A 144,179-nucleotide genomic window follows, 5' to 3' on the forward strand; every position below is an offset into this window, starting at 1 on the left:
CACACTGTGAAAATAAATAATCGTGACCACCCCAGCCGGTCTGCTGGAGACTCCAGTGATGAGGTGAAGGTGGTGCCAGATCTGGGGCGGGGAACCAACAGAAAAATGCACATGGTCTTTCTTCTGCTGCTTCTGCCCTCAGGCAGAAGAGCCTAGCTGAGCACGTTACATGTCTTTGCATCTCTTAAACGCTCTTCTACCCCATGGCAGAGCTAATTATCATTAGCCTGAACAGTGGCGGGGCTCATCCCAGTTTTGTGACTGAGCAGAGGCTGGGGGAATGAGTCAGTGCCATTGATGAAAACGCCTGACATTCAGGGTTTGATGTTGGATTTCTGTTTCTCCTGTAGTGCCACTAGCTCTGCTTTTGATTAGGATGAAAGAAACTCAGTGTCTCGCATTTCACTTGAAGATGAAACGACTCAGAAAACCTTTTGGTTCCCCTGACATAACAGCCCATTTTATGCCAGTTTTCAGTTTCAATTACTGGCTGTAGCTATTTAAAGTATAAACATCTCTTGAAACGGCCACTGTAGTTGTATTGTTTTTTCAAATCACTGTTTCTGCAAGCCACAGCTATTGGACTTACAGAAAGCATGTTCCTTGTGTAAATGCTTTGTGTAAATGTGCACGTGTGGTGTCAATAGAGAAAACGCTGCCACAGAGGAAACATGAGCTCTCCCAAATGTTTTCACATGCACTGAAGATTGTATTCTGTGCTCCAGACATTTCCAAGAAATGTACTAGTGTGAGGACCTGCTTCTGACACACCTACATGTGCAGTGCAATAATTCCACTATAGTTATTTTGGCTTGAGGGTATGGAGATGGTGTGGAGACAGCCTCTTCATGTCCCTGTCTCCTGCGTTGTCTGAGGGTAGGGAGTCTTCCCACAGCAGCCCTCTTATACCAAATGAATTAAACACACTAATGATTCTGCTGACATTGACGTATTTACCCTCATGTGTAAGGCTGAATATGTGCTTAAGGGTTTGTATTTTTACTGCTCATGTTTTCCTGCTTTTTCTTATGGGCTTCATGTTTCTTCTCCTCAGTCACTTATGACTGCAAATGGCCAGAGGTTTTAAAAAAAATAACGGGGGAAAAGGTGGTGGGAATGGGCAGAGACATACAAACAGTGCTAGCACATGTGTCCTGTTTGCTTTCCATCAGGTGAAAAATGGGATGTATGTGTGTGCAAGTGACAGCCTGTACCATTTTAACATTTGCAGTTCCAGTGACAGGATTGGTATAGAAGAAAAATGAAGTTTTCTCCTTGTGCCCTTTGAGCTGAGAGACGAAGTTTTTAGTGAAGGCTTTTGGAAAGACTCAAAGGGAGAGAGTGCTGGCATCAGTCCAAGGGAGATGGATTAAGGAGGGGAGGTTGGTGAAGCACTGAAAGGAGGAATAAATGAATCGTTTGCACCATGTGTGATAGCCCACTCTTCCCACACCATGACTGCTGGCAGTGATGCTGCTTATTGGGCCTGCTCACTTGCTTTGGGTCACACCCCCCCCCCCCCCCCATCTTTAAATAGTGCACTTATTTAATTTGAAGGAAGTGCCTGCAATCAATAAAAAGACATCCTTTTATCTTCCTCATCAATCTCTTGTTAATGAGCATGCACTTTTTTTCTTTTTAGCTTCTTGGTTACAATGCTTTTAATTTCTCAATGTATGGAGAAAAAGGGGGTGTAATCGAACACATGATGGAGCAGCTGATGCCACATATTGCTGCTTGCTTCTTTCTGAAGAACTGGCATGTTCTCAAAGGAAAGCAGTGGTCTTGGGAGAGATCACTTGCCCTGCACTGATGCATGGTCCTCTGAGCATCCTTTCTTAAGCTGTGATCCAGCACAGCCATGAATAACACTTAGTTTACTTTCCTGATGTCCCAGTAGTTGCAAGAAAGCAGGTAATTCTTAGAGAATCTTTTTGTGGACTACTGAGACTTTTTTTAAAGCAGATGGATATCTGAAATCCAATGGCTTCCATGAGAATGACTCACCAAGCCTAATTTCCAAAACCTGCAGCAAGTTTGGGTCTGCTTATGGCTTGACTGAAGGGTCAGCTGAGTTAAATGGTACTTGCTGCTCTAATTTGCAGGATGTTGTCAGTTATAATCATGTATCTATTTAAACTTCATTCACATCTTTGTGGCTAGCCAGAGAGAATGGTCTTCTGCAGTTTGGTAATATGAAATCAACCTCCTTTTAGGACCCGTAAAACTGGAGGAACAGATAGAGCTTGTTCATCCTCATGACAGGCTGGAGGCTAATGCTGACTTTGACTTTGTGTCTTTCCTTGAGTCTTTTGGGAGTGGAACTTGGCAAAAAACCACTTGATTATTTGCACAAACACTCCACAAAATAAAATTACAGTTTTGTAAGCCTCTGAGTTTCAACCTGTCACTTACATATGGCAAGAGTCCAAATCTCAGTCACAGATTAGCTTCATTAGTGTAGAATCACACTACTTTTTCCTCTAAGCCAAAGACACCCAAGCCACATAATAATCAGAAATAAATCTTTGCACAAGGACCTAACCTAATTACAAAAAGGCAAGTCATTTCCTTTCTTATCCTTCTATATTGCCCGCCAATGGTCTACCCTAGTAAAACTTTGTTACCTCCAAGGTCACACTCCCTCTTGTTTTCTTCCAGGGTCTCCCTTTCTATTAACCAATTGCTGGCTCTTTTCCAAGGCATTCATCTCCTCCAGCCTGGGCCAGAACCCATGTTTAAGTACAGCATGCCAGTGCTAGCATGTCACTACAGAAATGTAAAAGGCTCAGAACTGCAGCTGCAGGGAAATATTTCTGCATTGCTTTGGCGGTGGAAGGGGGGAAGGGGAGCAGAAAGGACCCCCAAAACCAGGGAACTGTACCTTCAGTTTACAGTCATATCTTCAGACCCAAAGTGAGACACCTTGACCGCAGCCACGAGAGCTGGCACAAAAGGCAGAGTGCTCCCTTACCAACCCAGATGTGGTAAAGAGCGTGGGGTTGCATTTTTGTCCAAAAGGTGCCGAAAGGAGCCAGCCCCGTGTAGTATTGGGTTGCAGCATCCCGGGCAGGCTGTGTCCTGGCCCTGGCTTTGGCCACATGTGGAGCAGGGCCAGGGAAGCTGCCTGGCCGATGATTCAGCATTGCCTTTCTCTGGGGAGCCGCCGGGCACCTCCAAAGGCAGGGTGCCGCCTCGCTCTTCTCGCCGCAAGCCCCAGCACCCCGCAGCTCAAGTGGGGCTGGGAGGGTGAAGCGGCTCTGCAGGCTTCCCTGGGGAGGGGGACGTGAGGAGGAGGGGGACGTGAGGAGGAGGAGGAGGTCTGAGCAGAGCTGGCTGCGTGATGCTGAAGCAGGCAGCCTGCGCGCCAGGTCTGGAGGTGCCGCGGGGGAAGGGACCTGCAGCAGAGGAGGGTACTGCAGCCTGGAAGGGAGCCAGGCCCCACGGAGATGCTGCAGCCGCGGAGGCGGCGGGAGGGGCTGGAGGTGGCTGCGTGCCGGGAGGAGATGGTGCAGGCAGGCTGGGCCCTGGCCGGTGGAGGAGAGCAGAAAAAAGCTAGGGAGGGAGCAGAAGCTATCCTGGCTCCGTTGAGCCAGGAGGGCTGGGGTGGGGAGTAGGCGACGCCCCTTTGGCAGAGCCTTTCCCCGGTCCCTGAGAGCTCACAGCCTCTCCAGCAGCAGGGTGAGAAGGGGGGACAATGCACCCACCTGCAGGGGAGCCCCTGCAAGTGTCCCCACCAGGCTCCTTGGGACAAGAGGCTCTGAGGTTTCATGGGGCACTGTGCATGCAGAGGTGGCAGCCCAGGGTCTGAACAGATAATAATCTGTCTCTCTGTCCAGCTATGTAGCATAGTGCACCACTACTTTAACTTCATGGCAACCCTTGTAAGGAAGGTGCAAGATCTCCACATGCATTTCTGTTCACCTCAGCACCAGAAAGATGTGAGCAAAGCAGAAACACCATCTAAAGGAAAGCAGTTAAATGTGGATAGGCTGGAGAGTAGTAAGGATTACAGGGGAAGATTGAACACACATAGTTTGCCTGGAAGGCCAGCGCAGGGAAGATGTGGACAGGGCAGTGGATTAAACACAAGCTCAGAGCAGCATCAGCAGAGAAAATTGTCTTACCGGAAATAGGAAGTTTGAAAAATTAGACATGGATAAAAAAGGCAAGACATTTTTAAAAATTTGTGCCAAGCACTCAGATGCTGTAGTATCTCATCTGTGCAATGAAGAGAATATTCCCAGCTGGTTCTCAGCTTGCACTCTGCTTTGAAGAGTGATGCTTCAGCTTCGTACCTGAGGACCAACTTGTATGTGCGAAAGTACATCTGGTTTTCCCAGCTTTACCAGTTAATCTAATAAAATACACATCCTTTCCCTAGAAGCCTTGCTTACTTGCACCCACAGACCACCACAGCTGTCACAGGAATGCTGCTGTGATGTTACCCTTTCTACAGTGGCTGCGTTGTTACTGCTGTTTGAAATACGTTTTGAGATACTTGAAAGAGGCTGCACTCATGCAGAATATTACCAGTAAAGGAGCACATGTGCTTTGTAATAAGAGGAGCCATGTACGTAAATATGCAATGCAAGCTGTTCGTTCTGTCTGAGGTTACTGATCACATCATTAACCTGAGGACCAGACACTTCAGTAGTAATGTAGACTAGATTGTATAATGATTTATCTTTTTACGTTCTTCCAGAGAGTGTTATCACTGGTTGTGCTTTAAGGTAAATTCTCCAGGCACTTGAATGTAGTAGCATCGTGATTACTTCATTTGGCTACTACAGCCTCACAGGAAGCTTTGTGATCAGACATCCATCAATTAGTCCTTGACATGAGAGTCTGTGAAAACACTACAGGATTCATTGAGATTTTGATAAACCTTTTTTATGTGAATGTTACTAATGTTCCCATGGAAGTTTGGGGCGGGGAGAGAGTTGGAGGCAGAGAGAAGAGATGGGTAGAGACAGACGTCTTTTTTGTCACTACTGAAAACATATAACTACAAAGGAAATTATCTTTTGGATGCCTGACTAAGGTACCAGTAAAAATGAGTTCAGGGCAATTTGTAGCACTTGATTCTTTGTTTGCTTATGCATCCTGCAGCCATTTATACTAAGGAGGAAGGGGGAGTCATGCTGCTAAACCTTCAATGCAAATGTTTTCACAAAGTCCAAGGAACTGGAAATATGTTAAAAGCCCCTCTCCTCTTATACATGTCTGTATTGTTACACAGGTGTACTTTTCTGTGGGAGACAAAAGAGACTGGGAATAGAGCTGATTCTAATCTTACTTTCATTATGTTAACTGGACTGTTGGTTTACCCCTGCATTACACTGCACTGGTAGAAATGAGAGTTAGTGCTAGGAATTGGTAGCTGTGAGGAATGACAGGCAAATTTAAGAACAAAGTGTAAGCCTTGTTAATAATAAAATTCTTTGATTTTTTCTCTTTTCTCTCTCTCTCTCTTTTTTTTTTTTTTTTTGAGTCTAAGGGTGAGTGAGGATATATGTTAGCAGCATGTCAGCTCTTGAAAAGTATATTCAGGAGCTGGCTTTAGTGTGAAGTCTTTGCTTTTTTGGTTTTGGAGGGTTTTGGAAAGGAGGTTGGAAACTGGTATATATATATAAAAAATATGCAAACCTCTTTGTAGTAACTTAAATGCAAATTTGTCAGACGAAGGAATGTTTCTGTTTTGTTTTGGGTTTTGTTTTTTTTTTTTTTCCTGCTGCTTGACCTAAGATGTATCCCAGCACTATTCCTAGTGAACGAAACTTATTCTGGGGCTTGGAAAGAAAAGCTGTCTCTAGGTGTCAGGCAGGGAGAAACTGCTGCTGGAAAGCGGTCTTCCCCCTGGGAGAGATCGGATGTCAGACTGTGCGAGCCCAGTCCAGCCCAAAGAGCTCCCACCGAGACCGGGTCCTCGCCGGAGAACGGTGTCCGTCCATCCATGGCCGCCGCCTCCGGCCGCGCTCCGGCTGGGCAGCGGGAGCGGGTGGGCGCGCAACTCCTGCCCGCTCCCTCCCTTTGATTTGATGGCCTTTATTCCTCCTAATTGGATAAAATAGGAAGTCACTGACAGTCCTGCGTTGCTGGGTGTACTGATTTCCCTCAGACCAGCCCTGCAGAGGGCGGGGGGTGGGGTAGGGGAGGAAGGAGCGAGTCTGTACATCAGGGAAACAGGCTGCGAGGGGGCTGGGGAGCGGGGCGGGGGGGTGGGGGGGGAAGGAGGAAAGTGAATGAGCGCTCAAGAAAGACAAAGAGGGAGGGGAGAGAAAGGGAGTTACCACCGTCTTGGCATCGCTCTTCCTTTCAAACCTCTGTGTAATGATATTGTTTGCAGTGATGCTCAGACAGCGAGCACCTGCTGCTCTGTAATGATTCAGCCTCTTTCAGCCGCCGCTGTAACACGACAGGATGCTGCTGCTACTGTCACTTCTGCCGCTGCCGCTGTTGTTACAGATTTTGCTTTTGCTCCTTCTACTGCATGACAGTTGTTTTCCTCGTCTAAGCAGATACCAGCCTCAGATGCTCAAGGTGAGAGTCTTGCCTTTCGCTCTGGGCTATTGGTTCACTTAATCTGGTCAATTTGTTCGGCGTTCGTGGTTTTCTTTCTCTCATCACCCTCCTTCCCCCTGTTTTGTTTTGTTGTGCTTGCTTTTGAGGGGATGTTTCTTCCCTCCCGCAGAAGAGCTGGAATTGCTTGAGAGGCGTTTAAGGAATTATAAAAGTGGCCAGCAAACAGGAGCTCAGTAATTGTGAGGCTACTCTTGCTTCAGAGAGGCAGAGAGCGCGACAGAGGGCTTGGGATCGGGGGGAGCAAGGGGGGTCTCATTTTTCCTGTGCGTTACTCCTCTCCCAGTTTGGATGATGTTGCTGAGCTTGGACCTTTTGTTGACTCCCACTCTGTGATTTTTGCAGAGCACTGTGACTATTACTACCATCTCTTTTTGTCTGTGTCTCACAGTAATGGACTGTGATAGAGTTAAGGCCTTTTGGAGGTGAGCTGTTTGAGAGCTGATGCTTAAACATGTCTGAAGTAGCTGCTGACACTTTCCCCAGCCCCTCAGCTCAGCTGAGCCCTGATGTGTCCCTCGACGGGCTCCCGGCTGAAGAGAACATGCCGGGGACCCAAAGAGAGGACAGGAGGGTCCAGGGGATAGCAGGCCTTGCCGCGACCTGCTGTGTGTGCCTGGAGGCAGAGCGACTGAAGGGCTGCCTCAACTCTGAAAAGATCTGCATCGCCCCTATCCTGGCTTGCCTGCTCAGCCTTTGCCTCTGCATTGCTGGTCTCAAGTGGGTCTTTGTGGACAAGATTTTTGAGTATGACTCTCCTACCCACCTTGACCCTGGGAGGATAGGACAAGACCCAAAGAGCGCTGTGGATCCTACAGCTCTGTCTGCCTGGGTGCCTTCGGAGGTGTATGCCTCACCCTTCCCTGTACCTAGCCCCAAGAGCAAGGCTGAAGTGACAGTGCAAAGTGACAGCTCGCTCGTGCCCTCCAAACCGTTCCTCCAGCCTTCTCTGTATAACCGCATCCTAGATGTTGGGTTGTTGTCCTCTGCCGCACCTTCGCTGTCACCACCCGCCCTGGAGCCTACCACAGCGTCTCAGGCGCAAGCAACAGAAACCAATCTCCAAACTGCTCCAAAACTTTGTAAGTAGACACTATGTGTTTTTTTGTTTTTCCTTCCACCAAAAAAAAAAAAAGGCACTTAAATGTTCTGCAGCAGTCCTTCAGGAGGACATGTGATTGGCATGCAACGTTTAAATGTGCTAAGGCAGGTATAGCATGGGTTACCTTCTGAGGAGAGCACCTAGGGGCCTTTGAACCTAGTTCTGAGGTGTGCATGGCAATGAAGAGGGCTTTATTTGGGATCTTTGTAAAGCACCAGTACCACCCTTTTCTCTGCATCCACTTATAGGGAAGTATGTGATTTACTTCAAAGGTTTATCTGGTAGCTATTCCACGTGGTCTATCAGCATATTTTTCTTATAAATTTGATTTGCGTCCTGTGCTGGATCTTCCATGTGTGTTCATTTTCTTTGCCTTGCCTGCAGAGCACTTCTCCTACCTCCTTCCTGAAGTCTGTTGCTGGCAAACATCCCTGTCATCCTCCTGAAACACTCAGGGAGAAGAGTGGGAAAGAGTGACAGCGTATTTGAAGCAGTTAGAGACTGGGAATTATTAATTTAGCAGTTAGCTTATGATCTTTCCCTTTCTCTTAAAAGCATAGCACATATTTCTCTGCATCTTTCCTCTCCTCTAGGAGCTGATTCTTTTTGAACCTGTTTCTCAGACATTGCCTCATTGACTTTTGTGGGGCATTTCAGGAAAGCATTCTTGCCGATGCAGGTGGGGTCAGTTTCCAAATTAGTCTTTGCTCATCCTTAAAGCAAAAAATATCCAGGGTATATGGATTATTTTCTCAGTAGCAATCACACAGCATCAAAATACCGCATTGCTGAAGTGTAATTTCTTTGACGTTCATCATTTTAACCCATCAAATCCAGAGCAGATCAAGCCAGCAACTCCTGAGCTGTGTAAAATTGTGCAACTCTAGTAAAAGAGAAGGCAGCACACCATTGTGCTGAGAGCACAGGGCTGAGGTTTCCTTTGGAAAGCTGCAGTGATCAGAACGAGCAACAGTGTTCCTTGCAAATTGCTTTGCAGGACCCCTTCTCATTTATTCTCCCTTGTGCCTTCCCTGTAATGCTGCAGGATGACCACCTTGTAGGTGGTACATAACTGGACCTCACCCTGGAGCTCTGAAGTCACCAGAAGTTCACTACTGAGTTTAGCCAGAGCAGGACTGGACTCAGTATAGGTATGCGGCAATTGGATTATATATAAATTTTGGGCCAACCACCTTGTTCATAAGAATGAGCATAACTACAGTGATTTCAGTAGAGGTCCTTTCAGCTGAGAGTCAGTCTTGAACAGCAATTTCAGAATCACTGACAGAAAATTTCAAGTATTCTTGTAGAAGCCCTGCTGCCTTTTGCTTAGATAATGGGTGACAACCAGCCTTTGGATTAAAGGAATTTGTCTGACGGAAACAGTCTAATAGGGAAATATTGCTATGCAGTTAAATGACAGGGGGCTTTGTCTGTGGTAGGTAAGATATTACTTCAATTATTGGGATACTTAACCACCTTTGCAGTTATATAGAACTATAGTAAGTGATTTCTTTTTTTATTGCTAATGCAGAAAATCTTTTTTTGTAGTGCAAATATCATAAGTGACATTAAAGATGTGACAGCACTTTTTACTTCATAAAGTGACCAGGGATCACCGTCCAGTCAAAACAGCCTCTTTTGTGCAAGAGTGAGAAGCAACCAAAAGCTAGTTATGCCAAGACAACCCTCATCCTCTTGAATTTCCACATGTGAGGCAAGCCTTTATCAATAACATCCTAACTTCACCTCTGAAGTAAATGAAGGGGGGGTAAAAAAGAGATTCTTTGGAGCAGTTACTGACAAAAAGCCATTATCTGCATTCATATCTGCTCACATCTGGGAAATAAATGGTTGTCCAGAAATTAGGTGACTGGGTTGAGTTGTTTTGTTTGGGGTTTTTTTTTTTTTACTGTTGCCTTAATTTTCTTGAGATAAATGTGTTTTAAGGCATCATAGACTTCCAGACAGATACAGACTGAAAGGAGAGTGAGAAATGGCAGCACGTCAAGTTTGGGTTGCTCTGAGGGAGAAGGTTGTATAGACAGTATTTATTCTGACCATGGCATGTAATTCTGATTATGGCAAAAGGCTGCAATTCCCTGCAAAGAAATAAGAAAATATAGATGGAAAAGTACACTGCAGAAGATCTGCCTAAGAATTCAAAGAGGCATGAAAAGAACTTTTTGGACAGCTCTAAAAGCACTGTCTTGGGGTTTTTGAAACAGCTGCATTTCAAACACATCATTGTGTTTTATGTAGAGCAAGATTTGTTGGAGAGGTTGACAGATTGCATCAGTGATAACTTTTTTTTTATGAATGCCTTTCACAGCAATAAAATTCCCAGAGAGATGGCTTGGAAAGTAGCATCTGCAAATTGGATTGTCCCTTCTTTTGCCTCTCAGTGTCCTTTTTTCCATTTCAGGCAGAGTGAGGTAACTTGTTCCCAGGAAGCCCCTTTTGTGCTGATAATTTTTTTTTCCCAGTGCAGAAATAAAAAAGAACTGACACATCTTGCATTCTGTGGCTGATGTATTGTTTCTGAACCAAGCCCTTCCATGAGTTTCCAAATCCTTTTCTCTTCTTCTTCTCTCTTTTCTGCCTTACTCAGCATATTCCCCTTAAAGCTGTATCCTTCAAGGTCATAGTCTGCAGGAGAGCTAATTGATTCTTCTTTATCCTGGAGCCTGGGAGAGAAAGCAGAAGAGATCCAATCCTAGTAACTGTGTCTGGTGCATTAGATTCAAAACTGGTCTCATTCCTATTACTATACTTTTCCCTTTATCAATACAGAAATAATCTCTTCCTTTCTGTTTGGTTTACTTTTTCTATTGTAATATCATTTCTCCTTTGCTGAAACAGAAAGGAAAGGTGAATGTTTTAAAGCATTCCCATATTTAGGGAGCGTGTCAATCTTAGCATAATTACACCAGAGATTATATTACAAGAGGGATATAATATTACGCACTAACCTACAATCTCCCTCCCCCTGAGAAGACATGCAGACTGTAAAAGTGTTAACACAGTTTGGGAGCTCAATTTTACTTCTTCCTACACCATCACCTTTAAATACAATTCCACCCTGTACCCAGGCTGGTAATAGATGTGGCTCTGTAGTACTGTCAAAACTGTGGTTCTGTAATAACAGCATGTATACATCTGCAAACCAATCACTCCCCTCTTTACTGGTATTTCCACTGCTTTCTCTTTCCATTTAAGCAGATTTCCCCCAAAACCACCTGCCAAGGTCTGTGTGAGGTTGCATTTCTGGGGTGACAGCTCTACGAAAGGATGCAGCGCTCCTGTGTTTTGTCTCTGCCCTGAAGTGGAGATGCCCATGCCCTTGGCTTTGGGATCACAACTCCCCTGACTTGGTGAGGTGCCACAGGACACACAAGGGGCAGTGCAGGAGACAGACACAGAACGAGGACTTTGCTGGAGTGGGTTTCCCTGCGAGCACAGCAAAAGGCCCGGCAGAGAGCAGGGTCCAGAGGATGCACCTCCCCAGCAGCACAGCCATGCTGCCCCTGCATCCTTTCTGCTTTTGGCTTCCCTGGTCACCTCAGGTGCTGTGCGCAGTCAGGCCAGCTGCATGCCTCACACCACACTGGTGGCCAGAAGGTGACCAACAGGCACGTCTGCATCTCCCTACCTCTGTGCCCACCGAGTTGTGCTGGCTGTAACACACAGAGGTGGGTGGGTGGGTGCAGCGCTCAACCTGTGCACACCCATCGGGGGCAGGCAGGGCTCCCCCCTACCTCACCAGTGCTGGCTCTTGCCTGGAAAACACAGCAAAGAGGAGAAAGGGCTGTGCACTGCTGTCAGCCACACCTGACTGGGACTGCTCCCTTCTCGTGTGTCTGATTTCTGCTGCCACTTCAGGTGTGCTGGGCCAGCATCAGCAAAGGCTGCTGCTTTCTCATCCTCTGCAGAAAAAGTGTTAAAAGAATGCCTCTGAAGACTAGTAGTGCATGTTTACCTAGGAAATGGTCTCAGCTCCCCTCCAAAGTTATCCAGGCACAATGGCTGAATATCTTGTGTCTTTTTAGAGCCAGGGATTGGGAAAAATTGAAAGAAAACTAGCCTGTCCCTTGTTTTGGTATCATACTGTAAATATTCCGTGCAATTTCTCTCTGCCTCTTTCACCTCTGCTTGTTCTTTCTCAGCTCTGCATTTAACGTCCTTTCTCCTACACACAGCGATTAGTGAAAGTCTGTATTTTACCTCTGCGGCAGGCTGGAGGGAGCCTTTCCCTCCAGTTATAGATGCTGCAGCCCAGCTCAAGACTTTGATTTATGGACAGCAAGGGTCTATTCATAGCAGCTTCACATGGTGTTTGTTCTTTTTCTTGAAATAGTCTAATTCTGACCCATGCTTTTCAGTTCAAATCCCTATCACAACATTGTAGGCCTGGCAGCCTCTGGAAGTGTCAAGGTCAGGGATGCCTCAGAGAGTCACAGGGGACTGTACTCACAGGAGGGGAGAGCAGATGACGCAGCACAGGCTAGATACCAGCCTTTTCTCTGCTCACTGTTATTATGCAGGGCAGTGCCACAAGGGAGTTTGCTTTTTCCCCAAAGCTTGAAGATGCAGGAGGAGAGCACCTTAAAGTTGATGTTGCTCCATTTCTGATACAGTATTGATGTTGATTAGCTTCAGACACCTGACTTAAGTGCCTACATTAGGAAGCTAGGCGGCCTTCAGCTTCCTATCCAGCATAAAGGGAGAGATGTCCCCCAGGTGATTCCCAGCATGAATCTCTTTCTCCAATGAGTGTATAGGGAGACTAACCTTGCAATTCAGTTTCTAAGTTAAATGTCTGCTACACAATGTGAAGACTCATTTTGAAAGCCATGACTTTTCTTTGACACATCCTGTGAATTAACAATGTCTTGTCACAGGGAAGTTATAATTAATCACAGTTAAGATACCAGACAAGTTCTGAGCCTAACTCAAGAGCATAATAGAGATGCTGATCTCAGAAAGCCCTGGAGACACAGCTGGGCCTCCATTAACAAGCAGCAATAAAGCAAGTGCCACTGTACTGAGCCAGCTAGTCTGTATTTCCCTGAAACCCTTCTTTCTCTGCCTTCCCAGAGGTCATGGTGGCTTACAGATGTATATACTTGTGGCAGGAACACTCAGAGTAAAGTGGGATTGGGACTGATGGGGTGAGATGCACAAGACACGGCAATTGTTAGGGAGTTCAGGTCCATTAAGCCTTCTAAAGTGATAACTGAGACTTCCTCTCCCCAGCCTGGTTAGTCACACTGTCTTTAAAATGCCCTCAACAAGCACAAAGTTTGTTCAGAAAAATTTATTGGTTTGTTTCTTTCATGTCTCTACCATCCCCCTTTTTAACAGTCGTTGCTTGCACAGCAACAGTTCTGTTTAGCATGTGGAGGACTGAACTGATTGGTCCTGCATTTCTTTCTCTTGGACAAGCACCTCAAATTCATGGCTTTCAAAACTACCTCATGGGAGTGGTTTTTCTTTCATGCACCATGCATCATGTACAGAACATGATGGAGAAAAGCAGTATCTCCCGAAGTATTTTCTCTTAATAACAGTCTGAATTTCTCAGTGCAAAGTAATATTCTGCACTTGTCTTTCTTTTTAAAAGCTTCCTTTTACTTTGTAAACTTCATTGAGAATAAGTTATGTATTCAGGCTACATGGAAATTCTGCATGGTCTTCCTCCTCATGTATACATATGCATATGCGAGTATAGAAAACACAATAGGTATATGGAGTATACGGCCATTGTTTCTTTATTAAAAATGACACCTGGGACTGTACTGCATTGTAGGTTTCTAAGCAAAACTGATTAAAAATTGATGTCATAACAAAAGCCAGGGTTTGGATTTCCACTGCAGGGGACTGAAATTATCATCCTTCAGTATCTATTGCACTTCTAAGTGCAATGTTTTATTTCCTATTTGTGCACTGCAAATAAATGCATACAGCAGCCCACCTCAGATTTGCAGTACCTAACTTTTGGGTGCAGAGAAACCTTGGGGAACTTTCTCAGCATCAGATGACAAGGCAGAATTTGGCTTGCTAGAGGCTAAGTAGCAGGTTAATTGTGATGCAGAGCTGGAATGATATAAATGAGCGTTTTCATCATTTGCAGTCTTGCTAATGGAAATGCAATAGATTTGCTGCAGAAATCCAACTCGGAATCAATAGCAATGCAATGAGGCAGCTGGTTCAGGGAGAGCACATGTGATGCCAATCTACTGCAGACAATACCTGGGCAGAGACTGCTCTGGCTCTGTCAAGAAAGGGCAGACAGCCCTAGAAGATGCTACAGCAGGTGATGAAGGACTTCTGAAAGGAAAGAACCTGGTTCACCTAGGATGGAGCAGTGTTAGGCTTTCTCTGACTGAGGGAACAGAATTGTTTTCTTTGAGAAATTCAGATCTGTTTGAACCCAAGGATGTCTTTTTTGCTACAAGGGACTAAGTTAAGCAAAGACAGGAGTCTTTGTGCTTCAGGTCATGTTCAGGCCACATGAAATCAAGGATGGACTGTGTAACTTCAGAGATGGGTGGGCGGTTTTAGAGTATCTCCTGCTAAGGCCTTCTGCCTTCTTGTTCCCCAGGCAGACCATGGGGAGAAGCAGGCACTGTCTTTTTGTGGATTGCTTTATAGTAGGCACACTGGCTACCTTTACTATTTATACTGCAGGGAGCCCAGTTTCCTGGAGAGTGAGCACTGTGAATCACATCTTGATCTTTCATGTTAAAATGTTATATGAAGTACGAGTAGGAGGTACACATTAAACTCAAGAGCCGGAGCATGACTGTTGTTTGGCAATTAGAGAGCTCTTGAAAGCAGCAAGGGAGAAATACCTATGTATTATTTTTTGGCAATGTAATGTCTGCTTATTTACAGCCTGTCCTGTATCATGCTGTCTCTCATCCCTGCCCTCCCCCCCCATCACCAGTATAGTCTTAGTCACTGAGACAAAAGGAAAGTTTTTAGCTGGGAAAAAATGTGCAGGCATAAATCCAGTGGGACATGGCTGGCCACCACTCAGAGCTGCTCTAAGCTAAACCAGAGGCAAGGTCCATCCAGCTCTGGACAAGATCAGTGCTATTGTGGTATCCATCTATTACCTTTGCTCCTGTATTGTTTTATTATGAAAACCTTATTTTAATATGTATCTTCTCACAAACTATATTCAGCTTTTTCACATATGCTTTCACCCCCTCCCCCACTTTTTCTTTTTTATATCTATGCTTCATCCTGGAACTTGCTGGCAGTGCATTCTCATAACTCAGACAGCTTTTTATTTTGGCAATGAATATTGCTTCAGTTTTTGAGATGAAAGGAAATCAATACTGGGTTGGTAGTCACATGACACTGAGGGGAGTATATGAAGCTGTGATCTTAAGCGTGATTCGTGACATAGTTCAGTATTTCTACGGAATTCCTGAAAGAGATTTGAATTTTACAATTTTTAACAGTCAATTAATTCATGTGATTAGACAGATCAAAGGGAAGAAAAGAGTATCAAGCTTATTCAAAAGCCTTCCTCAAAAAAGAAAAGACTCCAAGCTCATAAAAGATGACTTGAATCTTCTAAGGTGTAACTGGAAGCCAGTGTAAAGCTGCTGGAACTGGGTCTCAAGAAGAGAAAGTTATGCTTTTCAGTATACTAAATTAATCTGGATAATTAATTCAATGTTTCAGCTTGAACAAAATGGCCTGAATTTTCACTGGCATAAAGGTTCTCAGGTCCATAGCCCTATAAGACCTAGCAGAGCATTGGGATGCTGTGGTCCATGACCTACAGGACAGAGTATCTTCCTGACTAAGGTTTCTTCCAGAACCCTCCCAGTTGTGGTGTGAAGACTTAGAGTGAGAGGCAGTGTCTGCCTTTTCCCTTATTCTAGCTCCTTTTTTAGACAGAACCACCTATTTTGACTTTAAAAATATGTTTGTATTCTGGCCATTTGTTCATTTACACCTTTCTCTCCTACGTTAAAAAGCTCTTCTATGCCATGTATTTTCCCCTCACAAAGGTGCATATACACTGTAATCAGCTCAGCTTTGGATAAGCCTTTTTGACAGGACAGGCAGGCTGAGCTCTATAATTCTCCCCATGGAGGGAATTGTTTTTGCTCCTTGAATTATTTCGTCCCCCTTCACGCTTTCTTAGTTTTCAGATAAATGGAGCTATAATTCTGATATGATACTTATACATGGGCTAGTCCAAAATCCCAACGAAGGACAACAAAATCTGTTCAGTGTCTTGGTCACTGTTCAGAAGCACCCAAGAAGCATGAAGTAGCACCAGTGTCTGTTTAATATTTTAAGCAGTAGATCAGTAATAATGTCCAGTCAGAGCAGAAGACCCATGTCTCAGACATGCAAGGGCCCTCACTGTCCTGCTTCTTGACCCCCAAGGTCGCATGCTGCTTCTTACTAGGGTGGAACAATAAACCTAAGAGCCAGTCAAGGGAAGAGAAGACAAATATTGCCCATCCTTGGCAATGCTCTGTGCATTTTGGAAGGAGTTTCAGCTCACTCATTCTACACCTGGTTATGTCCTGCTGTGAAGGGTGCCCTCAGCAAGACTTCTTGGGTGAACAAGAGGTCGGCTCAATGGTTTTAACTGTGCAGGCTCCCCTGTTCACTTGACTTTTATTCACACTTTCAAAGACCTCTCCCTCTGTGTCCTGCTGACACTTGTCCCATTGTTTGCCCAAGGACCACTGCATCAGTCTGCCCTTCTGTTATTGTCTAAGGTCCTCCAACATTTGGTTCTTCCTTCCAAAAGTGGAAACAGCCCCAGAGCATGGATTTGTGGGAGGGAAGGATTTTGGTGTTTGTGCATTGCTCCTGTCTACCCAGCTTAAGGACACTTTGCTTATGTGATGGATTCTCTTGCATTTCTGTCCTACAGCGGGTCTGCTGCCTGTACTCAGACTGATGGGGTCACATGACACCCAAGCATCTTTTATCACCACAGGGCATGGGAATTAAGGAGCATGATCATATCAAGAAAGTCACAATGGCTAAAAATTTCAAAATAGCTGGGATTTTCAAGATATTTTTATGTTTTCAAGACAGCTTTTCTTGGGTTGTTCGTATGCTCAGCAGGCAGGTTAGCAGTGTGAAGGTAATACTGCCTTAGCAAGGGAAATGAAGTGTATCAGGGCGAGACACACAACTGTAGGGGAATGGAAGAATGATCATTTCTGTATGTAGTCTGAGCTGATCAGGGAAAAAACTAGTGAGTGTGTTGTTAGGGTTTTAAGAATTAAAGAGCACAGGATAAAAGGGATGACAAAAGGCTTCCTGCTGTGTTGATACAAGGGCTTGGAGAGGCTTGAGCTCATACTTGCAAGAGAAGAACATCATTAAGTAGCCAGGAAAGTTCCAGGAAACTGGGCAGAAGTGGTTATATCTGCCAAGCAGAGGAGAGCAAGGGAGGTCTGATCCTTTCTTGACAGGAAGAAAGCAGGAAGAATCTGTTGCCCAATGCCACAGGTACTTCCAGTCTGCCTGGGACTTGCAAGAGATCCCGAAGCAGCTCTTCCCCCTGCTGAGGGGCTGCACTATCAATACAATCATCCATTCTTTGGCTATGCTGCATTTCTAAGGGAACTTTGCAGGGCAGATCCTCTTGCCATCCAGCTATGCTGAGTATGGGCTTCTCCTCACTGACGCCGAGATCCAAGGAAGTGTCCTTTGCACCCTGCTTTCCCAGCCTCCCTGAGTGCTGGAGTCACTCTGCTCTGCCTGTGCAGCAAACACTGCAAAGTGTCTCTCTCTCATTGAATTACCTCACATCTGTTTGTTCAAAAGCCCTCAGTGCACTCTAGCCATTGCCTCATAGAGGTCAGTTAGCCCACCCTACTTTTTAGAGACTTTGATTTAGTGATAGCATTAATAGATTTTTGAAGGTTATCAGTACCAGTTGTTGCAAACTCCTCCAGCTATGTAATTTTTCGTGATGTGCAGCTGTGTATGTATTCTGTTTGTGCGCAATGAAAGGCTGTGCTTCAGGATCAAAAAAACAATAAATGCATTAGCACACAGTCTCTTTTCTATAAAGTCAGTTCTTCCCTCTCAAAATTGTCCTTTTGCTTTATAAAATGGTATCTGGCCAGTATAGCCAACAAATACACTGGTTTTGAACATGTGAAGGTTCATAGAATGTGGCTTGCAACCTCTCTGTTGCTTGCTAGCTCCAAGCATTTGAATTCACCATGCTAGAAAGATTAATGGAGATCTCTCAGATAAGTAGCTTTTCAAGCAACCCTGTAATTTTCCTAATTGTTGCTAATTGACTGTTTAGTGTGTGCAGTTTTTCCTTCTCCAAATTTGGAGGAAGGATTAGAAAGACATGTTCTGTAAGCGTATTGAGATAACTGCTACCAGCCCAGGAAGCAGATTTACTAACTGTGAATCAGTGGGTGTATCAGTTCCCTCAAGCCACATAGCTGGGCAGAAGCTGGCAGGGGAGGGAGCTGAAGACAAAGAAAACAGAAAAATATTCTGATGCTTCCCAGACAGGACTGAGATCCAGCAAGCATGGCATGTCAGTACGCCAGTATTCAAGGAAGAATTCGGTATCCAAATTGACTTGCCCCTAACAGATATCTAGCAGGTTCTCAAAGTTGCAGAGTAATATGTGGTTATACTCTGCTTTTGCTTTTGCAGATTATCTGTAATGTTTTCTCAGGGCTGTTACTGATACTTTCAGGATGCTAATACACGTTGATTTTAACAAATGGGTATAGCAGCACTACTGTCTGATGTTAACTTATGTTTCATTCATATATTAATTTTCATATGTTACTCTATTTTACAAATGGAGATGGCATAATGACAAAATATTCCTGATAATTAATCCAAAAGAATGACTTAGCAGAAACACTAACAAAGTTTTTAAAAACCACAGCTTGCAAATGTTTTTCAAGTCACATAAATACTGCCCCTGCAGAGGAAGACTTAAAAATGTCAGTCAACAGAGAAAGATCAGACAAATGACTTGACCATGACTTTTGAGTTATGACAGGTCACACAAGAGAAAGTTTGGGATGTCATCCCAAGGTGACTGATTCATATCCCAATCTCATCAAGAAAGAAGCTTTAGCAAATTCAAATCCCACTCTCTGCTGACTTTGGGTGAATGCAGATTTCTTCATGTTTATAATAATTACTTGAAATGTCTCTTTACCTACACGCTGACTCTGTTTTTCACTGAAAACTAATGGGCAGTTCAGCTACACTGGCATTTGGTTTACCTTGTGGTGAGTTCAGGATTGAAAATGCTCTCTACTTTTCCAGTTGCAGCTCGACCTCTCTGGGCTTGCATGTAAAAATAGAAGAAACCTTGGAATGACCATCTGAAATCTAACACTAATTCTGCTTTAAATTCTGCTAACTTGAAGAGCATTATGTTCCATTCTTGTGGGGAGCCTGTATGGTGAATATTCATAAAGCATAAGAAGACTATGTAGCAGAAGGACCACAAATCTAGAGATATCTGTAAAACTGAGAGCTTCTGGGGATGTTCACTTGCTAACAGAGCTTTTAAAGTTGTCAGTTTGTGACTTCCCATGTGTGATCTCAACCTCAGTCTTTCCTGTGCTTCATTTTCTCGCACCGTTAGTGATCTGCCCTTTTCATTGCTTGAGAAGCCTTCAAGCTCTTGCTGCTTGGCATTCTCGGCAGACTTGGACCCAGGGATCTGCTCCCGAAGGCAGTTCACGTTTTGAATTATGCATAAGTCCATCATGGAGGGGCTGCACTTCATGGCTCCTTTTTGGGGGTGGTGATGTAAGGGAGTCAAAGTAATATAGTGACACTTTTCATTTTTCATGTCCTAGCTCAGTTAAGAGCAACCCTTGAATTGTGTCATTTTTCTCCCATGTGACTGTTTAATCACCTGAGAGAGCACCAGCCACAGTTTTGTGGTAAGATTGATTATACTCGCAACAAAGTGCTTCCTTCAGCTGAGCACCGGGAAGTAGCCTAGTTTAGCAGCTAATGGGCTTCAGTCTGAAGGGGAAATGGTGACTGTGATTGAAATGTCACTGCGGTGCATGCCAGCCCATTGGGCTGTGTGCTGAATAGTACTGAGATCCTGGGGAGGTTGTTCAGGTTTCAAGACGGGGGGAGATATTCCTGAGCTGGACCACACAAAGCTGTGCTGTGGAGGGCATTTCACATTATCCTTTGAAAGCGTCAGGAGGGCGGACGTGGGAATATCCAGACCTGCAAGTAGAGAAGGATGTTGCTGCAGATGTAATGCCGATTTTGTTTGCACTGTTAGCCTGCATTGCCGTAGGGCTGGTGCTGTAAGGTTTGCAATATCACTGCTGGCATTGGCAAAGCATGCTGCAAGACCAGCTAGGACCCTAGTTTGCATGGCATGAGACAAACAGAACTGTAACAGAGTGATCTGCCCCTAACACCCCTCAACACACATTTTGACAGCAGCCTGCACTCATATCCATTACAAGCCTCAGAGAGAACTAAGGAAATATACTCGCCAGCGCCCGTTTCACAGAGCGTGAGTCAATAATAACATCGTAGGTGACAGTTTACAAATGTTTTGCCTTGCTTGGGTGGATTAACAGTCTCTGAGTGCCAACAGCTCCTCTTACAAAGGCCTCTGTGGTTTACCCGGTATCACAGAGGAAACCTGTGACAGCACCAAGAATGAAGTCCCACGGCCTGAGAGGCAGCTATCCTCTCTTTAAAAGGTTGCACATACTCATGAAAATCCAGGAAGAAAGTGAAGAAAAGTTACAAATAAACAGTAGTAAGTATGGTTGTATAAAGTTGCAACAGAGCAAAAATCATTCCAGAATCCTTCAATTCCAGAGGTGGGTTTTTTTAGTGTGTGATAAGAAATATGGTTTAAAATACATAGGAAGACAATACGTCTTCACTGTTAAAAGACATTCCTTTCTGGCATTTATTGCTAAAAATGGATTAAATAAATGTAAACAAAATCAGATCCTGACATTTCAAGTTAGATTGTTTTTCTGTCATTGCTTCATTGAATGTAATAGACTGTTAGCTAACGGCTTCCTTCAGAAAAAAAAAATAGCAACATTGCACTTCATTGACATTTGACAACTGACAATTTAGCCAAGGTCTAGGGATCACATTTCCCAAAGTTAAGAACTTTGAATGTCGAAGACTTGTTGTTCACCCTTTGGCTGAACCTCAACCAGCTGCAGGGCCTGTTTGTTTGTTTGGGTTTGTTTCTGTTTTCTGTTTTTGTGGGGGTTTTTGGTTTTGTTTTTAATAGAGATTGATTGCATCTTTCCACATCTTTGCTAGTTTCAGTTTTTGTGCATAAATATGCAAAATCAGCTGGTCATTTTGAACATGCTGCTCCCATGGCTTTTTTTTCACTGTCCTGTGTATAACAGGGATCCAGACCTCAGTTCCTCAGCCACTCATGGACCCCCATAAAACTTAGCAGCCTTGGCTTGCACAAAGCAAGGTTGCAGGAATGACCTTCACACCATCACCTCCTATGTCTCTGGCCAGAGGATTTCTCCCCAGGCAGCAGTTACCACATGGCTCTCCTGCTTGGACCAGGGGAAGGACCCCGCGCTCTGCCAGATGGAGGAGCACGGGTGGTGGGGAAGAAGAGGAGCTGTGAAGGGTCTGCTGTGCCATGGCTGTGATGGTGGCAGGGTGCCAGCCCTGTGGCCAGGAGGGAGGGTGGTCCCCACAGTGCTGCTCGGGGAAGGTGCAGGCATCTGATGAGTACACAGTGCAGGGATGGCTCCAGCTCACCAGGGAAAAAGGCAGACCCTTGAGGTAGGAGAAGAAGGGATGTAAGCACTCTCTGAACACCCATGGGGGACTCATGGGTCTGAGTGCATTCTCTTTGGCAGAAACCCTCCTCCTTGCTGGTCAGCCCTGTCCAGAAAGATTTTTTAGCTTTGCCCTTCACTGTTGTCATTACTGTAATAAATTGAGGATAATTGCTTGGCTTGAAACAGCTCTTCCTTCTGCTGTGTAGGTGGGGAAATGATGCCAGGAACAATCCTTTCTTCTTCTGCCAGTTTGCTTGTCTCTGCAGCAGGGATACTATACATACCAGTTCTGTATAGCTGCTGCTGTTAGCAAAAAGCAACCTAAGCACTGCCTCAGCTAGAAATGCAAGATTGATTACATTAGATGTGCTTTATTCCCAGTGTCCTACATGAAAACAACTCTTGAATAGGTTCATGCCACTGCTTCAGAGTGGAAAATGCCAATGTTAATACAGGGTTTGTTATGGATAGACGGCTTGGTACAGAGCACAGATGCATGGGATTGGGTCACTGCTAGACATCTACCTGAGGAGGGAGGTCAAATGAAGGTTTGTATGTGATGATATCTCCTATGCCAAACTCAGCATGTGACCAGTTGCTGGGACACCCCAGGGACCTATATCCTCTTTACGTCTGAGTTAGTTCTGCTGTGATGCCATTTACAGAAGACTCAAACATGTTTTCAGCCATGGCCCAAATTATTCTGCTGCTTCACGGTGAGGGCAGGACACCATGACAACACTTTAAATCCCACTTTAACATGAAACAGGTCCTCTGGAAAGTGTCTAGTTTGAAATGGCAGGGAAATTACTGGAAGTAGAGTAGAGCACATAACGCCTACTACAGGGGCAAGAGCCTCTGTATGGTCCTTATGCACTGCAAGAGGGAGGGATCCTACCTCTTTTCTGGGACAATGCACAATATCCAAAAGGCAGCAGCCCTCTGCTGCCTGGCAGTCCAGGTCCTCTGCTCCACTGGCTCAGCATCAGTGATGGTGGAGAGGTTAAGGGATTTTGGCATGGCTCTAGAGCTGGGAGATCAAGTTCTGCTTTGCCCTTGCTCTGTGATGCTCTTCTTCAGTGGTCCACTGGGCAGAGAGGAAACTGGCCTTACTAGCTATATGAAGCTAGCATATCACCCAGGTGAGACTGTGGTTCTTGGGTCTCGGGGGATGGATGTGCAAATGAATGGGCAAGTGTCTTTTCCATCTGTCTTATCTCCAAAAGTCCAGCCTTAGAGTTCAGTTTCTGAGTGTTCCAGTATGATCAGTGTAGCCTCCTGCTTATAAGCACCATGGCTGGCATGGGGCTACTCACAGTGAGAATGGAGATTTGCACAGAGCTGGAGTAAAATATATGGTTCGGAGGCATGCCCCAAGAGGGAGAGTGCCGCTGGTCTGTGACACGTCCCTAAGGAGTGCTGCACAGAGCCTTGCATCATGCTGTCCCAAGACCCCACGTGCTGCACAACATCTCATTCATGGCACCCCTTTGATGTTAACCCATCTTCCAGGGTGCACATTGCTGGGCGGAGGGGGAGAATGGTGGATTCACACAGCAACCTGGTGATGCTTGAACAGCAAATGACATGCTGCCCCTTAGGTGAAGACTGGTGTTAGTGTACCAGTACAGGGCTGTACACTTCTTTGGCTGTTGTTCAGGACTACAGGCTGTGAGGAGGTCCTAATCCTTCTTCAGAGTCTGACCATGCCAACATAGTTAAATTCTCTGGGTCAGGATGTGCTAGTTCTGTACACTTTTCACATGTTTTCTTGGCCTTTGCACCTTCTCACGTCACAACCTACATCCATTCTGCACCCCACATACTTTTAGGTAAATGCAAGAGGAGTAGTCAACCATAAGGCAGGGAAACAGCAGCTCTGAGGCATCTCAATATCTTCTGTTACTGGGCAAGGTTGCATGTTTTGTGGAGTGCTGTGGTCCACAAAGCATAAGGCAAAATGCTGCACACCTCTTAGACACCAAACAATGAAGAACCATTTGGCTTCCAGAGTACCAGCAGCCAAAGTGATGCTCTGCCACACAACACACCTGTTTTGCATTCAGATGAGGCAGAAAGGAAACACACTGTAGGCTCTTTTCAACATTTCAGATAAATTGGTGGCTATGGCAGTGGGCTGATCTGTCATAAATTAGTCAAAATTAGGAAGAAGGAATCATACCTATTTTTTCATAGCTACTTCTACAGTAGAGTGCATGTGTGAGTTAGTGCTTGTTTAAGGAAGCTGTAGTTTTAGGCCTGACTGCTAAGCCTTTATCAAATACTCTGGAACATCCAAGCACCTGTTTTCATTTACTTTGTTGAGACGATCTCTGGGGCTGGTGCGGACTTTTACAGGTATTAAATCTTAATATCTGGAAGGTAATTGAGAAACATGGATTCAGGATGTTGTGGGTGGTGGCCTTATATGGTATGGCCCTGTCCTTTCACCCTTCCTTAGAGATTTGACAACCCCAAACCAAAAACATCTGTAGTAAACAAGGTTTATTGTCCTATTGCTGTCACTGATATTTGTGATTAACTGTCTGTCTCTCAGCTACCCTCATTTTCTTTGTATTTCCAAAGCACCTTTTTTTTTTAAGAGGTCCCTTGCAACCTGAAACATTTCAGTGGTATATTGTTTCTTAATCACAATGCCTTATATCATGTCCTGGTTATCTGACACTTCTAGAGAATGACAGGGAAGCTAAAGGCTCTTTATCTATTGCCTTGGGACATGGCTAAGACCTCCTTTCACTTACAGATTCAAGGCCTTTATGGGGGAAAATGGGAAGTTGCCATTGCTTCTCACTAGGCTAAAATTACTATATCATTATGGAGATTAAATGGAATAATCTTGAATGCTCTTAGTGTATTAGCATTGCCTGATTCCAACTAAGAGCTGGTGGAACAATATTTCCAGGGGACCATCTATTATTCATCTCTCTTTCTTCCGCTAAATGAAAGACCATAGACAGGGACCGTAACTAGTTTTACTTTTGCTTCAAAAGAAATGCCATGCTGTTTCATCTTCTGTGGTGCAATTCAGTCATGTCCTTTTGGAGAACTACATGACAATCTGTTCTTGCCATGGTGGGGGAGGCCATCATTTATTCTAGCTGAAAAGGGTTTTGCAGGAGTATAAGACATTAACAGAGAACAAGCTACAAGGTTTCATAAATCTCCAGAGATAGATAGCTCTCTAGTAAATGAGGATTCTCGTACAACCTCCCACTCCCCTTCCCAGTGTGTTGCCAATTTTAGGGAAAATTAAGCAATTTGGCAGGGGCCGAAGCCATACCGTCTCTCTCAAAATGACAGTTACAGCAGACCTTTGCTAGTAACGTTTTACTCAGTTCCTCTCACACAGATCTGCTCACCTCTGTAATTGCTTCTCATAAAATGCATTTGTCTGCATAACTCCTGCTTTGTCATTCCTGCAGTGCAGGGTCTCACTGGCACTAACAAATGGAGCTCTTGCAAGCTCAGGAGCATGCAGCAACAGGGAACAGTGCTGAAATCCCATCAGGGCCTGTATTGTCACAAAAAGATATTACATTGTGCAATAGTTGCCCGGGGAAGGACTCTTCCAAGCCATATATTGACTGAGCTACTTAGGTACCACAAATGGCATATGTGCTCTCACAGGGGCTGAACTTGACCTGAATGGGGGGCAGAACTAATGAGCCCACTTCACAAGCACAACAGTACTGTTTTGAGGGAGGCACTGCCCTGTGCAATATGGAGAACAGGGTCTGTTTTCTCAGGGTTGGCATGGCAGCATCTCTTCATGTTCACCCTCTTGGCATCATGGATGTGGCCAACTAATTGCAGCATGTTTCCCAGGCTTTTCCAATGTGTGCCAAGTCATACTGCTCTGCCTGGCCAGCTGGGAGATAATGCTCAGATCCCATCACTGCCTGCTGGATGAGCTAGAATAGATGTAGCAGCCTCTGCTGTAGCTCACAACCAGCAGGGATCAGCAGGAAACAAGGGGGTTAAATTGCACCTACATTCTGTTGTAGGGTAATCTCCTTCCCAGTCCTGTGAATGGTGAATGCAGGCTCTCCCAAAGTGTCCCAAAGGACACTGCTGAAGGTGAGATGCAGCCCTGGGGAACTTGGACATTACACCCTCCAGGGTGAGGCAGCTCTTCCCTCTACTCTGAGCCTAGCTGCACACTTTCTGAACACTGCAAAAAGACAGACCTCAGCAGGACCAGAACTGGAAATGTTGCACATAGATGTGGCTCCTTTGGGCTTCTGTTGTAGGTCAGCGTAACATTTCAGATCCTGTTAATAGCTTGCTAATGTGTGTTTATTATTACTAGTATTATAAGGTGTGTCTTGAGGTCTGCTATGACAACAAATTGAGATATGAGGCAGAGCCCTTCCTTTAAGGTGTTGTACCACACAGAGCCAAGGTAGACGAAGGGCTAAAGGGGAAAGCAGTGTGACTGAGCTCATGCTGCAAGTCAAAAGCAGGACAAGGGGCTGAATCTAAGGCTCCTGGGTCAGGTCTTCTCTGCTGACACTGCCTTATCCCAGCTCCTGCTGCTGGAGTGGCAGCAATTTACCAAAGTTATTGCTTACACAGCCAAAGCTGGTCAATTCCCATACACGACTGAACAGCTCCCTGCCTTTGAGTAGCACATTGGGAGGCTGTGATTTGACAGACAGCCAGCTTTGGGAGGACCTAGTGCTGGGACAAACATACCTCCAGATGCTGCCAAGTACCATGATCTGAGATCAACTCTGCTGATACAAATTTGTTCTAAAAGTGATTGTACAGGCAGCCTTTTGTGCCATCCAGGTACTGCCTGCCCCTCTGTGGCTGGCAGAAGACCACTAAACAACAAGTAATGAGTAAAACAGATATTTGCACATCTTGTTGTGGTGCTGGAAATTAAGAAATTCAGTGCAAACTCTTAAGTGAAAGTGTAAGGACCAGTACTTGTCAAGTAGCAGCTCTGAAAGGGCTCAGCTTTGCTTTGAACCAAAGGCCAGTAGAGCAATTCAGAGGTGCAGGGCAGAAATTCACAGGTCTGAGCTTCAGCAGAAGCAGCGTGCGCTGACCTCAATGCCTGGCCAACAGCAAACCACTTCCCAAGCAGGCTGGACATCCCTTACGCAGCCAAGCTAAGGGCTGAGTTTGTGACTACTCCTTACAGACATGTGCGAAGAGAGAGCACAAGGCTGTCCCACGGCCGCAACAGCCCAGCTCAGTCTGCAGCGCCTGCTGGTTCAGGCTTTAATTGTACGCAAAACCCCTACAAAAACAAAGGCGCAGCTGCTGGTCCATTTTGTGTGGCAGCCCTTAGTTCATGCTGTGTAATGTGAGAACTGCTCTGCGCCAAGACCACTGTGTCCCTCCTTCCTCCTGCCTCCCTCCCCACCACCAGATGCATCTCCAAGCTCAAAACCTGCTTTCCCCACCCCAGATAAGGAACACATCAGAGCAGATTTTGCATGAGTGGAGAGGAGCAAAATCCCTCATGGCACAGGCTTTCATCTGCTTTGTATTACCCACCTGGGAGTGGTCAGAATGATGGCTACCTCCTTCTTTGATTTTGCAAGTTCACATATTGCACATACCCCATACCCGCAGCTACACCTGCAGAGGAGTATAGCAAATTAACCTTTCTATAGTCAGGTGTGAAATCCCCTCCACTAGGACAAATTCACACCCAACCCTCCTACGCACACACACATACACACACAGAGCAGTGAAAGGCATTAAGGGAATGGCACTGAAGCTGATATTAAAAGCCATGGAAGACATGCTCACCTATTGCTGAGGGATGTTCCTTCTGTGGCAAATTGCTGGGACCCACTGGTAGCAGATGAAACTGTGGAACAGACCTTATGCAGAAGGACTCATGTGCCACGTGTGGCCAACAGATGACAAACATGTTCTCTCTCCTCTCTCATTTTCCCCCTAAAAGCTGTACAAGATAAAGGCAGGGAAGGAAGAACAGATTAATTTTACTCCAGGGGGGAGTTAGACACTTTCAGCAAATCTCCTTGGGTGTCAACCACCTTAATTAGGTATTTAAATTCCTCTGAAAATCTGCCCATGCATTAGAGGAAGGTTGCACTGCCCCTGAAAAACAAATTCTGCAGGTGCAGCCGTGGTCCACTGGTTCCCATTAAACCTCTCCCTGTTCCAGGAGAATAGCAAGCAAGTCAAAAATTAAACCCAGCATTGCTTTCCACTGCCTTCCTGCCTGCAAAAAGGAGGTGATAAGGGCCATGGCTCTTGCTGCAGTAGCACATTTTCCCCATAGCATCTGTTCAGCCATTATTTACCTAGGTTGGCAATAAAAGCTCCTCCTTTTTTGAATTCAACCAGTGTAGATGGTGTGAGCTGTCAGCTGGATCATGGCCCTGATTTGGTCAGTTGTCAAAAAATACTAATGGCTATTGACTAAAGATCTGCAAACATTAATTAAGATAGCTGTTCTTTGGAGATACCTGCTGTAATAAAAAGCACCTCAGAAAGACCAATTGTCTTAGAAGTCGTTTGTAGCCCACTGATATATTCCACCAACACAGCACTTAAAAGATAAGCAATGGAGAGTGGCTTGTAAAATCCATCCATATACAGACACCATCTGTTCTATAAGGGCCAACACTTAGGCTATTACAACAAGGCTCTTAGTACTCAAAGCTTTCTTGACAAAGTATCAGCCAATTCAGTCCTGACATTACTTGCAAATTGGTACTTCTTTCCTCTGCAATTTTAATTTTTCATTAATTTCTGATCGTGATAATTGCAAAAATAAGCTTGAAAATCTAGGCAGCTAAAGTTCAAAAAATTCAGAGGCCAAAAAATAATGTGTCATTTTAAGAGATATTTTCATTTTCATGCCAATTTCATGATTTTTGAACATTTAGGATTGGCAAGACAGACTGTATAACCTTTTATTGAGAACACAGGCTTCAAATCTTGGCATATTCAGGAATCTGGATTTTAATGGAACTTTTTTTTTTTTTTTTAGTTACAATAAGACATATTTTAATTCATTTTATTTTATGGCAAGCTCTTCAGGCCAGATTTCTGGATGACTTTTTCTTTAAATAATTGTCCTTGTTCTACAAAGTTTCCATTTTGGCTGAATAAAATGTAAACAGGCCCATACATGTTATTGATGGAAGATCTGGATGATGTTACAAATGCCTAAAAACCTCTAGAACGTTTCAGAAACACATAGGGTAATTTTTGAAACTTTCTGGAATTACTCCACTAATAGTCTTTTCCCACAGGAAATGACTATTCTATCCCCAGCAATAAACATCCGGCATCCTCCAAATGACACTAAGCTGATGAATTGTGAATATTGCTTTCCCCTCATCCCCATACAAAATTTCACGTGCTTATATGCACATGTACATGCACACATACACCCCCCATGATCCAAACACAGAACATTTTGCCAAACACAGCGTCAGGATCTTTTTCTCTCCTCACTAATTCTTGTACCATCTCAAGAGCTGTGTGTCCTGTGTTGCACAGAAGGTCATATTGACAAAATATAACAACCTTCCCTCTGCTGACTCTGTAAGGTATATCTGAGCCAACCAAATCGTTTTATCAGCTGCCCCAAGCAGACTGGTAATTTTTGCTAAAAAATGAGCCACACTTTCATTATAAGCACACCCTAAAAACTAAACTCCTTTTGATCTATTGTCTAGTGTTAGTGCTCTTAACATAAGAGTTTAAAGGTTAAAAAGGTCAATTGACTCAAGGGTCATTTCATTAGTATCTTTCTACCAGAAGAAGCATAGAGTAGGTTGTCTGTCTGAACAACCTTCCTTGAAAATGAAAAGGGATGGCCTGCTGGAGGGCTAGCCTCTCCTGTGTACTGAGCTGCATTTGAATTTGAACTGTGAAAGGGTAAATCCAAAAGGCATGTATCTGACATGGGTAGGGAAACTCCATATCCCAGCAAAATCGGAGTTAGGCACACAATGATCTGTTGCAGCAGTAACATTACATTGTTACACTGCTAAAGCCAGAGTAATGATCTAAAGTTTAAATGCATATAATTTCTTTTGCCCTGTTTAAGGATTTCTGGTCTTGAAGTTATTCACTCCTTTATAATAGCTCATGTTTAGGGTGATTGTTGCTGCCCTCTGGATTCTCCCTGCTTTGTCCACATCTTCCTTCTTTAAAGAGAAGTCTCGAGTCTTGCAGGGGAGGCTTACCAATGCAGCACAGCATAGGATGTGCCTTTTCTGTGGCTTTGTTGTTTCCCACCATTTGTGGTCCATAGCAACTCAGATATCCTTTCCTAGAGTCATTCATCCCCACCTGTGTATGCAGTTAATTCATTCTGCTTATTTGTTCCCACTGAGCAGCATCTTTTTCCTGTCTTTCAAAATCCCTTTTCATGAAGAGACTGCCTGCTATGCATTCATACTCTCAACACCATAACTGAACTTCTCAACCTTTACAGTTTTGCCAGTGTATGACACAGGCCATAGCAATGTGTGACAAATGACAGAAATGTGGAACACTTGTGCCCCATTCCGTAGCGTGCTGTAATTGACAGATTATAATAGTTTTTCACCATAAAAACTGTTTACAGAGTGTTTTTTTGGAGAGCGTGCATCACAAAAACCAGTTTGTGTCACTCACTTGTTTATAAGTGACTTGAAAAAAGGGTTCTGTGTCCAAGTTATCTAATGGCTGTGGCCAAATTATCTGATGGCTGAGGCAGAGGATCTCAGCTGGGAATCTCCACTGGTACCTGCAAGAGTGAGATGGTGGCCAAAAGAGGAGACACGATCCCACTGACTTAGCTCCTATGTGTGTCCTCTTCTGTAGCTCTGCAGGTGTTCCTGCCCCTCCTCACAGAAACTGGACCACATGTAACCATTTGTAAATGTGCTACCATCTTCTAAAGCCTCCTTCTCATGCACTCAGGGCTCGAGCATTGGGACTTCTCTCTTCCCCATTTTGTCCCTGACGGTAGCACATCAGAAGGCAGAGTGTTTTGGAAAGATCAGGCCACAGCTGTCAGAAAAATGAGTGAAACAAGATTAGTGGCCATGTCTGAGAACATCCTTGCTTGCTTACACTGCACTGCAAGCATGTGGCAGAGCTAGGGATAAAGCTCGAGTCCCCTTCCGGCACAGCACAAAACCTTAATTGTATAACCACTTCCTCTGTCCATATGGCTTCTTCGGCAGTGGTTACAGAGTTAGCTGGTAGAAAGCAGAACAGTGCCAGAAAACAAGGCATGCATCCTGTGGCAGGGATAGAGTGAGCAAGGCAGCTCTGACCCAGAGGGACGAGAGAACACTGGCATTGCTGGCCTGGGAGCTGTGCAATTATAAATGCTGGTGGTGGAGTGTGGGACCCCCACAAAAAGGAGTCTTCCACCCTCCCCCGCCACACCAACACAAATCCAGTGAATGCGTGAGAAGGATAATAGTACCAGTTTTGTAGCAGCTCACATTTAAATGTGCAATCTCACACCCATTCTAAAAACTTGGCACATTTAAGATTTGCAATTAAAATGAGGGAGCCTTGGTGAACATTGCTCTTCATGGGATGCTGCAGAAAAGCAATGGGGGGGTTTTGTGTAGTTTTTAGAAAGCTGTTACCACCGTGCCCTCATTCCATAAATGTATTGATTATGAAAATAAACTAGCAGTGAGAACTAACTCAAAGTCACCAGAAAGGGAAGTGTAAAAAGCTTCTGAAAAAGTGCAAAGATGTCTGGCTTACCTGTAAATCCCTTGCCATATTTGCTCTTGTAATTCTCACTTGCAATAACTTCAAGAATCAAACTCTGTAATAGGATCAGGCCCTGGATGGGGGAGAATAGATATCTTAGACTGACTCAGCAAAATTTGACATCTGCCTTCCTTCCCAAGTTTATCATGGGAGTTGTTATTTAACATGGTTAGACATGCAGGGGTTGTCCAGGAGAGGTTCCGACCTAGGCTTCACCAGGAGCAGTCTGGACACAGAAACACATAGCTGAAAGTCCTTTTCTGCTCCACCTCCCCACCCCCCAAAAAAGGAGGAAAAGTATATTTTAGTCCTTTAGAAACCAAATAATTTTGCACAAAGACACCTCAAGTATGGACAGCTGCAGCTGCTCCTACATAATCTCTGCAGCAAAAAGTGAAAAACTCTAATAAAAATCAGGTTCTGAAAAAGCTGCTCCCTTCTGCAGTTACCACTAGATCTGCACAGCAACAGCCACTGTAGACTGCTTTGCATTCATTAGTTACTATAGTTATTTTAATGAAGTGCTTAAAGATGTAGGAAAGCATAAAGTGCCATGACCACGCTGCTCAAGATTTTTTTATAAGCATTGGCAATTAATGATGAGCACTAAATTAGACAGCTTTTTCAGTTTGTTGGCAAAGTTATCTGCAAACATATTGCGTAATAACTGTTCTGAGGACAATGTTCTGTCATGAAAATTCTGTCATTTGGGCAAATATTTGATAACTTTTCAGGGTGTGATAATTTTCAGGACATAGCTACTTATTTCACAGTGAGGGGACAAGAAATAAAAGAAGACAATCTCGGTAGTGTTCAGTGTTGCAATATCATTAAGACAATTTATTTTTTCAGGGGAAAATCTTTCCTAATTCAGCTGCACTCGTTGATTTTTTTGTCTTGCCTTCACTGTATTTGTTTGTTATATGCTCACATGAAAGCAGAAGTAATTGAGTCCTAGAAGATTAGCTGATGAGTTTGAATGCTTTGTAGCACAACTATGCCTAGAAATGAATTGGTCTCACCTGAGAGCTAGATACTACATTTGGGGGAAAAAAGAAAAAAGGGGAAAAAAGCACAAAACATTGCAGCTCTTGTAATTAACTGCCCTTTTTTGGAAGGCAGCATGTCTTCCCTCCTCTGTACACTGAGGGGACTGACTCTTGTAGTCAGAGTCTCTACAGTGCTGGACCCACACTGACTGCAGTGGGGTGGAGGAGCTGGAGGGGCCCTTTCCATCAGCTCACATCACATGTGTGTATGTGGTTGGTGAAGCAGCTCTCCCAGTGTGGTCTCACCAGGAGGATCTCCATTCACAGCTCTGTCATTTTGCAGGTAATAACAACTGCAGATACCCAGGGCCTGGAAATTCCCAAATTCATAGCCAAACCTTCACAAGAGATTGCTTCCAAGTCCTCTTGCCAGCATGGTTTTAGCAAGGCCTGAGCTCTTGTGGGACATGGTGACTACTGCTGCAAAGAAAGAGTCTGTCTGAGGTGCATTTCTGGACATGCAAGTCGGGGTCACACCAGCTTCTCAGGAACAGGACCCACACTTACATTAGTTACTGTGGGTAACAGCATCCACAGCAAGGGAGCTTAACCTGAGCCTGGCAAACTGATGGTGGAAAGTGTGCTGTATCCTTTTTGCTGCCAGATGGGTTGTCAATGTTTCAGGTTTTGCCTTCCAGACTCAGTCATGCAGCAAGGACATTCCCTTCCCCTACACATACTGATGTTGCTCTGCCAGCTTAATGATATCTAATTGGGTGAAGGCAGTGGATGTAGATGGTGAAATACTTGTACTGATGAAACAGCTTTCTGCTTGCTGGAAAGAAGTGAGGAGAGTGTCCAGCTTTGGAGGCACTTAGGCCCTTCAAAGAAAACTATTACTTTATTCTTTTCAACACAAGCCAGGTATACTGCACGCTGCTAAGCATCTTTTGGTCCTTGAGGACATCTCTGATCACCTACTATTAAAGTCCAGCTGAAGGCAAGATGTGAGGCAGTTCCACTCACAACTGTGAGTCATCTGCCTGGGGCTTGAGGAAGTTAGTCTGCAGTGTCAAAAGCAATTAAAGTACTTTTGCAGAGCAGCTCCACACAGTTACCTTTAGTTTGTCCTCTGAGAAGTCCTGTGCTACATCTGCAAAGACTCCCCTGCAGTTGTTGGGGAACAGTTTTGCTGGTTTTACATGTGAGAAGAATAAACCAGGATTGCTCTTGTCCTTGGTGCGGCATCACTCAGCAGGCTGGCCTGCGCTGGGTTCAAGAGTGTAGCTCCTGGAGTCATGTGGTGTTGAATGAAACTTTGACAAGGATTGAGGAAGGAGGATGTTAGCAGCCAGGTCCCCTAGTCCTGGGTTAGAAATGGGCTTGCTGTGTTCCTGCAGCACCCACAGACTCATCCTCTGGGAATGCAGTCACACCTCCACTCTCTGAGGGTACAGGCAGTCCCTGTGAGTATAAGCCATAAGAAGATGCAGATGTGCTGTTGGGTTGCTTAGGAATCTGTATGAGGTGTTGGGCACCAGAAGGAAACCCTGTCTTTTCCAGTCCTTCCCCGCCCTGAGCACCAACACCTCAACAGTGAACATAGTCCCTTGCAGTACATGGGACACAAATTCATTCCCATTTCAGGGGACAGGGGCTTGATAGCAGTTCTTTGACACCCTGGCTAAGCACACCAGCCTTCCCTTGTTCCAAAGCCTGCTACCCCAAGCCGTATTCCTGCTGAAAGCTTTGTAGGAATGCAGACATTTCTGTAGAAATGCTCTGGTTGCAATAAGTCAGTGCTTCCTGAAAGACTTTTCACTGCAAAGAATACCCCACCTCAGCTCTCACTCATGCTAATCCACACTCTCTGGGATTTTCCAGCTAAGCAGATGACACTGACAGCCGGCTGGATGTGCAGAGTTGCATCTTACTCTCCCTGAGGCCTGTGACTTGTTGGTGTCTTACTCTTCCTGATGTTGAGGCTGATCCTCTTTCCCCACCCAGGGCCTTCAAGACAAAACTGAAGCTCATGTGGAGCAAGCTCTACATACAGTCAGAGGAAGTGAGCAAGGGGTGAACAAAGCGGAGTGATAAATGCATGGGAAATGCAGGGACCGACTGCCCAAGCCAGGGCAGAAAGCACCCAGAAGAGAGTGCAAGAAACAAAGGTGCTTCAGAGATTTACAGGGAGAAATAAGGGTAGTTGCAGATATAGGGAAAGTAATATGTGAAGCAGTAGCAGGATTGGAGAGGAAGGCATAACAAGTACAGTAGTTCTTAACAGCTGTCATTCTGAAAAAGGGAAGTGTAGCAGAAAGGAGGGAGTAGTTTGCTTTGTAGCTGTGGCAGCAGCAGAGATCTCACACCCTCTCCTCCTGCTCAGGTCTCCCTAGCACCTCTACCTGACCCCACACCGGAATGGATGGGATCCCAGTTTCCTTGTTCTCCATGGTCTGAGTTTTGTTTCTTTAGTTTTTAAGCTTCATTCCTGGTCATCTCATTCAAGCAAAGCAATATAGATATATATTTTTCATCTTCTTTTACGCCTCATCTAAAGGCTTGTGGTTTTATGCAGACAACTCTGTGTAATGTTTCTTGGCAGTGGATAGAAACAGGACCCACAAGCAAGGATGTGTGTGTGTGGTCTCAGGAGGTGATGTGAATACTTGGGAAATGTCCTGGACCAAAACCATGCAGTAAAGGAGATCATTTTAGAAATAAGCAGCCTGCTCTGCCTCTAGCATGCAGTCTGGCAGGATCTGCTCTTGGACTGTTCTGCAGTGCATTTCTTCCCATTACAAGGCTAGGACAATGGTGTGAGTGAGCTAATCAAGCCGCAGTCAGTCAGAAAGAATCAGGTCCTGTTTCATTGCTTCAGCACAGTGCTGAGCTGGTAGTTTCCTCCTCTCTCAGTTTTTCAGGCTGCTATCCCTGGGCATCAGTGCTAGTACTGAGTATCACCATTAGTAAGAGCATCACTTATCTCTGTGCTGGGCACCTCTGCCTTGAAACTGGTCTGGGTGCCAGCATATGAACCCTTGTAGAGCGGTTTGTTCCTCACCATATCTCTCCATCCCTCCTTTTTCCTTCCACACATATCTGTAAGGGTGCAAGCTGCAGGGGCCATTTGTGGGCAGTGGAGCAGAAGTATAGGAGGTGCCATGGTGGGTGGCTGCACATACCTAAAGAAACGTAGCAGTGACAGGGCTAAGCACCAAACCAGAGGCACAATGTCATCCCACTGTGCCTCTGTCAGCTTAGGGGTGCAGAGTGGACCCTGAGCAGTGTGTTTCAAGGCTTTAGGCTGCTCTGCCAGGGGCTGTTGCTGATCTCTGCTGCCCAGCAGATCTGTCATGGAGAGCTTCAGAACCTTTGCTGCAAAGTGCCTGTTTTAGGACAGGGTTAGCATTCTTCACCACAGCTGGCATAGGCTTCTTCCCTAGAAATCAAGGACGAAAGGCAAGCAGCAAAGCTCTCATTAAATAAGCAAACAAACAAACTGTAATGCCACACAGACAAACCCAGATCTTCTTGCAATTCCCTCCCTTGGGCAGAGTCTGTGGCATTGTGCTTTGAAAAATGTGAAGGAAGAAACGTTTCATGAATGTTAAAAGACCCAGCAAGTCAAAAACAGCTTAGTCATGAGTGAAATAGCCTTGAGAGTGAAAAATCCTATCAGCTGTCTGATGTCCTCTTCCTGGTGTACAAACCTGCTGCTTCTACAGCACTTTTGGGGTTATCTTTGGTTTTAGGGTGTTGGGTTTTTGGATGAAAACTGATTCATGCAGAAATACGTACCCCAGACATGAGGAATGCCACGTGGAAATTTCCAATGACAGCTGTCTGAAGCGGGGGGGAGGGTGGCAGGTGGTGCCCTCTGGGTGCACACAACTCCTATTGTGAGATCTGCAAAATAAGATGAGAGAAAAATCTCCATTTCTGCACAGCCTACAACAGCAAGCAAATAGGCAGGCGTGCTTTTAGTCAGTAGCATCTCCATGCTGTAATTTGTAAGACATCTCTCAGCACATCCGTTTCTGCTAGCTCACCATGCAGCAGAAGTGGAGAAGCTGCCTTCTCGGGAGGTGGTGGAGTGCAGCAATCTTGTTTGAAATACTTTGAGCATTGTTGGTGTAACCTTCCTCTGCCCATAGGCTACAGAGACTATTTTAACACCCTCATTTTCCATTCCCCTCCAGCCATTAGGTACCTCTGATCACTTACTGAGTGCAGGATGCTGCTGCATGTACTCCCTGAAAGATTGCTCCATCACTGGAGCTCTTGCATGTTTCTTGCAAGGCAAGAATAGGACTATTATTGGCAGTTTTTTAGGTGACACAACATGTGAATTAGCCTTGGAAAACTGCTACCCTGTCCACAAGTTTTCAGAGTGTTAGAACAGAGACAAAAAGAGATTGTAAATTAGCTTGAGAAGAGCATGATTTAGTGATCAAATATTTATTGAAATTCAGAGGTAAATGATGGGGAGACTCCCAACTGTTGCATATTTTCAGTTCTCCATCAGTATTACAAGAACAAATTTGGCCGGTTGGGGTCTGCCTATTCCTAAGTCACAGAGAGGGTGCAGTCTTGTATATTTTGAGGACAGAGCTGGAGCAGGTGAGGAAGTTACTGTTCTTTACTGCCAGTCTTCTGCAGTTACAGTTGCGCTACACTTTTGAGGGTACAGTGCTAATTTGGAGTGACTCTATATAGATCAGTGACAAAATACCTTTGTTCCGATTGAGTCGTGTTAGAAGTAGTCCTGCTGACTCCATCCTGATATGAGGGGAAATAAGAGAATTCTCTCAGATACTAGTTTTGGAGAGTTTGGAATGAAAAAATAGTTCTGATTTAGAGGCTAGGTATAGGTATATCTGTTAAAATAATAGCTCTGCATAGCTGAACATTTCTGGGCCGTAGCCATGTAGAGTCCTGTTTTCTGCAGTTGTTTGGAATGCTTGAGTTTCCCTGATTTTGTTTGGAAGTGCAACACTATTCATTTTTGCATTGGTTTGCCGATCTTTCCATTGCTTTCTGGTGCCTCAGACCGTTTGAGGTATGTTTTTGGATGTGATATGCCATAAACCAAAGCAGAATAAAAATTTATTGTGCCTGTGCCTGTATGTCAACACTTAGAGCACTGGGTGCTGCTAAGGCCTTTAGCAGACCCCCTTCACTTAGCATATTGTGTGCTTCTTCTGCCATCCCTGGCTCTAGCAATGCAGGTAAGGGCTACATCAGTCTTGTTAACCCCTCTTGCTCCATGATCTCATTTTGACTTAGGGTACCATGAGGCACATGCACTTGTAAAGTCATTGTGATAATAAAATAATGTCAATGTTTCAGGTTTCCATATTGCTAGCACAGAAGGATGTTCTCTTCAGGTTATGCTTCAGATCCTGCTCATCTCAATATACGGGGCAGCAGTGCAAACAAACTTCTTCTCTGGCTTAATAAGAAAAAGAAAAGAAAGGAAAGAAAGAAAATCAGGTCTCACTTTTAGCAGCACTCCCAGGATGATAAGACATTGGTGTTGCTGTTATGTGATCATAGAATCATCAGCTGATTTGCTTGTTGTGAAAAGTCACGGAGGAAGGAGGGAAAAACTCCTTGGATGATTCATTGTCTGTGTGTGGAGATGAGATCTCATTACCAACTTCATGAAATGTCTCCAATTTTCATAGGAAGGGGAAAGTTTGGGGGAGGGATGGTGAAGACATGAAGGGAGGGGGAAAGAAAATGACAGGCACGGGATGAGGTTTGAACACTGCGCCAACAGATACCCTATCGTTGCCTAGTGGCTAAAAATAGGCTCCTGCTAGTGTATACATAATGGATATTCAGTCTGTCTCCAAACTAGGTGTGTGCAAGTTTTACAAATGCCTGTTTTCTTCCCAGGAGCCTGCAGCCCTACCGCCTCCCCTACACACACACAAACTCCTGACTCTCATTTACACTCATTTAGACTTTTGTTTAGACTAGGGATGAAGCAAACCCTGCATACTCAGTCTAAATAAAGGGTCCTGACTCCCACTTCCACCAAACTCCTTTATGCTTCAGGAGGAGTGGAAATGGGCTTGGGAACCAGGAAGAATGAGACCCTTGTGTGGGGCCAGCTTGAGGCGGAGCTGCTTGGGCAGCTCATCCCCAGGGATTTACAGGGGCAGATTTCCAGCTGGTGTTGCTCTGAGGAGCTCTTGTAGCCAGCGGAGCTGCAGGGATTTACAGTTGATGAAGCTGAGACTCCCAAGTCTGCAAGCATCTGGTGCTGACTCACTGCTGGGTGCAGCAGCCGGGTGCAGATACGGTGTGAGAAGGCACTGACATCTCATGCTTTCTGCAGCAAATGCAGTGGTAAAAATGGGAGTACAGCAGGACTTACTCCTCACCCTAAAGGAAAGGCTCACCCTGCCAGCAGCCTGGTGCAGAAGCCATGGGGGAGCTGTACAGAAGCTGTGAGGCTGTGGACATGTTTTAAATTTTGTTTTCTGTTCTTTGCTTAAAAAGAGATTTCTTCATCCAAATGCCCTTCTTCTCACTGCCCACCCCAGCCCCCAAGAAAATGCACAAGTCACAGAGTATTGCTTCTGTCACATTACTAGTAATAGTGTGTAGCCCTGTACAAACTGCTGCCTGCCTGCACTGCCAAACCCCTGCCTACATGAGCCCTCCTCACTGTCAGATGTCTCAGCTTCCACATGTGCTCAGTGAGAAGCAAGATTTATTGCAGTGGTAAGTGGTCTCTGAAGTGCAGTCCTGCTGCTCAGTAATTGAAGCCAAGAGCCAGGCAGTTCCCAGACCTTGTGTGACTCTCAGCACAGGCAGCACTGCCTATTCCCTGCAGTGTCCCTGGCTGTACTTCTTCCCCATGCCCATTGGCAATGCCTCCCTGAGAGCTCTGCCCTCTTCCGTCTCCAGTCCTGTGGCTTAGCTCCACACAGGCAAGGGTAAGCAGTTTGCTTTAGAGGTGTATGCATGCTTTCCTCTTCCCTCCAACATAAGTGATAGTTAAGGAAAGGGAAAACCATTGTCTCAATTCTCTTGTTGTCAGCAGACATCAGTCATGAGCATCTTCCTCAGAGGTGAAACAGTACAAATACAGTGTGCCTATTATGGGCAGCTGCTTTTGACAGAGTGGCCAGCCAAAGGCAGACCTTTTGCTTGGGGCTTTCAGAACAGCTGCCCAGAAAAAAATCACATTAGGAAGGAAGTGCAGTCACTGCTGGACGGGTAAGAGGCAGCCCAGGCTGGAGGGAAGGTCCTCATGCTGTGGTTGGTTTTTTCTTATTTGCTCCTTTGTTTGTCATTCAAGGACTTTCTCTGACACCTCCTTTATGAGCATTGCCTCGCTGCTCAGGGCCCAGCAGGCAGATACATGGAGCCTTCTGCAGGCATCCCAGAGGGGCTGAGAGAGCTGTTTCTGCATGGAAGTGTTTAGGGAAGCATCAGGAAATGAGAAGAGGTCAGGCTGTGAGAACTGGAGAATATGGCTTGAGTTACTTCACAGCTGAAACATGCTGACTAAGGGCAATTAGGTATTTTCCTAAGTGCTGTGCCTGTCTGTATTTCTAACCCAACACAAGCTGCGTAAAACATGGAGGGATGGTGTAGCAGGCACTGCACAGGAAAGTAAAGAACCATACCAGAGAAGCCAGGGTAAACCAGCAGATCCTCACTGTCCAGGTCAGGCAGGGAGAAATGCCAGTGATGTATAATCACATTGCTGAGCCTGGATGGGATCCAGCCCCAGTGGCCTCAACTAGATTTTAAGGCTTGTTACGTTGGACTCACTGGGAAAGCCTTTCACATGGATGAGGCTCCTTACCCTTCTGACTGCCCCAGGCTGGATTTCTAGGCTGTGAGACATGCACAAAAGTCACCCACAGCAGTGCCTGAAGACACCATAGTAGCAGTACCTCCCATTCCAGCACACAGAAAGAAGCCAGAAAGTGAAACCAGGGCATGGTTTCCCAGGGTGTCCTGTTTCTACCAACTGCTGTGACCCTTGGCAGTAGTGGAGGGAAAGAAGAGAGACTGCATGCGAAGATCTCAAAGAATGAATCAGAGCTGTTAACATTACTGAACTGAAATCTTTCATACCTACATGCATCTTGGAAGCTATTAATTAGCATCCATGTTGCACAGAGTAGGCCAATCCTGACTCTGAATAAATGCCTCTGAATAAAGAAGATGATCAAGTTGTCTGTGCGCTGGAGGGAAACAAGGTGCATATAAGGCAGGCCAGTAATTCACAGTGGTCCCAGCTTGTTGAGCATTGGCAGCAGAATTGCTTGTCTTATGAGCAATGATATACGGGATGTAACAGTAAGGCCTTCAAAAATATTCTTGGTTCAGTTGCAGCACAGATAAATTAGGGCAGGTGGCAAGTGGTCTGGACAATGTTGGAGGCAAGAGCAAATTCCACAAGTTTAGCAAGCTAAGAGACTTACATGATATTGTGTTCAAGCAGAATACCTGTAACTACTAACCCAGCAGCCATGGCATTGGAGTTGGGACCACAGCTAAGACGACACTGTGTTAGTCAGCTCAGTCAATCTCACTAAGAGATGTTCACTAATATATTCATCAGGTTTCATGTCCATCAACAGGTTAAAAAAAAATTCCTCCTCTGTTTTAAGATGCTAAGGAAAGCATCAAAGCTTTCCTCTGAATGGAAGACATGGTTGCAAACAGTCCGTTGAGTACTATTCCAGAGCTCTCCAAAGCACAGAGTAGCAAATAGCCCTGAAAGACAAGCGCATATCTTCAGATGAGGAAGAAACTGTGCCCAAGATCTTCTTCATGCAGATCTAAGCAATGGCCACAATACAATGGAAAAAACCAGACCAGAGAGTATATCTGCTGTTTTGTCATTAGTGACCCAATCTGAAAGCCCCTGTGGAACAATGTCTACAGCACACTGTTTTCATGAGACAGAGAAGCTCAATAACAGGGCAAACCATAAAGAACAGAGAAAGAACATACTGAGAAAGAACATACAGAGCCAGGAAAGGTGAGGAACCAGGTACACAGTTTAGTTACTAATGCTTTTTGTAGGAAACTGGATACCTCATGTTCAGGCAAAGGCAAATTTCATCAAAATTAGGCTGATGTAGAAAAAAAGCAGATTCAACATTTTGTCCTTTGCTGAGCACCCTGGTGAAATGGCATAGGTGTCCATCTCCATGAGAAGGCACAGAGAGGATAATCCACACTGCTGAGTGTGATGGTAGTGTGTATTCATGATGAAAACATCAGAGCAGAAAATCTTGTGAGACAAAAACCAGAGGTGGAGGAGATCCTTTCCAGCAGTCACTGATTGTTTACAGGCAGCCAGGGAGGAAAAAGAGTCCAAAATACCACAAAGCCTATTGAAAGAGGGACCCTGTCTACACCTGGTCCATATTTAGCAAAGACCAAATGACTAACAGTCACTAAAAATGGGAGGAAAGGAGAAGAACACTAACTCTTCCCTAGTCAAGGAAGTGGCTAGTGGAGATCTGCCAGATGTCTGGGTTTGTCTGCCAGGGAAGAGCAGCCAGCCAGGAAGCACCTCCCCTTCTTCAGGTGTGGGATAGCCCCAGGGCCCTCTCCCACCCAGGGAAGAAGGACAGTCTCAGCAACCCCACAGGGGTCATGCCAAGGCACCCATGTGCAGTGCAACATGGACGAATAAAAGCTGTTTTGCTTGGTTGTCACCACATGCATCGTGAATGTTTTGCCAAAGCTGCAGTCACAAGCTAAGTCTGCACTACCTGGGGACTGGAGATACGCAGATGAATATACCCGTGAAGTACCAGACAGCCTCAGCTCCTGTTTAGGAGGTGGGATGAGAAGGCAAAGCCAATTCAGAAGACACCGACAAACTGGAAAGGACAAAAAGGGCCAACCGGAGGGGCCTGCTGTAGCTGCTATGATGACTGCTAGACTTTGGACCATCTCCTAAGACAGGAAAAGGGACAAGCACCAGTGAGAGGGAAGAAGAGAGCATGAACTTCGGCTGGAAAGTAGAAGACAATCCCTATGGGTCGGAGCAGCTGTGCTCTGGAGCAGGTATCCAGAGAGTGTGGCAGAGAGGAGCAGGAAGGCAAAAGATGCTGCAGCTCTAATGCTGCGATAGGTTACCTTTCCATGGATTTGCCACTCTGATCAGTCCCTCCTTGTCCTAATTCTCCTGAGGGTAGCCCACAGCAGTAGTGAGTAGCCTCTGCATACTGTAGCCATGGAGGCTATGGGCCAGGGTCCAGCTGTGTGCTGGGCAATCTGCCACTGAGGCACCCTCATCTTCCACCAACCCAAATAGCCACATCTCAGGGCTTTAGAGAAACACCAGGAAGTGAAAACAGGTTAGAGGGCAGGCTGTGAGGAAATTGCCAGATGTGACGAGTTATAGGCAACTGGGGCATTACCCGGGATATTCTGTAACAAGACGCTGTGCTGAGTGATGTGTTTGATGCAGTTTTCTTGAATTTTGGTCCCCTAAAAATAACTGTTATCCCCCTGTGCTCCAAAGGTTCTTCTCTTCATTGCAACCTAACCTGAGGTACATATAATCATTACAGGCTGTTTGTTTATCAGCTGAGCATCTCCAAAGGAAAACTCCGTTACTTTTTATTTCACTTAAAGTTTATTGCCTTCAAGTTGCAGTCAGCATCCCCGAGTTATAACACCCCAGTCTGAAACACATGTGTTTTTTGTCCCTGATGTCTTCCAAGAAAGCGGTTTGCAGCCAAAAAAGAAAAAAAAAAAAAAGAGATAGCATCTTGTATACACTTAGAGACCTGATAGTACAAAAAACATCTGCACAGACAGCCTTACAATAGACAGAAAAATTGAACATACTATTTCTAAAGTGATGGCGTTGTGTTTTCTACCAAACCACCATGTTTTAAAAATATTTCTCTATGTGACAAGGTCTTCTTAATTCCCCAAATTGTTTAAAAGTCTCCCTTTCTCAAGCAGGTACTGTGTCAGTTCTTGAACTGAAATATTTTTATAGGAATAAAAAAGGATGAGCATGTTCATCCTTTGCCTTAATCACCTCAGCTCAAGGAGATATACATTGCATTTATCTGTACCTAAAGTGAGGAGTAGTTACGATACCCATGGCCTTGTGGGACTGGAAGTAAAATGAATGGTTTTTTTGTTGTCTGTGATACAAAGAAGCATGGGTTTTGTAATTAAGTAGCACTGTTCTGCCCTATGCTGACCACATTTCATAATCCTGAAGACAATATATTGTATTTGCTAAGAACTGGACAAATGTGGTAGCCCCACTAAAGTGAGGCTGCAGCAGCTCCATGCCCTGGGTCCAGGCAGCAGCTCCATGCCCTGGGTCCAGCAGTGAGGCTGGGCACGCATTCCCAGCAGGCATGCACACAGACACATGTACATACACACATGATCTGTGCACGTGTGCACACCCCTCACCCAGGAAAAGAGTTAGAAATGGAGTTTAATGAGAAGACAACTGGGAAGACTGCACTGATCAGGTGCAAGGCACAGCCACACAAGCAGACTGATCAGCAGCCTGTTTACACATGACAGGCCCCCTTTTGTCCCCTTTTCCCCCTGTTTTCCCACGCTTGTTCCCCCCCCAAACCACCTAGATCCCTGCCTTTCCCTGCCTCTGGTTCCTCCCCTAAACATCTCACCATGAGCACTGTATGATACCAAAATGCACTTGCCCTGCATCCCATAAGGAGTCCCAGATGTCCATAGGCAGCAATACCCCTCTGTTTGAAAGCTGCTCCAGAAAGCCTTTCCAGCTGAATCACAGTGGTGGGTTTCATCCCTCTATGTCTGGCTGATGGCTCCTGTGATGGGCATGGGAGGGGCCAGGCAGGGTATGATTTGGGTCCCACCCTATCTGCCGTTGTCTCTGTGCACTCCCTCACGGGTGGGCAGATGAGCTTTCATCACATAACCTAACGGTGTTAGAATATCAAATAAAGCTGAACTGTGATCACAGTGAGATGCGTTCTTCTTTCAACTCAGTCATTCTTCAAATTTAAGATTAATTACATTATGGGTCTTTGTTAGCTACGTCACTTACCAGGAAAAAAAAACAACCCTAAACAAGAAATCACGGTTTCCTGCTGCTTTGTATTTGCCTTTAGCTGTGCTACAGGCACACAAATTACTTCTGCACGTTCTCCAGATTGCCCCAGGGATGTCTTTTACATAAGCATTTTTTTACATAAGCTTAATGCTGTCACTGTCTCATGTGTGAAGCAACACAGCCACAGCCACATGCCTTTGAGGCGGTGTTTTAGTTTCAGATCTCAGGCACCTTGTGGCCAGTCACGCAGACAATCCCAGCTTGTCCTTTTGCTTTGGTAAGCCTTGTACTATAGCTGTGACCTTCAGCTCTGTCACCAGCTTTTCCTGTTACAAACTAGGGTTTCTGGCCTAAATTTTCTAAAGGAGTGAGTGTTTCGGGGCACCACCAGTGGAGTTGAGGGTCAGAGGAAGGGGCTGATCAGGAGGACCCAAGTATGCAGCAGTTTGAGGTCCCTTAAGAAACTTCTAAATGGACATTGTGCAAAAATTGAGGAGCCACTACTGCAGAGATGTTCACCTCTTTTAACATGCCCTGGGAAAGGCACAGGTGCTGGGGAAGAGGTCAGGGTTTCACAGAGAAGTTTGGTTGATATGTCAGGTTATGGTGCTGACAGCACCCTGGTGCTTTCAGTCCCTCTGCTCTGCCTTGACTTTTCATCTATCCAGAGACTGGGTGCCTGGGGAAAGTTTACCAACCTCTTGTTGGACCCTGACTAGCATTCAAGCAAAACAAATTTTATTTAAACACTTGTTTAGAGATTAAGTGCAAAACTATTTTTTCCTGCCAAGATCTAAGCTCAGAGCTTTTTGTTTCCTCTGCAGCAGTGAATGACATCATTGTCACTCTCTTACACTGTGTTAAGCATAAAGGAAGCCATCCAGTGCTGAGCAGAAACAGAAAACAACTGCCTAGAAATCTTGCATAACAAATAAATTACTTTCTTTTAAACATTTAATATTTAAATTGTAGTAGCCAATGCCTTGCAGCTAAGGTTGTATGACATTTTCCATGATAAGCCCATGTTGTCAGTTGTTTACAACTTTGACAAACTATAGAAATGGAAATTTTTCCCTGCCTCATGCTGTAGGTAAAACATTGTTTGGAAAGTTTCAGTGAAAAAGTATTTTCTGTTCTTCTGAGAGCAAGATTAAGAACGTTTTTGCAGAACAGATTTGCCTGTGCTAAAGAATAACTTGTGAGTACCTAAATGGATGTGCTCATGCAGTCACCCATGCAGGTGACTCTTCAGATATGGAGTCATGTGGCTGCAGGGACACCACTATAAAGAACACATATTCAGCATAATGTTTCGTTTACGTTGTCAGTGCGCTTATCAAAAAGGTAACAGCCTTGTTAATGTTTAGGGGAGACAGAGTATTTGGCGGCTACCAGTCATACACAATGTCCGGCATTTTGTATAGCCATGTATAGCCATGTTCTCAGACTTCAGTGTGAGAATTAACTCATGCCTGCCCCTGCTTTCTACTTTCCTGCCTATCACTTTTGAAACCTTGTCTGAATTGGGTAGGTTCTACACATGGTGCAAAAGTGCCAGCCCAGTCTACATTACAGGCTTGGTCTCTGGCAGCGGTCCTGAAGGTCTGCCCTGTGCAGCTATTTACTATCTCACCGGACTCCTGCCAGTTCCCTAATGGCTCATCAGCCTGTCTGCTTAATTCAGCCTCTTCACACAGCCATTGTTTTTTTCCAGTGGCACCCAGTTTGCATCCATCTGGGATGCTAACCTGCTGCTGTTGTGACCAAGGTGTCTAAAATAACTGCCTTTGTGGTTCACAAATGCCATAAAGGGGAGACAATGGGGAATTAACGGGAGGACAGAGATGTCAGCAGCAGATTGATCTGATTTAGTGAGTTCCTGCTAGGAAAATACAGATATTATGCTCACCATGGTAACCTTGTTCTCCCAAAAAGGGATGGGGGGAGAGAGGAGAAGGGGACATTTCAAAGAGAAAGTGTATATTGGCTAGTTGCAGAATTCCTGAGAAGAGAGAAGCTCTTACTTCACTTTTGGCACAGCTGCCAGGCTCACCATTAAGGGAAAACAAAGGTGATCTGCCTCCTGGAGTGAGTCAGCATTGTATGCTATGTTGAGAGGAGTTTGCGGGGTACTACTTATCTTCTGGAAGAATAACTATCTGGGATTGTGACTGAAGACCACATTGCCCTGAAGCATGATTTTTTTATTATTGTTCATCTCCTTACTTTTTTTTTCTTTCATTTTATGAATGATCTGGTTTACGTTTAGATGAAAGATACAGACCAGTCGATTCACTTGCTGCAGTCTTAAACTGCAAATGGAGAGCTAATTAAAAATTAACAATAGCAAAAAAAAACCACAGTCAAGGATAAGAGCTGGCATGATCAGTGATCCTTCCAATTGCATTGAGAGGATGTAGCGCAGGCCACATTTCTGTTTTCCCCTTTGATTTGCTATGAGAGGCTGTGAGTAATGTTAAATAGCTTATGCTGCTATGCTTCTCCCATTCATTTCCATAATTTCTTGGTCATCTAAGATAATGCCCCAACAGACAGAAAGAACGAATATTGGCTTAGAAACAGTGGCTACTTGTCAAACTAATTCTGGCTGCTCTAGGAGAAAAGTCTCTCCTATATGTCTAAATCCCTTTCAGTCTCTTCATCTCCACTTCCCTCCTCTATTCATCAGCAGTTTTTGTTCTGAAAGCCTCATCTCAAACTCAGCCATCATTTAAAATCCTGGGATAGTAATCATAAAGCAGTCCGGCCAGTATTTTAACGAGCATACAATATTTCCGGCATTGGATGAGATTATGTTGTTTAGCCTTTTGTGTCCAAAAGTGAGTGTGTGTGCATGCATCTGTGTCTGCGTGCACGGGCATGCGTGTGTGGTTTTGGTTATTGGCTGGCTAATTTTCTTTGTTACTCTTTTTACCTGCCGTATGAGGATGACTCCTGTTGGGTTGTGATTAACTGCTTGAATTTGCATTTCATCTGAACTGTGATGTGTTTGATTCATTAGTTGTACTGTGGCTGTTGTGTAAGTTGCGTTCAAAATGACAAAAACAGTGTGGCATGTAAGGGTGCACGAAAAGGAGAATACACCGTTTGCTAGTCTCTCTGCAGCTGCTCTTAGGAGCTCCCAGGGCCTTTTTCAGGGCTTTCTCAGCTCATGGTGTCCATCACAGGCTGCCTATGTATCCTGCATCCTCCTACCATGTCAATCCCCAGAAGCCTGGAGCCTCAGCACTAGATCTGTGAGCTCCCTGTGTAGATCCATCAGTGGGAGAGGGCTTTTACTGTTTCTCACAACCTTTGCGGAGCTGAGAGACAGTAACCCTTCCACTGCACCTGGAAAACTCAAGTCCTTTGGTCAAACAGTGCCTCTAAACCTGCAAATGTACAGGCATCTTAGCAGATCAGCTCTGCAAACCCCACACTGGCTGCCAGCGCAGCAGCCCTATGCAGTGTCAGGAATTGGCTGTGGTGCCGTGGTGCATCACCATTAGCCTGAAAGCAGCAGAGGAGGGAGTGTTAGGGTGTTGTGCACTGGGAAGTTCCAGAGGCTGCCCAAGCTGCCGACCACCAGAGGCAAGGTGCAAGCAGGAGTTAGCAGCAGGCTTGTACAAGGGGTGACAGGCCCTGGCAGAAAGAATGGCTTTCAGAACAAAGAGCTGGTCTGGGAGACAAAAGCTGTTGAGATCTGGGAATCACAGATTTCAAAAGATGTTCTAGTCTGGAACTTTGTGTATGCACACCAACTGAGAACGGATTTTCCACAGGCAGGAATGGGAAATGAAGTGTTGCTTTGGCAGTCAATGGGTGAGAGCAGCATCCTTGTCCACCAAGGTGCTGAGGTGTCCCAACATCTCCTGGTATGAAACAGAGTCTCCCATGACCCTGGACCTTGGCCCTGGTTTACCCTTTGGAAATCCTATGCAGATTAGCTAAATTTGTGGATGTTCTTGATATTTCTGTGGTTTTGCACTTCCTGTACATAAGAAAGAGAGAGCTCAGAAAGATGCTCTAAGATGGTGGTTAGGTTTTGGTAACACTGCAGCATTTCGGGAAGAAGATTGTATGTGATGGTCTCAGATTCCTACATCACATTTTTACTTTAAGTGCATTTTCTTCTATAGTGAAAAACTGTTAACTTTAAGTACAATTTAGAACTCTACAGAGCTGAGAAGGTGATTTCTTTGTGCCCTGTCCCGTCAGAGACACCTCATCAAGATACAGTGCAATAATTTATTGTAATGCTTTTACATTTTGCCTTCCAATAAAAAAACTGTAGGGGTTTTCTCCCAAAAAGCCCTCATTTTCTGTGTTTTTCCTCTCCACTTCCACACACTACTCAGGTTGTTTTTCAGTGTTACACACCGTGACAACAAAGCCCTTCTATGTACCTGCCATGGTACAGAAGAAGTGTCCAAGCACTTAAGAAGTAACATTTCAGAAATGTCAGCAGTGCCAAAAACCCATTTTAACACCAGACTCATGCAAATGATTCTTTTCCCCACCACCATGGTTTCAAAATCTGTGAGCTGCAGATACTGCCACTATAAAAAGCAGGCTTTACTGTTTCAAAACAAAGAAGAGCTGGTGGTCTCTCTGTAGCTAAGGCTGTGATTAGCTTTCCTTGTTAAGCCTGGAATTAATCTTCTCTCCTACTGCGGTCAAATGAAATTGGTCCATCTGTGATGTTCATGTAGTTCTTTCTAGGGACTAATAGCTTCAGAAAGTTAAGGATGACTGAATGGGAGAGAGGAGGAAGGTTGTCAAACATAAAAACTCAATATTAACATTTTTGCATGTCTCTGGTGGCTACTGGATGGGATAGAGAGGGAGGATGATATACAGAAACAACTCCAGCAAGAAACCTAGATTTATGTTTTTCTGTTGTCTTAATTGAAAGCCAATGCACTGGTCTGTGTAAAGAGTGAAGCATAGGTAGCCCTAGAGAAATGGATAGACCAAATAAACTCCTCCAAATTTCTGGCTTGGGTTTTGTAGTTACATGAAAATAGATCTTCTCTAAGTCAGGAGAATGAAAAATTGCAGCAATCTTGCTACATATTAATAGAGGTTGATTTACAGTTTTATAATTGTCTTAACATTCCTTCTTTTTTTGGCATCCTGTGTTGTGTCACTAGCAAGATGTGGCTGCTTCCAGCTTCAGATTTCTTAATTTTTTAGTAGTCCAGCCAGTGTTGGAATGGGGGTGATTCATCCTTTTTTACCTTTGTAAGCATGTAAGCACAAGCCAGCATCAATCCATATCAAAGCACCGCCTCTTTTAATTATACAGCAGCATTTAATCTGTTAATCCAAAAGGCCAGACATCCTCTTTCCTTCTGTGCTCAATATGCAAAAAAATGTTGGACAGCATGAGGACCTGGCAGGGTATCTGGGGCACTTTGCATGGGCCTGTCGTAACTGCTAGGGACATTTGCTAAGACAATTGCTAAGTCTTCCCAGTTTGGAGTGAGGCCTCAGTTCATTTTCAGTCCAAGCGGTTTGGCTGCACCTACAGCGCTGCTGCATTTTGTTACTTCTTCCTGCTCAAATCAGCTGCCACTAGTTTTTCTCTCCAGATCGTTCCTGTGGTTCATCATCACATACTAAGTATGATACAGGCAAGATAACTCCATACCCCATTGTGTCCCCAGGGTGCCCATGACACTGTGCCTTAGGAAATTGCAAGTTCTTCCAAGCTTTTCCAAATGTAGGTCTTTCTGATGGCAACAAGTTGAATCCCAAGAGCAGTCTTCCTTGGTGCATATTTCCCATGGAATTTTCAGGATGTCTTGGATGTTCCGATGCAGCAGTAGATAGAAACCCATCCTGTTTACTATATGTGTTTGACAGCTAAAACCTTGAGCATTCAGAGCTGAAATGAGTTAAGTTTGGCTGTGAATATGAGGGGTTCAGGAACTGCTTGTCCTGTATTTTGCCATACTCAGCTCCAGCCCTTCATTGTCCTTTGGAAGTCAGTAGCTGAGGTAACGTTACTCAGACAAGACTAAAGCAATGTTCAGAAGAGGCATTCCAGTGGAACAGACAGTGGGGTGAAGTTTCCCCCCGCTGCTAAGCTGGCTTGGCTGGCAGCATGACTCATCAGGGAACTGCAGCCCGCAGATAGGATTTTGTTCATCTGTATCTGGTTGCAATCATGTAACCTTTAATGTCCTCTGCAGATTTTGCTGCCATCATTCATATTGTTCCCCAGGGCTCTGTTTTGGGGCCAGTCTTGTTTAATATCTTTATCAATGATCTGGATGAGGGGATTGAGTGCACCCTCAGTAAGTTTGCAGACGACACCAAACTGGGTGGGAGTGTCGATCTGCTCGAGGGTAGGATGGCCCTGCAGAGGGACCTGGACAGGCTGGACCGATGGGCTCAGGCCAACTGTATGAGGTTTAACAAAGCCAAGCGCCGGGTCCTGCACTTCGGGCACAACAACCCCATGCAACGCTACAGGCTTGGGGAAGAGTGGCTGGAAAGCTGCCTGGCCGAAAAGGACCTGGGGGTGCTGGTTGACAGCCAGCTGAACATGAGCCAGCAGTGTGCCCAGGTGGCCAAGAAGGCCAACAGCATCCTGGCTTGTATGAGGAATAGTGTGGCCAGCAGGAGCAGGGAGGTGATTGTCCCCCTGTACTTGGTGCTGGTGAGGCCGCACCTGGAATACTGTGTCCAGATTTGGGCCCCTCAATACAAGAAAGACATTGAGGTGCTGGAGCATGATCAGAAAAGGGCAATGAAGCTGGTGAAGGGTCTGGAGCACAGGCCTTATGAGGAGTGGCTGAGGGAACTGGGGTTGTTTAGCCTAGAGAAGAGGAGGCTGAGGGGAGACCTTATGGCTCTCTACAACTACCTGAAAGGAGGTTGTAGTGAGGTGGGTGTTGGTCTCTTCTCCCAAGTAGTTAGTGATAGGATGAGAGGAAATGGGCTTAAGCTGCGCCAGGGGAGGTTTAGGTTGGAAATTAGGAAAAATTTCTTTACGGAAAGGGTGGTCAGGAATTGGACCAGGCTGCCCAGAGAGGTGGTGGAGTCACCGTCCCTGGAAGTGTTCAAAAAATGGGTAGATGTGGCACTTTGGGACATGGTTTAGTCTAGTCTACCCTTGATTGGCTTAGAGTAGACTTGGTAGTGTAGGTTAATGGTTGGACTGGATGATCTTCAAGGTCTTTTCCAACCTAAACAATTCTATGATTCTATGATTCTATATTGTTGTCACTTGGAGACTGACTGTTGCATGGTGCCTTCTCTCACTGCCACCTGCCATCTGCTCCATGCCCATACACCATCCCAGAGGCACTTCTGTGAATGGAAAAGCAGGCAAGGCAGAAAGTATTTAAAGAGTTTGGAGCTGTTGTTTTGTGCAGTTTAACAGCTGGTAACACAGAGAGGGAGGCAGCATCACACAAGTAGGTAAGTCCCTAGCTGTGGCTAGGTGCCATACTTTGGGGCCACATGGGTATGTGTAGCTTCCTCACAGGTATTGCAAATGTCTAGGTCATATGGGTTCTATGGGATGTTCTTTGCAGTCCTTGCCCAGCTCATGAGAACCACCATGATCTGTCTCTGAGGCTAAAAATAAGTCCCTGGATAGTTCTTGAACAGGGTTGGAAACCAGAGGAAGTGCCCTACCTGTCCCACCTACAAAATCACCCATGTATCACTAATGGCATGCCAGGCATCCTGGGATAGGTAAGGTCTGTCTGTGCCTGTGCAGAAAGCAGGCTCCACCTTTGATCACAAATTAGCTCTACATCACTTTCTTCTCCCCTTTAAACACCCTAGAAGAAAGGAAAGGGAGGCAGAGCAGCAACATGCACACTGGAAAAAGCCAGGGGACTGCTCAGAGGAGTAAAGGGCTTGCAGGATTTTCCAGTTTGCTAAATGCAGTTCCCTCTGCACTCTGTCCTTGCTCCATGACTTACAATAGACAGTATATCCAAGACTCAGAATGTTTCCTTGTCTGCAGGACGGTCTGTTCAGAATGGAAATAGCAAAGCAACAGCCATCAGAAATGAGACAGCCCATCAGGAATGGTCTTTCTACTCTCTACATTACAATGGCATTTTATGTAGCGTTCAAGGAATTAGTGGAACACAGCAGAGGTTAGGAAAAGTGATGCAGTGGATCCTTGTGTTCCTAACTTCTCTAAAGCACTCAGCCTAGAAAAATGGCATTGCAGGGAATAGATATGCATGCTGTGCCTATCTTTGGTTGGGATCTGCAGTAAGCAGCACAAGATGCACTGACTAGGATCTATGTCTCTTAGTACAGAAGCATTTAGAGTGATTATCTGTCAGTGCACTATTTGAATGTCAGTGGAAATTAGGAGATCCTTAGCTACCTTCCTGTCTCCTGGGGGGATTATTACAAATATATTTAGATTCTTAACCCCTGTTTAAGCACGATGACTCCCAATGAAATATGTGAGGACTTGGATTCTCATGTGATCCTGACCTCTGGCTTTTGAGCTCTCAAGGTGCATGTGCACAGACTACTGAAACAGCATACAGCCCAAAGGGTAGGGAGATGCCTCTCATGGCTCAGGTGGCAAAAGACAAACCTCTGCTTCTGTAAGCAGCTCTGTATATACAGAGTTCATCGTATGTGTAGGATCTGTTCTTGCACACAAACATGTGCAAAACCAGGGTCAGAGTGAGGTGGCATTTCTTGAACAAGTAAAGTTAGATGTATGTCAAGCAAGGGGCCATTACTGAGGACCAATGTCCTTTTCTGTACCACTACTAAAGTAAAAATAAGGTTGCAATAAAGCATTGTGGTTGTACGAGATCCCAACTGCTGAGAGTTCTACAGGCTTTATAAGGAGACCTCTGTTTATTTCTCACGCACACCATTTGGGAAAGGTGAGCTGTGCAGAAGGCATTCTTCCTCTACTACAATTTGTGGCTGCCCTTAACCATGAGTAAAGACCTGTGCAAGACCTGTGTTCTTCACTGCCTTTCCCTTTACTTGTGTTTGTGTTGTTTTTCATCTTTACTGCTTAGTAACACCCACTACTGGATAAATATCTGGGGCTCTTTTGCCAAGTTTCGCAGTGAGGTCATACACCTGTTTATGCTCTCACAGCCTGTTGTCATGGCACCATGACTGCAGATGTCTCAAGCAATGACTTTATTGCAAGACCAATTAAAAAAAAGGGCTGTGAGGCAACAGTTCTTTGACACAAGGCAATGCCTAACTATGCAGAGCATCTGCAAAGACGTGCAGTGTAGCAAGCTCACAGTTATCATGTGTTTGCTATTTACATGCAGGCTTTCATTGAGTTGTTTTTGTAGTCATTTGCTGAGCATCTTGTCCTTTGAGGTACTGTAGTAATCTTGAGGTCATCACTACACCTTGCCTGTACCTTGGCTTGGGTGATCTACCGGACCTCCTGAGATCATATTCATGAGCTAGAATGCCTTGGCCAGCAATCACCCTCACTTTCTGTTCAGCTGACTTCCTCGAATCCCCTGACTAGTGGCTATCCATGAATGAAACTGCCATGCCACTTCTACTCTGTCTTTAAGTAAGTAGTTACTGAAAATGAAGCAGTTTCTTCCAGTTCAGTAGGTGACAATGGTGGGGGGGGCCTGGTATGCCCACAATGGCACTGAAATCGATTCATTAAATTGCATCACTTGTAAGACCCAGATTTTGATTAGTTATACAGCTTGCTTGGTTAGTGATTAATGTGGCTGCAGGAATGAAATCTGTTTTTTTCTAGAAGATAGAAAAGATAACCCCAGTGAAGTACCGGCTGTGGCACACATCTAATTATCAGAACAGTGACGAGAGCAGATTTTAACTGTAATGCAATACTGGGGGTTTTAAGTCAGAAGAAGCAGTTAATGCTACAAAAGTCATGAGGAGCAATCTTGTATAGCTGCAGTCAGCTATGAAAGACTTATTCTTGGAGCAAATGCAAACTCATGTCTCTGGGTCACAGATCTTTACAGCTCGACAGAGGCCAGTTGAGCCCATTCAGCCTGAGACCATGTGAGTGGCTGCCACTGGTAACCTGGCATTTTTGCTCCTCCAGCAGAGAGCCTTCATGGTGAAAGGCAATGTTGGAAAGTAATTTTCACCTACCATATACTAAGACATGTGAAGAACCTTGCAAGAACAAGTCCTAAGTTACTTATGCAGACTTTTCTACTTGGTTTCCCAGAAAGCTCAGGTTTAATTTAAGGAAGTTTTCCTCACTGGAAAATCTCCAAGGAAGGATGTCACTGGCACTGCCATCTGTCTCCTTTCTGGGGAAGTATCTCTAGTGAATAAGAAGGAATGCTGGCTGGCAACTAATAGCAAATTTTACCCTTGCATTTGCCAATTCTGACCCTAAAGGCCACTGGTCTGTAACAAAGCAGTGAATGTATGATACAAATAAATAAATAAAATGGCTGAACTAAAATATCTAAAATTAGAAATCATTACAATAAATTTTTTTTAAAAAAAATCAAATTTTTTTTCTGGACACATCCATGACTCTAAAAGCTATTTACAGAAGCTCTGCTTTTTGGGGGCTGGCACATCATAGTGCAGACTGCTTGAGGTTGGCTATGTGATGCCTTCCAACCCATCACCTGTCTTTGAATCATTGGAACAACTTGTATCAATAGTACATATCTCTCCCTTCAGCTCCAGCTCTGGGCTGGATAGCTATTTGTGAGGAAAACAGGAAAAGGGGAGGGATGGATAAAATAACAAAATAATTTTTATTAAGACAAAAAGTGAAAACTAATAGAAGGAAATACTTTTCCACACAATACACAATTAGCTTATGGAACTCACTGCCAAAGGATATAACTGAAGCCAAAGACTGCAGGCCTGTTCAAAACAGGATTAGGCATAATATGAAGAGCAACGTTAGCCACAGTCATAACAGTTAATACTTAAAAATAAACAACAAATTTTGGAAGAAATATAAATCCTTGGGCATCAGGACAGAAGCCAAGCTCTAGCTAACAGGGCTTAGGAAGAAATTTTCCCTGGGGCTTGCATATTCCATAACTGAGCAATAGCAGAGTACCTTGCACCTCCTTCTGAAGCAGCTGGTGCTGGCCACTGTCAGAGAGGGGACACTGGGTGACTGGGCCCTAAGCCAGATACAGTCTGGCAAAACCAATTTTTTAGTTAAATTCAGATTCAGAATTAAAACAGAAACAAAATAAAAGTTTTGGGAAAGCAAAACAAGTTTTCTCTTTCCAGATTCTGTTAGCAAAAAAACAGAAGATAACCTATCCCCAGTCAAAAGCAGAAAACCTAATACCTAGCCTCATATGTTGATGCAATCTGTTGAGTTCAGCAAGATCTAACCACATACATCTTTAAGTCTGAACATCAATATGAATCTGAGAGGCAACATCATCTTCTTCCACTGTAATACTGGGGCCAGTCAAAAACCTCTTCTATTTTTAATACTACTTTTTAATTTTTAAAATAATCTCAAGGACCTTCTGTGCAGGACAGGAGGTGTGGCAGTTCTGCTAATGTAACAGGGGTTTTGCCAAGACTAGATTTCTCCCAGGACCTTCCAGAAAAATCTCACAGAGCTGCAGCCCCTGTGAAATAATGGCACGTTTGTACCAAGGCACTTATCAGCATTTGATGCCAGTGGGGAGGAAGGGAAGGGTTCCCATGTTTTGGATGTACAGGCAGGGTAAGACTGCAGCGATGGGATGGGGAGGACAGAGAGAGGGGAAAAGAAGAATTGGGAGAAAATATGGAGATAGGTAAAGAGGCTGGCCCAAAAAAAGAATGATAGAATCATAGAATCGTTTAGGCTGGAAAAGACCTTTAAGATCATCCAGTCCAACCATTAATCTAACACTACCAAGTCCAACACTAAACCAATTAAGGGTAGAGTAGCAATTTCATGTTCCCTGGCTTGGTGGCTCGATTATTTATAATGAAAGTAAAAATTAGGAATCATTAAGATTGGAAAGGACCTCCAAGATCATCATTCCAATCATCAGCCCAACAGCACCATGCCCACTAAACCATGTCCCAAAGTGCCACGTCTACCCATTTTTTGAACACTTCCAGGGATGGTCTTAGACTAGACATTAGAAAGAAGTTTTTTACAATGAGGGTGGTCAAGCACTGGAACACGTTGCCCAGAGAGGTGGTAGAGGCCCCATCCCTGGCAACATTCAAAGTCAGGTTGGATGGGGCTCTGAGCAACCTGATCTAGTTAAAGCTGTCCCTGCTCACTGCAGGGGGGTTGGGCTAGATGACCTCTAAAGGTCCCTTCCAACCCAAAGCATTCTATGATTCTATGATTCTATGGTGACTCCACCACCTCTCTGGGCAGCCTGGTCCAATTCCTGACCACCCTTTCCGTAAAGAAATTTTTCCTAATATCCAACCTAAACCTCCCCTGATAGAGCGTGAGCCCATTTCCTCTTGTCCTGTCGCTAACTACTTGGGAGAAGAGACCAACACCCACCTCACTACAACCTCCTTTCAGGTAGTTGTAGAGAGCCATAAGGTCTCCCCTCAGCCTCCTCTTCTCTAGGCTAAACAACCCCAGTTCCCTCAGCCACTCCTCATAAGGCCTGTGCTCCAGACCCTTCACCAGCTTCATTGCCCTTTTCTGATCATGCTCCAGCACCTCAATGTCTTTCTTGTATTGAGGGGCCCAAATCTGGACACAGTATTCCAGGTGCGGCCTCACCAGCACCAAGTACAGGGGAACAATCACCTCCCTGCTCCTGCTGGCCACACTAATCCTCATACAAGCCAGGATGCTGTTGGCCTTCTTGGCCACCTGGGCACACTGCTGGCTCATGTTCAGCTGGCTGTCAACCAGCACCCCCAGGTCCTTTTCGGCCAGGCAGCTTTCCAGCCACTCTTCCCCAAGCCTGTAGCGTTGCATGGGGTTGTTGTGCCCGAAGTGCAGGACCCGGCGCTTGGCTTTGTTAAACCTCATACAGTTGGCCTGAGCCCATCGGTCCAGCCTGTCCAGGTCCCTCTGCAGGGCCATCCTACCCTCGAGCAGATCGACACTCCCACCCAGTTTGGTGTCGTCTGCAAACTTACTGAGGGTGCACTCAATCCCCTCATCCAGATCATTGATAAAGATATTAAACAAGACTGGCCCCAAAACAGAGCCCTGGGGAACACTACTCATGACTGGCTGCCAACCGGACTTAACTCCATTCACCACTACTCTCTGGGCTCGGCCACCCAACCAGTTTTTTACCCAGCAAAGAGTACACCCGTCCAAGCCATGAGCTGCCACCTTCCCAAGGAGAATGCTATGGGAGACTGTGTCAAAGGCTTTGCTGAAGTCCAGGTAGATGACATCCACAGCCTTTCCTCACCCACTAGACAGGTCACCAGGCCATAGAAGGAGATCAGGTTGGTCAAGCAGGACCTGCCTTTCATGAACCCATGCTGGCTGGGCCCGATCCCCTGGTTGACCTGCACATGCCTGTTGAGCGCCCTCAATATGAACAACTCTATAATCTTTCCCGGCACTGAGGTCAGTCTGACAGGCCTGTTGTTCTTCGGGTCCTCCTTCTGGCCCTTCTTGTAGATGGCATCACATTGGTAAGAAGGTATAGTTCAACCAATCATTCATATGCATCTTTTTCTATTGAGTAGGCATGTACAAAAAAAGCATGTCTGCTTAACAGAACAACTCCCAGTCACCCAAGATTTGCGTTAAATTCTGTATTTCTGGGGCAGAAAAAAGCCCTCAGAGAGCCGCATAACTCCCTTCTGTCTGTCCATCCATCCTGCTTGCCCACCTTCCCCTCTTTCCTACTGATATTGTTCTTGTCCAACCCAAACCAGCATGTTTCTTTCCTGTGGAACAGCCTTTCCCCCAGCGTTACAAGCAACAATGTGGCAACAGACCTAGGCAACCTCAAACTTTCCCTCCTTGAGCTTGCTCAAAGGAGCCAGCAAAAGAGGAACCAATCAGTTTTGAACACTTCACTGTGGGCAGCATTCAGTGTCATCTCTGACAGACAACAGTCTGAAAATTCATGGTGGGAGATGGACTGCATCAGAAAATCAGGTCCTGGTAGTGGAAATAGACTGCTTTTAAGTCTTCAGAAAAGTCTGCCCGCATTTTATCAGGCTATTCTTCATTACTGCAAGACTTAGTTTCTGCTGAATGTCACTGTTGAGCTAATTTTCTTCTGGTTTGTTCAACTTCTCTGCTTCCAAAATGCAAAGCAGTCTCTTGTTAGACCTAGAGGATGAGAAAGAGGATGATACCAATACTGGAAATTTTTCTATTCTGAAATGAGCCATACAGCTGGAAATTGATTAGAAAATCAATGTTGAAAATGTGGGAGGGAGGAAATAGAGGGTCCCTTCTTCACTTAGCATCATATGGGCTCAACAACATGAGTCTGGTTACTGGAAAAGTGTCACTTCAGTAAGAAAGCTCACTAAAGCATCTGCAACAGTTTCCTGTCCAGTGACCATTCTTGGACCAGATGTGCCAATAACAAAATGACAAATAGACAAGAAATAAAAAATAAGAGGTATACCTATTTATAACTTAGACCAGCTGTAAGGCTCAAAGGACCCTTGAGACAGCTGGAATGAGGAACGAGAATTAAGAGCTCCCCATTTCCTCCTTCCCCTCTACCCTGAAAAATATACTGTGGAGTATATTATGTCTTTCAGGGATAACTGGCTGACTTTTATCTTTGGTTTTCTCCTGTTTTCTTCCTTGAAACCTTTGGATCAAAGGCATTGCTTATTTCCTTGTTGAAAGTTAAACTTTGGCTACAAGTAGGTCAGTCAAAGTTTTGTTGTCTCTTGGGTGACCATATCTGTGCAGATCTGTTAGAGCAGAGCTTGTGGAACAGAGTTATTTCTCATGATTCATATTAAACAGAACTGGCAAATAATACATGATACAGGGGGAAAAAAGGGAGAGCCTCTTAGGGGACAGTGGGAAAGGTAGGCCCCTGATGCAGGAAAACAGACTATAGGAGACAGACCTGTTCCTAACAGTCCTTTGTGACTTCCATTTGGTTAGATTGTTTGAGCTGACACAGGACATAGGTATAATTAGCCCAACTGTCCGTTTACCAAAGGGAAAGCCAGAACCAAGCTGCTCACCCACAGTCCTGGCCTTTGCTCAGAACAACCAAGCATTTTCCCTGCCTCTGCTACAGACCCTCTGTCTATCCTGAGGCATATGACCTCTTATCTTTTATCTGTCTGTTCACTTTGCGTTGTAAGCACCTTAGGGCTGGGTCTTCACTTGTGTTACAGATATTTCTGAAATAGAAAAGCTTATTCCAACACTGCCTCAGCACAGCTGTAGTTCAGCAATTTTCTGGGTTTTAAATCCAAATGAAGAGATCTTCTGCATACACCACTATGCTCAAAGACCCAAGTAGATATTAGGAAACATACAAATCGGAATGGGAAAACTATAGGGAAAATGTTGTGATGCCTTCATATGCATTGGTGATGTACTTTTGTCTAGGGTGCTGCCTGCTGCTTCATTTCACAGATGGAATAGCAGAGTAGAAAGGGATCCCGCAGAGTTAAAGGAACAGCAGAGAGCTTGGGTAGATTCTCAGGGTTTTTCCTATGTGAGGAGATTGGAGCTGAAATATTTGGGGGACATAATGGGGAGGCTGGGTGATTTTTAAAATGTCCTTGAGAGAGTAGACAGGAGATTCTGCTCTCTTTGTCCACTGGTACAAAAGCAAGGATGTGCTCAGTCCCAATGCTTGACGGACCAAAAAGCTGATCAAAAGCAATCTTGCTTTATACTACACGTAGTTAAACTGTGGAGCTTGTTGCCACAGGAAATCATTAGGCTGAAACCAGAACAATGTTTTGGTGGATTAGATTTTTTGTGCATGGGATTGTCAGGAAAGCACTGGAACTGCTCAGTGGAAACAGTCAGAGACCCTGATTTTTCTTCTTGGAACTATTTGCGTGGTAATGGTACAAGTGGCACTATCTGGCCAACTTCAAATCCTACACCAAAACAGGAATAGGAATAGGAATGGGTAGGTGAAGAAGGAGATTGCCCTGGCTCAGTCCAGGAAACAATGCAGATGAGGGTGGTCAGCAGAAGGAAACGCTTTAGCTAAGGAGCGGAAGAAGTCTCTGGCTAATCTATCTGGTTATCAGAAACCGAGCTTGCTGGGGTCCTTCAGGCCACTCGACAGCATCACGAGGCAAAAATGGCAGCTTTCCAATGGCAGCTGGCCAGCTGCTTCCAGACAGAGAGGAATGCATCACAATAGCGCAGACCTCTTTCACCTTCAGTCCCATAACACACAGGCGGAAGGACCTTCTAGCTCTGCTTGGTACTGGGTTTGTCAGCCCCCCACAGAGCAGAGTGTCTTCTGAAACTTGTAGGGCAACCCAGTAAACAAGAGAGAGATGTTGCAGAAGTGAGTAACAACAACAGATGTAGCACCAGTCCTCCGTACAGGCCTTTCTCCTGGGTCCGTCTTTCATTGCCAAGTGATGCTTGAGCCTGACAAACTTGCCTTCCTCCATTTCCAGACCCCCGCCTTGTGACTGCATAACCGAAGTAAGGGTGCAGGAACAAGGCAGCTACAGGTGAGCAGCAGGACTCTGTCTAACGCACGGGTTGAGCTGATAACTCACTCCAGGCTGTGGGAGCTGTATCACTGCTGATGAACATCCCTTGGCTTCCAGAGAGCAGACCGGAGTTTGCTTTTGATTACTCCGCTCTCCTCTACCATGCAGATCTTCCCTGCAGGAAACACAATTCTCTCCAGAAGATTACGTCCTGGCCCCATATAAAACCCATGATAAAAATGAATGGGTTTGCTCCCATCAATAGGTTCTGTGTGGATCCAGGCTAGAAACAGATGCAGCTAGACTTTTGCTCAAAAAAAAAGAAGAAACAGGCAGCATGGTAAAGATTGAAACCTGACCCTTTACAGGTGGATTTGAATTAAAAATGCTCACGGTTTCTCTAGATACTAATAAGTGTTGATGACAGAAAAATGAGGCATTCTTGCCCAGTTGTTTCAGTCTAACTTCAGGCATCTGGGTTTGAATAGACTAGTATTAGTTTTTTACATTATCCCCTTTTTACTCTGCTGGACTGAGACTATCTGTAGCCCATATCAAACAGCCCATTTTGGATGCTGTAACAAGAGATTTCTTTTAATATCATGCTCTTCTTGCTTGTGGTTTTTAAATGATCTGTCAGATCAGAGGAGAAAACTTCCCATATGCTTTTTTAACACAGAGAATGTATGATTGCAAAAAGTAAAGCAGAGAGACTATGGAGGACAAATTAAACATGACACAGAAAGTCTTCTAACTAATCAGGTCCAGTTTTCTGAAGGAAACAGGCTAAGGACAATGAAATACAGTGAGACAGAAGCATGGGCAATGTGTGATACAGGAGCTGACACATCTTTTCACTTACAAACCATAGCTGCAAAGCAAAATCAATTGCATTTTTCACTTTTCCCAATGCTAATAAAAAATAGAGTAAATCTCATAATGAAATCAATAACATTTTAGTTCTTGTTAGAATAAGACAAGAGCAATCCCAATGTACATTTTGTGATTAAGGGTCTACCTTCCCCATAGCCTCATTGGCCCTTTCAGGGATTTTTTTTCCTTTCATAATATACCTGTACTTTTGTAAAAAAAGCCAGGGATTGCACAGACACTTCCATATGCTGAAGGAGATTGTTTCTGCCTCCAGCAGCCAGAGGAGCTAGGAAGACATTCAAACCACCCCAGTGCCAGTGTCTGACATACCATATCAGCAGCAGAGTTCACACCCAAAGGCAAGAAAGCCTCTGCTTTCTTTATCCACCCTGACCCTTACCCCAGGTTTTCAACTTCCCCAGGTTTTTGCTGTTCAGGGGCTTGTAAAAGCAAAACAATCAGTGAATAAGACCTCCCACAGACACTACTTTGCTTCAGTGTTTCAGGGTTGATACCAGAGACCAGTTGTTTGCCCCATACACACTCTGGCTGTAATTGGGTTCCCTGTTAGTCGATGTGATGCTCCCCATGCTGAGGTCTTCCTCTTGCTTGGCAGCATGAGAGTGATGTCCAGCTGTCCATGAGCTGGTGGTTACCTGCAGCTGAACTGGGTTTGTTGGGATTTCAGGAACAAAAGGCATCTGAGCCACCAAGGTTTTGGATTGAGGTCATTTTTTGCCTGTATTTCTGCATGGTAGGGCTGGGGTGCTCAGAGAAGCCTGGAGCGCTGGGCACTGGGCTCCTGATCAGCTGGTGTTAACCAGCTTGCTTTCTTTCAGAGGATCTTCACTTACCTTTTGGGTCAGACTGAAGTCCCTGAAATAAGATAGTTTGTTCTCTTAGAAGCCCGTTATAGGAGGCCTGAAAAGTTACTTTCATGGTTTGGAGGTGAAAGGGCAGAAGAGTGTGTGTTTATTCAACCTGAACTCCCAGCACTCTAATGAAGAAGCCAGTTGCTTTCAGCATTCCTTGTAGCTGGTGGAGACATACCTGGCATGTGATTTCCGGGGGGTGTGGAAAGCACACCAGAGTGCCACTAGTCCTTCCCTGTGTATGGTCCTGTCTGCCTGAGCCATCTGTTGCTGCTCTGCCTGTTGACCCATCTTCCAAGAGGCAAGATCAGTTGCAGGCGCATAGGTGTTTCTGTGGCAGCATCCTTGCACAAAGCTCTACCATGGTGCATGCAGGAACTGACTGTCCTTTCCCTCTTGCTCCTGATGAAGGCCTTAGCAATTTATGCAAAGGTGCCCATGGCCAGGGAAGGCATCGCCCATATAAGTCTTCTTCTGAGGTCTTTGTCAATCAGGTTGAGAGGTCGAGCAAGGCTGGAGAAACAGGTTAGTAAGAGGGGGAGAACAAGGAGTTGGAAGGCTCCAGAGCTATGTCATAAGTCTGATGCCCTCCCAACAGGGCCTGGGACCAGGCTGGATGTTCTCTGTGTGTGAAGGAATAAGGTTTTGCTATATTTGAATTTCCCCTCCACCACAGCCTCATCGACATTTGTTCAGCGCTTTAAGGGTGCCTCCACAGAGGCATATACAAATAGGAAGGCAGGTGGAAGAAAGATGCAGTTTCGTGTGCTTCTGCTGCTTCCCAAGAGGAATGAGGTTTTGTCTCTTCCCAGACACTTTTTCATCTGGCTTTAGCAGTATCACATCTGTTGCATACGGCAGGAAAATTTTCTCCTTCCCTTCAGACTCCAGTACCTTCAAAGACAGCATGCAGCCCAGCATTTTCTGCAGTAGAGGCGATCAAGTGCAGATTTGATCTAATCTGAAATAGGTGCATGCAGTTACAAGGAGGGATTTTTGTGGGCCTGTTAACATGTTGGAAGAAGAAACCCCAATAGCAATCACAGCATAAGGATCCCCATGGGAACCTTAGAAAAGGCTTCTTTTTCCAATGTTTCAAAGAGTCTGGATGTGCCATAGCTATAAAGGGTCCCTTGTCACTTTACTTCCATGCACCTTTAGTGTCACCTCAGTGAGCTGAAGCTGCATGGAAAACAGAAGATTAAGAGAAAGAAAACAGAAGAGCTGTTAAGATGCTTCTCACTGCAACTTTTAATGCAGTCTGATTTTCATAAAGGGCTGATCAGAGCAGCCTCAGCTAGTCCAAATGCTCAGTTGTCCAAATTCATTGATCAGCTCAGATATCCAAAACCAGTGCTTGATGTCAAGGGCCTGCAAGCCTTTGGCAATGTGCCATCAGATTTCCCCATCTCATAAATCACTGGTCTTTCACTGAAAGCTGCCACCTACTCCTACTACAACAGAGATCTCTGTTGTGCATGAATGTCTGAAAAAAGTGTAGCAGATTAATTAAACAGAAGTAATAAGCACCTGCCAGTCCCTCTGGTTTCAGTGAAAGCTGCTGATTCTCAGCACCTATGAAAAATGTACTGTATGAGATCATTGTTTAATCAAAGAAATATTTAAGTACAGCCAGAGTCAAGGGCAATGTTGAATTCTGTAAGATTCACATCAACTATGAAATCTTGCCAAACTTTTTTTTGTGGTAGTGTACCGATTCTAAGGAATGATGGGATTGATCCAGACTCATGAGCAGGGAATTGGGAATTGCACGTGATTTGTGATTCCACACGGTTAAATGTCCACCTGGAAGTGCAATATTTCATTTTAATAAAAGTTTTGCAGGCATTTTATTTAGTAGGCAGGAGACCAAGCATTTTAGTTTAAGTGCTCCAAGGGACAAAAATAACAGTCATACACAAAGGATCTGAAGATCTGTAAGTCCCAGGATCCACACACACTTTTGTCTTTCCCAGACATGTCTTTTCCTTTTCAGGGTTTGCTGACCCTTCAGAACAGAAGTACTTAGAGCACTGTAGTCTGTTTTACATATTGGTTGTAAGATTAATGGCTGAACATGCTCCTTAAGAAGTAAAAAAACAGAATTATGGACATGCTGTAAATGGCCAGAGATATATCTTCCACTTATTCTTTCTTTGTTACATGAATAAGTGTTTTTTATATAATTCTGTGAGCAAAAAATTTACCTTGGACTCTCTTCCTCCTGCAACAGAGCATTGCCAGAAAGCATGCCACCAACTCCAAAATTTCACTTGATTCTTTTGACTTGAGTCTTTGAAATCCCAGCTTCTCTGAGGTCACTATAAAATGATCATGGCTGACAATCATGATCTGCATCCATGCTTGTTTGATCTAAGTTTTACTTTTACTGTATGTTGGAAATAATTTTGCAAAAGAAAAGATATCATCTCTGCAAAAAATTAAATTATATGTATCCTAAAGGAGGGAACTGAAGTAGTATTACTAGGCTGCAATGTGTAGGCTGCAATGTGTGAAAGCACAGGCTGAACCAACACATCATTTGATCAGGCAGTTAAATCAGCTCCACAGGTGGCTGGAGCATTGCTGGAGCAGAGCACAAAATGTGGCACTGAGCTGGGTGGGTTTTTGCAGGAAGGACAGGAGGCATTGGCAGTCTGGAAAGTTTCTGTCCTCGGTGAGCAGGGCTGGCATTACTGCACAGTCAGAGGATGCTCCCACAGCTCTGCTGCCTGTAGTTTGGCACTGAATACAGCAGAACCAGGCAACCTGAGCTCTTCCAGAGCTGCTCACTAAGGCATGACTCCAGGCAAGGCTTTTCAAGGCATTTGAGAGCCTGTGAGATTGAGACCCATGTCCACCTTCTCCCAGTGGACATGCCTTGTACACCTTGGAAATAGTATACATGCATGTTGCATCAAGGTAGTGCTTTAAGCAGGCCGCCTGGGCTAGGTTTTGCATAAAGTTGAAGCCCAGAGGCTAAATAACTTTACTATTTAACAGACTAAGGGGGGTGGGGAGCAAGCCTTCAGCTTCCTTACCTCATCAGCTGGAATTAGCTCAGATAATTAGCTCAGAGTTGCTGGGGCGTGTCCAGAGAATGGCAACAAATCTGGTGAAGGGTCTAGAGAACAAGGCTTATGAGGAGTGGCTGAGGAAACTGGGATTGTTTAGTCTGGAAGAGGAGGCTGAGGGGAGACCTTATCACTCTCTACAACTACCTGAAAGGAGGTTGTAGCGAGGTGAGTGCTGGTCTCTTCTCCCAAGTAGCTAGTGATAGGATGAGAGGAAATGGCTTCAAGTTGCGTCGGGGGGGGTTAGACTGGGTATGAGGAAGAATTCCTTCACAGAAAGAGTGGTCAAGCATTGGAACAGGCTGCCCAGAAAAGTGGTAGAGTCACCATCCCTGGAAGTGTTCAAAAAATGGGTAGACGTGGCACTTTGGGACATGGTTTGGTGGGCATGGTGGTGTTGGGTTGATGGTTGGACTGATGATGTTAGAGGTCCTTTCCAATCCTTAATGATTCCTAGTTTTACTTTCATTAAAAAATAATCCAGCCAGCAAGCCAGGAAACATGAAATTAATTATTACTCTACCCATAATTTGTTTAGTGTTGGACTTGGTAGTGTTAGGTTAATGGTTGGACTGTTTGATCTTAAAGGTCTTTCCCAACCTAAATGATTCTGTGATTCTTTGATTCTATAATTGCCTCACTTTTCTTGCCCTGTATTGCTTGGTAATTTCCTCTCCTAATGTGCCTGTCACTTGCTCCTAATCCACTCGCTACTAAAAATCCAGAAAGGCCTAGGTAAGGGCTAGGGAAAAGAAACCCACAGAAAAGCTGAATCTCCAATTTCAAATCCAAAGCAATAAGCTCTATATAATAAATAGGCTGCTGAAGTCCTAGCAAAATGGACCACTTCAAAAATGCTTTAAAAGGCCTTTTTTTGTCAGACTAAGTAGCTGAGCTGAGGCTTTTCTTTGTGACCTTTTATTTAACACCAAGGTCATGTTCTGTATCAAGATATAACCAGACCTGTCTCGGGAGAGCCGTCAGTCTAGGAGAGGAGCCAGGCACACCAGAATATGGAGGGGATGCAATTACTGATGGGTCTGGCTACTGTGTCAAGCCTGCTCCTGCAGGAGAACCACCCCCCTGCCTCTCTTACTTCACTGGATTACACACTTCTCCTGCCCTCCAGACAACCTCATACCTGGAGGTAAGGAAAGAGGAGCACCCTGTTCAAGCTGGTTGCAAGAAAGTTGCATGTTTGCCAGCCCAGCACGTCATCTGCCTCCCCCTGCCTCACTAGACTGCCAGAGAGCAGGGCAGCATTTGTCAAGGTCTGGTGCTTCTGCAGCCCCAAAATACCCCTGCTGTCCTTATATCTGGCAGGGACAATGCTGTAAGGGCACATAAGTGGGGTAGGGAGAAGAAACTGAAACAGCTTCAACTGGTGAAGCAGGAGGGCTGTGGGGAGGACTAGAGGGAAGAAATGTGACAAGAAACAAAGACACATTCAGACAGACTGGACTGCTGGTCTGACACAACCTAAAATAAACTGTGAGGGTAAACCAGTCTGAAAATAGAAAGGTATAAACATTGTGCTCTGTAGGTCCGCTGCTACAATAGTGAGAGCCAGGCTTGGACTTGAGCTCTGACCAGAGTCAGGAGAAGTATCATTTTAGGCAGCTGTAATTCTTTTTCAGCCTCTAGAAACAGAGTCTAGTTGGCAAATTTCAGGCTATAGTAAGGTCAAAGATGAAATCCCTGAAACTTGCTTTTTCCCATTTTATCTCAAAGCGATAACCTCTTCCATTCATTTTTCCAGTGGGACACACTCCACCAGATCACACAGCACATGTGTGAAAGATGGGAGGTAATGAATGGCATCCTGTTCTCACTCATTTGTAGAATGTGTCTGCTATTGACTTTGGGCCAAACACTGATCTCAGTTACAAGAAGACAGACCCGGGGTAATTGCACTAGGAGTTCATACTGTTGCACTTAAACTCAGATTTTAGAAAGAGACTGATGGTTTTTTGGGTACTTCCATTTTTGGACTCCCTAATTCAAGGCAGCTTCAAGGCAGGATGAGCCCAGCCTGTCTGAAAAGCAGGACAGCTCAGAGGTGTCAAGCTGGTCCAACCAAAACCAGCAGTACGCTATAGAAAAGTGCTTCTATTTTAGAGGAACAACTTTGTGGCTATCCCCAGTACTAAGCACTAAATGAGTAAAAAAGAAAGCATTTTTTGTAGAATTTCTTGAAAAATCAGTATCATTACTTTTCAGACATAGGTAATTTTCTACTCCCCTAATGGGTGTCCATGACACAAACAGCATATACTGCACCAGTCTGATAGATGTGCATGGGATATGCAACAGGCGAGAGCTGTATGTGTTGACAATACACCTAAAAGGTTTTTATAATTATTCAGTTCAAAGCTTTATTTTTCCTTTTTTACCATTTTTCATGTAGTGTATTTCATTACAATTTAGAGCAAAACAATAAATGAAATTAAAACAGTGATTGTTTCCTCTTGCAGGAAAAACTATGACTGTCAGTTTCCCATTCTTTTCCAAGGAAGTAGAGAAATATATTCTAAATGTTGATCCACCTCTTTTTCCAATCTGTTTACTTCCATATCCTTCTAAAATTATTAAACATTCTTCTTAACTGCTATCTGCTGACTTCTTGACGTTTTTCTCTAGTTTTGATTACTAGTTAGAAAACAAAACTTAGGAAGGGAGAAATGTTCCTCATGCTTTTGGAAGCACAAAATTCTTTAATATGTTTGTCTGGCTTCTTGAACTTGTTTCTGGCTTTGCAAAATGCATGAAAGATTTTTTTCACTTTATTTTTTCTGTCATCATCTGTTAATGGATATCTCTTTCATACCCAAATTTCTTCTGATCAGCATGAGTAATGAAGGGAAGATCCCTTTCCACAGCAAATTTCTGAAAGACCACACAAAACTAACAGACCAAAACAAGAAAAAAAGACTTCTCCTGGAAGTTAAGCAAATGTATTTCATATTATGCTTTGATTTTATTATCCATGAAGTCATTTTTCCATTAGTCAACTCTTTAATCAGAGCTATCATCCACTGATTTAGACTTTTATCTTTCCCCACATGTGAATGTTTTAAGCTAGTCTTTGTTTTCATCCCTAGCTAAAAAGGAAAATTTTTATCTAGATGCTCAAATTCACTCATTTTCATGCCGGCAGTGTCTCAAACTATTTAATTCAAATAGCTGCTCTTAGAGTAAGAAGCATTAAAGAAAACTGTGCTCAAAGGACCACTCTTCATTGGTGCATGTAAATAAAAGCAGATAAATTGTGCAAAAATGTCAGAGGAGAATGACACACACACCACCACCCCCCCCTTTCTCTCTCTCTCTGGGATCAGTTTCTCATTTCAGTCAAGTCATAAGTGACTCTGGCAGATAAATCCTCCTGGCCCGTTTGCCCTTTTGTCTCAAAGCAGGCTCCTTGCACAGTAAAATGCAATTTCATCTCACTCAGTGAGTTTCATAAAGGCCATGGAAATTAATGGCACCCAGGGGTCATCTCTACAGTACCAGGAGAGTAAAAGATTGCACAGGCACTGTAACATAGCTCACCACTGGCATACTACCAGAACAAGACTTTCAGTGCTGCCATGATGTTGCTACTGCTAGTAACAAAATATGTGGCTTTGGTGGCATGAAGCAAGCCATGTTGGGTAAATGGAGGAAGACAACAATGTCTGCCACAGCACTATCTGTCATTTAGGTTTTGTGTCCTGTTGACCAAGGTTAAATAAGGCAGACAGCTGACATAGGTCTCAGATTCAACAGGAAAGTTGAAAAAGACATGAAGTCAGCTTTGCTCAACTGTAAGAGAATACCCTGAAGAAAGAAAAACAATCATTCTGTTTTGCCCTGAGGTACTCAGACATTGCCTTGTCTGCATTGACCTTGAAGTATTTTCCAGTGAGGAAATGCATCCTGTGAAAGGCAGGATGGGTTCAGGCTAGAATTGCTGTTCTTACTCTATATTCACCAAGGTCCTTGTGCCAGGAGCCTTACTGAGTTTGTGGAGGGGCAAACTGGTAGGGGAGGCTGCAGGGGAGGGCTGACAGCAGAAAGTGCAGAGGCACCACTCCCTCCAAGCAGCACGGCAGCTTTCAGGTGCAGCCTCATGCTCACGGCGTTGGCTCTGGCAGCATAGAGATGCGACGCTGCCTGGGCACAGCCATGATCCACCACGCGCAAGAGGCTGGCTTTCAAGTCCTTTCACCCCCACGCTCCTCAGCCCTGGACAAAATCAGCCAATGACTACTTTTGTCCTGTGAAAAGGCTCAACCTTTTCTAAATACTCCCAAGAATCAAAAAATTGGTCATTACCAAAACCCTCATCACCTCCCAGGCTGGTAATTTGCTCCTTGCAGTTCACTCTGGGTATAGCAGCCAAGGATCCTTTGAAAACAGTATTTAGAGGCAGTTTTGCAGTGGACTGCATTGTTTCTCAGGCTATGGTAAAATGCTGTTGCAGTGCTACAAGCACACAAAGTAGGCAGAATCCCTGCAGCTTTTGGTTTCTTTCTTCAAGCTACGTTTTAGCTTTCACTTGAAAGGAAAAAAAGAAAGCCTAACTTTTGGGGTTGCAACACAAGATAGGCTCGAAGTCTGAAAAGCAACAAAACAATACAAACACTGAGTGAAATGATTTTTTTATATCCTGCTGTTCTCCTTCTAACTTTAACGTAATCTCAGGATTTTGAAGGCTTGACTCACGGTTTTTAAATGGCTCAGACTATCAATCTTCTTGTTTTAGCTCATGCTACAAGACAATATTTTAAAATAAATAAATGCTAAGCCTACATCTTCCATAGCTTCAGGAGAGGTCCACCACTGCCACTGTCAAGTGTTTGCCTAAAACGTTGGCTCTGAGCACTTGGTAGCTTCCCCTTTCACCAGTTTGTGCCAAATTGCTGTCCTGTCCTGGAGACCTTCAGGAATTTCTCGTTGTTCCTAACCCTAGAACAAGCATGGAAAAGATTGATACATCTACCCAGTAATTGTAGCATGTGAAGCACATTCTGGTTTTTGGTGGAAATCACGCCTATCTTTGCTGGGCTCGGGTGTACAATTCTTTTCCAGCTTTTGGGTTGTCTTTTGGACTTTGTTATTACTGGCTGAAGCCCAGGAAATAATGCTATCAGACAAGCAATATGATGAGGGCAATCCTCAGGGTCTCCTGTGGGGTGGTGGATGGCAGTTTCCTCAGTCACCTGCAGGAGGCAATGATGCATTTGACACTCAAGGTTCTCATTAGCACACGTATTTTCTTTAAGGTACACCCTGTGGCACCATTAAAGGGATGTAGCAGTTGAGAAACCATAATGATTCAATTTGTAGGCTGAGAAAAGATGGAAAAGCAAACCCTCTAGCAGGTTTACTAATGAAAATGTGCCTTCATTTTGATGCAAAGGGACTCAAAAGTATTTAGAGGAAATGGAGCGCTAAGAAGGTCATTGGTAGGGTATCACATTCACTAACAGTTTTCTGCAATGAACCTGAAAGATTAGGGCCAATCTACAGGAGAAAGGAAATCCTTTCACCCCATGTAGTACTTTGAAATTAGGAGGATAAAAAGATGAAGGCTCTGTGGATGCCCAGCTTTACACTCCGTGTCTGGAGGGCTCCTTGTGCATGACACCACTGGAGTACAGCTTTCTGCTCTTACCCACACACCTAGGATGTCCACCCCACCAGGCTTTTCCAGTGTCACCAGTGCATTCCTTCTGCATCCCTCCAGCAGTTTCTCATCCCATTGCATGCCAGCCCCCTTACAGCTTATCCCCTCTTCCCTCCTGCTCACCCTATAGGTGCAGGTTCCCACCTCCAGGCAGCAATTGGGTGCTGCTTTCCCTAAAGCACTTGTTCAAACAGCCACTTCAAATGTTGCCCCCTGTTTGGAGGGGCTCGCATCTTCATTTTACTTGGAATACTCTCTTTTTTGGAAGAACCTACAAAAAATCTTGCCTATCACCATGAAGAGCTTCTTGATATTTTCTTGTGTCCCCATCTCTGTATACCTCTGTTTCTTGCCTTTTACATGCCCTGTGAACTCTTTGCATTTCTGGCTGGTGTTCTCCTTGATCTTGGTATGCAACGTCATGCCAGCTCTGTGTAAAGTGACAGAAATAATAAATACCAGAAAGGAGCCCATTCTAAGCTGAAGAGCAAGGACCAAGGATAGCACTGCCTTAACAAAAATGGTTTATGTGAGAAAGGCAGCTGCCATGTTTAAACAGGACACTTTTTTTCAGTCACAAGTTTTCCCTCATGTGACTGTGCGTGCACTGTTGCCACATCTCGTCCCTCAGCTGGAGAAAAATATTGGCTTTCTGCTGAAAGTATGACGTTCATCTGGACTGCATGTTCTCCTTCACTCTGAGACTGCCTTTTGCAGAGAAACACTCTGCTGAGGCTGTTGAACCCTTTTCTCATTTCTACAGATCCATCCCCTTTTCAGGTCTGTGTCTGCACAAATACATGAGTACGACAGTGACTCCATTAACACAGCAATTGCTTGGAATCTGTTAGCATTTCATTATAAATCTGATTTTTGACAGATTTATAACCAGACTGCAGAAATTAACTGCTGGAGGAAATGTGCCGTTTAGTCTCAACATGAACGCATTTTATTTTTCTACATGGTTGTATTTTTTCCTACCAGACTTTTTTTAGAGGCTAGAAAAATAACCTTATGCTTGTTCTAATGTACTTCTTTTAAAATGAAAAAAACTCCAACCTTTTCATAAATGTTTTAAAACACTCTGGCACAGTGACACATGTTTATTGCATAGTCCTCTCTGATGTTTCTTGAGAACAGGTACTGATTGAATGCCAGTTACTGTATCAGCACATTAAAATATAACTTCACTGAAGAAATAACAGCTGAATAAAATAAGGTTAGCAGGTAAATAAAATAAAGTGCCAGAACAAACAGTGCCATTGATAGATGGAAGGTAGCCCTTCCTATTGCAACAAATATACTACCGTTCATTTTTACAAGACCGAGTTGATAGCAGATACTAATTAAGGACAGCATCCCATTCCCTTTGCAGTAACCTCAAGTTTTGCCACAGAGTTTTGCCAGTGAGCCCAAGGTGAAGTACTGCACACCTTTTAATGCAGATGGTGGCAGAAGTCACAGGAGTGAGGGCAGAGGAGGGAGAGCAGGCTCACAGGACTGGCTATGGGTGTAAGCACTTACTCCTCTGTGCTTGTGGCTGCCATCCACAGCGGTTCACAGCTGGGCAGGGGAGGCAGTAATCACAGGCAGGTTTCACTGGGAACACACTGAGCTGGTGCCCACTAACGGGGCTCCTCCTGACATGTTGCGCCATCCTTTGAAGCCTGCTGGGAGTCGATCCCAGCAGGACTAAAGCCCACAGTTCAAAAAAACCTTTCAGGCTAGGCAACCTGAAATCTGTCAGTTTTGCCCCACTAGTCATGCTTTCTAGGCCATTCTTGTTTGCCTTTTTACTGACACGAATATGTTTTCCCTGAGTACCATTTCATACACACTTATTTTCAAAGAGCACTATAAACAATGACAGTTTCATACCTCCAAGCTGGAAATTAGGGAGGGAAATGAGAAAAGGCTCCCTTACTGCAGAAAGCACTTTCTTTGATAGAACTTTCAAGTGGTTTGACAGTTTTCTATAAAAGGACCCCGCTTACAGAGTCCAAAGGATCTTGCTACAAGCAAAGCACCTAATAATGTCTCTCTCCACTACTCTCATCTGTGGAGAGAAATTCCAAGCAGGGAAGTGGTAAGTCTGTGTTTTTCAGAAAAGGTGGGTGCCAAGGCTGTGCTGGTGGATAGCAGAGTGGAAATTTCTCTGTCCACCTGCCCAGAGAAGATTTTTCTCCTTGGTCTCAGTAAGCAACTCCAAAACAGGCCAGGAGGCTGGATCTTCTAGCAGAGCCTGCATTAAGAGACCCAGCAGCTCTGTCTAACAGTTTCTCATACCTTTTTCCAAGGGGAAGAGTCCATTTCAAATGTAAGGAACAAGTTTTAACAGCGAAAGAATAAGTCTTTCTTCTTTTCTACTGGTTGTATCTCAAAACTTGTTTTGAATTGTAAATCACCTTAAAAAAAAATTCAAGGCCTTGGAAATCTCTGCTGGGATACAAATCTCAAAGTAAACTGACAAATAAATTTGAGCTTTGGTGCATTAGGAAGGAAGCTGTCTTTGATAAGCATTCTAGTTCTTTACTATCTCCCATATCTGCCAGTCTTATTATGGGTCCTTTGTTGTAATGATTTCTTATCATAGGTATTAAGGAGATACTTGGCAACATGTGAGCAATACTTCGTGTTTTCTGAGAGAAGTTGAGTTTGCTGCATCTTTGACTCAGAAATGAAGGTATATTTCCGTACTAGTCTGTGTTTCAAAGGGTGTCCCAAGAGCCACCATTACATGGGAAGAACCAGTCTCTGGTACTCTGCTTTTCCTTGCTACTCAGAGACCTCAGGCTGGTTAAAGAGACTGAGCCATAATTGCCTTAGGGCCAGCACATCCCTTTCATGCCTCAGGTTTCCAATGGCTTCTTCTCATGGCCACCCCCATGAAGCAGAAGGCCACTGGGAAAGCAACAGGTAGTCTTCTGTGCTTTGGGGATGGGGGCGGTGGGGAGGGGACATGCCCTTAATGACTTTGAAGATGTGCTTCAAAATCAATGAAAGCTTGTTTCATTGTGGAAGTAGTATACTAGTAAATGTTTTTCACTGCGGAGTATGCAATAGGAGACAGATCAATGCATGCCCAGGAATCCTGAACTGGACATTTAGAATTATTCAAGGGAACGCTGCGCACACAGCTTTGTCTTGCAAACTTATTTAACATAGGGTATTTCAGTGGGCAAGCTTTGCTTTCAACAAGGCTAAACACTTAAGGCACTGTGCTGAAATCCATTCTACTTCAGAAAAACTTTTTAAAGACACCAATGAAAAACACGGAAGTGAATGTGCCTATATATTAAGCAGGTACTTGAGTGCTATCTTGAATTGGTGTGGGCTTATACTCTCAGTTTTAAGTACGTTCTTGCTGAAATGCTTTCCTGAAGTAGGGTTCCCAACAAGGATTGTCATGTTGACTTTATATGAAACATCATTTGTAATAGAAAGCTTGCATGTTTCCTTTCATAAGCTGCTGAATGGTCTTTACAATCCCCTCATCTCTGTGAGCAGACAGCACTGAAGAAGTGAAGAGATTTTGCACTTATCTGCAGAAATATAATTGGATACTTGAAATTAATAAGAAAAATCCTTCAGAGGAAAGAGGAATAAGAACAGATTTTGACCGACCATGTTATAATGGGATGGAAGTATTTCAACAGTCAATGTGATAAGTAAATAGTTATGTCAGTATCACTATGTACCCACCAAGGCAAACTTGATGGTACCAAGTAGAACCTGTAATACAATCCTCTGCCACAGTAACTTTCAGAAGCAGTAAGACAACCCTGCTACCTGAGCTGAGACTAACTGCAGCTCATGAGAGTAAGATTTTTTTCTTATTATTTATTTTAGCAATTGAATGTGGGTTACAGCACTGGTTAACCGCATGATTGACCCTCACAGAAAGCATCAGACATGGACTGGAGAAGGGAAAAAAACCCAGGTTTTACATCCTGAGGCAGGGAGAACACTGTAAACACAGCTGTACTTGCTGCCTCAGGGAACTTACTGCTGTGCCAAATATGCAGTTGGATTTGGGCACCTGGAGGGCCCTAGGATCATAGAATCATGGAATCATTTAGGTTGGGAAAGACCTTTAAGATCATCAAGTCCAACCATTGGGTTAGTGTAAGGATTTATCTCTGGACAGTTCCTTGAAGGACAGCAATCTGTCTTCATAATCTTCATAGTCTTTGTGTGTTTGTCCTTTCAAGTCTGTCAAGGTTCTTTTTTCCTCTTTTTTTTAAATTAAAAGTCTTTTTGAGTTAAAACCATTAAGTACGGTTGTTTGCTGTATGCAAAAATGGTGCTGTTTGCATTAGGGTGCTCTCCATGCTGCCTTGCAGAATCAGGATGTTTGAGACTTGAGAAAAGAGCCCAAGTTCTCTGCTTTACTAGAGCAAGTCCAGTCCTCCTGCCAGGAGGGAGGTTTCCAGCTAGGTCCCATCAGTCACCTCGCTAGGCTAAAATGCAACTGCAGATGGTGCAGTAGGCCCTTTCTCATTGATTAGGCAGGGTCATGACACCAACGGGAAAACCTGACCTGCCCAGTGGTTTGGTGCAATCAGTTCTCCTGGGATTGATATCTACAACCTGGCATACAGAAGAAGATGCCTTTTCACCTGTCCAACCACTGATTTCTCTTCTTTATGCACTGGCTCCCCTAGTTGTGCACTGGAGGAGAAACTGAACTCTCTGGGCAGCTCTTGCTTTGTAAAGCTTCACCTCCTCTTTTAAGTCTCCTTTACAGTTTCAAGGGCCTGCTCTGCATCTGCACTGATGTTCCTTCCCCAGCAGTGTGAAGAGATCTTTCAGAGCTCTGTGGAGGAGTTGTGAGATACACGGGAGTAAGGTCCCCTGTGATGGAGCGCATCTTACCAAATGTATTATGGGATGTTTTGCATGGGCTCTGCCCCGTTACGAATTTCCAGCCCAATGAGTGATTTACCTTACCTTGCTGCACAGCAAGCATGGAAAAGAGCATGCAGCCTCTGAAGCAAGGTGATCCAGGAATCCTTTTCTACAGTTTATTTGGCCACCCAGGCTTTTCCACATGGTGGGATGTTCTCCAGCGCAGCAAAGGACTCCACACTGGATAAAGTTCACCGTGTCATGGCAGTTGCATTCAGCTCCTTATCTGCTGTCTGCTTTACTCTAAGGCCTATAAATTTTCAGACCCTCCCACCGATTCCTGGCATTTTCAAGGCTGATTGAGAATCCCTCAATGGTAAAGACACTTCATTCTCTTGCTGTTAGTTTAGGGCTCCTGGGCTTAGACCTGTTTTTCCCGCAATGGTTCCATCTATGCATATTTCCTCTGTACCCCCTTTCTTTTGTTTTTTTCCTGTCCCTCCCCACCACACACACATTTTTCCTCTTGGGACCCTCTGGCCTGTCACTGCCTTCTGTTTTGCCATTCACATCTCCCCTCACCAGTTGGGGAATGTTTTCTAAAGGCACTTGCAGACCTTTTGCAGACGCTTATCACATCACCCTAAAGTGAAAGCTGACATCTTTCCTGGCAATGGGAAAGTATGCCTGGTCTCACAGCCCAGTTTCAACCAGTCTCTCCATGCACCCTTGCACTCTTCCACAACCCACACTGCCCCCCTTTTTCTGAAAATTCTAGTGTTTGCAAGCAGTAATTGCATTTCCTCGCTAACAACCTGTGAGCTGTGGGTGTCTCTGCCCATCTTTCCTCCCATCTCAAAGTTAAATGAAGTAAACAAAAATTGTTCCTGGTCAGGCCATCTTTAGCATGTGTCACCTCTTGACCCTCCCTGGTGAGCCAGATGCTGTGCAGGTCTCGCAGTTGCACGCCTGCCAACTGGGTCAGTCTGTTGGCCTATCGGGGAGGAAGCGATTGGGTGGTGCAGTGAGCTGAAACGTCTGTCTTTTGTTTTTGTTTTTCTTTTTTTTTTTCTTTCCTTTGCTTTGCTAAGGTTGGATTTGTGAGGGGAAACCGCCGCCGTGTCCGTGTCATAGGGGGAAGAGGGACATGCTGCCTTGGTTCAGCAAGAGTTTATGTGCTCTCCCTCTTTCCTGAAGTTTCTATCTTGCAGACCCAGCAATTTCCTGTTTCCTTCTTGCTGGCCCTGATCTTCATAGAGATAGTGCCAAAGTGAGAAAGCATTGTCTTAGGGCCAGAGAGTAATTCCACTAACTTGTAAGTACTTAATTCCAGCTGCTGGCAAAACAGCAGGCTCCTTAAATGATCTCCTATGAAGGTCCCAGGAATCTGTTACACTGCACATTATTTGTGAAGACAGAGGCTGAAAAAATGTTATAACTAGATTGAACAGCCAGTATGACATCACCGAAGCAATGTGAAAAATTCTGAGCAGCTCCATGAAATAGACCATAAAAGCTTCCTATAGAGATCTGGGATTCTTTTTCTGTGATGTTTATCTGTTGGTGTGTATAGGTTTTTTTAAACCTTTGGTATGGTCAGAGCTACATGGATGCAGCTTCAGCTCTGGAACCATTAAGTATGAAGGACATGAAACACGTCCGTCTGCACACCTGCTAAAATGGAAATTCTTGTCTGTTCAGAAAGGGGCTAGTTTTTGACTGCTCTCAGGGTTTGGCTTCTGTTCTCCTTGAAGGTGCCCATATAGCTTTTACTGCCCACAGTTATGCTGCAGCCAGCAGTTTTCCTCATTCAGTGCAGTACAGAAATGCCGAGGTTTTCTGCAGTCGCAAGTACTTTGCAAGTTGGGCTCATCAGGTACTCAGTGGGAAGAAAATGTAGATGGTTTAACTGAGACATAGAGGGATTAAGTACTGCGGCCAAGGTTACATAGGAAATCAATCTACCCTGCAGATCAGGGCTGGACATCTTTAAACTGCCCATCAGCAAGTCAAGAGCTTTTAAAGAAATGAATGAGCTTCAAGTGAGGGAATGTGAGTTAGTAAAGCTGACTTTCTTCTGGAGGCATACACACTTTGTCACCCCAAAGCGCACTTGTGTGCACTCTCTCTCCCCCTCCTTCTCTCCCTCTGTCCCTCCCTCACTCCATGCAGGTCCCTTGCTCTTGTATTGGCATGAGCTGCAAGTAGGCTTTGCTCAAGCTGCAAGTAGGCTTTTCTCAAGCCTTAATTGCAGAAAACAGTGATAAGCAGAAGTATTTGTTCTGTTATTCCCCAGTAATTTACTCTTTTTGTCCACAAAAGGAGACTGGAAAGGTATCCATCTGCAGTCCAATAAGGTGACATATTTACATCTGTAAGTGGCCTTTCAGTGAGAATGGCAAACCTTCCTTTGTGCTGCAGCTGCCACTTGGCTTTGTCTCCATCGAGTCATAAGCATCTCACTAGTCACCTTGCACGACTTTGAGTGTGTCCTCTGATTTTACACCAGCTTTGCAGAAACTCAATTCAAAGAGATATGGATACTATTCTGTTTAGGTTGCAAAGCCCTTTCCTCTCAGTCTGTACTCAGATATCCCTTAGGGCTCCTCTCAGCAGACTGCCTCACCTGTGCAGGGCCTGGGAGTTCTGCTGCTGTAGCCACTGAACTTCAGAGGGTTTTCTGGAAAGCAAGAGAGAGAAAGAGAATGCATTTTTCTGTTTCAGGACAAAAAAGGGTCAGAGATTCCCCAGGTAAGCTCAGAATTACATGAAGTTGTGTCTGTTTGATATGAAATGATCCTAAGGTAGTTTTATAGCAGTAATTCATGTTTTAGAGAGTAGTTTTTGAAAGATGTAATAGCTCCTATTTTGCCTCTTTTTAATGGCTTTAGGCAGTTCCCATAGATGGCAGACCTCACTGTTTTTCAATGCCATGTGAATATTTGCATTAGTGGGGACTTTGTTCATACTTCCTGCAGTTGCTTTTTTAAGTATGGTGTTTCTGCATTCAGGAAAGAAAGAAAAAAAAAAGGTAGAGTACGGAGTGTTTTCAGATGTTATCTCATGCATGATATTTTCAAATTTCATTACAGCATGTAATTTAGTCCTTTCAGTAAGCTAGGGGTTTGGTATAGGACTCTAGAACAAACCAACTTTTCTATCTTGTGCTTGTACAGTTGCAGAAAACATTGCAGGGGGTATGAATTTTGGCTAGGTGAATAAAGAACAACACACAGATATGTGATCTACAGCTGTGCTTTACCTCACCACTGCCGATCATTCCCACTATTCACCCTCCAAGCCCATGTCTACTAGAGATGTATGGAAAGGCAGTGTTTTGGGGCTAGTTATGGGCTGTATGAAATGGGCTCTGATGAACACCTGCTCCCAAACACCACATTTCTTCCGTTACGTGGCTTTAAGTGAAACCCAAAACCATAGTTAGTGTTTCTTGTATTTAATTTGCAAAATAGACTTACAGTGCATACACTGAATGCTGGCCATATGCCATAAAAACTATGCATCCTTTGCAAAAAAAAATTAATATCAGAATTAACTCCCTGGAGACTTTTTTCCTCCCCTCACCCCATGGAGTTACAAAGCTCAGGCAGATTGGGACTACGGTGCCAGTGGATCAGTAATGCAGAGAAAATTCTCGTGCAAGATTTATACAACAGTTTTGAGCATACGATGCCAAAAACGTGGGTAGAGGCACTCCTCACAAATATGTGTAAAGCCCTTGCATCATGAGATTTCTCTGAGAGCTGCAGATTATTCCCATCTCTAGTAATCAGTTCAGAGCAATTGCTGCTATCCAAAGCTCACTTACACCAGCTGGGAAATAACTGTTACTTTGAAACTCCACAGTGATCTGCTTTTGATTGAGCTGCTGCTTAAAGAAAAAGCAGTAAACAAGACGATGAAAACAATTATAGATAGCTACAAGCCCACTTGCTACTATATCTACCTTCATAATTCAATTTAAAACATTCCATTAGCCAGCAGGGTAGCAAAATGGTTTTTTGTCAGAAATGCTGCAGACAATATTGCTTTTTTTCGCTTCCAAATTAATGCATTAGCTTTCTGAGCTCAAGGACATCCCTCAGAGTGCTTGTCTCACTTGCAGGTTGAAGTCTCTCGATGAGGAAAAAGGATACAATGGGGGATAGGCTATCAGCAGGGATAAGCTTATTAGTGAGTTTAGCTGTTAAGATTCACAAAGACTTCAAAAGGTGCATTACTATATAGATGGGATTCACTCACCCGTGTTTGTCACATTTTAGGTCTTGGTGTGCCATAGCCTGTTGTGTCAGGCATCTCCTTTGGGCTAATAATCCAGGCTCCTTTCAAGCCAGTGAAGAAGGAAAGGCTCTTCCACAGGTCAAATCTCCCTATCCTAAGATTCATGTCAAGGATGGTGGTCAACCCACTAACATCAAGCATAGACGACCCTTTACCACTGAGCTGATGGCAATCTGTTGGCCAGCTTTTTGTCAACATTGGGTGCAAAGTCCTGTTTGAACCAGTGCTAGCCAAAAGAGTGTCAGACTACTCTTAAAACATGACCCCTTTTCCTGCCTTTAGACAAGACATAAATTTATGCTGGTCTGAGAGGTTATAAATCATGCTTTGAGGGGCTGGGAGAAAGGAATGTGTTATTACGAGGAATTAGCACTCCATGTTTGCATTTCATTAGCACTTAGAGGCCCCAGTCAAGATCAGGGTCTGGGGAGCTGTGACACAATGGGTGGGTGCAACAGTGAGAAACAGGAGGGAGCTGGAGTTTTGGGAGAGGTCATAGGAGGGCTTTTCCTGGCTTGTCAGAGGAGGGCACCCCATGCAAGCAAGGTATCATGGAAGAAAGAGAAAAACACTGGCATGCTGGTGCTTGATGGCAAAGGAAGGAAGGGGTATGAGAGATGTTAGCTGTACAGGCAGATGGGATTTTGATGGAGTAAAAGGGGGTATTAAATATCCCAGTCACTATCTCATGTCTCATTGAAACAAGATAGCTAAAACCACTTTGAAAATTATGCTAGCCAAGGTGGCCCATTCTCCCAAGTGCTAAAAATGCAGTTTTACTTGGAAGATGATGGGAAACACAAGAAAATCAAATGTGACAGAGACTACTTTGTCCTTATTCTCAGAAAGAAGAACTCAAAATGTATGAGTGGTATTTGTTGATAGCCAATCTGCTAAAAGCATGTTTTCTTTGGATTCAGTGTGTGCAGCAAATGGTAGAATGTCACGCATCACCTACTATAAACATGCCCCTTGGGTGCCTTCATGTTAGAAAAGGCTTTGAATATCAGACAACTTTTGTGTAGGTGCTTGGAGCTGTCTAGTCAACTCCAGTGGAATCAGTCAGGAGATAAAAGCATTGTTCCACCTCAGGGTAGAACCTATCTTTCAGAAACAAAAATATTGGGATTTGTTCAGCATTGTAACAAAATTTCTTACTTCTGTATGTCTGGAGATGGCTAAACAAAAACCATGCAGGAATCTTCCCCACTTTTTACAGATGACAGATAGTCATGTCAGTTAGTTTTAGCCATTTAAAAATTAGAGGCATATTCTCAAGAGCTTAAGCTTGCTCTGAAGTCAATGTAGGGAGACAGACACCATCAGAGGGACTGTTTATCCCACCCATTGTGCGGCTAAGTTAAGCTGCTTTCTGTGAGTGGTGGAACACACCTTTCAACTAAACTATTCACTTTTAGGCAGATAAAATCAAGTGAAATGAATAACCTGAATGATGTGCCAGAGATCACATGGCCCATCAGTGGCATGGTTCCTGAGCTGGATACTGGCTGGTGTCAAGGCTTCAAGCATGCCTACCCTGTTTTGACAGAATTTAGAGCAAAACTTAGCCGAACTAGGGGGCAACCAGAGATTGTAGTGTGGGTCTGTAGCTGCAGCCTAGCAGGTATGTGCCTGACTTAGGTTTAACTGAGCTCATAGAGGTGGGTTTTCAGGCACAGAGCAGCGTGAGGAGCTAAAGAGATAATATGTGCTCCCCATCATCCCTGTTGCTGTTAGCTAGTTTTGGGCAACCTCAGGTAGATTCACCTTACAGTACTAGTTACCAGCAGTGAATGCAGTGGGGACTTTTTGAGCACTGTCTCTCCTACAGTACTGCTCCCTTTGGTCAGGGCACTATCATTTCCTTGACAAGAGATTGCATGGGCAAATCCTAAGGCTGGGATTTCTCATCCTACCCTTGCAGCCTCTTTAAAGGTTGCTAACTAAACCCTGCTCCTGCCTTCTCCAGGTATTCCCTAAACGCAGTAGGGAGTAAGCTAAGGATCACAGCAGGCACAGTGGTACTTCCATTTAATAGCAATTTAGACACCTAAATGTCTAGCAGCGTTGGTGGCCAAAAACTGTTAATACTTCATGCAGATGAGCCCATCTGCAGGAGAAGTGAGGTTGGCCTCCAGATCAATGTTTCCTGTGGACACAAGGGTGGCAATCATATACAGTCAGGAAAGGACAATGCCTCCAGCCCCCTGTCCTCTCCCTCCCTGCACAGTCAAACCAGAGCAGGTACAGCTCTCGTTTATGATCAGGGGAAGAGGCATTCAGCACTCAGCCAGTCCCCTGGGAAGCAGGCAGTAGCTGGTCCGAGGGGTTCAGTCCTGATGGACTGAATCAGCACAGGGTCTCAGGTTAAACTCCACTGAAAAAACACCTGCTTCAAGGTAATGCCAGAAAGAAACTTCATCCAAGGCCTCATTTTATTGGGCACTATATCAGCAGGCTGCAATGACTCACACCCCAAAATCACTTGAATGCAATTAGTGCAATATAAGTAACTACACATAAATCACACATTTTTAATGAAATACACAAGTTGCAGAAATTTAAGGTCACTTGATGGACAGGGCAAGTGAAATCATCCCTTCCTCCCAGGCTGGGTGTAAGGTAGCATATCTCTGAGGTATGCATTTAAACTCCACCCCCTGTGTCAATCAACAAAATACAGGGTCAGCTAATTAGTGCTTGTGGTAGCAGCAGATAGAGAGCTCAGAGGATTTGCCAGATTCTCCCTGGCCTTACTTCTTCCCTCACATACAAGTACACTTACAGTCAGGAATTAAAACTAAGCAATTCTGATCCATATTTTCACTCTTGTCTTTTCCAGCCACTTCCACATCTACAACTGGGACAAGTCATCTCACGAAATGTGACATAAAGCAGAAAGCCTTCTGTGTAAATGGGGGAGAGTGTTACATGGTTAAAGACCTCCCAAACCCCCCAAGATACCTGTGCAGGTAAGAAATCCTATTTGTTTACTTTGGTGGAGCCACCAGGTTCCAGAAATGCTTTGTCTTTAAAGGAGCACCTGAGCAATTTCTTTTCCTGTACTTGCAGCATTAGATACTTCTTCATTATTAAGCATGTGGATGTGAAAATAACCTACCAAGAATGACCTCTGTGTTCTATATGTGAGGCATAACAGAGGTTAAACAGGAAATCTTCCCATGTGATACTGGCACAGCAAGCCTCATTGATGTTTACATGTCATGAAGTAACACAACTTAAGCCTTATGTTAGAAATAATGAAACAGATACTGTAAAGTAAATACCCTGCAAATAGCAAAAAAAAGCTGTGTGGATAACTGCATTGGATAAGTACCCTTTATACAGGACAAACTTTCTGATGAGACTGGATTCACAACTGAAGTGTTTGCTGTTGTGTTTAATTGCATAAAAAACAATGAATGTCATGGTAATTGGTGCAGGTTACTATTTCATGTGAGGATCTTGATTCAGGAAGTTATATGAGTTTAGTTTTAAGGGTGTGCTTGTGCACCTTTCTCAAGTCCTGGCCTGTACAGTATCAGACTGTTGCAATAGTCCATTATGTTGGAGAACATCCATGAAGAGCTCCAGCACTGGAGTTCACCTCCTGCCTGGTAGCGCATCACATAGCATTTACCTCTGGAGCTGAACTAATAGTGAGTTACTGCTTCTCTCTAGCTTGAGAGGCAACTCAGCATTTAAACATTGGGAAACATCCTTGGGACCTAGCAGGACTAAGTGGAAAGAGAGCACTTTTGTGAGGATATTGCCATTTTTCAGACAGACAAGGGACAGTTGTCAGTGAAGACTGTCATCTGCTGTAACTGCATAGATTTTCAGTCTTCTAGGACTAAGACTCAGATGACACTAATTGTAAAGATGAGTCTGGTGGGTGAGTTAGGTAAAGGTCTATCATACTTTCATTAGGCCAGGAAGGCATAGACTGCTTGTCTCTGTTGTGAATTTAAAAAAAAAACAAAACAAAAAAAACCCAACACCCGAAAAAACCACAAACACCAAACCCCACAATGTTCTGCTTTAATTGTGAGTTTTCTTTTTTTGTAGAAGGATGTTACCTGCACTTTATGAGCTTTGTTTTGCTTTGGTTTTTCACAGATTGCTCTGTTGCCGAAAGTGATGAATATTTCATTGACTTTAGAATCATTTTTAGCTAAAGTGAATATGGAAAAGTTACTGGCTCTGGTGGGTTGGATGCTTTTTTGAGAGTGAGAGGGAGAAAGATTTGTGTTAAATTTACATGATCATTATAAGTCAGCAGTACAAGATGAGCAGTTTGCTATGACTCTCCAGGGCATGTACGAGAGCCTACCTGCCTGTTTCAACTTCCTGTCAAAACACTGCTCAGAAAACTCCAGTGTAGCAAAGCTGAGAACCTAGCAGACTTGCTAATAATTAGCATTGTCTTGAAAGTTTTAGAGGTATCCCATTTTCACTGGTATGTGGACTTTTTTTTTAAATTCAGAGATCTGACTGTGTTTGTTCTTTGATGTTATATATTGGCTAAGTTTTTTAATTAAATGTCTTGGAGACACTTGAATGAAATGGGGAATTTTTCCCTCTTGTAGACAAGAAATAACCTTTTTTTCTGGGGCTGGAGTTGAAAGAAAAGGCATTTCCCAAATTTGGCAGATGTGCCTCTCTCTGGGTGGTCCAAGACCTATTTGGAAAAAGCATCAGAGCTGTAAAATCAGAGAGGGTGAATCTCATTTACAGTGGGGCAGTGGAAAAGGTTTCTTACCCTGAAGACAGTCAGGGCGACCACTATTTTGCAGGGCATTTTGCTATGCCCTCTAATACTTGCCAGAACTGAAACTTTACGTTGTGTAGCAAAACAAGACGCAATATAGCCACGTAAGAAATAGAAGTGTGAGTACTTGAAAGTGGGTGTACTGGGAAACTGAAGAGACAAAATACAGTTCTCTTCTTATTTCATTAAAAATACAGATGTCTACTTTTAATTCTAGTATTCCAGTGTTAATTAAAATAAGTATCTAACCAGTACACATTGCCTTCATTGTTCTGAGAAAATAAATCTTCCCCCAGAACATGCCTGTGGAAACAGAATGCTTGAAATATGGTACTTGCTCTTCATATTTCTGCCTCAGTAGCAAGTTCACATTTTTCCATATGGTCCATCTGTTGAGAGCAAAAACAAAATTTCTAAAGCATGAGCCATATCATTCTAAATTGGTTTTATCCCTAACCAAAAAAACATGACTCAGATTCACAACAACCATGGAATTTTCCAAGTGATGTCTCTGGTTTTGTAAACCTCCTATTCTATTATAAAAAAGGAGCTCCTAAATCCATCTTCTGTTAAAATCTGACTATGTATTAAAAAAAAAAGTGTTTGGTAAAATACATAGTATAATGATCTAGACTGGATCAGATCTTGCTCTCATGTATACTGGTGTGAACTTTTAGAAAATTCACTGCTTTCAAGAGGTAACCATGTGAAATACTCAAGAAATGTGTGAAGAGTTAGTAATGCATTGTACAGCTACATCTATGATAGCATGTATGTTCCCTACATGTATTTTAATTATGGCCCCAGTCTGAAGAAAACAATCTCAAAATGGGAAAGGAAGTTTTAAGACTACTTAAATAAACTAGTGTATAAAGTTTTCAGAAGTTTCATAGGAATGTGAGTCACATTTTGAAAACATCATGGACTTTGGAAGCCTAGACATTACTGGCTTCCTATAAGACAGGTTCCTAAGTCATTTCTGTTCAGTTGAAAATGGGTCCCCAAGTTCCCTGAAGACAAAAAGTCAGATAGTTTCTTCAATAAATACAGAATTAAGGCCAGAATCTCTAGCGTTTCCTTCTTACTTGAAGAAAAATCTATATGAATATAATATCTGTTACGCTTTTAGAGTGTTCTTTTGAAGTATCCTACCATGAAGGCCTTGCTGGTCTGACTAATTGATTCCTTGCTCACAGAGATCATCTTTTCTAGTGCTTTTGTTGTTATTGAAGAAATTAATTTACGTCCAAATTTCACTGGATGAAAATAATGCTTCTCTCTAACAGAAGAATGCTGCTTCTTCCCTTTAACAGCGAAAGAGTGAATTATGTACTCTTTAATGATATAGTCATTTTCTACATCCGTCTTCATGCAAAGGCCTTGGTGGAATAGAAATTAATAGAAGGTTCTTGAAAACAGCAAAAAGAGAAAATTTGTCTCCACAATGCTAGCAAAAGTTCCAGAGATATTCATTCAACAGGCAGGATAGAAATACTAGTTCTGACTTAGGCTATGAAATGGACTAGTAAATGTGGAAGTGTACGGTGCTTCCCATGAAAAAAACCCATTCTCCCACACTGCATTTGCTTATAGGGAATGGATGAAATGGAAATGTGAGGTCCTGATCCATTCAGCCATTCCTCTCCTGCTAAAAAACAGTCTGAAGATATGCATTTGATGTTCTGAGAAGTGTCTTCGGAGCATATGCAAATGCTGCTCTTTGCAACTACTGTGTATAGAGGAAAAAAGCAATTATTTTAGTATATGTGGTTTAGTATTGTGGTTTCACCCAGTTAATACAACAAATAGTCTAAATAGCCTTTTTTAATAGTCCAAGTACCGTTTTTTTAGGCAGAAAGGAAACTATAAGGCTCTCGTAGCAGAAATGTCTACTTGTTGCCCTGAGTTGCTTGACTCCAACTTCTGCTAGTGCCATAAAAGAAAATGGTACATGGGTAATGAACTAGAAAAGAAAGACACCACAAGAAATAATGTCTGGAAACTTTGAGTAGGACAAGGTGTTTCGAAAACAACACTGTCACAAGCTGTAAAAGCACAGTCTACAGTAAACAACCTGTGAAACAGCACTGGAAATGGTACTGCACGGTGTATCTGAGCAATAAAATGCCTTTAGCATTCACACATAATCATAAGTGAAAAGGCTCATCTCAGCTCCTGCCTCAGCTGGCTCACCCTGGACCTGATCTCAGCGGCAGGTGCTCTAGTCCATTTGCTGACAATGGTTTCAGAGCTAGTATAAACACACCTGAACTGTTTTCAGCACCATCTCAACAGGGCTGACCCTTTTCAGTCTGGAAGCGATTTCAGCATTGTCTGCACCAGTGCTTGAGTTGTTTTCATCACCTCCACAGCTGCACCAACATCTGAAAACAAGCACAGACAGAGCAAGCAACCACAACAGGCTGGTGGCAGGAGCAAAGCCTAAGGCTTTTAATCAGCAGCACGTTCATTGGGATTGCATAGGGTTGAGCCTGATGAACAAGATGTAGAGGTTCCTGTGAAATGAAAGCCAATGTAAGCGTGAACACCAGCTTTCCAGGGATGGGTATTTAACAAGATCACCATAGTGCAAAATAAAACTGAAATCACAAAGGTAAAACATTTTTACCCTCATTCAGTAACACAGATCAAAATGCCTTCTAGCAAAGGCATTTTGCCTTCTATCAAAGGTGCAAAAAGTCTTCTATCATGCCCAGGCATATCACCTTTTCATGACAGAGTTGTGTATTTTGTTCAACAAAGTGCAACAATCCTTGTTGTATTTTTCTCGGCTGAATATATCTGTGGAGACTGGGATCTCTCCACACTGGTTACTTATCAAAAGATGTGATCTTGGCTCTGAAAAACATAAACTCCCTTCCTTAACAAACAAATATATCATTACAGCAAATCAGTTCCAAAGAATCATCTGCAGGTCCTCAAATTATACCTTTTTTAATACAATAATCATTCCTGTGTGTTTTATTTGAACAAGATACTAGTGTTTATGCCTGACACTGGTCCTCTGCCAAAGTGCTTTTCTGGAAGTCCCACTTGCGCAAGGGCAGCATCCCTGACCCTTAGGGCTAGAGGCAATAGTGGAAGAGTTGAATTTAAAAAATCAGGACAGCTTTCAATGCATGTGAAACTTGGATGGATAGAGGAGATGGAGAATTGTTCTGAACAATGTGCGTTTGCAAATAAGAAGGCTCTTCAGCCCTGGCAAGTCAATGATGAAGCAGTTTGAAAAGGAGACTAGCACCACATCAGCAGCAGGAGAAAAAGAGGGGGAGATTCTTGCACCATGGCATGGAGAGCATCAGGAAGACAGGCAACGCAAGTGAGATGTAGTCAAGGAAGCAGATATCAGGTAATTTCAGGTTACATGCTGAGTAAGATTGGATAGAAGAAGGAGGGGGAAAGAAGATTGAAGTCTGTAGATGTTTAGTGTGGTGGACAGTCATTCACACCTACGTCTGAAGCACAGGAGCCTGCATTGCTATGGTGATACATCGGCAGTATACACCTGAGGTCTGCCCGAAAATGGAGAATAGAGGTGAAGGAAGAAGGATTGACAGCCAGCAACAGAAGAAAAGACAGGCAAAGCACAGAAGAGAAATTCCTTCACTATGACCAAAGGGAAAGCTGCACTGAAGTTTTCTGCAGAAGAGCTTATGAACTGAAAGGGAGACAGCTGTGGAGCTTCAAATTTTGAGAGCACCTCTGCCCTCTCATCTTACTTATTGACTGGACTGACTATTTTTCCATTTGTCAGCCATGTTGAATATACCTTCTGCCTTTGGGTTTGCATTTGTCTTCTCACTTTTGGAATTTTTTTGGCTTTTCTGTGATTGCTGTTTTAACTATTCCCCTTCAAAGGAAATTACTGGAAGACACAACATGCCATTACAGAAATAGGGAAATATGGTATTTTCACAGATTTTATGTGACTGGTGAAAGCAACAGTGTAAATTGTTGTTACACACTGCATTGCAAGTTTAAATAACTCATCGTGGTCCCTTCATGAGGTGGAATAAGCAATGAGCTGATATACATTTTTGCTAGCCCTGATTCTTCTTTCTTTTTCAAAACAGACAAGCAAAAAGACCTCCTAGATTTTTTCACTGGTGGATTTTTGCTGTAAATTTTGCAAAGTGTTATCTTCTGGAAAGGTTACACTTCCTTGCCCCTTTTCTGATCATTTTTCACTAACACCTAACCAGGAGGTCGCTTAATGCACTCCCATCTCCATAGGCCAGCAGATGTCAGTCTGTTAGTGCAGTGGTTTTGGTGTACTATTGCTTATCACGTTTTTGCCCTTTAGGTGCCAACCTGGATTCACTGGAGCAAGATGTACTGAAACTCTGCCCATGAAAATCCAAAACCAAGAAAGTATGTTAAAATAATCTGAACTTTGCTTTCTTCCCCAACTACAGCAACAAAATCAATAGTACTTGGTGTTTTCACAGTTCAGCTGGAACCGGCCTCTTTACTCACTAATTTATGACCTGATTCTCTAAAGTAAAATCTGTACACCATGGCATTATTGACCTCCAAAATGTTTCTCATTTATGTGATTTTTGATCTTTCCATCCGTTCACAGATGCATTTGTATTGCACATACTGGCAGCTTTCTTGTTTGGGAGACTGCTGTAAAGTGCAACCCTAAAAGAGCAAACTCACGGAGATGAGTGATGTACAGATATTGTGTCCTCGCTGCCTTGTGGAAAGTGCATCCTAAAAGCAATTTGGGAATTTGGAATGGTGAATTTCTGTCTCACATCTCGAAACACACTTTGATCTGGATTGGTTTGGTTTTGGCTGGTTTTTCGGGGGGGGATTTCTTTTCATTTCCACAGAGCAAATGAGTTGCTCTCAACATCTTGAGCCATTTTGATACGCTAAACCGAGATTCAGTTTCTGAAAGTGAACTCACCAAGTCATATCAGTTCACACTGAAGGAGCTTCTTTCTTAGCATATATTCACCTCTTCTCTTTTCTCTGTTTTTTCTCTACCATTTTTTTTTTGTTTGTTTTTCCTCTCAGGTGCCCAAATGAATTTACTGGTGATCGCTGCCAAAACTACGTAATGGCCAGCTTCTACAGTACGTCCACTACCTTTCTGTCTGTGCCGCAGTAGAAGCATGCTCAGTCGGTGCTGCTTTCTTGTCGCTGCATCTTTCCTCCAATTTTTTTTTTTAATCTGTAACTAGATTTGTTGCCTAAAGCCTAATATTGATTGTCTCTGCCTGTTGCATGAAAATGATAACAAAAAGCAATTGCAATACTCTCCTGGATTGTTTGGCATTTGAGGTTATGGGAAAATGCAAGACTTAGGAACACTGTGAAATTAACACTGACTGATGTGATATGGACTGTTCACTGACATCAAGCAGTAAAAGTGCAAAAATGACATTTCAAAAGTCTCACGTTTTATTTGCCACAAAAAGCTTACAGTTCTCTATACAGGGCAGTACTCCCCCAACAAAGGGACAGGAAAAAAATCCTCTACTTGCGTAGGAGATTTGTATTCAGACTTACAAGTAAAAGGTAATTGACACGCTTACATCATTTCTAATGAGCCCGTGCCAAACAGGACCAAAGTGTTCTTCCTCCTCATTGTCCAAGTTTCAGGGGAAAGAGCACAGAAAGAAAAAGAAAAGGGGAAGAGATGGCATAAACAATGAGGTCTGACATATTTATTTGTGGGTAACAGGTGCAAGAGATCAAGTATTTCAGAGCCAGATTAATTGGCCAAAGAAATGTACAAGACAGACACGCACACGCATACATACACACACAGAGGACTCTGTGTCAGACTGCTGGTAGAATCAGCACTGCAGTCACATATCTCATAAGCTTTCTCATGGAGGGACGGGGTTAATTATTATTACTTGTCAGGGAGGAAACAGAAAGTACACCGAATATTTATTTTCTCTCATTGGCTATAGCAAAGTCAAAGGTAACATATAAGAAAATTGCTTAGATCTTACATTTTAATGCATGTGTATGATTCATAATTAATTGTCGCTGGCATCAGATTGTACTATGATCTAAGAGCAGTATTATAGGAACTATTTGTTTGATGGATTACTTGCCAGCACAGAAAGATTTCAGAGACTACAGGCTAGCTTAATTTAATTTCCATTAATATATAGGACAAAAAGCTGTTAGCATGTGCTGGACATTTTGGAGCCTGAAGAGATGCATAGGTTTTCTCTTATACTGATGGATGAAAAATGTCCATACATAATTCATACTGCCCATCATGGAAGCTACCCATGTAAATCCCAAGGGTGCTGACTGGAGACCAGACCTTCCAGCATTCACGTGTGTATTTTGTGCCCTCTTTTAAAAGCTTTATTAGTGTGAGTTATTTTTAAAATGCCTCTGGTAACTATGGATTTGAGAATTATTATGCTGTTACAGTGTTTAAGTTTACGAAATGTTAGATTTGAATGGTCTTTTCTGTGTATTGTGGTGAAAAGTGCAGTTATAAGATACATTGTTGGTTGCTGAATTTACCCCCAAAACTATGGAAGAATTGTATGTTGATCATAAATTCATTTTCCTAGCCAAAAAAAAAAAAAAAAAAGAGGTTTAGGTGGGTTTTCCTTCATTAGTTTTTCAGTTTCTTAACTCTGGCTGAGATTTTTAAAGGAATCTTTGGGCAGTAGACACTACACTTAGGTTTTCCGAAGTTGCCTCCATGAAAAAGGCATAAATGCCCTTGCCTTGCTGCAAGAGTTATGCTCAGCTGTAAGTACTTAAGCCGGTCCAGCCCTCCTCTCTTTGAAATGCACGGGCAGGAGAGCACACCACTACCTACCTCAGGCTACTCTGAGAGCCTCAGGCAATGGCTATGAGACTCTGGCACTTATGCCTACCCTGCATCTGCAGTATAACATCAGGTTTATTAAACTGCTACAAATCTTAAAATGACACTTTTGGAAAGGGTCCAGTGAGGGTACATTTATATTTAACCAAAAAAATCAATGAAGAAGCATTTATATGACTTTTTATTATTACACTCAATGCAGACCAGAGCATACAATTAAAAAGGGGACTTAGAATGAGAGTTATCTTCAGGCAAATGTTGCATTTGGGGCTTAAAGCCAAGCTCATATTTTATACCAAGTGTTGTGGGTGATTAACTTCGCTCTGTAGATGCAGCTTTTGCAAAGTACAGAGCAAATCAGGATGTTAAACAACATAAGTGACAGTAGGAAACAAAAGTGTACATGTGAACTATACAGTACTATCTAATTTTGCTTGCTTTCAGAAGGGTCTTTCTCCATTTGGAAAGAAAGGATCAAAGGCCAAGTGAGCCCACTGATGAGCCGTTACTATCTTAAGGCTCTGTATTTGGCTGTTGAGAAAAAGTTAGCTTCAGAAATCTGCCCTAGAGCTGGTATTTGTAAGAGTCCTGAAGTTATGAGCTTTGTTGAGGGCCTTTTGCAAGATCAAAACAAGGCCTATTCTGAGCATTCTGGAAATTCCCCATCCCAACAGAGTGCAAGACTAACTGGGTTATCTTTGCAGTGGTTCGGTTAGCCCTGGAGGATTCAGTTATCATGGTGCACTAGAAATAGGTTGAAAAGAGGCACAGGAAACTAGGTGGACCTCCATTTTAAGAAAAGTTCTTTCATAGAAATGTCTTTCCTTTCTGTTAGTGGAAACGAGAGCATAACTGGGAATGGATGTGAGGGAGACTACTGGAAAGCACATGTTTATGCTGACTGTCCCTTGGCTTTCAGCTTTGCAAACACACCAAACCATAGGACAACCTGTTGTGGCTGAGAGGTGATGGCTTGTTAGATCCCACACTGCCATAGTTACCTCCAGCACTGCAGCTATGCAGTTTTTCCCCTTCAACTGGTGCTTACCACCACTGCAGACCAAGGGTAACTAAAGAACAAACTATGCTAGTTTTGCTCATCTCTGGAGTCTGGCTGAGAGACCATGTCCTGTCCTTCAGCACAGCTAGTCACAGGTGCTACCAGGTGTTTTCCCCAGTACCCTGACTTTTTGCTGCAGCGGTTTTGACTTTGAGGTTCATGGTCCACTGTTGGTCCATAAGATACCAGAAGGTGGTCCACAAAAGTGTTGCAGAAATACATCTGTTCCATGCAGATATGTTTGCTGTATTTGAATGTTCACACATTCACTCCTTTGAAGGCAAGGAGGCAAGGCAAATGGAGGAAAATAAAAGTAACAAATTAACATTAAAAATTTTGGCTAATTTTTATGTAGTTTTGCATGAGAACTCTTATAGCAATGCTGTGCAGAATGGTCCTTGGGATAAGAAACACTGGTGGAGCTTCGGATTAATAGAAGGTTGAGGAAACATCTCTAGAGCATAATCACAGGTAAACTTTTTGTCCTCCCAAATGCCCCAGATGGGCCAAGGACCGCACCCAAAGGGCCAATTGGCTTGCTTACTTCACTAGTTAACAGTTATATACGTATTGTGAATATACAACAGTTTGTGGTGCAAGCTGTGAGTCATCTCAGGCATATATTGATTGTGGTCTCTGCCTTCCTGAAGGCAAATGTTTCAGTATGGGACACCAGTTTAAACTGTGTCTATTTCAGCTCCACCATCCTTGGTGAGCAAGAGGGACAGTATTAAGAGAGGCAGAGGGAAATTTCTGTTTAGATGACAGCCCTTGCCTCATCTTGTCAAGATGATCTTGGCTGAGAAATTAAAGGGGGAAAGAGTTGAGTAAAGCTATGATATTCGAGAGGTATGACCAAAACTGCTGTTACCCTGTAACGGCCTAAATTTTTCAGTCTTTCCACAGAAACTACAGATCTTCAAAAGTCCATTTTTCAGCAATTCTACTAGCTCAGTATCTCTCAATTTCTTTATATTTCTCAAGTGGTCACATCTGTATGAGGGTACTAGACAACCTTATCTGAAATTTTCATTTTCTAAAGCCTTTCAGCACCCTAAATTGTACTCTTTATGTGCTGAGACCAATACTCCTGAATGATACAAACAGATTTGAAAAATGTCATTGTCCATCTTCTGCTCAAGGTCAAAGACAACAGCTTTTCACTATGATCTGCTCAGTTAATGCTCATTAAATACTAAAATTGCTGTGATAGAATAATTAAGAAAGGACATTTTCTATACTCGTGAGACTCGAATCAGTTGTAGAATAACACTTTTACAGAAGCCAATAGGACTTAACATCCGCAGTTCACAATTTATTTTGCACCCTGAGTACCACTAAAATGAACCAAGACTTAGGATCCAAAGTGTATCCTAAGACTCACAAACAGACACAGTAGCCCAGCCCCTCAAGCAGAATTGGCTGACATGTAGGGGTTCTGCTCTGTGATAGTTTGGGGGATTTTAGTTTGTTTTCAATTCAAATTACATGAAAAAGAAACTTTTTTAGAATTCCTTATTACCCACAGAACACATTTAATGAGAAAACTAAACAATAACTTAAGAAATATGGCACTTTGATGCTTCAGAGGTGAAATTGGTCTCCCTGGACCTCTCTACTGCTGTATGCAGTTGATCCAAATGGGTCATCCTTGTCAGGTGCAAGGCCTCCACACAAACCTGCAACTGTGCTCACACCTCACTGGGCAGCACCATGTCCCCAGGCTACCCACCCATCTAACCGTATAGAGTAGACACCCCAAATCTTGGGTGCCCAGCAGCTGTGGTACACCACTCATGAACACAGCATGCAGTCCTGGAGGACATGTTCCAGCATTTCCAGGCATCAGAGTCTTGTTCTGTAGACCCTGGATCCCAGCATGCTAAAATATATCTGATGAATTGTAGTTGTAAGTCACTTTTTTGGGGAAAAAAACTGCATCCCAAGCATTTTTTCTTCCAACACTGCCTCCACAGAAATCAAATCCAGAATGAAAATTGAGCTGTTAAAAATAATTAATTGTATTTCTTCTTAGAGTACCTGGACAAATATTCAATAGAAACCACGCTGCATGTAAAAAGTATGCAACAATATTTGGTTAAATAGGAACAGATCAAAAATAATTACCTGTTTATAAAATGAGAAGTGTTGGGATATTCTGCTTTCTTTTAATCAGGTCTAGGGAATGTAGCTAGAAATACCAGTGATAAATAAGAGCTACATGACATCTAGGTTTGAATAAGCAATGCATGTTTCTTCAGCATGTTTTGTTGTTAGGGCTTTCAGCCAGAGTATATTCCCATTTTAAGTACAACTTCCCATTGAATTATTTGAAATAGAAACTGCATGATATGAATGACTTCCCTTGAAATTAAATTACATCCAGGTTAGGCATCTTACCTATAAGCAAGCATAAATACAGCAATGTATTTGCATGGGCATGTCATTCATTTTATTGAAGATTTAACCAAGCTTTCTATGCAACTAATGTATATCGTTAGCAGTGTTCATGTAGGCATGTAATACTGGCTCTTTAGGAAGAGACCTGGATGGATTCCAACTTACTTAACCCTTAAAATGTCACTGATTGGCAGGAAAGAATTGGCATTCCCCATTTGTACAAACTACATAAAAAAATGCACATGGTCGGAAAATTAGGACTGGATTTAAATTTCACAGCACACAAGGACAAAGAAAGTGAGACCTGCCACAGTTATGGTTTTGGCCCCACAGGAAGGGTCTCCTAGGGCGCCTGGTGGGGGGAAGCCTGTGTTCCTCCTCACCTCTGGCTGTTGGGGCCTGGGGGTGCTAATTTAGGCATATGAATCCATGTAAATGGCATCATCCCCTGCACCCCAGGGTGCATCCATCCAGCCAGCGGGTGGTTCTGCCAAGGCAGCACAGCCCAAAGGCAGGGGAAAAGGGATTGCTCCTCATTTTCCAGAAATGAGAGCCCTGCTGCAGCCAGTTTGCAAAGCTGAGAAGGGCTCCCACTGCTGAGCCACCTCCAGGTCGCAACCCACAAGAGCAAGGAGCCGCATACCTGGGACAGGAGCAGGGCCAGAAGGGAGGGCAATGCACAACCCATTTGCAGGGTGATGCCACCCCTTGTAAAGCATCCCTGTGCTCTCATTGTCCCATCTGAAAACAATCAGCCATTTCACATGGTGTCCTCAGGCCATAGCCCCCTTCATCTCAGTAAGATCTTTAAGGGTTAATGGTTCCTGCTGCATTCCCTGCACTGTGGCTATTCACATCCCCCATAGATATTTTGGAGTGTAACCCTTGCAGAAGGTCTGGTCATGTAGCTTACAGATGCATTTAAGCACTGCCCATGTAACCACATGCCCCTTTGTTCTGTTTCATGTGCAGACACAGAATAGCCATAATTCTCATATGTGATTTATTTTTAAGTACAGTGTATTGCTCTTTTCTGAAACTTTTTCCTTTTTCTTTCTTTTTTTGTCAACTTTCTGCATTGGCAGAGCATCTTGGGATTGAATTTATGGGTATGGACCAATCATTCCTTTTAGCCTGCAGATTTTAGAGCCTGAGAGATAAACCCCTTTTTATTTTTTTTTCTCCACCTCCCCTTTTCAATTCCTAACCAGTTTCTTTATGCTTTAGAAGGGATCATACAGCTATAACAACCCTTATCAAAATGTTAGCAGAGATTGGCTCACTAAAATGGTAATAGTGATAGGATGTTCCAGACCTAAGGAGTTCTAGGAATCACTGAAGTAATCATAACAGAGTGTGCATTCATTTTTCTGCTGTGTAATTTTGACTAGTTTTGACATTTGCTTTTGCTAACTACTTCTAGGGTTGCCAGATTTTGGAAACACTGTAAGCATTAAGCAAAATGACTAACTAGTCTATAAAAAAAGATAATCTGTTATAGCCACTTAATATTCTGAATATTTACAGTTTTGAGCTCTGGTTTCCAAGTAAAGTTTTATGTCTAAACCCACAGCTAGGTATGTAAATCAGATGCATATACATATGTGTAAATGATATGCATATATTCATTCATTTCTAGGTCTGTAAATTAAAAGTGAACCAAAAGTTATTTAGAAACTGAAGTAGAGGTTTACAGCTAGACTCCAGATCCTCAAGCCAGCAAATATATTCAATATTTCTAATACCAAACTCATATTGCACCCAACCAAGAACATTGGCAGTGCATACTGTTTTTACACTTCAGCTTAAACATAATAGAAATAGATCTTATAAGTCCTCTTCATGAATAGACTGTATTTATCTGACTAACATTTAGTAGTCAGGGGTACAAATAATGCATCTCTTGAATAGGCCATTCTCTTGGAATTCAGGTCAGTTTTAGTTTGGAATCTCTTGAAATTGTTGGCAAATGAGAAGAATCAGCCAGTGATGCTTTTCACACAGTTTTACTTCATGTTCTTGTTAAAAATGCCCCCACAAAATGTCATTAGCTTAAGCTGTGAACTGTGGAAAACCCATTACGAGTCCAAATTTAAAAAATCTCTCACAACCCAGCTTATTGTTATTATTATTATTATCACAAGATATTATTAATTCTCACTCATAAGTACTAGATTGTAGTAGAAGATACGTGGCTACATTAACATATGAGGAATTAAATTAAAATCCTTTAAAAAAAAGACTTTCAAATTTTGCCTTATATATAAAATTACATCAGCGGAACCACCTCTTGGAATGAAATTCTTTTAAAAATCCCCAGAGACCTGTAAGAAGAAAAACTTCAAAACAGAGCAAATTTAAGACCATATATATCCTCAATTATGTATAAATTAAGGTGATCTGAAATTAATTGCATAATGTGCATGTTCAAAAGGCTGCACATAGAGGGATTTAATACCTTGACTTAAATCTCATGTTGATTTGATTTTCCTAGCATTCTGCAAGGGAAAAAAATATGTATTCAAATTATTTTTAATACTTAACAGGCCTCCTTTCAAAGGGTGTGGGAGGGAATTTAGGCAATGAACACAGACCCAGGGCTTTACGTCTCCATGCCACTCAAGACCTACAGTCCCCGCAGGAGTGCCATGCAAGGAACATTGCTCAGGGCGGCACCCACAGCCCTGCTCCCTCGCTGCACCCTCCTCTCCTGCACTGGGTGAGAGCCCAGGAGCATCCAACACACAAGCAACAAACCTCAACCCACTGGCAGCCTTAGCAAGGCCATCACCAGCCAGCCACCTGGCTCATTTGCAACAGCCTCAGCCTGGAATAAACCTCCTGGAGTCAGTGCAATTTTTCCCTGAGTACAAACAACAAAGCAGAGTTTCCAGTGTTAATTAATCTTCTTCCTCCTCTCCCTTCCCCTCCAAGAAAAACAGGTTGATAGGTCCTTATTCATTTTGCTTTCACAAGCTAACAGCTGACAGCATGAACAAAAAAAAAAAAGAATAAGTCAAAGCATTTCAAATTTGCCCCTAAATTGCTTAGCGCAATTCTCCTGTTTCCTGTGACATCCTTATAATACACCATTTCCATGGCTAACTAATAAGCGCTTTCAGAAGGGGCAAAAACGGGAAGGGGATCAAGTGCCACTAACTGGCCTAGGCAAGGAGTTATGCTGTATGATAAATCCCTTCACACTCTGCTTCAGCCTTTTTTTTTTGTCCCCAAGCATTTCTTCACTCTGTTTTTTCCAGTATCAAGCATGCTGTGCCAGACCTGCAGTTGACTTCTCAACCCTTTAACCTTGTCTTTCCCTGTATTTCACTTTTCTCTTTTTCTCTTTGTCCTGTTTTGGTTTGGTTTGGAGTTTCAGCCCTTTCTTCCTTCCTTTTTTTGACTTTCTGTTCTTAGAGTTATATTTTTGTTTTCTTTAATACATTTTTGCAGCATCCTAGTTTTACCAAACTCACTTCTTCCCCCTCTCCTCCCCCCTTGTTAATAATCAGTGCTATTAATTCTGTCTGACAGTGCTCATGTTTGCTGGTGTTTTGGTTTACAGTGGGTTTGGCTTGTAGGACCAATTCATTCCATGGTAAGGTACATTGTATCAGAGAAATTAAGATTTCTTTTTGCTTTGAGGTTTATTGCATGGAATATTTGCCATTTGCCCACAGCAGCTTTAAAACTAAACTAGATAAGCCCAGGAAACACATTGGAGGAATACTGCTCCCTCTTCAGTAAGGAGCATTTTCTCCTGAACTGGCGTGGCATTTATGACAGCACATCATTTAAGTGCCTGAGCTTGGACAGAGACTCATGGCACATGTGAGGGACCGTGATGCATCCCTGTACCTCCTGGTGAATTACACCACGCACCTTTTATGTTCATGTAAGTCCTTTCCAGCAGGAATAATGCTGGCATTTATCCCAAAGGTAGTGTGGAGCTATGCAGCTTTTATTCATTCATTTATTTTTATTCACCTGCTGGTATTCTGACTGTAGTCAGTATTGCAGTCTGACCTAAGGCCACCTTCTGGTCTGGATCCTCCAAGGCAAGTTTTCTGGACCATCTGCTTAATCAGAAATAATACTGGAGGAAAGCTAGACACCCATTTTTGTCCTAAAAGCAGGAATGCAAATCCACATCCGTAAAGCATCAACACAGAACGCGCCTCTGTTTCAGCGCTCCTTACATAACATTTCCCCAGCACAGCACACAGCAACGCTCTCTGCCAAGCATGAGCGAGGCTGGAATGCATGGCTAGCTCCAACCTAAACATTACCAGTGCTACTAACGCCTTTGTAATAGTGAAATATCTCTGATGAATGAGATCAGTAACAAGTTGTCATCACTGAGCAAGCTGCCACTCTAGATAGAGCAGTTCCTTTGTTGGACAAAAGAGACTCAAGTAGAAACCCAGCATTTCTCTGATACAAGGCACTGCTCGTTGTTGATATTGCTGTGTTTTTGAAGGAGCACTGGAGAAAGAGTCTGAATTTTATGACCAGAACTCAAAACCTGTCTTCATTTCCATTGGTGATATAGTTACAAGCCAAGCTCATGTCTCAAACGTAGAAGGATATTTTGAAATCTCCCCTGTAAAGACAACTGAGATATAAATTGACATGGGGGCAGAGGGACATTGGCTATGAAAACAATCCACAAAAGATAATAAGAAAATAAATTTCTCTTAAGACCCATAAAATTGGCCTTCATTCCAGCTGTCTTTGCAGAGTAAAACTTCCAAAGCATTTGCAAATTCATGTTATTACTTTAGTGCATTGCATTTTTATTTCCAGCGAATGCTGAGTGTTTTTCAATTGTGAAGTTGTTTCTTAGATATTATTCTTGTTGACTTAAACAAAAAAAAGATTACTTTTGACTGTAGTTGTACAGATGATCGCTCGTCCCCAGTACTGTGTTAAGAGCATATGGTGTAGTCCTGTTCTCCTTGCAGTCAGTAGTGAGTCTGCCTGAAGTGTGGTGGCTGTGTTTCGATGTGGCTGTGTGAATCTGTGCAGTGGTTTGTAGCATGCCAGCTGTTGACTGTGTGCTCCTTGCCTAGCAATCCTCCATGTTGTGACCTTCTCTGTTTTTGTCCCTTTCTAGAAGCTGAGGAACTGTACCAGAAACGGGTGCTGACCATAACTGGCATTTGCATTGCTCTTCTAGTAGTTGGCATCATGTGTGTGGTGGCCTACTGCAAAACCAAGTAATCTTTTTCTTCTTTTTTATATCTGTGGTTGTTGGTCAGGGCCTTCCCAGTTGACTGTAGCTTCTGCTCCTCTGGGCTTTAAGACTGTATCTGGGTTTCTCCACATCTGAGCTGAAGAGACAAACTTGTGGCCAGGGTGCTCTGGTCCAAGTCAGATGGGTGCAGGTATCCATGTCCATCAGCAGTGCAAAAATAAGATAGGTGTCTGAAAGGCTTCTCACCCTTCAGATGTGACTTGAGCGAATTTCACTGACTTGCGATTCTTTGTCTATCACCCGTTCCAGCTGGTTTCCCCAGCTGGAAAGGAACAAACCCCAACAGGGGAATCATGTTGCTCTCTGGCAGTAAATTTTACGTATCAGTCTAGTTTGTTTGGACTTGAGGCAAGATTAACGGTGCTAAAAGTTACTAAACACCAAAGGCCAAAGAACTGAATGCGAAAGCGCTCCCAATGCAAAAGTAGGCACTCTAAATGCATTCTGTGAGTCTCCGTAAATTACTGGGGGAGACTCTCAAACATGCATGCGGCACTCTGGACCATAAATTACACTGTACATCAGCAGAATTTGTGCTGCCAAAACTTCTGGCTGCTCTTATAAATCTCCCCACCAAAACACAGAAACCCCTTATCATAAATCTTCCACATTTGTATAAAGCTGATTTACTGTTGTAGGGCCTGATTGGCAGTTGGGTTGTTGGTTTTCCTTGTAAGCCCCACCAATAATGGATGTATTAAAAGAGAAGGAGGAGGCAAATCATTTGCCCCCTCAGTGAGAGTCTAGCCACACACACACACTGCTCCCACCCACAACCTTGTGCCAGTGGTCAGTGGGGAACAACTGGAACTGTAATAAAGAATCAGATCAATTGCTGCTTTTAGAAATGACAACTGGCAAGCCAGGGCAGCTAAACAATATCTTTTCTGATCCAAAGTTCATTGAAATCAGCCAAGACATCCCCATTAATTTCAACAAACATTTAGTCAGGGTTCTGAAGTACAGTTTTCTATATAAAGAGCCCCCACAATCCATGAGGAGTTGGATGCTTTGTCATAGTTTGTCCCAGATGTCAACAATCACTGCCAGCCAAAGCTGAAATGTTTTCAAACACAGCTGGTGACAGTGATTTCACTGATGCCAGTTCATGGCCCTCCAAATGCAGCAGTGATGCCAGACTGCTATGTATGGATGTTCCCCGCATGCTCTTTCCTCCTAATAGGGGAAAACCCAGAAACCAGGGGAAACCCTGGAACGGTGTTAGGAGAACACACTAAATAAAATGATTTTGTTGGTCTCGTTGGAAGAGATGCTGCTGGTCAAATGCTAAGGCAATATCTTCTGACACTGACTCTTAATTCAGAGGTGCTTTATTTGCAAATCATTTACATTAAGGGAAAGGCTTCTCAGAATAAGTGCAGTACACATTAGCTTTCCCATTATTCTTCCTTCTAAGTTTCCTGGAGTAATTTCTTTTTTTAGTTAGTGCCTTTTACTAGAGGACAAGTGGCACAGATGGAAGCATGCAAAATGCAAATACATTGATCACTGAAGGTGGAAAGTAATGAGGTTTCCTAGGAGCAGATTCCCGGGCAATGCGTGCCAGGATCTTAGATCCATAGATGATGAACTCAAAACTCCCTCTAGAACCCACTTTTTCTACCATGTCAGGGGACTCTGGTTGTCCTCAGCTGCCAAGGTCTCCAGGGTCTCATGAAGGGGTGCTGTGAAATCAAGTGAAACCCTTGTCTGTGTTGCTTCTCAGCCCAGGCAGGTCTTTGGGTAGCTGCTCAGGTATCTCCTGGCACTGCACTCTCCATCTGCCTTAACCACCTGTGTGTCCTAAGATGATGCCTGGTTATCCTCCAAACACAAAGCCCACATGGATGAAGGACTTTGTCTTGTTGAGACAGGAGCATTTCCAAGACAGCTGTGTCTGCTTATACCATTTGTGTGGAGTGACATAAATTAAATGTCTTCCACTATCTAGCCACATACACACAAAGAAAATATGTAAAATGCAGTGTGTCAAGTCATGTTTTCTTTGTCTTTAAGCTTCCCTGGCTCTCAAGCTTCAACATATTTATTGTTTTCCCTCCCCCCTCCTTTTTTGAAAGCTTGGAATAGTCCCCCTGAGTTCAAAATGAGACTGAAAATGGTTATATCTTACACTGTCCTGCCCTGCCAAAACTATCTGTGCTTCTGCATACAGCTTAGGGAATTGTGTGTATTTTAGCTCTTGACACAGCCAAGGTCGTATCCACTCTGCAGTGCGTTGGAGCCTGCATCCTCCCTTCATTTCCCTGGATTCTGTGGCAGGATGGTGGAAGTTCTCCAGTACAATCAGACAAAACTGGGGAATATTGATAAATTAAGTCTGAAATTGAAGATCTCTTTCCCTGGTTATGTATTTTTGTGTTCTATTTAGTGCATTCTGCATGGCCTTCACAGCGCCAGGTTTTACTATGCTGCATGTTTTGTTACTGACAGCATGTAATGATCTCCTGAAAAGTTCTCTTGAGGAGACCTGGGAGGATTAGCAACTAGTGAAGGAGCAGCTGAGGACGGGGCACAGTAGAAGCTTCCAAGTCAGCCAGAGGCCATGCCATTAGTACATGTGGTTAATGGATGGTTCTACTGAATGCATTAGCAGCCCTGGCATCCAGCTGGTAATCATTAGGTTCCAGAGTTAATCTGACGTTGCTGTAAGAAAACCTCCCAGAGCTGCCAGGATGGCTGGAGGCTCAGGCATGCCGCTCACAGTCACGCACTTTGGATTTCTGGGGCTTCCTCTGCACCTTTCGCTTCTTTAACACATTTATGTATCTGGAGTACACTGTTGAGGTAGGGGATGAATCCCACAAAAAAATGCGTAGCTGCCACATCACAAAGGTCATGGCATGTGCCATGTCTTCCAATGGCAGCAAGCAAGCCGTGAGGCGAAGCCACCTCAGCACCCTGTGGTGAATGGAGGAGTGTAACCCAGTGGGCTGTCAGAAACCTGGCCGTGGCCATGGTGCGAGTGTCAAGGTGGCTATGTTACAATCCTTCCTTCCTCCCTTCTGAGTGCAGAAAGAGCTCCTGAGACAGACTGTGGCTTAAAAATGGCTTCCCTCTATCTCAAGCTTTTTCGCATCCCTCTGTGGCCTGCTAACTCCTGGAAGGGTTCCCACACATCCTTCCCCCTCTGCACGTCCCCACAGCTCCAGATGCAATTAGACCTGCGGTCTTCAGAGTTACTCTGAGATCTTGCAGTGGTGGAGAAAGTCCTGGCAAAAAAAGTGATGTTATATTATTATCATCATCATCAACATGCTGAAAGGTGCAGCTGCTTTCACTTTGTCTATTAAAACCTTTTCTGTGTTTCGTGCACAGGAAGCAGAGGAAAAAGTTGCACGACCGCCTTCGGCAGAGCCTGCGCTCAGAAAGGAACAATGTGATGAACATGGCCAACGGGCCGCACCACCCCAACCCGCCACCGGATAACGTCCAGCTGGTGAACGTAGGTTTTACTGCCCACGTTTCAGCCTAGGCTGCCAGTGCCACAGCAAAGCTCACCCCGCAGCTTTTAAACTTCTACCTGCTGCAGGCTGATGACTGAATTATCTTTGCTTTCTCCACCCAGAAACAATTAGGGACTTTGCAAAAAATATGCAGTAAAATGAGATATGTTTCTGCAGACAGCCAGTTTACCGGGGCATGCCGCAGTGCTGCAGCTGTGCCTGTGGATCTAGGACACCTTAGAAAAAAAACAGTAACAGCTCTACAGCAGGGCTAAGTGCTGTAGGCATCAATTTCTTCAAACACACATGTCTTGCTCTTCCTGCTGCCCCTGGCCTAATGGCTGGTAAGTAGGGACAGCCCCCTTGGATCAAGAATATGACATTTATGAACACATGGATAAGAGTCTGATTGAAGATCTCACCTGGACAGTAGCGGTGGCTGGGGAGATGGGGCTGGGGCAGATGCTCCACCAGCACCCTCAGCCACTTGTCAGAGCAGAGTAGAGAGTTACTCTTCAACTAACCCCTTGGCCAAGCCCCTAGGCCTTAGAGGCCAGGGCTCACACTGCCTGTAGCCACTTCCTCCTCTCCTCCCTTTCCCAGGGAAGCCTGGTGCCTGGAGGGAATGTTGGCCTCCTGCTGCCTGGAGCCATCCCTGCTCTCCTGCTCCACCATCGCTGTACATATTCATAACAGCTCATTGCAGGAGTGAGCCCTGGCTCTGCTAAGTCAATGGCAGCACTCCCACTGACTTTGGTTAAGGCCAAGACACCTTTTCAGAAAGCTCATCCTCCAATATTTCCCCTCAAAAGACCTAAATCCATGGCCAGATTATTAAGAGGGAAGAAACCAGGAGTCCCCACTGAGGAGAATGGAGAGTCCCACCAGCAACAACACTGGGGGGGCTCCAGATGAAAGCTGTGCAGGAGGTTGGGTACTGCACACCTCCAGCCCCATCTCAGGAGGCTTTGGCCCATTCTGCAGATCATCCCCTGAAGAATAGGTCTGCTCTGGTGCTGCATCCATGGGAACTGAAAGTAGCCATTTCCTGCCCAGATTCTTATCCTGCAGTGAACAATTGCTACTGCTAACTACTGCTGTCTTCTCCATCAGAGAATAGTATTTTTGATGTATCTGGTAGGAAAGAGGTGGTTGCCTTTCCAGGTCTCTATCCATGAGGGCTTCACATTCCCCTGTTAAATACATATGGAATCATAGAATATCTCAAATTGGAAAGAACCCATAAGGATCATCGAGTCCAACTCCCTGCTTCTCACAGGACTACCTAAAACTAAGCCATATGACTAAGACTGTCCTCCAGATGCTCCTAGAACTCTGACAGGCTTGGTGCCCTGGGGAGCCTCTTCCAGTGACTGACCACCCTCTCAGTGAAGAACCTTTTCCTCATGTCTGTGGGTTATAGCCTGATTGGGATGCAGACCTTTGCTAATTTCCTCATTTGTTTCCTCCTACTTTGAGTTTAGATGGGGTATGTATGCAGAGTTGTACATGAATGCGCTCAAGTACGTCACTGTGCTTTCTGCCTGTATTTAAGTGACAGAGTTTGTGCTTTGGCACATGTAAAAAATTGTGACTTGGGCGGGAGGAGGGAGGGATTGGAAATTATGTCTGCAAATGTGCTGTGAATTACAGTTTGTAAACCTGAGGTTTGTTCTGGTTTTTTTTCAGCAGTACGTTTCAAAAAACATAATCTCCAGTGAGCATGTCATTGAGCGAGAAACAGAGACCTCATTTTCTACAAGCCACTACACCTCAACAACACATCACTCCGTGACAGTCACCCAGACACCCAGCCACAGGTACTGGAGGGGGAAGGCAAACAGCACCTGTAATGGCTGATCTGTTGCTGTTGTAAAACCAAAAAGATATGTAAAAAACCAAACACAGAAAAATCTATGCTTCCTTCATAGTATTTTCATTTTAAGACTAACAATATTTGATGTCATGTCACCTAACTAATTATCTTTCCAGGAATTTACAAAGAGCTTTATTGACTGAATGGCATTCCAATACCATTACAGTGAATTTTAGTATATGCAAATTGCTAAATCAATGAGAGTCCTGGTGACTGCAAAGCCATCCTTCCCTCTCCTTTTATCCACACATGCAAAATCGTCTTGATGCATGTGTATTCATATAATTGACAAAACTCTGCAGCCCCAGTTACCAACCTGAAGGTTATGCTGCACATCCCGAGCAACAACAGAGCCTTTCCTTTAGCCCTGGCTAAACTTCTGCTCATCTGTATTTGCCAAAGCACCCTCTCACGCTCCCCTCCCTTCTTCTCCTTTTCTGGTTGCTGCTCTCCAGCTGGAGTAATGGCCACACCGAAAGCATCCTCTCTGAAAGCCACTCAGTGCTCGTCAGCTCCTCCATGGAGAACAGCAGGCACACCAGCCCAGCGGGGCCCCGGGGCCGCCTCAATGGCATTGGTGGGCCACGGGAAGGCAACAGCTTCCTCCGGCATGCAAGAGAGACCCCTGACTCCTACCGAGACTCTCCTCACAGTGAAAGGTAGGACATACCACCTCATTGCTTTCAGCTGGCAAGGCCTGGTGTTCCCAGATGGTTTCAAAGCTTGGGAGCACAGGAGGAAACCTAACAGTGCAGCTGTTCAGGTAGGGCGTACATCTCCTTTTTTGTAAAGATGGAGAGCTGGGTAGTAGTTTAAAGTCTATCAAAAGCATTTCTTCCCTTCTTGCCTCTGCTGGATTTATTCCTAATAGCCAGCAGTTCATATCTGGATAAGCTTCACTCAAGCAACTTGTCAGAAATTTTCATTGTAAAGTAAAAAAGGATTTTTGCCTATCAGTTTCTTAGAAGAAGCTAGTGAGAAAACTGGGGGATTTTGTGAGACACAAAAGGTGGGGAAAATGCAATGTATTGATCCATAGGAGGAGGTCATTAAGGACTCCTAAGCAGTACAGGAATTCTGCCACCACCTACTTTCTGGGGGATTCCAGCTCCTAAATCCATTATCTCCTTCAAAAATTCCCCTTGACACTTTATTAAATAAAAGCAAGGAACACAAAGTGCAAGCCAGGAGAACCCAGGTCACTATTAAATCAGGAGTAGTTAGAAATAAAGCTGGCCAGGAGTTTTCCAACAAAGTAATTTTTTCTTTGAAAGGCTGGTTCATCAGTACCTACGGTCTGCCTTGAAGTGCATCAGTTGCAAGAAAACTTTTACCAAAAAGGTCTTCTCAGCTTTAGGCCAGGATTTTACCTCAAGAGCATGGGATGGCCCCAGAGTAGCAAAAGAAAGACTGAGAAGAAACAAGACATTAAAAGAGAGATTTGCTCCCAACAATCAGAGGCAGAAGAAAAGGAAAACAAAAGTTTACCGGACCAATTCTCTGAGCACTTTGAAATCACAAGGGATTTGATCTCATGGGATGTCCGTGATGTCAAAAATGCAGCCAGGCAATCCCCAAGGAGACCAAGTTGTGCAGGAGACAAATTGTGGTTTCCAGAAGAATGAATGTGCAAATACAGCAAAAGCCATTTCCGTGGTACTCCCTCTGTCACACAAAGAACAACTGCTTAGCAGCTGGATAAGGCACCACGGCTGAGAGCTGTCTGAATAAGGTCTGTAGGACCACTAAGGGTAGTGAACTGGCTCTCTCCTTATAACAAAGTTATCTGTTATTTACCACAGAATTTAATTTCAGGATATGTGCCTTACATGACATAAACAGCCATGGACCCAATCCAGCAGAACACTTCAACAAGATTAACTTTTAATCATGCAAGTAGTCCTGTTGAAATCAGCAGGATTACTCCTGCAGGTAGAGTTCAGCACGTGCTTAAGTGTTTTGTTGGATCAGGACCTATAGTAGTAAATACTGCATTGCCTCCTGCCTGGGAACCATACAGGATGCACAGCCACATGCCCACCGATGGCAAGTATTACAGCCTGGTATATTTGGGCATCTGTGTGTGAGAAGCAAAGATCATTCGCCTTGTCTTCCCACATTGCCTGGGACACCCAGAGCATCATTCTGATATGAGCTGTTTAGATTTTAGTGGGGGGAAAAGGAGCGTGTGCCTTTGCATTTCAATGACAAGAAAGAAGGCATTTCATCAATTATTGTGTTTCTTGAAGATTATGCTACAGGTGAAAAACAGCAACATTTCTGTGGTAATTCACCAGGCATTGATGGCCTAGTCTGTGCCTGAAACAACCATGAATTTGGAATGCAGAAGATAGTTCCCTGGGCACTAAATTAGGCTTCATCTGTTTTTAGCAAGCAGAAAATACATGGTAGATTATTTCTGAGATTAATTGTGTGTATATGTGTGTATATAAGGGGGAAAATGAGAGTTATTTGCAACTAAAAATTATTCTGAAACATAAAGGAATGTATGAGCTAAGAAATTACTTCCTGAAGCCACCAAATGTTGCTGTGCTGTGAATTGGTTGATCAAGGCTGTGCTACCTCCTCCGTCCAGTCCCCCAGCTCCTTCACAATTTTGAAATGAAATAGAATAGATATTACAAGGGGTTCTTTTGCATTACCCCATCCCTTTGTTGGACCCCATGCCCTGACACCCATTTAGATGAGCAGAAGACCCAAGCACCTATATTTTAGAAAGTCCTTAGCCATCTTACAGGAGAGAAGATGAAAAAACACCAATAACTTAACACTGATGGAAGTGTGCACAGTACACTGAACACATTTGACTTAGTGCATTAACTGAACCAGTTTAGCTAAAATTCCGTGTGTCAAGAAGATGTACGTCCAACGTTGTACCAGCTGGGAGTGGAAAGGCTTCAGTTTTTCAGACAATGCCTATTTAAAAATGTGAAAGGGATGAAAAGCTCACTCATGGAAGGAAAAATAAAGAATGACTTCATTCATCCAATGGACAGACGTATTAATTGCCCTCTGCTCTCACTAGCAACCAACTTGATTAATTCCAATGCATAACCCCAGTTTTGTTTTTCTTTCTCCTGTTCCTCAGCTGATGTAAATCAATGTGCCTCTACTGAAACCAATTTACTCTACTACATATCAGTTCAGAATCTGTCCTGGTTTCTCTTTTGTCCAATAACTCTGTTTTAATCAAGTGTAATATGTGCAACTGAGTAATAGATTGGATAAGAAAGCTGGATTTGGATTTATTTTAGGAATTTCAGACTCAGATAAATAAATCACTAATGAAAACCTAAATAACTTCATCAATCATAGCCAATTGTCTCAATGGGCCTGTGTAAGAGATGGAGCTTAGATAGATTTTAAATTTGGACACAGATAAAATTCAGGCAGGTGAACTTAGGATAAGAACAAAAGCAAAGCCAAACTATGCAAAATGTCATGCTGGGCACTGTGCCTTTGATCAAGAGGTTTCAGGAAGATCCTCACCTCGCATGAATCTGCATGACCTCATAGCATCTCATGGAGTTCCATTGATTCAAACCAGCTGAGAGTCTCACATTTTTTGTCCTCTTCCTTTGGGACAAGCTCTGGACTGGCACCTGAGCTTCATTTTCAGAAGTCACCTTTGACCATTACCCTGCCCACAGAAGCTTATGAAGGGATAGGGGCAAATTTTGAAGAGCAATCATGAACACTAGGCCAGACAGTCCTCTCTGTCAGTATGTGTTCCCACATGAGGACAAATAGCACTCCATGTTTCTTTGCAGATGGACCTACCAGCCAGGGTAACTAGCACCCAAGGAGTGGAGCAGCACAAAGCTGCTGGGATGGTGCTGCAAATCCTCCTCTGGCTACTCCCAGTGATTAAAATGAGCAGAATGTGGCTCTAGATTTTGTCCAGACTTTGCCTTCCTCCTTAGCCTGAGACAATCTAGTTGCCAGAAGAGGGCGAAACCGCAAGAGGACTGTCCCTCAGTTCCCTTCCTTTCTCTCCTTCTGTCTGTCTGTGTGCACCCCAGATTCTGGTCAAATACTGCCAGAAGTGCAGCAGCCGTTTTCCTTTTGAGAAAATACTTGCAAATGCATTTTGTTTCTGGCAGCTCCCCAGTCTCTGAATCCCATTCCTGGATTCATTCCAGTAAGTTATTCTGGCAAATAATTTACAGCATCTCCATGGCTCTTCTGAGGTGAACAGACCTGGGGGCTTTGCCGTGCTCCTCCTGCTCTCAAATGTTTTGCCCAGAGTCCCAGAAGTCAGCTGTTGTATAGGATTAATAGGAACAGGAAAGTTTCCTTGGTATCCCTGTGTGAGGATGCTGGGGATCTTAAGGGATCCCTGCCATTTCCCTCCCAGCCCATGTGAGCAGCTGAGTTCACGTCACCACCACTCCTGTGCTCGCAACATTTCCCCATCTCTTTTCTTCAGGTATGTCTCAGCTATGACCACACCAGCTCGCATGTCACCCGTCGATTTCCACACTCCAACTTCTCCCAAATCCCCCCCCTCCAAAATGTCGCCACCGGCTTCCAGCTTGACGGTCTCTGTCCCTTCGGTGGCAGTGAGTCCCTTCATAGAAGAGGAGCGTCCACTGCTCCTGGTGACCCCGCCGCGGCTACGTGAGAAGTATGACGACCACCTTCAGCAGTTCAACTCCTTCCACCACAATCCTGCCCACGAGAGCAACAGCCTGCCACCAAGTCCCCTGCGGATAGTGGAGGACGAGGAGTACGAGACCACGCAGGAGTACGAACCAGCACAGGAGCCTCCAAAGAAACTCACCAACAGCCGGAGGGTCAAAAGAACAAAGCCCAATGGCCACATTTCCAGCAGGGTGGAAGTAGACTCCGACACGAGCTCTGAGAGCAGCAGCTCTGAGACCGAAACCGAAGATGAAAGAATAGGCGAGGATACACCGTTCCTGAGCATACCGAACCCCGTGGCAACCAGTCTGGAGCCGGCCGCTGCCTACCGGCTGTCTGAGAGCAGGACTAACCCGGCAAATCGCTTCTCCACACCGGAAGAGTTGCAAGCAAGGTTGTCCAGTGTGATAGCTAACCAAGACCCTATTGCTGTATAAAACGTAAAACACATAGATTCACATGTAAAACTTTATTTTATATAATGAAGTATTCCACCTTTAAATTAAACAATTTATTTTATTTTAGCAATTCCGCTGATAGAAAACAGGAGAGGAAAAAAACTTTTATAAATTAAATATACGTATGTACAAATGTGTTATGTGCCATATGTAGCAATTTTTTACAGTATTTCAAAAATGGGGAAAGATATCAATGGTGCCTTTATGTTATGTTACGTTGAGAGCAAGTTTTGTACAGTTACAATGATTGCTGTCCCATAGTATTTTGCAAAACCTTCTAGCCCTCAGTTGTCCTGGCTTTTTTGTGCACTGCATTATAATGACTGGATTTATGATTTGCAAGAATTGCAGAAGTCCCTCTGGTCGCTTGTTGTAGAATCCCCAGATCAGAAAGCCCTGTAATGGCACTCCCGCCTTACCCACCCCACCAGAAACACAAACACACACACACACAGAGAAAAAAAAAAAAAAAAAAAAGCTGAAAAAAACACAAAAAAATATTTTCTTCTATAAGAAGTTTTATTTGCTTTCTGTATATGAAATGAGTTTTGTCTGCTCTCTGCCAGCCAAAAGGTTTGCTTCTTTGAGCACTGGGATAATAGTAGATCCAACAGCATGCTACTATTAATTACAGCAGGATAACAAAAACAAACAAACAAACAAAACAAACAAACAAAAAAAAAAACCAACCTGCATTAAATAATGTTACTTATAGAAAGAAAGTAATACTGTGATTTTAAACCAAATGTATTATTAATCAGAGGTCAGCTTGTAATCATTAGGAGCTGCCATTTCATTATTTTCCAGATATTAATTGTTCTAGTTATCCCTTAGAAAATGGGTTTAGGTTAGCTGAGGCTTTGAACCCAATACTCTATTAAAAAAAAGGAAAAAAAAGAAAAAAAAGAAAAAAGAAAAAAAAAGATTTATATTAGTTTAAGTTAATGGGGCAAATATAATAGCAGATATCTGTAACCAAGCAAGGAAGAGATCTAGCTGGAAAACAAATGCCACTAATAAAAGTGCAATCACTTTTCACCTCTATTTTTTAATGTTGATTTCTAATAGATTATTTAATCTTTTGTTTTCCCCCAGTTTTCCCCCCTTTATTCTCCTCCTCAGAAAGAACCCTGACAAGCCTCTAGCAATGCCTTGTTAGAGTTGCTGTTGGAGTAAGGGTTACTCTTGGACACATAAATTACTTTCAGGGAAGAACTGATTTGCTGAATGGTTAAAAAGTATAGGCAAATAGGACGGACATAGCAGAAGTATGGAGTTCACTTCTACTCACCTTTATTGACTCCATTATTTGGGGTGAGAGAGGCAAGGCTGATGCAAAGCCCATTTATGAAGGCAGGCACACCATGGGGGTTAGAGCCATAGTGTGCGTGGCTATTTGATACCAGTGTTCATATAGCCAGTGATGGCCTTGAAGTCTTTGACTAGTAATGAACAAGGATGCTGTCAAGTAATGAACAAGGATGCTGTCAAGTAATGAACAAGGATGCTGTCAGTGCTGGAGCAGTTGCATCCGTTCAGACAGAAGCAAATAGCCTCTTTTGCACTGAATTCCTATCAGTTTAGTCAGGGTCACTCTGCCTCTTCTCTTCTTTTGATTTTTGTTGTGTGTTCAGTTGGCACAGCATAGACTCAGGATTGATGTGGAAAACAAATGTTTTTCCTAGACTCCGGGGATTCTGAAAATGAGAACATATGTTCTACAGGTATTACTGGACTCTAAATAAGAGCCATGTCAAGAGAAAAAGAATTTCAGCCAAACTACACTCATCCTTTGGGCCACATCCTGGTCCCAGTTAAATGAAGAGAAATAAGTCAAGGAAATTTTGTGAGATGTAAACCTGAGGAACTAAAGTCCCAACTCAGTAAATTGTTCAAGCATATGCTTATGCTAATCCCAGCAAAAGTTATCTTCAGCATGTGCTAGACTCCCATTGACGCATCCAGCGCATGCATAAAGTTAAGCATGTGCTTAAGAGTTTTGCTGAACAAAGTGTCCTATTGTTTTGAGACCTGAAAGCAAAGTCTAGTAAATGAAACTGTTTATCAGGATAATGAAAATCAGTGAGTTGTTCACTGTATAAATCAACCACATCACATTAGTAAGAACATGGGTGAGTCTACCTGACCGCCAGATTCAGCAGAAAAAGAACAAAAAAACCTTAGTATAGGAAGATGATGACAAAGTTGTACACTAGGATGGTGGTGGTAGAAGCAAAAGGCTAGGAAACTAGCACAGCTTTGGGCTTCGTGGTGGCTGAAATAGCACTGCTTATTTGAGAAGTCTATGGGAGATGGCAAAGTTTGTCAAATACATACTGTCTGGACTTAAGTCCCCTTTGCCCTTTTTTCCCTAGCTGGCATGTACTTGAACACACTTTGCCTTTGCAGACCAAAACACAGCTCTCTACAAATTCTAGATACCATACACTCATTTTCATCCCTTTAGTCATGCCTATTTATCTGCAATCCCATGCAGCAGAACATCCATCTCCCCAGTAACTCTGCAACTTAGCAGTAGAGAGGGCCAGGTGGGCTTTCCTGATGCAGACCAACAGTTTCCAAAGGATTTGCACTGTTGAATTTCTAGAGGCACTTGAATATCTGTCTTTTCAGTAAGGTCTCTGATACTGCAAAGATCTTATGGGACAGACAAGACAGAAAAGGCATGGCAGAGGAACAAGAGATTTGCCCCAAAATCACCCATCTTAGTGGCAGAATAGAGATTATAACACAGGTCTTCTGTAATCTCCAGTATAGATTACCCACAAGGCCAGCTCTCATTGAAGTGTCTGTGATAGCCCAGACAGATTAATCAGGATGGAAAGGGAACTTGCCTTGAAGTGGAGTAAATTATTTGACTGCTAACACTGTTATTATAGAGGGCCAGTATAAAACAAAGGAGCAATTGCATGCTTGGGAGCTGTACCTGCGAGATTTGTTCAGTGTGGGTCTAGGGGAAAATGTCACACCTCTTCAGCTGCAGTGCCTCAAAGTCAAAGTGGTGTGCTGTCCCTGCTCCTCCTCCCCCTCCCCCTGGTACATATAGTAGTGTGTTATAGGGTAAGCGTGAAATTAGGCTGGGGACTTCACATGGACCTAAGAACAAGAAAATACAATTGGGGATATGGCTGCCTAAGCCCTTAGGTCTTTGGGGAGAACCCAGCCTTACAGCACAATTCATGCAACAGTGAGTGACGGGAGTTGCCCCGGCTTGGCACTCACAGAAGTGGGAACAGGACGCGGCTCCTCACCTCTGGACTTGCTTTTAGCACACTGTGAGGGTGATCCACGTCAGTCAAGTCCACACCGCGAAGTTAGCAAGTCCACATGGCCACAGGTTCTGCTGGCAGGCTGCAGCCAGCTCCTGCTGGCCAAGGGGCCGGAGACTGCAGCAGCATGGAGCAGAGCCAGCAAGTGCCTACGGGAGAGGCCAGCTCCCCTGTTGGGGATATTCGCTTCACTACGCGGATCTCTGAGCTAGGCAGTCCCAACACCCTTGGGCCATCACTGTGTAACCCTTGCCAACTTTTGGCTGAAAGTCATGGCAAGGAGAAACGTAATTTGAAGAGGGGGAAATTATCCAGTGGTGGCAGAGTTGTTCAGATTGTCCTGGTTTCTTTCCATGTCATTTAACTTGAGCCATGAGTTTTCCTTGTGTATGTTTATATGCAGGAATTATTCCAGGATAAAAAGGCTTCCTTCAGAGGTGTATGGCTGGAATATGTTGTGCACAACCTGGTACAGCCTGCCTGTTCAGCTGGTGTAAATCATTACAGCTCCACAGAGGTTCTCATGAAACACCTACTCCCTCCTCTTGGCCCAGCTATTCCCTTCCTCACTTGAGCCACCCCAACACCCCCAGGTTTAAGAGATCAATCACTGCCTTTATCAGGGAAACAGGAAAGCTCCTTCTCTTTCCAGTCCTCCAAAACAGCAATGCTGCATCTCCCTGCTTCTCTCACACACATTGCAAGCAGTTTCCTGAGCATCCAGGATAGCAAACTCGTGTCCCCTCAAAGGACACACTTCTCAGCCTGTTCAACACTTCTTGGCCCTGCAGTGTGGCTACTTACGATCAGCTGGGACTTACTTCTAGTAAGAAACAAAAAAAGCACCTATGAAATGCTGCAGAGAAGGGCAGACAAAGAACATGGCCAATTATCATCATTTGTAATCCTCTATTCTATTGTAAATACATCTTGTACATACTTGGATGTTTTCATCATTTACTGTCTTTATGGATTATGTGTTAAATGAGACTCTCTTAGTTTACTGTGTAACACTGTAAATAACATAACGTCCTTTATTATTTATGCATAGGCATCTAACACGCGGAGAAAGTTATCCTCATATTATTTTAAGATATATGTCAAAAATATGTTGCATTTTTCCTTTTGCTTTGAAAAAAATGTAATATATCCTCTTTTTCCCCTCTTTTCCTTTAAAAGAAAAATGAATGCTAATTTATTGTTCAGGAGAGAAAGGGGATGTAACTGAAAGGCAAACTGTTCAAAGAACATGCTATGGAAGCCACAAGCTACTGATAAACTAAAGAATTTATTATCCCAAATACAGCAATAAGTAATTGTTGATTTATTAAGGTTTTGTTATTCATTTTCAGTAAAAGAGGTGCTGGATTAAATTGTTTATGTGTTGTACTGGCCCAGCTGCTCAGCAGACTGTGTCAGGTCACTAGCCACCATCTTTCTGGATCCAAACGTTGTAAAGGTCTTGTTCTGTCTTTGCGGGCCACTGTTCCCTGAGTTTTCTGACTCGTCCCTATGGAGGTCTCTGGCAGGCACTCTTGTTCCTAGGTACAACATTTTTAGTTTCTTAAATTAGAATTACTAGCTTTACCCTGACCATTAGTACTCAAGGGGGGGGGGGGGGGGGGGGGGGGCAGAAATGACACAGTCCTGGAGCTGTAAGAGCCTGCTCTACAAAACTGTCCCCTCACTGCTCAGTAACAGTCAATAAAGCAAATCAGGTAGTAGGAATTATTAGATGGCACCATGCCACTATATAAATTCATGTCTTGTGCAGATCTTAAGTACAAGTGGTCCTGGTCTCCTTGTCTCACAATAGAAAGAGTATAATGGGGAATGGTTTGGAGGGCAACATGGGTGAACAAATATCTGGAGCCGGTGAGGTGCAGTAGGTGTGACTAGGTGTGAGTAGGCTGGGTCTCATTCATCTGGAAGAAAGGACAGCTGAGGGGAGATATCACAAAAGTCTATGGAAACATAATTATCTTGTGGAGGGTAGGAAAGGACTGCCTGTTCAGTATGCCTTCCAATACAAGAAACTGAGTTATTAATCAAAACTACTGGGCAGCATATTCAGAAAGATGTGGCTCTCCATGTGAGGCATGGGGAACTTGGAGAACTCCTTGATGCAAGAGGTTGTGGGTCGTAAAAGTTTCCACGGGTTCAAGGGGGGTCCAGATCTTAGACAGTAACCCAATGAGAAATACTAAATCCATGGAAACCACTTCAGATGTGGGAAATACCTGAACTGGAAACATGTGGAGGTTGTATAAGGTGGAAATATTGTGTATACTTGCCCTGCTCTTACCCTTCTTCATCTATCTGCCACTCTTGGAGAGGGGGCAGGGCAGGTATCTAATCTGGCTGTCCTTACATGATATTAGTATGTAAAGTCATTTGCTGTTGACAAGCATTAAGTAAGAGAAGGAAAGCTGGGAGTAAGCAAAGGAGGGAGGAATGCAGCAAAGACGTCTTGGATGTGTTTCACATCCATTTGTTCCCAGGTCTGGTGGAAACACGTAAGTCATATTCCTTCCATCTACCTATAGGTACTGAATGAGATGACAAACTGAGGAGGGATGGAGGAATGGATGGATAGAGGAATGGAAGGATAGCAGAATGGAAGGATGGAGGAATAGAGGGACAGAGAGAGGGAGGGAGGGAGGAAAAAGGGGAGGGAGAGACAGGCTTGGGTTTTCTGTTGCCCTCCCTCCCCCATTCTCAACACAGAGAGTGAAGACCAGGTGGGCCAGTCAGACCTCAGGACAGGTTCAATTCCCCTCTGACAACTTCTCTGTCTTGCCATTACATGTAGAGGGATCCTGTAGCCAGGAGTCATGGTGCTCAGGCTATTTGCCTCACCTAAACGTCTTAGTTGGGTAGGGCCTTGTCACCCCAGAGCAAGCCCAAGCCAGCATCCCATTGCACAGTACTACTACTGAGGAAAGGAAGATGCTCCTCTTATCTTCCATTGCAGGCTATTGAAACAGGAATGAGTTGCTCTGAGAAGCCAGTCTCCTCCTCAGGCATCCCCACTGGCCTTTCTTGGGTGGGAGAGGAAGGCAGAGGATTTCTGAAGTGATTAAGTACCATAAGAACCACTCAGAGTCAACAGGACTAAGGACCTCACATCACATTTGATACAGACCAGAGTGCTTTAGGGAATGCATCCTTGTGTGTCCCAAATGGTTGTCCTTGCAAAAACATTGTTTGTCACTCCATGCTGTCTTTATCCTATTGTCTCTCTCTGCCAAGTTCCTGCCTCTGCACTTCTCCACAGGGTCTGGAAGCAGATGGCCTCAGGGAACACTAGAGGAAAAGCAAGCAAACCCTTCTCTTCATTTCTGCAACCCACAGCTGGGTATGCTCTTAGCATGCCAACTCCACCCAGTTATGAGCGCATGATTTGGATGACACATTCCCCAAGTTAGTTCTCTCTGTCTCAGCTACAGCTGATGGGAAGAAAACTATATCAAATGCCTTGAGATGCTACAGCTAGTCACTGATTAACCTGTGTAGCCCAAGCAAAGCAACATGGACAGTGCTCAGGTTATCAGTGTGAGAACTCCTCTTCAGTGACAACAGACCCTTAACAATGGCACTGCAACCCTTCAGGGCTAAATCTCATTTTACCATTCAGAAAAAAGACACAGACAGAGCCTTGGCGATTTCTGATCCCAGAGTGTTCCTTCTACCTGGTGCTACGACCTTTTGCTGGAGTCATTACAAAGTAGCCCTTATTAGAAAAGTTCTACTGATTGCAAAATTATTCCCCATGTCTCCAGAATGTGTGGCAGGACAAATGTCACCAATCACTGGTATGTTCCTGATGCCTCCATTTCCACCCATCAAGGTAGGGACTTAAGGGAAGTTCCACATCTCCCAGCAAGGAAGAGGTATAACATGATCAGGCCCGTGCCCACCTAGGAAGGCTGCCATTTCAATGGAGTGGAGGACAGTATGGCGCTCTCCACCAAGGGGTGTTTAGAGCCCTGCACTTTCTAAGCATTGCACAGATTGTCTGAGCCTGAGACAAAGCCATCAGTATGAACAGAATGAACTCCCCTTGAAAGCTGGACCTCACTCTGTAAGCCTTTAGATCCAGGAGGTAACCTAGCACCAACTTTAATTGGAAGCTGGACTTTTAACATGAATGACAGCTGCTAAGGTTTCCATTTTGTTTCTTCCCCTTGGGGATAGCAAGAGATTTCCCTGCACTGGATGCAATGCCCGGGGAACTCAGCAGAGAGGAACCCTGGCAGCAGTGCACAGAAACCCCCCGAAGTAAGGCCAGCTCTTCTGATGACAGCAACAGAGGAGGTGGCAAGGGAGTCATTGCAAGGTTACATGCTCATCAGTTGGTAGGGAGTACAGTGATTGTTAACAACTGATTAAATCATTACTCTGGTAATGGCCAACTTGGAACCAAGCTTCAGAAGCCAAATATTGTGTGGGAGGTATTTTAACTTACCCTGCACATTACTGCAGACAATTGGGTGATGTGTTCGCTATGTGTACACACACATACAGTCTCCCAATTTGCTATAATGATTTCCTGATGTTCAGTGCATGCTCAGTGACAGGAAAGGAAACAGGCCTCAACAAGGCCATTCAGCAGCTGCAAAATTGCCTGCATCCAAGAGGAAACACCTTTTGCACAGCAGAGGAAAGAATGAGGGTGGTATTTGACCTGTACGGCTGTGAAGAGATGGAAAGGGAATGCCTCTTGCTACCCCAATTGGGCAGGCTGGATCACAGCTTGCAGATGAGACTTCACAGGACCACAACTGAGAAGGGACTGGCAAGGTGGAGGACTGAGAGGACTCAGACTAGGGTCAAGGGTGGCAGTGTGTCTCTCATTTCACTGAAAAAAAACATAGACACAAAGGATTTATCCCAAACAGAAAGAGAGCCACTGAAGATGCCCAAGTGATGGGTCCTGTATGTATGCCACTGTATGTGAGAGAGAGAACCTCCCGAGGAGCAATCCTTTTTCCGAGTTCTGGCTCTCACGAGTTTCCCATCTTGTGCTCCACCTTCGCACCCAAAAGGCCACAAAGCTGAGGGTGAGGTAAGTCAGATCCTCCACAGAAACAGACAGTAATCTGCTGAATGTGTATGAGGAGACTCAGAAACCTGCACCTACAGCATCGTTCCTGGAAAAAGCAATGGGAACTACTAGGACTGTGAAAGGAGTAATCCAAGACTATAGGAAATAAAGGCCACTTAGATGAACGCTACAGTACCAATTCAGGAACCTGCAATTCAGCATCCAGTTTTAAAATCAACCCCTAGTAAAAGCTCTAGAAAACAAAATAAGACCATCTTAGTGATACATGAACCATTTTAACCATTAAAAAAAAGCCCTGTCATTCTGACATCTTAGCATCTGCACACACCACCTTACCATATTCAGCTAAAACGTGCAATATTTATCTGATGGCTAAGGATTATGAAATAAAGCTCAAAGTAATAAAACTCCAAATAGGAACTGGCAGACCGCAGCTATCTTGTGTCTGCTTTATAATCAGCAGCTCAGTTGTTGTGGTACTAAATCATGCATTCTGGGTCATATCAATGAATTCTTTCTTGGCCATGCTTTTGCCAAGAAGGGTTGGGCCATATGATCCTTGAGGTCCCTTCCAACCTGGTATTCTATGATTCTATGATTCTAACAACAGAAAGGAACTGTTATACTTGAATCCCTATTACTTTCATTTCCAAGTGCCAACTTCCTTCAAATAGGACTTATATGGCCTGTTACAAACAGGTTTACCAAATCCAAAGAGGAAATTGTGATTACTGAAGTCCAGACAACACATTAGAAGTCCAGGTAACCTGCACCTGGTAATTCTACCCTCAGCTCTTTCCTTTATTTGGCTGCCCAGTATAGTCCAGAGCCTATCTGAATATTTCTGTGCCTCTCATAATTAGTTAAAATTGCCATTCTAGGACTTCAGATGTGGCAGTCATGGTATTTTTAGTAAACTTCACTTGCTGCCTTGCAACTTCATTTGACTGGCAAGCACTCTGCTCGCTCAGGAGCAGAACAGCTCTCAGCTTGGTCCCTAGGTAATTGCAATAGGTTCTCAGCTGCAGGAGAACAGCATGCTTGCTGCTCCTTCTTTGGTATTTCAGGAGGATCACATCATCAATGTCAGCACTCAGCTGCAGGAGAAGAGCATGCTTGCTGCTCCTTTGGTATTTCACCAGGATCACATCATCAATGTCAGCACGTAGTTCCAGGATGTTCTTTGGAAATATTTTTGGTTGAAGATCTAAAAGGGTTGAGTTGGTCTGTTTCCCACCACCTTCCCACATGCATGCACCACATCTTTCAGATTTAAGGAAATTGAAAGAGCTTTCGGGGGGGAGCAGGACAAAGGGGGTGCTATGAGGTTCTGTCTCAGGAGTAAAAGGTAAACATCTTTGCCATCGGCCCCATATTTAAGTTTGTTACGCTCACCAAGCAAGGCATTATTCATCGCAAACTGAGGTGATGGGAAATGTGCCATACTGCCTGAGGAATATGGTGATGTTGAACTTCAGAGAAGAGGCTCAAGCCCCCTTGCAGTTAAGGAGTGGCAGCCAGAGACCTGGCTGACCTGGGAGCTCCAAAAGTATCCAGAGCATTGCTCTAATAAGGCGCCCATCTGAGTGCGTTGCAGTGCGTCATGCCCTAGGCATGTGTGGAGGTTTCAAAGGTCAGCCATTCTTGGCTGCAATTTGTTGTAGGTGTTAAGAGGGGGTGTTAAGAGCTCCCAGACTGGCAGGGAAGCCCTTTGGCTTGAAGACACCTAACCAGGGCTTTCTTCCTGAAGCCAGTGAGGAGACCCAGGATCTCAGCAGTGCTCCTTCCAGCCTGGAGGAGGAGGAAACAAAGGCACAGTTTGGCTTTCTGTATGTTGGCCTGAAACCAGACACTGTGTTAATACTCTGCTATGAGAGCTATGGTGGTGAGAATTACTTCAGGACAGAGGCATCCGGTGACCTAGAGGCTGAACAATCTCTTGCACCAAAGAGCAAATGTTTTCCCTGATTTCTTGGAGGGGTGGGTGGGAGTGGGGTGGGTGGGAGCTGAGATGATCAAGTGCAATGAAAACTTTCAGTCTGCAGGCTGGGTTAGAGTCCTCCAATGCCTGGGGACACAGACAGCACTTCGACAGTAGATGCTCTCACCCACTACCAACAAGGAGCCTGAGCTTGCTCCTGGTTGCAAATGCACCCCAGGCACTTCAGGAGAGGAGGGTGGCTGGTTTAAGTGCTGCTATTGCTTGGTGGCTGGGATTGAGACAACAAGGTCACAACCATCTTTGTACATCCAAGCAGTGACATGAGTGTCCAGTGACTGTAGTTCTGTAACCAACCGTCCCATCCACCTGTAGATATAAACATTGTACCTACGTTGCAAGAACTTGCTGGATGTTACCTACTGCCTGTGCAAGATGTTTATTTTGCCTAAAACACGTAACTACATTCATCCAAATGTAAATTCTCCCAGAGGACTCAGTAACTCTGAAAGGTCTGATCTCTCTGTGAAAGTCCCCAAGATTTTGCAAGCTGGAATCCCTCTAAGGGGAGAGGAGATCCCCTTTGCTGCTGATAGCAAAGTAGCAGTGACAAGAGAGCCTAGCATGCACTGGGCCACATGGCTACTTAGCTAGGCTTCTGTAAAGATTCTGAAGTGCAGATCAAGCTCTCTGCTGTGGTAGTTAACGTTGATCTACCAGCTTTGCTATGCCTATGTAAACAGTGGGAAGGCATTCCACAGTTGACATTTCCAGGAACTGCTGAGCTATTTCTATGGCTAAACATGGTAGTCCTAACTCCCGCTCTTGTACTCAGACTAGTAAATTACCCACCATCCCCCTCCCCAAGATATCTGACCCATGCAGTCCAAGTACAAAATGACCCATGTCATGTATGCTGAATCCCACCTCTCTGGAACAGCCTTTTCCACTACTGCATTAAACATGAGAAATGTCTGAGGTCAGATTCTGTAGGAGGGGCCTGGGAAAGTGCAAAAGCTCTAAAGCAGTTGGGCAAAGAGAATCCTGCTTATGAATCATTAATGCTTTCGCGCCTCCCCACAGAAGAAGTTGCTCGCTTTTAACATAGAAATGAAGATAACTGGGTTAAATGCAAGAATCTTCACCCCTACCCTTCCCAGGAGAAACTTTGCTGCTTTTCTTGGTCTTTATGAATAATGACTTGCCCTGGAGAAGAAAACCTTCTACAACAATTGTAGCCCTGATTTGCATGTGCTGATTAGCCTCAGTATCACCATACTTTGGCTGTGCAGATGAGCACTCTGCAACTTCTCAAAAGATAACAAATGTTCCCGCCTTCATTCACAAAGCTGCAAGGGTTTGGCAACGGCATGAATACCTTCTTTGCTAATAGCAATCATTAATGCAATGACTGGGATTAAAAATAGGATTGCTAATGCTATTAATGTAACTGACAGTGATAATGTCACAGTGCTGTACAGTATGTGACCTTGTTATAGCTGAATTTTGGTACCACAAACATACTTTTGGGTTCTCTCTCTGCTAATTTGCCAGAAGTTTCAGCCTCAAATGGCATATGTTTGGAGTATGAAATACCAATCCCATGCAATGCCCTAGCTCTTGGAAGGACCCTGGAAAAAAAAGGCATCTGAGTCTGGTGCCATTAATAGAAAAGAAGACGAAAATGTCTCAAGGCCCCTGCTGGAAGGTGAAACACAATAAAGCTGTTTGGAGTATTCAGTAATATGGTTTGGACTTGTTCCATAATGGCTGGTGCTCAGAAGATGACTTTTAGGGTGGATGTGAAATAGGTCATGACCAGCTTCAAAGACGGGAAGCAAAGAGCATCTCTCTGCTGCTCCCATTTCCTATGGACTGCCTAGTAACTCTGCTTGGACATCCCCATGTGGAATAGGGCAAGAAGTTGACCAGTAGTGAGTCCTTAGGGCTTTTGGGGAAGGAAGGCAGGAACAGTTCAGAGGGCATAACTGGAATGAAGTGGCATAAATTTCTTGCTAATGAGAGGGAGTAAGAATTCAGCATAGCTACAACACTTAGGAATGTCCCACCCCTCTTAGGGACAGCACCACAGGCCTTTGGGCTGAATAGCTGGGAGTTGCAGGTCTGCTTTGAGCCCATGCGTGGTCCCCATTCCCCTAACACCTACAAGCCGCAACCAGAGTGCAACAGCCAGGGACAGGACAAGCACTTCAATTAGTTCACAGAAAGCTTATTCTGGAGAGGCTCTGCACAGCAGTCATCTTTCTTGTGTCTCCTAAGTTAACAAGAACACCTGCCTGGTCATCAAGAGCAAGGACTAAGAGGGGGAAGAAAACCAACGGGACTGCTCAATTATCCAGTTCTTTAAGGTCACAGGCTGTTGTTGAAAAAGCAGACGGTATTTGCTTCTCCATTGCAAACAGCTGTGCACAGTGGCTACAAACAGCCCACTAGAAGTTACCTCTGTGCAAGCAGGACTGGGGGAAAATAAATGTGAAATGAACAGTGCTGTTCAGTCAGCAAGGGAGCCTGCCACATGGCATGGCCTCCTGGCAAGCTGAGACCCTTCCTGGCAGAAACAAAATGACAATGGATTTTTGCAATTACCAGCAGTACGCTTCCAGAAACTGAAGCCTTTCCTCTTTTACTCTAAGGATGGAGGAAAAGCAACTTAACTGATAGGCCGGGGCATGCTTGGATGGTCATCCACTAACAAATCCTAGGCACCGTGCCAATTAGCAGGCCTATGTGATGTCTGAATTATGCTCATTAGAGCATTCTCGTGTCCTTGCTGCTCTGACTTTTGCACACTTCTGAGTAGAAACGCACCCGTCTTCCAAAACAGCACGTAAGTGCTGAACCTAATCCTCAGCCTGATGTTTGTCCTGGTTACTGTGCGTCTAATTCTGCCCTGGCCTCAGAGAACAGAAGCACAAACTGCTAGAAAACAAAACTCTGTTTCTTACACTCAAATGGGGACAAAGTTTTGCCTTTTGGTCTTTTGCCCATCTAATTCTTCTTCTCCGAGATCACAGCTTAACTCCTGGGTGGCTGCAGCCAGGGCAACTTCCCATAACGACATTATTCTGGTCTTGCCACGCTTCATCCAGTTGATGCAGCTTTTCACTTGCAGAGGATTGAGAATTTTGTTTCTGCAGCGGGGTTAGTGGGAGATCAGGTAGCATTTTCTCCCTGCCCCACAGGACCGTGGGGGTTGGTAAGCTGGGTTTCTCTGAGGTGTGCTGTGGACTTCTTGCAAGGATCCTCACTAATTACCAGGCTGCACTTTGTCATTACCAGTTTTGTTGCTTCTTCAGTTGCAACAGTCTGTAGGATCTGCCGGGCCTCAGCCCAGAGGCTCAGGTAGGGCTCACGGACCGTCATCTCACTACAGCTATTCGTTAAGTGGAAAACAAATTGGTGTATACTGCTGGAGAAGACCTCTTACGCTAGCCACAAGGGAAGGGGTGCTCCACCTAAACAGGACCTGTGTGTTTCAGGGACAGGCACTGTGAAAGGTGAAGATGGACCAAGGTAGACAGGTTCTTCAGCGGCCCACCTTGCCTCTTGGCCATGTTTGTTGTTTTCACAGTTAACACCCTATGTTTCCAGTGTGCCCCTCGGTGCTGAACAATTTCCTTCTCACAAGAAGGTGCCCAGCAGCATTTATTTCTGGTACTAGTTGTCGTAGCTGTAATTACTAAAAACTGTATCTCCGTTAACAATCTGACCCACGTAAGGTCACGAGCTGGGGGAAGGTACCCTACAGCATTGCCTCCCTACCTTACTCTGCACCAAATGGAGCCAAAGTCCCTTGTTCCCTACATGTTATAACTTTTTGATTAAAAACATCTCTTAAAGACATACCTGCAATTCTAAGAGTTTGTCACTTGAAACTACACTTAGAAAAAGAAAATACAAAGGGCTTAATAATGTTGAAATGCATCATCTGGCTTTTTTTTTTTTAGTTGATGGTGCTGAGTTACATTCTGGTTTCTATGCAATCGGAAGAGAAATAAAAGACACTTATGGAAGTGGGAAATAGCCTAAGCAAGGTAAAAGTCAAGAAGGTTAATTAATTTTCTTTTGAGTCAACTTGTGCATTGAAGTGCAGCCTCTCAGAAAATAATTTTCCGGATGTGTAGACTGTGTTGCTGTAGGCAACAAGAGTAAGCCACAAATTTGATCAGATTTCTGGTCTCACTTTAATGCTGATCTATCCTATCCAGTGCTATTTGTGCATTGAAAAAGCCCTAGTAGGGGGCAGGCAAAGTCAATTGCAGATCGAGAGCACTGAAGGCTAAATGAATCAAATAGGAAAGGGTTTCCAGAAGTTATGGACAAAATAAAAGGGAAATGAGGGCATAGTCTTAGTCATCTTTTAGGGCAACTAAATCCCTATAGCCCCTTGATTCTGTCTTATGCGTGGAGGTACCAAGCCTTTGAACAGTGTCAGACAATTAATTTTGAAATTAAAGGGATCTGGGAAAAGAAATCTGTGACCTCTCCAGTGTTTTACCTAGTTACCAGCTATAATAAATGTTTTCTTGTGTGTAATCTTCAAATGGCTTGGTCCTGACTGCATAAATGCAGGCAGCACACATATCGAGACATGTGCTGCACAAATGATTCAGTACTCAACCCAGTTACGCTTAGGCCATTATCAAAGGTCTGCCTGCTGCAAGGTCTCATAAAAAAGGATGGCTAAAAGGAGGCAGAGAGACTGTGAAAGTAGCTGCTAGTCCGTTTAGTCACATCAGCTTTGTCGGCCTGTTTTATGGCAGGCAAGAAAAATTGGTTTAAGGACAGTGACTCAGCTTCGGCCAAGGCATCTCCTCTATGACATAGCTGCAATGGTTGAATTCAATTATTTTCTTCAAATACGCAATTACTTGTTAGACATCCCTCTTGTCCCTTGTATAAGGGACTGCTCTTACTTGCTGTCTCTCTGAGGGACTTCAGGATGAGGCACTTCAAGTGAATGGGAATATTCCCTACAGACCCAGGTCTATTCAAGGCAGACTGACTAAAGCCAGCTACACTTCTCTTCCCTTCCAAGACTGGGCCACCAGTTCATGCATGACAACACTATGTCATCTGGCTCCCAGGCTGATGTATTTTGTGCAGGACTGCCAGTAGAGGGGTTCATTTTAGCCTCAGAGGGCTAAATTCAAGATCACCCTTTGGGTCAATCACACTAATGTCCTGAGCTGGTGCCTGGGAGACAAATACAGTGGGCAATCCTGGTGACACCACCCAAATGGGGGTCTGGGATGGAGAGTGTACAGTAAAGAAGTTAAAAGGTAGGTGTACTGGCCAGGCAGAAGACACAAAACCATAAATAAAGACCAAAAAGTCTCTTGTGATATTGACAAACCAGAAGGGCAAAGAAAGAGGAAAGATGCAGACATCTCGTCCACCAAAACATCAGGCTCAGTAAGAGACGAGTCTGACAGTCTGACTGGGTCACAAACTCCAGCCAGTTTTACCCTGCCTTTGGGATTAGCTGTGAATACCTTGCACACTGAAGGTCTGGATGTGTGCTTTCAGGCAAGGCATTAATCAAACACTGGCCATTTTGTGCATCCCAAAGTATCAGACAGAGTACGTGATCAGGTAGGCAGGGGAGACAAATTTGAACTAGAGTTGCAAAGGAAATTTTTAGCTGTTCTTATTCTTCAACAAACCAATGTTTAATTCCTTCTATCAGGATGAGATCTCTCCCAAAACTGGGCACAGTCTTTGGTTTCAGGGGTATAAAAGCATCTATCTGCTTGTGTGACTAGCATTTTTATGGGTGTCTAAGAGTGTTAACAGAAGCACAGTGTATCTGTTTAAACAATTTCATCGGCTAGGAGAGTTACATACAGTGTCAGATATTTTTCAGATTATCCTTTTAGCAGCTGATAACATATGGGTCTGAGCTGAAATGCTATGATGTAAGCCACGCAAGGGGCCCACAAGGCAAATGAAGCAATAACATGCTTGATGCTCTGGCATCATAACAAACCGCATTTCTTTCTAACCAGTGCACAGTGGGGAGAGGTATTCCCTCCCCTTCGCTCTCCTCGCATTCACCCTCAGGCACAAGATGACAGACTCTGTGCTAAGTATCTCAAGCTGCTTTGTATGGCTGAGGGTACCAGCTGTCCTCCTGGCAGCCCCCAACAGCGGGACAGAAGGGCAGCACCTGGAGAGGCTGGCAGGCTCCTTGCCTCTCCCTGTGGGCTCCTCCAGCCTACCCCAGAGCCACTTAGGTGGGGAAAGCAGGGACAGGGCATCCTGGAGAGATGTGCTGGGGGAAGGCAGGAGAGCAGAGAGAGAAAAAGGCGGAGAGGAGAAGGCTGTGGAGTTGGGGTGAAAAGGAATAAAAGGCTGCCTTACCCCTAGACCAGTCACGGTCTTCCTGGGCACCGTCACCTGCGGATAGATAGGAGCAGATAAGGCACCTGGAGCTGGACAGGACAGGGCAGCATGAAAACCACCTGGCAACATGGGGCAGCCCTTCTGCCCACGCACCTTCTGTGAACAACCAGACAGCTGGGCTGGGCTGGCCTCAGCTCTGACTGCCACCCCAGCTCTGAGTGCCGCTGTGCACATCACTTGCTGTGGCCCAGTCAGTTTGGGAGGGGGCAGAAAAAAGGCCAGGAAGGGTGAAACAGAGAGTAGGACATGCCTGGCCATTGCGGTCTGGGACAAACAGCCACCTACGAAAGGGTAAGGGGGTCGGAGGGGGACAAGGACTGCTCCTGGGGAGGGCTGCAGGACTCCCTCAGGCAGCAAGCAGGGGCCAACCCCAAGCTCTGCAAGAGCACTAGCCCTGCTAACCTGTCCTGCTCAGCACAGGGGCAACATCTCTACTGTAAGACCCAAAACCAGGTGGTGTCTGACCTATGATTACATGTTTTTCTGCCTGACAGGGGGTGGCTGGCAGTGCTGCAGTGGGTCCAACATCCCCTCACAACAGCCAGGGGAGCACAGGGTGATGACAGCCCACCTGCTGCCTGCCACAGCGAGCTGGCAAAGGATGTTCAGTGGCAAGTTTCAGGATGCCCTGGTCCTGAGCCATGTGTCAGCTGGCATTCACCACTCTATCAAGGAGAGCTGTGGTCACCCAGCAGTATCCCTGAGGTGGCCTCATCACTACACTGCTGCTTGGGCAATTTGCAGGGAGAGGGACAAAAGGCCCCCCTGCAATGGATCACAGACCTCCCGTGGTGCCAAGGAGAGGTGTGGTGTGGAGGAAAGAGTCAAGACTTGCGCAGTCAGGAAAAGCCACAGTTGCACATGTTGCATTGAACCCTGAGACTTCCTGAAGTCCAATTGTTTGTCCCAGTGGCAGGGCCTGAATAACTGGACTCCTGAAGCTAACCTGGTGCTTTTCTGGATCCATCAAAATCCCAGCTAGCCTCAGTAACAAAGTACAGACACACACTGGAACATGCAGAGATATACTCTGTGCTGTAACGCTGTGATGGGGAAAACTCCTATTTTTGAAATCATTATACTCCCTAGCTGAACTGCATCAAGTTCAAATAACCCTTACTGGCTGTAGTCTAGCCTGGAAACCTCGATCTCCAAGGTGAGGTCATTAAAGCTGAAATTCTGGAAACTCAGAGGTGTTTAGAGAACTTGTTAATTACTGTACTAATCCTTCAGACAATGCTGGCTCCTGGGATTTCCGGAGCATTAGCACTTTAGTAGCAGTTGAGCCCAGATCATTCCATGCCCTCCTCACCGGAGTACCTCCTGATGCAAATACTGCCAGTGTCTTCTCTAGGGCCACACATGCAGAGGTAAGGCAGTCAGAAGAGTCAGAGGGTGTCTGAAGCTGGCCCTGAGCATTTCTTAGCAGATGTAAGTCCTTTTTGTCTCATTACCACAGAGCTGACATCATCTGTTTGCTATGTTTATCTGACACCTACGAAGCGTCAGATGGTTCCTACCTGCTGCAGAATGAGCTGCTGTTTTTTCCAAAATCATGTCCCTCTGAGTACCTTACCCCCACAGGCTCAGCCAGCCAATGGGTCAGCAGAGGGACAGAGCTCCCTGGAGCCAGAGCATGGTTTTAATGACAGTGTGGAAACCAAATGCCTAATCCATGAAAAATGCCTATGACAAAACATGAACAACTGAATTCATAATCATAGTAACACTGGGAACAGAGCTCAGCAGAACAGTTGTATTGTTTCAATCAGGCGAAATAGCTGTTGCCCAGCAGTTCTCACTCTTTCCAGCTGGACACTCACATTCCCAAACACGTCCCATTGAAGGCAAGCCTTCCTTACAGGGGGGCAACTGATGCCCTGCACAGCAGAGGGAACAGCAGCATTTTGTGGACCTGTTCTATTAATGAACTTTGTCAAGTTGATCAATGATTTTCTAGCAAATTTAGCTGGCCATAGTTGAAAAGCAATCACAACTGATTTGTGTTACTACATCTGCAGCAGCAACCCACACCTGCTACTACTACATCAGGGGCGTGTGGATACTGCTCAGCACTTCTGGCCATCAGCCTGCTTACCTGGTACTCTTTCAGTCAGGCCAGGGACCTAGCACGCTCAGCTAGAGTTGCTACACACATACAATTCCCTAAGGACATTCAGGCTTGGGTGCCTGAGGTTTCCAGCAGTGACTGCAAAGTGGGAGCCCTAGGAGCCTTCAGTGGGGTTCCCAGCTGCCCTCCAGACTACGCCTGCTCCCCTGCAGGCAGCATGGAGGAATACAGGAGCTGAAACTGGACCCATACCCATCCTTATCAATGGGTGCTGGGGCTCCTGGATAAGGCCTTACCCAAGGACTATAATTTCTCTGGCTTTGTAATTTATGCAGCATATTCCATGCTGCACAAAGCATGTTGAGACAGATGCGAAACTATTTATTAGCAGTGTTTGTAGCTGATGGCATGCATTGACTGTAATGGTGGAAGTTACATTTGGGGGAAAATAAAAATTAAACCAGATAAAGAGGAAAAGGAAAGGAAAAAACCTCTCTGGCAGCAAGTGGGGAGAGAAGCAATAGAGGTTCCCAGACAAGTGTCCTCTTCCTGATTTCATCTCCAGGGCAGCAGATGATCCCCCCATAATACTTTCCCGTAGCAATCATAAAGAAGTTTTTCATTAGGCACACAGACTTCATCCTGATTCTCCCTGCTTATGGGATGTTGTACACCCGTTGTGCACCCTTTGCTCAGGTGTAAGTGCTGTACACTGACTGGTTGTTAAGCTTTGTGTGTACATGTAATGGGGCTCCCAAATATAAACTGAAGCAACCAAAGGCTGGGAAAGAGGGCGAAAGCTGGCAGAGTTCTCATGTCAGTGGCAGTTGCTTCCCATGGGAGCCCATCACAGCAACACTGGCAGAGTCACAGGTGCAAGACCATGAGAACAGCAGCAAAACAACAAAGGGAGAACACTCCAGGAAGACGGTCTAGAAAACACAGTGACAGTATCTCAGGCGAAAAAGTACCAAGCCGCAAGTAGAAGGCAGGGTGCAGAGTAGCAAGTTTCTACTTATAGCAAGACTATTTGCAAAACCCTTTGGCATTACAAAAGCTAAGGCATCTACAGCACCTTGCAACAAGCACCTTCAGCAGGGAAGAGTGCAGGAACCCTGCATTGGGGTAGTCAGTAAGCTGATGCGTGAAGTGCTGTTTTTCACTTTGAGAAAGGAAGGCTAAAGTTCTGCCCCTACTACGGACCCATCAGTGCAAGGATCTGAGCTGCTCTGTCCCTCATCCCGGTCAGGCAATCACTACCATGTGGCTATGGCTGCTCTGTGCAAGGCTGTGCTCTCCTGTGCAGAGGCAGGAGCACTCAGTTTAGGAGCTGGAGAAATGGTTACCTCTTCCTGCTCTACTGTAGTCCTCTGCAGCTCGCTTGTGTCAGGCTTAGACAGGTCTAGGCTCATCCTCTTTCCTCAGGCACTAAAATCTCCCTATGCATTGCTTTGAAAAGTCTTTGCATCTAGTCTGAATACAGAGTCAGAAGCATAGTCCTCATCTGTTTCTGCAGAGCTGAGCAATCACTCCGCTGCACAGAGATGTCCTTAGCCAGATGATAACCTTTGAGCCATTGTTCAGCAAAAATTGGGACCTTCAGGAAAGAGTAGTCGATTAATGGATATTGCAGACTAAAATGTTGTTGCAACCTGTGGTTTTCTGTCTCCCCTTACACAAATCAGGTTTAGCACTGGTACCTCTGAGAAGGTAGTCTCTGAAAGTGCAGTTTCTTTGTAAAAGAAAGCAAAGGGCAGTTTGCTCTGTCTGGCTGTGACCTCATGTACCTGGGTAAGGGAGACTGCTAAAGAAGACTGGGCTTGGCCTGTTCTCGAATTGAGAAGCACACAGTGGTTTATCCCCATTCTGGAAGAAGTCTTTTTGCTGCCTTTGTGCACAAGGTTTAGTTAACTGATTAGTGACTAGGTCAATTTAACTAACAGCCTGCTCATGGTCTCAAAATTGGGTTAGACCATGTAGGTATCAATCAGGTAACCTGAACACCATTAGGTGGGATCATCATGACAGTTGTGCTGCTTTAGTGTTTCAGCAATTATTAGACCGCACTGCACCTTGCGTCCACTTGTCAGCTTTGTCCAAAAACCATAGTGGCCAAACACAAGGGTCTGAACAAATCCAACAGTTCTTGCTGTTTGGGCATTATTCATCTCTCAGCTTCTGATTCATATGCAAGTCATGTGCATAAGCCATACTCCTCAACCTAGCAGGTTAGATACTGATTTTCAAAAGCACATCAACCTTAAGTTAAAGGTGCTTCAACAAAATCTTCATGTCTGTTATGAGCAGCAGTACTGTAGGAGGGTCTTGACAGAATCTTGATACCAGGTTAGTAGTAGTTTTGATACTTAAGTCTATGTGTTCTCTTATGTCCTGAAAATAACAGGATACAGGAGGGAGAAGCGGGGAGAAAGAGACAAGTCCTTCATCTCTGGTCACTCATGTGCCATAGCTGAGTTTCCAGTTGGAGAATTATGACAAGCTATGATGGCTGAAGGGGACAAGCAGTGCAGTGCCTCCCTAATGAAATGGCAGTCTCTTAGGAGGCTTGACAATGCTGTCAGACCCTTGGCCCCTGAGCAGAGCAAGCAGCTGTTCTGCCCTAGCTTGCTCTGCCCCTCTGTCTACAGATGGGGATGAGAAAACTCTTAGGCTTCCTCTAGCTGCTACTAAATTACATGGTGCAAAGCGATGAAGAATCAGGCACAGTTATGTTTTTGAGAAGATGAAATAGGATGATGTTTTCTTTCCCTGTGTGCGTTGCTGCACAACATCACCAGATACAAACAAGATTTGTCACTCTGAGGGGGCACAGGGAGATCTTGTTCAGCCTGTTATGTATGTCAGGAACAGCTTAATCACCAGTAGGTTTGCTTACTTGCCTAAGACCATTGCTGTATCTTTCAGGAATCATCAATGTTCCACTTAGGAAATATTTTTGCCTATAGTGATTTGTATGTGTGTGTTAGCTATCCAGCAAAAGATGGCATGACTAAATAATCCAACAAGTGTTTTATCAGCTTGTGTTTGCTCCCGATTCAAAGACAATGCCCCCCCAAACAGTCATTCCCCAGGAATGCAGATCTTAGAGCTTTGGCATTAAATTTCACTTAATGGAATTTGCTGCACAGATAAAACACAAAACACAGCAAGCCCTGACTCTGAGGACATTTCCTCTGATAACAAAGAGTTGACATAGGAAAAAATATAATTTATCCACTGGTTTGTCTGAGGTCAATGATTTAAAAAAACAAAGTTTTTTAAAAAAATCCAGACAAGCATCCCAAAAGAATGGATTTCCAATTGATGAGGTATTTCATCCTGATTTTCAAGTCATATGAGCTCACTTGTTGCCGGACGTGCTTTAGAGGACTGGCACCAGGAGCTGCAGAGGAGTTGTGTTGCCATTTCAGCAGCCGGAGGAAATCATGCTTCATATCTGGTGCCATAAGAGCCCTTTGGACAGCCAAGTGCGACAGACATCTGGCCCTGGCCAGGAAAGTGGCAATGAGTGTTACGTGTACTTCAGATGTCTTTGGAACAAAATCAGCATCCACAGACATGTTGGTCCTGATGGCCTCCTGTGTCTGATGCTCTGCCAGGGCAGTCATGGGGAACCTTTCTGTGGTACACCACAGTGATCTTCCAAACTGGAAGACTGAACATGCTGGTAGAAACTCAGGGAAAACCAGAAAATGCACTCCACCTTTCCAGAGTACTGCTACCTTCTACAGATGCTGTTGTCTTTATAAGTTTTACTATCATGTCTTCTTTGTATCCTATGCCAGGGGCCACTGACCCCTCCTCTGTTGATTCGGAAGGTTGCAATGGGGATGGGAGGGAACTGAGAGGGGCTGTAATATGTTTTAAAACCTTGGCATATGAAGAATTTCTGTGGTGGGCAATTATCTCCATTAGTTACTGCTTGGGCATACCAGTCAGATGCCAAAGTTAATGGATATTGGTATTCCTCTGACTTGTCAAGGTCCCAGAAGAAAAATATTAAAGCATCAGGTGGGGATCATGTTATGGGAGAGATGTACTGTCCAGCTGCCTCTCTGTTAAAGGGTACAAGCCCTGCTATTGCCTTCCTCATGCCCCATCCTCCTTTCATGGCCTCCATTCTGAACTTGTGAAGTTTGCCTGCATTGCACCATGGGATGATTGTTTTCCTTATGCCAAAGCAAAGTCCTGAGCAAAGATACCTGAAACATTGCAGTACCAGGTCAAACCTGCAGCATAAACCAGCTGGCAGCACTCCTTTAGCAGGTGGAGAAGCATGCTGTGCAGAATAGTGTGCCCATTGGAGATATGAAAGGGGAGCTTTCTTCTCAGTTCCTGTCTATTGCTTGTCTCTCTGAATGACAGTCCTGAAATTAAGGTGTGCAATGCATTTGCCATCTCCTTTGAAAAAAAAACCACTTCCACCCTAGAGGATATTACAAAAGAAACACTGAGTGGTTTGACATTTGCTATCAGAAATGGCAGTGTATATACTCTTTTCAGGAGTATATTTTAGTCCCCAGGTGAGATATTATTAATAGCCATATGCCTGCATAGGCATAGGCCTAGGACTTTCTCAGGGAGAAAAGAGGAGAGCAGTAACTCAGTGTCCTGGGCAGGCAGTCTTCCCTGCCCTGCTCTAAGAGCATGGGTATTGCAAGAGTGTGTGGTATAGATCCATTTGCAAAGTAAAAGAAGGTGTGCTGTGGGGCTTGCAGGTTGTTAATGCCTTGGAGTCATCTAAGGAGCTTGGGTGGTGGTAGAGAAAACCATTTCCTCTGGAAAGGAACTCTGTTGTCTATAATTGCCAGTGGTTTTCTAGTATACCAGTCTGCTCATCCAGTATCAGCTTTCCTAAAGTACAAGAGAAGATGTGGTATGGGAGCCATCACCCATGTAGAATAACATCTTGACTGGCCTTCAACAGCATCCAGGAGCCTGTTCTCATCAGGGGCCAGGTGACTGTCCTCTTTCCAACACTTTGCACCTGTAATAAGCTGACAGTGACAAATGACAATGTCACCTGGAGCAGAGCTCTTTCAAGCAGGGAGGTGATTGTCCCCCTGTACTCGGCGCTAGTGAGGCTGCACCTGGAATACTGTGTCCAGTTTTGGGCCCCTCAATACAAGAAAGACATTGAGGTGCTGGAGCGTGTTCAGAGAAGGGCAACGAAGCTGGTGAAGGGTCTGGAGCACAGGTCTTATAAGGAGCGGCTGAGGGAACTGGGGTTGTTTAGTCTGGAGAAGAGGAGGCTGAGGGGAGACCTTATTGCTCTCTGCAACTACCTGAAAGGAGGTTGTAGTGAGGTGGGCATTGGTCTCTTCTCCCAAGTAGTTAGCGATAGGACAAGAGGAAACGGGCTCAAGCTGCGCTAGGGGAGATTTAGGTTGGATATTAGGAAAAATTTCTTCACGGAAAGGGTAGTCAAGCATTGGACCAGGCTGCCCAGAGAGGTGGTGGAGTCACCATCCCTGGAAGTGTTCAAAAAACGGGTAGATGTGGCACTTTGGGACATGGTTTAGTCTAGTCTACCCTTAATTGGTTTAGTGTGGACTTGATAGTGTAGGTTAATGGTTGGACTAGATGATCTTACAGGTCTTTTCCAACCTAAACGATTCTATGATTCTATGATTCTATTCAGCTCACCTTAGCAATAATCAAATACTGAGAAGTAATGCATTCTTGTTGCTGGGAACTCTGCAGACTTCTAGCTAGTTCTGTAGTTTGGAGGGCAAAAGAAGATGACAGCAGGCAGGAGAGGTTATTTGTAGAATGGGCTGGAAAATTGATTTGTTCCAACCGTAAAGTAGTGTGGGTGAGAATAAAAATAGAAACCCTTAGTCAGAAATTTCTGCATTCAGTATCCATACTTACAGCATTTGTTAGAATGTGGACATGAGCCCTTTGAGGGAACCAAAATTTAATTTTGCTTGTTTCCTTCCTTTTCTTAAACACTTGCACTTGTCAAAATCCCTAAATATCAGAAAACAGATCTTTCAAGAAAGAAGTTCCTTCTCAATGAAAAACCCTGGTCTGATTTTTATCAAGAATCAGGATATATAAATATGTTGTCTGCTTGCCATCCGTTACTCTGTCCTATAACAGTCATTGAAGGTGTTCACCAATATCTCAGAGGATTAAATTTCCACAAGTTTTGTGGAAGCTGAAACTTGGGTAAGAGATCCACTGTAAAAGGGACAGAGACTTGAGTTCACCAGGTGTTTTCTTTGGCCTACGGGCTGCCTCATTAACTTATGTCTCTTGTCCAGCCAGCGGTTAAGAACCAGTTGGAGGGGTGAAACAGCAGATGGGGCAAAGTGGGGAACAATAGCAGTGCTGCTTAGAGTTAAATCCTGTAAAATCTTCTTTGGAGAGTGAGCTGGAGTTACAAGAAAACTGTCTTTGCTAGTGCTTCTGCTAGTTCGATAGACTTTCTGAGGAATGAAATGCCCACCTCTCTTTATGCACTGCTCCAAAATGAGAAAAGCAACTGGAAAAATTGCGCTTTCCTCTAACTCATTACTGCTCTGAGTGAACAAATGCAGAAATCCAACTGTTTCCATTGCCTTTGTAGTCCCAAGACCAAGGAGGCATCTGCAGCTCTCTTGGCGGGCAGTGGATGTATCACCTTGAAATAGGCAAGACTGGGGACAAGAACCAAAAAACATATTTCAGCCCAGAAAGGAATTATGAGGTCCTACCAACATCACAGCCTGTGCTTCATTTTCCTCTTGAGAACTTGAGGGATAACATGCTAAAGACACAAATCTTCAAGGCACACAACTTTTTTTTTCTCTGACTGCTAGCAGAGTGTGATGGAAGAGCAGCTAAGTCATCTAGATCTCTATAAGGATCAAATTATGTGAAATTTGAGTCTTATTCTCCATTAAAGCTGAAATTGGATCCCAGTTGATCCAGTTGTGTATGACACTTTGCTGCCTTGAGTATCAAGCTGAGATGCCTTCTCTTCACTCTCTGATGGACTTTGTCCATAGCCAGTGGTCTGGATCTGAAGCTCCACCACTTCTCAGGAATTTCACCAAGCCAGCCTGTGATTGCAATAGCAGAGCTGTGCATTGTTAGGAAAACAAAAATGGATCATGCCATGCTGCAACTTCCATCAGAATGCTTGGAGACTCATTTTAAAAGATTGTTCATTGATAACTGGAGCCCCAGTTAAAAATATTAGGAGGCTATTTTAATTGCTGGTTCCAGCTTTCAGGAATCCAACTGGCCTAGCATGGATGCAATTAGATTCTTCTTTGACTCCACAAACACAGTACCTGGCAAGTGCAATTACTTGTGTGTGTAACAGAATGAAAGAAATACCTTGGTTTGTGTGTAAGTTCTGACACTTTTCTTGTTTGGTTACTTGACCTTTCCTCCATGCAGCCATTGGGCTAATTTAAATAAATGGGCCCTTTGTGCAAGCCCTGCTGTAAAAACACTTTCAGTGATTTAACTAACTGCTGTCGTTTGCACATCTAAACGTATCAGTGAAAGCTAACCCAGGAAAAGCCATCTTCTCTGAAGGAGCTTTTGAACATACTTTTAGGGCTCTGGCAGGTGAATTATGGTGAGTCAGCTACAGCAATTTAAGGATTTGTAAGGCCTTCCTTGATCCTGGTCTTTGCTGCTGCCACAGCAGGAGTAACCACCCTGCTTCCCTCAATGTGCATGTGAGGTGGATTGTAAGCAGCATCAACCAAGCAGCAGACAGCCCCTTCCCTCAGCAGCCCCTGCTGCTAATAGGCTGGGAGTTATCATGCTGTTCAGGGCTCTGCACAATGACATGAGCCCAGGAACAGGCTCTGCCCAAAGTTTTGCTTTCAGGTTTCCTATCTGAAGTGCCTTTATGTCTTGGCACAACTGGGCCTTCAAAGAGTCACTTGGACTTTCACTCCAGTGGCCACCTGCATTTGTATATGTATTTCTTGGCCAATGGCACTGGTCTTTCTGCGGAGGTGAGATCTACTGTGCTGGGCCAAGTGCAAGAAAAAGTTTATTCTTGGCCCTGAATGCCAAAAGCTGGTGGCAAATGCTATTTAAAACCAAAATCTCCAGTGCCCGGTCTGCTACTTAAGGATTCCTCTTAATGGCAGCAGCTCCTGGCAGCTGGACTAAGAGAAAAAGTTTCCTGGCAGTGTCCGGAGGATATGGTCCAGTGAGGCACAGGAGAGGTCCTATGTGTATCAAGCGTTCGTGTGCAAGTAACCAAGCCTTCTTCTGGAAGGGCTAAGCTGAACAAGAGTGCCTCTGGATCTCCATGGGATTAGCCGTGTTCTGTGTTCTGCCTTTGGTTACATGAAATCTTATATAGGTACCATAACAAAGGTTTGCCTGGCTGCAGCAGTCAAACAGATGCCGCAGAGCTGGAAGAACATTCACTGGCCCACAGTTTTGGCCTTACATAAAATCATATGGGCTTGATACGGTTTACTTAACAGCCTAGTGACATGAATCAGCCTGAAACTGTCAGCAGGCTCTATACCATGCGGACAGGTAACATGAATTTGTTTTCAGGTTTGCTTCTAAGCATGTCAAAGGGCTTGCTGAAGATGCTAAAGTCCTAGAACACCAATCCACTATCCAGATTTGATGCAAAAGTGCCTGCTGGCCATTTGTTTTATCAGGCAGCCTGCCTCAACGCCCATGAGAGATCGCATGACCTTAGCCTGTACATAACACCTCTGCAGCAAATATCAGTTTCTGCAGGCAGTGTTTCATGGGCCAAAAGGGGGCAAGGCATATCTGGGCTAGCTCTCTGCTATAAGACTGATTGTGCCAACAACTTAAGGACCTATCGGATGGAAGGGTGAGGGAAAATTTAGGTAGCCTTAAAGTCTCTGCTAGCTGATATGAAGAGGCAAAGGCTGCCCTACTCCTTTCCTAGGGTGTGTTCAGATCAGACTGGAAAAGGGCCCCTGCAGCACTAATTGTCCTCAATAGTCAGGACACAGAACTGTGGCTTGCACATTAGGTGCCCTCCAAAGCAACCACAGCCATGGCTCATTATTGGATTTTTCCTTTGTCTCCTGGTTGGACCTCTCAATTAATTTTGTTATACTCAAGTTGTTAACTTGTAGACATGATAGCCAGCAGCTGGTTTTTTTGTTGTTGTTGTGTTTTTAATGAGGTGATATTCTACCATTCTAATCACTCCTGAAGCTAGAGGTGTATGCAAAATCTAGGCTATCACAGAAGGCGCTAACATTCATATTTATCTGGTGTATTTGTTGCTAGACGATAGTTTACTCCACTTAATTCAAACATGGTGGATTTCTCTTCTTATTTTCCCTTTCCAGACTCCACTCTGAGACTGGTGTGTGAACTGCCTCTCATTCAACTAATTTACAGTGTGTGATCATAGCTCTAAATGAAATAAGAAGTTTTGCATAGAGAAACTATAGAGGCTTAAACCCATGGATTTTTGTGCTATACTTGCACTTCCAGATTACCTGTGGAGGAATTAACCCTCTTCATTCTGGTGGTACAGGCAGCATGGCAAGGTCACTGGAGTATTACTGGTTATACATGTCAATCTTCCTTTTCTTGCTTCATGAATTTGTTTTGCTATATTTTTCTGCATCTTTCAGTGTCTTTTTCCTATGACTTTCCCATCCCATCAGTCTCTCTGGAAAGATGGAGATTCAGACTTCCTGAATTTAGTGGAACCTACTAAATAAAATACCTGAGAGTCATTTATAAGAACTGAGGTTTCACAGCAGCTTGAACTCTGACTTTGTGTATCTTGTTTACAAGGGACCTGGCTAATCCCAGACGTCCAATGGCTGAGAAAGGCACAGCAAGAAAACTGCCTCTGTCCCATGCCTTCCCTTTCTTTTCTCCTCTCCAGACCATCACATACTTGACCACATACTCTTCTTCCTTGGAGACCTCTGTCTCCTGGTCTCTTCCCCACCCTATGGCAAGGGACATCACAGGCTGGATGGGGTGCTGTCCATCAAAACAGAGCTGTGGAGAGACTGAATATGTTGAGAGTAGTGGTCCCAGGAGAGGAGTTACGATTTTGGCTTCCAAGGGAGGGAAGGTGAGGTCCTGTATTTGCAGGGGTCACAGCCTAGAAGAGGACCAAAGCTAAGAGAAAAACACCCACACTGCATGGGTAGTTTTACATAGTCTGATGAAAACAACTGGAGTCCAGGGAAAATAGCTCTTATCTCTCCGGGTTTCCTCTGATACCTTCTTTATTTCTGTCTGTTTATGAATGGAGAGAAGGAGTTTGGGAAACAGTATTAATTCCAGCTTAGTCCTTAGTCACTATCCCACTTTCTGTATGTAAACACTTAGAAAACACAAGCCCAAGGCTCCAAATGAGGATTTTTCCTGCCATTTTATCCTGAGCCTTAGCGGTTATGATCATGCTCTAAGAATTTGTGTTATCAGTAAGTCTGACCCCTCAGAGACCATGGTCATGCAGTAGGCCCACCCAGCAAGGTCACCAGATATCCCAGAGCAAGGGTGACTGTAGCCCTGTGTACCCTGCCAGGTGCCAATCTAAGCAGCTTTTTAAGACCTCTGGTCCTGGAGACTCCTTTTTAAAGTGAATTAGTGTTTATTGGGGTGTCAGTCTTTGCAACACAACCTGCATATAGCTACAGATCCCTTCTGCAGAGCTGGTCTTGAGACAGGATTTGCCCATCCTCTATTTCTGCAGCTGAGTATTGCTTCCTCATATAGTACCTTGGGTTTGTCCCTGTGAACAGCATCTCCAGTTTACTGACACTGTCTGGAAGGTTAAACCTTCCCTGCCACAGTTCGTGTACTGCCTCCTTCCTTTTTGCAGAGTGAACAAAGTACAAGACTTGGCTATTTAAAGGCAGACCAAGGTGCTATTGAAGTGATGATGGTCCATCTACTGAAAATTATCATGGTATAAGTTCAGACCAGCTCCTGCAGGTTTATATGAGGCTCAGGAAGGCCCTCCTAACAGCCTTTTCCATGTCCAGCAATGAAATCAGGCCCACAAACATCACTAGCACCAACCTGTGCTAGCACAAAGCTGTTTTGAGCAAGTTTCTGGGTTTCATGTTTAGGGGTTTTATTCTAGAATTTCAAAATTTTTAAGAGTTTCCTATTCTCCTACAACTTCTTCCTGTCCTGACCTTTGCACTTCTGCTTTTTGCTCACTCCAAAAGGAAGAAAGGCCTTTCTATTTCATGTTATGGATTTTTCACATACACGGTAAATCACAGATAGAAATGCTGCTTCTACTTTCAAAAGCCAAATTGTTTCACATAGTTAGTACAGTGATTTTGTGATAGGAAAGGAGTGCAGAGGTGAAGAGATCTGGTTAAAGAAATGTGAAACTGAGGAGTGCTAAGATGGAAGATCCAGAGGTAGTATGGTGAAGTCATGACTTGCAGACACCACTGAATAGAGTGGCTTTCAGCTAGGATACCTGGCAATCCAGAGGACTTGGTAGCAAAGACATAGATAGTATCATGGAACTGAGATGGGTGATGTGGAAGATAGGTGATGTGTGATGTGGCCTGGACCACCCAAAAAGAATAGAAGGGCGGGGTGGGGGGTTGTTAAAAAAAAAATTTTGTGGGCTGTATTACCATCTTTTATTGTCAAAAATTTCCTAAACTTAAAAAACTGAGGCCCTGTGATTTTCATATAGTAAATGGCTTCCTTCACTGTCCACTGTTCCCTTCATTAATGTCATCCTCACGCTTAGCATCTTGGACCCCTGTTAGCCTGCTTAATACCCACAAGAAGGAAAAGTTGCTGTAGAGCAATGGGAGACTACCTTTCTCTTCCATGGCTGCACTGCATCTAGCACAGTGAGGGGCCACTTCCAGATGCTGCTGCACAAATGATAATGAGTGTGAGATCTGCCAGTTCAGCACACCCGGTTCAAGGCCTTTATATGACAGTCCTGGTGCTTGTTTAGAAGTAAGGAAAAAATTAAAAGAAGACTGTGCTGAAGAACATGTCAGTCTCAGAAGAGTATCTCCTGAGAAATGAGTGTTTCTCTACAACAGTGCATGTTGGCCTTCAGGGAACAGTGTGTCCTCAGCAGCTGGAGACAGGTCACTTAGAAACCTCTTTCACTCATCTTTCTTTGCCCTCATCCCTGTTCTCCATGTAGAGCCAAATAACTTAAACTTCCGCAGCAACAAGAGTACACAAAGTTCAAATTCAAAGTGAGTTCTGGCAGCTCAGAAATCCAAATGCATTTCCCTCTTATGGGATCCATTCCCACTGCTGCAGCACTACAAACCCAGGTTCCCTGAGGTTTGGACATCATACTTCCTTGTTAGCATGAACTCCAGCATATTTCTTCTCAGCCACCTCTTCTCAGGAAGAATTGTCCTCCTTATATTTAATCACTTTTCATGCTGCAGCCTCTCTACACACGAGTCATCCCTGTAGTGCTCCTCTGCCTGCACAAGGTTTCTTCTGTGATGAATTAATTGGAGCTGAATCTTGAATATGTGGATATCCTAGGCATGTATGGATTAACCTAGTAATATAGTCTGTTCTCTTGTCTTCCCATCTACTAATTTTTAACATTAGTTGCTTTTTGTATTTTTACTGTTCACTGAACTAATGTTTTTGCAGACCAACCCACAGTAATACAAAAATCTGTTTTTTAGTGAAACTGTGGAATTCACAATTCAACACTTTGTATGCAGTGTTGACACTGCTGTTTCCATATGGGGACTGCTTTGGATTAAATAGCACAGAGTTTGATCTACAACCTTTTCTTCTGTTATTTTGCATCTTGAGGGTTTTCTGCAACCCTTCTCAGCAGCTGTTGTTTTACTAGCCCAATTTTGTGTGCTTGCCAAAGTTGGCTGCCTCATTAGGCAGCTACCCTTTCTACCAGTCATTTGTAAAGAGGCTGCGCACCATGCACTTCTGTATAGATCCACTTCATTAGAAACTGGTCTTCATTGTAAAACTCTGACTTTTCAGTCACTCACTACTTTCTCTATTTTAACCTGTTCTTTACCTATGCAATGCCTTCCTCTTTTAGCCTATTGGAGCCTAGCTTCTCCAAAAACCTATAGGGAATCTTGTCAAAAGCTTTTTTAGAAACCCACATAGTACCTAACAACTAGATCTTCCTCACAAATGTGTTCAGTGGCTCCTCAAAATGACCCTTATGGATCAGTGAAACATGACTTCCCTCTGTAAAACCTGAGGACTCTTCTTGATCATATTTGTTGTGTTTGTAAATTCTATCTTGTATTTCTCAGTGTGGATATCAGAATTACTAATCTGTACTGCCCTCAACACCCCTTTCCACAGCTCTTTTAAAACTGATATGTTATTGGCCACCCACTGTCCCTGCACTGGGGTTGTTTTAAGTGATAGCTCTCACGCCACAGTTACTGATATGGGAATTTCATACTTGGGCTCCTTTTGAAGTTTTGGATGAATGTCATTGTTCATGGTGACTTTTTCACTCTTTGTTTTATAAAGTTGTTCTATAGGTTTATTCAGACACAGATCCTCCAGCATATTCCAAGAGAAAGTGAACTGTGAACCTGAGAGAGCTCCTTTCAAGTGAACACAGAAGTGAAGAAGGTATTTAGTTTTCTGCTATTGCCTTATTTTTTCACCTTGACCTCTGTGACCACCCACACCTTTTACACAGCCTGTGAATGACATCCTTCTCCTCATGAGTGGGGAAGAAAGATAAACCCTTAGCAAGTTGCTCCTCCAAGGTTTTTGACCTGCTCGTTCATAACTCTGACTAACCAGAAGCATTTCTATTGTCCTCATCTGGTCTCACTTGCAACTTGTTTTCCTCCTCCTGGTAGCATCTTTTACCCTGCTGTTTAATCATGTCAGCCTTTCTCTTTTGAACCAGGCCTTGCACATTGCTCAGGGCCAAGTAGTCACCTAGTGCAACATTTCAGTGCTCTATTAATTATCACTCTTCCACAAAGTTTCTGCTACAGCCAATTTATTAGTAGTTTCATTTAAAACTATGTCATCTGTTCCCACACATTATTTCTAAGATGTCCAATATTTGCTGAGAAGTATGTATATATATTTATATGTGTTTGTATGTACGTATATATTATGACTTGATTTCTTATTGTCTGTG

The 144,179-nt window shown here is 44.1% G+C and overlaps 2 protein-coding genes across 4 annotated transcripts; both read left to right on the top strand.

The window, feature by feature from the left end:
* The first annotated feature begins 6,423 nt into the window (after nucleotides 1-6,423).
* LOC142596643 (uncharacterized) lies at nucleotides 6,424-6,585 on the top strand. The gene has a single exon (XM_075726363.1). It carries the CDS (start codon nucleotides 6,424-6,426, stop codon nucleotides 6,583-6,585), a length of 162 nt encoding a protein of 53 aa, XP_075582478.1.
* A 451-nt stretch (nucleotides 6,586-7,036) lies between these two features.
* NRG1 (neuregulin 1) lies at nucleotides 7,037-111,254 on the top strand. 3 transcript variants are annotated; one of them, XM_075726360.1, is made up of 9 exons: nucleotides 7,037-7,664; nucleotides 83,329-83,458; nucleotides 89,582-89,649; nucleotides 96,641-96,664; nucleotides 100,672-100,774; nucleotides 104,149-104,275; nucleotides 105,966-106,096; nucleotides 106,608-106,811; nucleotides 110,603-111,254. In XM_075726360.1, exons 1-9 carry the CDS (start codon nucleotides 7,037-7,039, stop codon nucleotides 111,252-111,254), a joined length of 2,067 nt encoding a protein of 688 aa, XP_075582475.1. The 3 variants fall into 3 exon arrangements, with proteins under 3 accessions (XP_075582475.1, XP_075582476.1, XP_075582477.1); XM_075726361.1 differs by lacking the exon at nucleotides 89,582-89,649 and adding an exon at nucleotides 90,304-90,362; XM_075726362.1 differs by lacking the exons at nucleotides 89,582-89,649; nucleotides 96,641-96,664 and adding an exon at nucleotides 90,304-90,362.
* Nucleotides 111,255-144,179: the final 32,925 nt, after the last annotated feature.

Source organism: Pelecanus crispus, chromosome Z (assembly GCF_030463565.1).
Source record: "Pelecanus crispus isolate bPelCri1 chromosome Z, bPelCri1.pri, whole genome shotgun sequence".
Lineage (NCBI taxonomy): Eukaryota > Metazoa > Chordata > Aves > Pelecaniformes > Pelecanidae > Pelecanus > Pelecanus crispus.

Excerpts from the sequence above, each read along its gene's own strand:
- LOC142596643 (XM_075726363.1), top strand. The coding sequence starts at position 6,424 with ATGCTGCTGCTACTGTCACTTCTGCCGCTGCCGCTGTTGTTACAGATT.
- NRG1 (XM_075726360.1), top strand. The coding sequence starts at position 7,037 with ATGTCTGAAGTAGCTGCTGACACTTTCCCCAGCCCCTCAGCTCAGCTG. Across the intron at positions 7,665-83,328 it reads CCAAACTGCTCCAAAACTTT|CCACTTCCACATCTACAACT; the intron begins GTAAGTAGACAC and ends TGTCTTTTCCAG. Across the intron at positions 104,276-105,965 it reads ATAACGTCCAGCTGGTGAAC|CAGTACGTTTCAAAAAACAT; the intron begins GTAGGTTTTACT and ends GTTTTTTTTCAG.